Below are 127,003 nucleotides of genomic sequence, written 5' to 3'. Positions count from 1 at the left end.
CGAGCTAGTGATGATCGTATGAAAAATATCCTCCATTTGGTGACCACACAACTCACAACTGCGCTCCTGGTCAAGATGCCTATACTTCTTGTTCTATCTCGTTGGCAGCTCATTGTTGACCACCTTCCAAGCAAAAACTCTAACCTTTGATGGTACTCCAGGACTCCACACTCATTTCCACAGATCCCACCTTCTGTACTAGAGCTAGAGCCGGTGGCACCCATCTCATACTTTTCACGCATCACTAGCTTGTATGCACTCCTGACCGAGAATATGCATGTCTTCTCAAAGTTCCACGCAATCCAGTCTGCAGATGGGTGGATGGTAGTTTAATCTTCAATATCTCATCAGCATCGCAGGGATAGAAAAACCTTCTAATAGTAGCTTCATCCCAAATATTGGATGTCTGGTCAATGAGGTGGGAAACCCGTCTCAACCTGCACGTCCTCACACTTCCAATGGGCTTCATACCATACGGTCTGGGTATCCAATTGTCACGCCATATACAAATGGAACTACCATCACCAATCCTCCAAATTACCCCCTTCTTGAGCAATTTCAGCTCATACTCAATGGCCCTTCATGTCTGCGAGGCTTCCCCAGCCACCATAGTATCCAAAAGGTTACTTGTAGGGAAATATTTTGCCTTTAGGACGCGAGCACACAGGCTGTTTGGGAAGATAAGTAGGCGTCAGGCTTGTTTAGCAAGAAGAGCATGATTAAAAAGCATCAAATCCTTAAAACCCATTCCTCCAAAACCTTTGGGCATTAGCATGGTCGTCCATGGAACCCATTGCACTTTCCATCTACCCCTCTTAGATCCTCACCAATAAGCACGGATAGCTTTCATTAGATCCTCACATAGGCCACGCGTAAGCTTGAAAACGCTCATGATATCGTTCGGGAGCACTTGGGCTACCGATTTAATTAGGATTTCTTTCCCGGCTGCCGATAACTCCTTTTCCTTCCAAGCAGTCATGCGCTTTGCAAACCTCACCTCGAGTGGCTGAAAAATTCCTCTTTTCATGCGCCCCTGAGGTGTACGTAGGCCCAAGTACTTCTCCTCAAAATCCAATTTCTCCACCCTCAGAATGCTACGGACATGTTGGACAACATCCCCCCTCCCTTCTCGCATGAGCAGAGTACATTTATTGAACTTAACAACCGGCCTGTATTCCTCTCAAAAATATTTAGAATCTTTAACCTGGCATACCTATTCAACAGTAGCATGGAAGAAGAGCAGGCTATCGTCAGTGAACAACAGGTGAGAGATGCTTGATGCACGCCTATAGACTTTGATTCCTTCCGGCGTCCCATTCCTTCATAGTGTTTTAGCTAGACAGAGAGGCCATCAGCTACTAAAAGAAAGGGGTAGGATGAAAGTGGATCACCTTGACGGAGACCACGAGATAGGGTAAAGGGTGCCAATGGAACCCCATTGAAGCGAACTGAGTAGCGAACAGTAGACACAAATGTCATGATCCACTGCACCCACTGACTTTGAAAGCCTAGCTTCTCTAATAAATTCTTTAGGTAACCCCAGTCAACACGGTCATACGCTTTCGACAAATCCAACTTATATGCACAAAATTCCTCCTTATCATCAGAACCCTTCTGAATTGCATGTATGCACTTGAACGCAATAATAGCATTATCTGTAATCATACGACCAGGCACAAAAGCACTTTGCTCTAACGAGATAATTTCTCCCAAAAATAGCCTCGACTTGTTCACCAGGCACTTGGATATAACTTTGTAAATAACATTGCATAAGCTAATGGGCCGGAAATCCTTTAGCTCTTCTGGGTTATTTCCTTTGGGAATTAGCACTATAGCCATGTCATTTATACCCGGTGGCATAATCCCATCCAAAAAAAATTCTTGGCAGTCCCAATCACGTCTTCCCGCAATATCTCCCAATGCCTCTTGAAAAAACGCGCCGGGAATCCATACAGCCCTGGAGCCTTCAGGGGTCCCATCTGGAAAAGAGCATCCAATATTTCTTGATCTGTGAATTCTTTGCATAGTTGCTGATTCATTGCCTCTAAAACCTTGGGTTCTGTTAGGTCCAATAGCTCGTGTGGTATAACACCCGGGTCTGCTTCATACAACCTCATGAAAAAATCAGCCATCAATTGCTTAAGGCCATGCGGAGTATCACACCAGTTGCTTGCCGCATCTTTCAGCTTCTTTATACGATTCTTACAAGTCCACCAAACTGCTTGCCGATGGAAATAACTCGTATTACTATCCCCTCTTTTAACCATGCAATACGCGATCGTTGCAACCACATCATTTCCTCCCGGTATAGCAGCTCGTCTATACGGTCAGTAATAATATGGACGTCGTTACTCCCATTCGATAGGTTGCCCTTCAATTCCTCAAGCTTTGAACGCAGGGACTCCAACTCCGCTGTCACTGATCCAAAATTTTGCTTACTCCAGGACCGCAGAGCACATTGCACACAACGTAAAGCAGCAACCACTTCCCCTGTGTCCTCCATGCTCAGCGTCATGCACCAGGCCTCTTTAATTTCGTGCGCTAGAGTCTCCAACCTTTCCCACATAATCTCATATCGAAAAACCCGTGGCTTGTGCCGTTCCCAGTTCTCCTTTCTTATCTCCAGCAGCAAGGGACAATGGTCAGCAAATGTGAAGGTTCGTCTAGATGAAGCTGTTGCTGATACTAACTGGTGAGATTTATTTGCACCATTATGATACGTGAAAGGTAGACCCACAAAGCCCAAATCCATTAGACTACAATCATTTAAAGCATCCCTAAACAAAAACCATCTGCCTCTCCCGCCTTTCACAAATAGAAAAGTGTTCAAAACCCCACATCACCTCATTAAAGGCGCCCATAACCAACCAAGACAAATTCGAGACTGAGCGCAAGCGTCTTAGGCAATCCCACATGCGATGACTATTCTCCGTTCTAGGCTCTCCATACACAAACGTTACCCTGAACCAGGGCTCGTGCAAGCTGGCACGAACCAAGAGATGTAGCAAAAGTTTTTCTCCATTAATTTAACCTCAACAGGCTCATACCAAAACAGAGCTAGACCTCCACTCCTACCATCACTATCAACTGCGATACAATTCTTAAGACCTAACCTCCACCTTAAATTTGCTACCCTATTTTCTAAATTATGAGTTTCACAAAGAAAAACTAAACTCGGGCTTTTAGCTCTAACTAGAGCCGATAGCTCTTGAACTGTCCGAGAGAGTTCGATCCCTCGGTAGTTCCAGCACAAAGCATTCATTGTCCTTGGTGGGCACTCAGGGCGAGCCCCACCAGGTTTCCTGTAGCCTCCTCCCTTCCTTTGTATCTGTTGCTTCCATCGTTCTTGTTCCTGCCCACATCAATTGACGCCACATGCAGGCCATCTGGGCGCACTCCACCATGTTGCATCTCCTTCAAGGACTTGGCAATCACATCCAGCTTCAGCGCACTCTTGTGCTTCCGTGGCTTATTGATATCTTTGGACGCGCCAGGGCTCCTAGCTAGTGACTTGCGGTCCTGCTCACCCTCGGCCTTAGCCTTGGCTCGTAGCAGCCTCTCATGTAGGCTTAACGGTGTAGCTGATGTCTTGTTCATCATTAGCTCTTCTTTGATAGATAGGGAACCATCACTCGAACCATCATAAGAGTCGATGCCAGAAAATCATTCTGGAAAACCCAACATAGCATCATAGCTGCACCCTGCCGTTGCTGATGGCCCAGAGTTGATATATGGATCAGCCATATCCACTGCCATCTTCTGGACACGATCTGCTAGGCAATCTGCAACCTTCGGGGTAACAACAAATTTTGTGTTTGAGCCCTTTTGCCATCATGCCATCAGCCTCCTTTCCCTCCCTCTCTTGTTGCCATCCTGAGCGTTGTTGCATTCTCCCGCAGCGCCCATCATTCAGCGAAGAGGAGCTAGAGTAGGAAATAACTTTATCCTTCTGGGCACCACTAAAATTGAGACCTCTCTTCGCAGGTGGCACCGTCACTTGGAAGGAGAGTGTCCTAGCTACCTCCCTCTTGAACAGCGAAGCTCGCAGCTCTATACCAAAGTTAGCCTCACCTTCATAAAGTTCCTCATCTGGGGCATTCACGTTCTGCATGGCCAATGCGGCCGCAACAAAAATAAAAGTGAGGAACATTCTCATACTTCATCATAAACTCCATCAAGCCCCTCCCTCTAACTCGGATCTGCACACTACTCTTAAAAGCATCAGCCAGCGCAAAATCGACCCTCACTCTTTTGAAATCCTTAACAGCTTCTCCCACCTCTTAAACTTTCCCCACTTTTGCTCCTAGGGCATTGACGAAACCTATGGTCATCATCCCCATAGGTATATCGTATATGCGGATCCATATAGGTATGGATTCAATGATGACCTCAAATAATCTGGACAGCCCATCATAACGGACCACAATCAAAGTGTCCTCCTTGAAAGTCCATGGACCTCCCCGGAGAACATAGTTGAGTGAGCTCTCTGATGTAAACTCCAACATGAATCTGTTATCACCAAGAACTCTAGAGCTCACATCACCCGACACATTGCTTAATTCTGCAAACATGATCTTTGATTTGGCCACGCAGCTAGAACAGTATCTCACCATTGTAAACCACTTCTTTTTCACCCCTCCTGCAGGTTCCTCTTCCTCGAAGTCATATTCAAATTCTTCTTCCTCCAGATCCTCCCCTGCTGGCGCGCCATGGACTATCAGCCTCCTGCCCACGTTTACCTCCTCCTGGGCCACGACACCTGCACCATCTCCTCCCTGACGTTGAACCTCCAAGCTGCTTGAACCGATTGTGATATCCCCAACCGCATCCATCTTCTTCTCTGACTGCTGCTAACATGAACCCATCTCCTTCTTGGCCGATGGCACCGATGACCAAGACGCACCCCAACTCGCATAGATCACCGAACTTTGGCTTTGGGTGGGCAACCTCCTCACCGGAGATCCCTTATCACCCCCACCGGAGGTCGTAGATCGAAGCTAGGAAGGGAGAGAAGCGGTGTCACGGCGGCAAGAAGACCAAAGGAGACACCAAAACCCTAGCTACTCCCCGGACATAGGAATACCTTTTATGATGCCGATACATATAGGAACATGAGACCCCCTATCACCGTACGATCGAGTTGAAACTTCCGTGTCCCGGATGAACTTGGAAAGAGACATCCACAAAGGATGATTAATGCCATCCTTCTAGATCAAATACACGGCCGTGTCCGTGAGTGAACTCGACGCACCATGACGAGCACCAGAATCGCCCAACGATCCACCTGCTGCACCGCATGTACCAACGCGCACGGTGGCGTAGAAATCAGGGAACGTCCTCATCGTCGGGATGAGATGCACGAGCCTTGCCATCTCGATTACCCCCTCCTTGACAGACGAGGAGCACCGGTGGCCTACAGAGCACGGCTACGTCACCAATCGCCCTCTCCGTCATTTCCGGATCTCAATCGGTCCACCTACCCTTTGCTTAGTTGTTTCTTCAATGCACTTCTTAGTCAAAGTTACCTCACAATTATAATATTATATCGTTATCGTCATTACAGTAGAATTTAACTGCTACTCGATACGATTTTTCTGCAATTGCGACTGCAAATTTTTCTTTCGTAAAAATTTAGTTCTGACTTCAACCAAATAATTTTCTGGGACGGATGATGACTTGATGAGGTTTATTTTTCGATCTTGAACTCCAAATTTTCTCGTGGGTGGTCATTAACTCATTTTCAACGATCTTGTTTTAGATTGTTTTTTTTCTACGGTTAACCTTTAGATTGTCATTAATAATGGAGAGAAATAAGAGAAACCTCACCCTTAACTCCAATTTTATTGTATGATATCACGTGCAATACATCTATAATTACAAAAGTTGTGTAAGTATCGTGACCTTATTCATGGCTTCTTTTTTAATATAATAATATAATCGATGCAACATATGTCGCTATTTACAGGTTTGTAAATACGGTATCTCAAATATTCATCTATTCATCTAATTATATCGATCAATCACATTATTATTTTTCTTTAGCCACATATGCTAACAAGGATCTGGATTCACAAAGGAAATGTGTTAGGTAACTATTTTTCATAGTAAAAAACATAAATTAGTTATATATATATATATATCATACTTTATAAATTTGTATCGCAAGAAGTTGTAGCCCAAGAAATCGTGTGCGCCATATTTGAGAATACTCTCATCGTGTGATTATTTCAATTTGTCATCTTTTGGTGTCCATTTTTGCTATTTTGAAATATTCATATTATGTCCTTATTCATATCATGTAAAATCTTCTGGGTATAAATATGGGGGTATATCATTTTCTTCCTGCTAGTTAATTAAATTTAGGAATTAAAACACATATTTATGTATTTTTGTTGGTATGAAATTGAGACGAGTATATTCCTTCAAGCTTTTACTCCCACAATTGCTCTAAGTTCTTATTGATACTGATTTCATATATGTGCTCTTACAAGTTATACTCCCTCCGTCCTATAAAGAGTGCACTTTAAGAATTTTTAGGAACAGTAGTAGGAATTTTTAGGAACAGTACTAGTCATGAGAAATGACATGGATGCCCCTAATTAAAGTAATTAATCAACCAAATCTTGATGGACTAAATCTTGGAAAAAACAAGTTAGGCACGTAAATGTGCACGCATCTTGGAAAAGTTAAAATGCAACTTGGAAAGGTAAAAAAGTTTGTCAATTAAATGTGCATGTACCTTGGTAAAATGAAAATTTTAGGCAATTAAATGTGCATACAATTAAATCTAGTTGGTCCAAAAGCTACAAATACACTTTTTTGTGGGATAATTTTTGAACTCTAAAAGAGCTGCAAATGCACTGTTTGTAATCAATGTCATTTAGTATTTTGAGAGATTGACTTTTTGAAATGACAACACAAACAATCGCCATCAACTCTATTTTTAACCACTAAAAATCAATCTCTCAAGATAGTAAATGACATTGATTACATGTTTTTTTTTGTCACGTTGAAGAGTATGAACGTCTAGAAAGAAAAGAAAGATGCACTAAAACGGAAATGGAAAAATATGAGTAAGATGACTGATGACAATTGCGGATGGATACAGGGAGTAAGCTTAAGGGTTAATGAAGGGCAGAATTTATGTACATTGCTGGGCTTTGGTAAAGGTTTGTAAAGGGAGAATGGCCTAAATGAAGTTAGTATTTAAGAATGAACTATACCGTATACATAGAAGTGCCAATCATTATTATATGGCATATATATGTGTTCTACATGCAAATAATTTTTGAGAAAGTCTACATGCAAATAATAAACTGGCTGTTGAAACAGAATGTGGACTAACTAATTCAGTTGAAGCATTCGTTTCCCTTATCAAACGTGTATCGAAAAACTGAAAATTGGAAAGAAAGAGAAAACACTGCTGACATGGCCATGGGTGCATGATGATCTGAAGCTAGAAAGTTTGAATGGGTGGTAGCTAGTACTAGTAGATGGGCAAAACTTTGACCACAGTGCTTTGTAGACGACATCATTATTAGGTGGCCGCAAACTTACTTTCGCTATCAGTGATGTGTAGGGGCGCAAACTAAAGTATTCTCGAGACATGAGACAGCATCACAGGATCCACAGCTGACATCAAACTAGCAGCTACAATGGCTTAGATCCATCTGCCTTTTGACTGCACTAACATGTGTGTGGACTCTTGGTTCAATTTACATTTGAGAATTGTGTTGCATTGTATGGATCTGTAAAAAATATTGGAGGCGTTATCATGGCTAGACGATGTTCAAGTTTTTTTTTAATAAAAAAATACGACCTTTTTTCTGAACAAATATTTAATTGTTCAAAGAGTGGAAATATATATAAGAGAAAATTCCTCATGTGCCATTGGCATAAATCTTAATCCTCGATCTGCCACCCACTGCGTTAGCTTCTGTTAGCATCCACCGTTAGGGACCCTTCCAAATGGCAAAATTGCCCCTGCGGAGCCATCACCAAATCGTAGACAGGTGCGGACGGTTCGAGCTGGTCTGATTATCTACTTGTTTATTAATTCATCTACGTTTGCTACCTGTGCAGTACTGCAGTGAGACTATAGTAATATAGGTATCTGCTAGCTGCGATTTTCTTTTTGTTGCAAGTGTCGATCTGGTGTTCAAGAAACCAGAGGAGCTGCTATTTGTCTACGGAGTACCTACCAGCTACCAGAATGAAAAAAATGTCCGTCCAAGTAAGGGCAAGGGCGAATAGGTCAGCTTGACCTGCCTGTTATCTAGGACTACCGGATTCTGGTCAATATTGGCATGGAAGAGATTAGGATTTATAAACAATGGTATTTACAAGATATGAGTTTTTTAGGATGCAAGTTTTAGCCAATGGCACATAGGGAAATTGCCCTATATGTAATGGTTACTCATCGGTTGTTGTTCAATATCCCGAGCCTCGAATGCCGTCATGTTGTCTATACGCAACCAAACCGGTGGTTCAACAAATCCATTATGTGCGCATGCCGTGCAAGTACGTGATGTTTAGTTGTTTGCATCTTATGCCCATTTCTCCGTGGACCAAGTGGCTACAACTTAATTAGCCAGTGGATTTGCTTGACAATAAGTATTAAGAAATAAATTAAAGAAGCTAAAAGACAGATGATGAGGATCGGAGTAGATATTGTTTCATACGGCACCATGTAAAGTATGGTTGGTTCTCGAATCTAGGATTTCTACTATTGTCCATCCCTCTCATTATTGTAGTCTTTCCCTTTCAAAGTTTCTTGCACCTTCTCGAGCATAAACTGGAGCAGAGAAAATAGGGAAAATAGTCTTGTTTCCCATGGAGGAATGGGCAGCAATGAATGGCATCTTTTTCCACCTACACATTGGCTACGATCATAATGTGGCATTCACACTGCAGCATATGATCTTTTGAATTATTGTTAGGAGATTGAACTCAGTTTATTGCCTCTCAGAAATAGGGAAAAAAAGGCATTTGTTTACCGAAAACTCTTTTAACAATATTTGCATGGGGTTCTATGGAACTGCTACTTCTGTTACCCAATTTATTGATTTTTTTTCTCTCTCTCTGTCTCTTGTAGCTGGTTCTTCTAGAGATTCTGAGTAAAAAGCAAGTTTGCAATCCCGTGTAAAACATTGGAGAATTTTCATTTCAACGATCAGAGTAGCTGGTTCGTGGGTCTTGAAGAAGTTTCTTTCACATGAAAAAGATGCTGCTGGCCTGCAGGGCGAGGGTGGTGTACGTCTATTTTATTCGCATCACTCATCTCCCAGGGAAAAAAAAGGTATACACATTGGAATCCCTGTCGAAACGAAATGGAGACCGAGGAGAGATGGTTAGCATCAGATGCCCCGTTTTTTCTGTCCTCACCGTCGACCACTCGACCTGCATTCAACGAGGCCACCCTGGTTATTCCGTCCGTGGTCTGGTCTCCGACGCGCCCCTCTCCCCCCTCTGCTTCCATCGATCGATTCCATTCGGTCCTGCGCGTCCCCACATGGCAGTGTGTGATGGCGCGGCTGCCAGCTGCGTGCTCTTCCCGATACGTCGTTCCTGCTGAATCTGCATGCGGTCGTAGACGAGACTCGTAGCGCGTTGCCGGCGTCAAAACTCGCAACACCAACAAATTCACAGAAGGAGTGCATACAGGACTGGAGAAGAAGCTGCCTGCTAGGCGCTAGCTCCCCCGCATCCAGCGACCGTCCGACTCACACTGACTGACTGACTGCTGTGCTGACTGACCAGTCATTGCTTATTGGGCCCTGTTTGAATCCCTCGTCTAAAGCTCATCTTTACTCCTAAAAAAAGTTGGAACATAATTTTTTTCACGCTTAAAAGTAAACGCTAGGTAAATTTTCCTCAAATTTGGAAAATTTACTCAAAAGAAACTTTACGAAAAGAAGAAAGACTGCACAAATTCGGGCCCAACTCCTCTACAAGACAAGTCCAAGCCCACTCTAATCTACGGCCCAAATTCATTTTCCGAATCGGTTAAACCCCGGAGAACCCTGTTTCCTGCGTCGTTCCATTCTCGCTCGCCGCTGCACCGAAAGCCAGCCATGGCCTTGGCCGCCGCCCTTGCCCGGGCCGCCACGCTCCTCCTCCGCGGGGGCGGGGGCGTCCCGCCTGCCGCCTCCGCCGCCGCCGTGCCGGGAATCTCGCTCCGCATCCACCGCCAACTCTGCGGCCTCTCCACCGTCGACGAGCCCGCCGCTGCGGGGGAAGCCGATCCGTGGGAGGAGGCCGAGGCGGAGATCCTCCGCGACGTCGAGCCCGTCGTGGAGCTCGTCAAGGACATCCTCCACTCCCGCAGGTCAGCTTCGGTTCCAGTACCTCTCAGGCTGCCACGCTGTCGATTTGAACCTACTATTTGGGCATCTTCTCTTGAGGGTCTTCAGAGACGATACATGAGATTTTGCCCGTTTGTTTGTTAGCATTTCTCGGCGTTGTGATTCGGGGATGCAGAGTTAGTGTGTTTGTGCATGTTACCTGCTCATATTGAAAAACTCACGGGTGATGTTGGACACATTCAAATATAGGTGAGTGCTGTGGCCTCTGTTATTGTTAGACCAGTGATGATACTTTTTCTTTTTGATGAGATGGCAATACTAATTTATGATCATTAAGTATGCTCTTGGAATCTTATGAGACTATAACTACTTAAAGCAGTGGACCGAATCTAGTCTTTCCATAAGCACCCATGCTTCTTGAAACTTGTTTCCAGTTCCATGGAAATTAGCTGTACTAGAATATTTGTTGCTGGATATTGCTGTACAATGACGGAATTTATTCTCAAAAAGGGAAGATTAGTTGTGTCATTGTATGCCTTATGTTATTGTGAAACTATAATATGCAAAGTGCCCCTGTGCAAAATCCAGATAGCTTACAAAAAATGTGAATTTTACAAGCTCCTCTCCTGTTGCTCCTAGCACAAAGGCACAAGCAAACATGCTTATTTATTTAATTAATTGAGTTTGAACTATAGAAGAAGAGTGGCACTATAGATCATATGAACACCAAAAATGTTAATGCAGATTGCGTTGTAGTTCTTGCCTTCTTGGGTTTTCCTGTTTATTGAAGTTTACGCATTACTTTCATCAAACAATATGCTATTTAGGGATCTTTAGGCAGCGTTCTCGTTACTGAAATAGACAAACTTCCTAATTAAAAAGGCTCTTCCTAATTAAGAAGATAACCTGCCAGTTTGTGGGCTGAGGGGATGGGGCGGCGGTTACTTCTCTGGGTTGACGTCACCTTTTCATTTATGACATTATGTGTTGCCCCTAGTTTACAAGAACTATCAATGCCTTTTCCCAAAGGTGCATGAGCAACCTCATGGTTTACCTTGCCGGTAGGCTCCTTGTCAGTGGACACAGATACCAATGCTGCAACCCCATCATCATCATCAGTTGTGTCATCACTCCTCAAGCACCTCTATGAGAAACAGAGATGCTTGCGGTGATGGCCCTTGCTAAACTACTCTTTCTCGAACAACACAGGAGAGCTGCATGTCATTTCATTAAGAGAGGAAATAAAAGACACAAAAAAAAATACAAACAGCTAGACTAAAAGCGTAGCCTGAACACCAACTCACACAGACACGCACAACACCACTCCTAACAAGGGTATATTCATGCCACGGACAAAAAGAAAAGGGCCAGATCCAAGACCACAAGCAATCTAAGCTTGGGGAGCCAGCGACCTAGCAAGGAGCTCAGAGTTTAAAGGCACCTGCCATACACCACAGGGTGTATTCATCAGCCACAGCCTTTATAGCTAAACTACTCATCATAGCTAAAGCAAAGGTTTAGCCAATGATGTTCTGAAATCTCTCTAACAGTCAATTTCTTGAAGACATTTGAGAGCTAGGCTCCTTGGCTTGCGTGGCTCATCCCATGGGTGGTGGCTCTTCATGCAGAAGTAGCATTTCCAATCACATAAGATGTGGGTAATGCAACCGACAAATAGCTTGAAGTACTTGTACTAGGTGTTGGGTTGTTGATATCCCTGTCGTGTGATCTCAACAAAATGTTGGTTTGATGCTCATAATGTGAGCCAAGCTCATGTCTGTCTCACACATCATTGGGCCTTAGGAGCTCAATTTTGTTTTCAGAGGCACTAGTATTCTAATGGTCTAGATGTTGACTTTGTGGTTCTTGTCCAACTTCCTGCCTTTTCCACCAAGGTGATTAATTGCTCAGTATGTAGTTGTTTCCGACCTTTGATTGGAAGGACAACCTTTGCTGTGAGTGAACCGCGGCCAACAAAATTTTTGCATGTCAGTACTCCTGAATATGAAAAGATTTGGCTCACCTTACCATGTAGCGGAGGCTGCGCCTAGCCATGGAAGATGGAGCTATGGACTGGATGACCTTCTTCAAGCAATTTAATGTCTGATTCAGCTATAGACATTAGCAATCTGCTAGGAGAGTTGGGTCTGCTACATTGTACCAGTATGGTGGAGAACTACAATCTGCAGTTCCTGCCTTAGGAGCAAGAGCGGAAGATGGAGCTATGGACTGGATGACCTTCTTCAAGTAATTTAATGTCTGATTCAGCTGTAGACATTAGCAATCTGCTAGGAGAGTTGGGTCTGCTACATTGCACTAGTATGGTGGAGAACTACAATCTGCAGTTCCTGCCTTAGTAGCAAGAGTGGAAAAGCTGGACAAGGACCAACAGGTCAATATCTACACTTCTGGACTACTGGAGCATCTGAATAGTGCCATGCAACAGGGAGGCATTGGCATGCCTTCATCCCGTACAACTATGTCGTTCTCTTAGTCAATGTTCCTGTTCTAGGTTGCTAGGGCCCCCGCTTTTGCTAGAGCCTAGAGGAGTAGGCAGTAGCGAAACCCCATGTGGAGCCGCTCAAGTTTGGAGCAATCCACCTTGGAGGGTTTTCGAGTGGCTGAATATTAAGGAGATGGTGGAATGGTATTGTCTTAGCCTTTGCTTCAACTATGTCAAATAGTTGGCAAGGGTCACCGTGCAAGCACTTGTTCTACATTAAGGCCCTCGACGCCACGACTCATTGATGGACCTGTCAGGGGACTAGGAGTGGTTGACAGTAGGGCACAATGTGAAGCTGTTCATGCATCAATCAGAAGAAATCCTGATAGCTCTTGTGTACTTAGGGCAGTGCACTATGTCATTAGCCATGACGTGAGTAATCAAATGGGCTTCTGTGTCACCGTGCACTTGTGTGGTGTTACAGTAGGCAACGGCTTTGACTTTCCAGTTCAAAATTTTCTTATGCAGGTGGCTGCTTGACTAGCTCGATGCATGACCATGTAAATATGCATAGCTCAGTGATGTTGGAAAGTTGTTGGAGACTTGGAGCACAATACTCATTCAATAGAAATTGGTTGAATGATACACTCTTACCTATTTGAATCTATAGCTTGAATCAAGATTTTGAGATAGTTCATTTGCTGTTTCACTTTTATTAATAAGACATTGATCCATAAAATGCTGACATAGTCAACTCACAATCTTGAATGGCTACATTGAAAGCACATAATTGATGATTTCACAAAGAGCAGCAGGAAACAAATGGCTGTATTTGAATTTTTCAGTTTTGTTGCTATTTGTAGTAACTCTCATCTACTGTAGTTCAAAACTCATAAATAAGCTTGTTTTGTTTGTGCCTTTATGCTTCTAGGAACAGAAAAGGAGCTTGTGCTTTGGTATTTGGTTGTTCGGTTAAATCAATCATTCTAGGACTGGTAGTGCTCTATTATGTTTGGAATCTTGATATTGTGGTGCCAGCTACACCATAACCGGCACATAACTGCCTACTTTTAGTTCTTTAGTTTCTTTCATGTGTTCAAGGTGGATGTTTGCTGTTTATTTTATGGGAACTTATAAATCTGTAATAGCTTGCAGTTTGCATATCGTATTAACATTGGGTTACTGAACTGTGAATCACTGTCCAAAATTGGCTCCCCAACTCCAAGTTGAAACTATTTTAGATAATCTTCTGAAAAGCCTGAAACATTAGGGTTTTGACCAAGGTAGAATTTAGGACTAGTTAGGTATCCTTCATGAGTGCAAGCTCTTGAATTAAAACTGTGGATTATAAGCCACCGCAATGCCAACTAAAGCCTGTCATTACTCATTACTCAAATAAGTAAAAGACTTGAATGCCACTATGGCAGTGTATGAACCGAGTTAATGATGGGGTAAACACTGCCGAGTCAGGCATTGTCGGTTGCTACGGATGACAGATGACTTAGACCAGGATGAGGAACATGGGGAGTTGTTAGATCTATTTCTCTTATCTGATAAAATGAGGAACAGACAGAGCTAATAATGTATAGGGCCAGCCCTAAAAAATAGAGCTACCAAATCAAACCCTTATGTTAACTATCTAATCCAAACTGTTAACTTATGTAAACAATCTATCTAAGAGATCAGGTTGTGGCTGCTATGGAGCCCAACGCCCATGGCAGCGATGCTTGGTTGTTAAGAGTCCAAAGTAGGTTTCTTTGGTTGATTACTTATGGTGTTATCTGCTTTGTTGAGATGTTAATTGGATGGGTTCATGTAGACAATAGTTGTTTTTCTTCCCTGTAACACTGGTCTGTCAAGTAAGATGACCTTGGTTTGCTTTTTTTTTTTTGCATTTGATCTTCATGCTAATCAGGATGCAGTTTGCTAGCTAATCTTAATGAACCCATTATCGCCTTAGCACACCTCTACACCCTCCCTACTGCCTCTGTCTACAATTCCACATCAATTGCTTGCTTTGTTTATGTACTTGGAAAGTCGCTCTCAGAAAGCAGTCAAGAGGTGTATGATCTGGCCTGTCCACAATGACCTGAATGCTTGCTCTAGCCTGTCATCAATGGCAGTGGCGGACCCAGCCGAAAATTTTAGGTAGGGTGGAGACGAGAAGCACAAATTTGACCAAAGCTGCCAAATTAGTAACAAACGTTTGTAAACATAGATAAGTAGCACAAAATAAGAACTTTTGTGGATGAAAAGAAGTATAAACGTGGCATCCCTAATAAAACATTGAGAATTTATTTTTCATGCAATGAAAAAGATACAATCCTTTAGTTCCAACAATAAATTGATAATGAGTATACCTGCCAAAAAAATTGATTAACGAGTACAACTACTAGACCTGGCAATCACATATCACAAAATGGTTAATATTGTCATGAGAAGAACAAATACTATACCTGACTACCACATATCAACAGCTTGTGCTTATGCATCATCCAATTAGCTTGTGTCTATGCATCTCCTGGCCCAATTAGCTTCTGCTGTCTCTCTGACCATGATGGTTTACGTTGGCAGTCAGCTCGCTGTCTGCGCATGAGATTTGTGAGGGAATCAGGCAACGGCCAGCAGTGATAGTGTTTAGTGTCGGTGAATGAATGAACAGTGGACTACATCGCTGTTTTCTGAGTCATTTGATGTTTGGTCTTAATCTACCACAGAGAGCTGAATGGGCTCTTCTATAGCTGTCTGGCCCATTCGGCCATACCCCTTCGCTTTCGTTGTTGTCTTCTCCCCCCGGCTCGGCAAACACACGCACAAACAGAACCCACCAGGCAGGTGGCAGCTGGGCAGCTAGGCGTCGGGCGGTCGGAGCCCTCAAGAAAGAAGGGGTCGGGGTTCCTTGTTGCCGGCGTTAGGTAGGGCGGCCGCCCTACCTCGCCCTATCGCTGGGTCCGTTACTGATCAATGGGGAATTTTTTTCTTGAACACGTGATCAATGGGGATTTGAGAGAGGATTATAGCTAATAAGTTGACACTTATGTGAATTTAGTCCTAGTTGGGCATTGTGTTGGCTTATTTGTTGCTGAAAAAAAATTAGGTGCAGTTGTATTTTTATTTTTGGATATGCTTCCAAATTAACATCCTAAGCTAAAACAGAAACTCTACTAGGATTGCTATATGCTCTTGATTATATTGTGCAAAACACCCCAATGTCTAGGTGGTATTCTGTAAAACTTCCAATTTGTGAGGATGTACCATGTTATGCCTTGCTTTAAGTGGACACTTTTCCCTGCCCTTCTGACAATGTTATGTTATACCAGGTATGAAAATGGTGGATTTCTAAGCCCAACTGAAGAAAAGGTTGTAGTAGAAAAGGTTCTTTCCCATCATCCTTGTGTAGATGAGAAGATTGGTTGTGGGCTTGATGGTATAATGGTAAGTATAATGCCTAACCCAATTTACCAAATACATGTTAGCTCTTCAAACAAGTTTTTTACTTGTGTTCCTGTTACATTCCAGATTTTGTTCCCCTTTGTGCCCACAGCTTTCTTGATTAAATGTGTTTTACTTAGGAATTTTGTTTGTTTGTTGTTAGAAGTACAAAAAAGCTAACTATGTGGCTATTTGCTCTACATTGGGTTCATATAGAGGAGGATCTCCATTGAGCTTAATAATTAGAATCAGCTGCCTTGACTGCCGTGCTCAAACATTAATATCTCAATATGGTCTATCTATTTGTTGCACTTGGTTATTGTTAACTTCTGATATGTTCGCATTTGCATGCCCTTAGTAGCTATTGTAAAACTAAGGCTCTGTTTGGATCAGCTTGGGATTGTGGATTGTGTCTTTTAAAAGCTTTAACTTGATCCAAACATGCCAACTTTTGGTTTAGTTTTTACAATCCCACAAGCTACTTCTCCCTAGCTTTTGCCAGCTTGTGCATTGGGGCTTTTAAGAGCTCTAGCTGAGCCAAACAGGCCAGCTTTCGACCCAGCTTTTACAATCCCATAATCTACAAACCAGCTTCCACAATCTCTAGCTGATCCAAACAGGCCCTAAATGCTGCTGGCCTCAGAAAAGAGTGCGTCTATAATTAGTCAAGGTTCCACAAAGCAATGATGGCTCTCTGAACATTAGCAGCACCCATTGCGTTCCCCTCTTGCTAAGTCATTCATAGTCATTAAAAAAGCAAACATACTTGATTCCTATTTGTGGAGATTTGGAGACCTATGTAGTGTCAGACTTATATTGGTCATTTGTAATGCCTTCTTTTTTAGGAACAGAAGTTTACCGTGAGTTAGGTACCAGCTTTCTTCAATCTTTCATTCTTGTTTGTCTGCTACCTCAGTGTTTATAAGCTGGTATTGGTCAGAAACCATTGACCGCCTACCAGAAATGGCTGACAAACTTGCATATTTATTTTTTCCCTTCTGTGGCATTCATCTGTAATTCTGTATAGCTGATTCCTTGTAGCAATTGAAAACTTTTGTCAGTCCTCCATACAATTTAGTTTGGTACAGGTGTTACACTTCTGTCATGCCCCTTATGATCTCGTAGTTAAAATCCAAAGTTGAGAAAACTGCACTAAATCGAAGGCTTTACTTAAGATAGGATTGTGAGGGAGAGTTATTGGGTAGAAATGACTAACTGCTCCTGCCAGAGAAATTGAGATGACTGAAACAGATCATTCTTGCATCATAAACGCACCAAGAGGATAGGATGAAAACTCTGGTGAAGCAACTTTGGATTTTCTTTGACATGTGATACTTCGTCTGCATACTGCACTCATCATAACTGCATTTTCTCCTGTGTGCTCTTACAATTTAACATGCTATTATTTTTAAACTTGGGCTCCTTTTGAAAAGGTTGACAGGCACCCTGAGTTCAGGCAATCAAGGTGCCTCTTTGTTGTTAGAACAAACGGCGATTGGGTGGATTTCTCATACCGCAAGTGTCTCCAGGCATACATCAAAGAGAAGTATCCATCTCATGCAGACAGGTTTCTGCAGAAACATCTTGTTAATAGGAGCTCAGAACCTTTTCGTGTTCAGAAGTAGGACATCTTTTACATGATGGCTCCTTTGCCAAAATCTTATGATTCCCTACTTTTGATTCTATTGTCGTCTATATATACCATTGGCTTGACCAATCTACTTTAGCTGTTTAGCCTATAGAGCTGGCCCGTCAAGTGAATAGCCAGGCTTTTGGTGAATGGTGATGGACCTTGGATCTCAGCATCTCCTACGCCTTGGACCTCAGCATCTCCTACATTTGGTGAATGGTGATGTAATAGAAGTGCTGCCTTCCATGAAATGGATGCTTTAGTGCACCCTGCTAGTCTGTTCCAACTCTTTTGTCTGAGCTGCTGGATTTGTCATTCTTGTTATGGTATTCATTCAGTATTTACAAAGTAGCGATGGTGATGAGCCTCATCTTTTCAACTTTCATCTCTTACTCTCCATCCTTGTTGATCTTCTGGCTTGGAATCTATTCCCTTTGGTCGTAGATTAACTGTCTTTTAGGATACTGACATGGTTGCCAAGCCATTAGTTTGATCATTGATTAATAGTATGAAGCATATTTGGAAGCTACTTTTCAACACAATCTAGCCATAGTAGCCATACCTTTTTTCAAGTGTTCATTTAAAATAATCAAAGTGAGATTGGCATTCAGAGTTTAAACGTGATGACTGCACGTAATCAAAACGTAGCAAAGATTGAAAAGAATCTTGTCGCCATCTTCGATGCTACCTGGTACTGGCATTTATACCCGGCTTTTAGGGCTATTTGGACAGTGAGGTTCACGAATTTAGGACAGTGAGGTTCACGAATTTAACGTGGTTTTATTTCGACAAAAATAAGATCAAGTTATGACCATGGACCGTGTACATTCTTTGTGCTGGGATAACATGGAAGTTGCATGGATGATGATTGCAAGGGAGGGCGTGCATGATTTACCAAACCTGGTGCTGCATGATTTACCAAACTCTCTGTTGATCTTCACCTGTCCCATTTATTGCAATCACTGTGTCTTGTGCTGTGCATCTCCAGGAGGGTGGTTGCCTGACAGCTTTGACTCCTTATGTGCTGCCCACCGAGTAGGTGAAGAACAAAATATTTTGCTGGGTTTCTCTATTGTAAAATTGCCATGGGTTTAATCATGTCCTGCTGCTTCTTCCCGTGCTGATCATGCTAATCATCTAGTAATTCTAAGAAAGTGAAGTTCCAAGGGCCAGTTCATAGAATGTGTAGGCTGGATGTTCCAATGTCGGATCATTGGAGTAACGACTAGATTGAGGGACTGGCGATATATACCCTCTCGGCGTCTCGTGTTGCCATTTGCGGTTGGAGTCCATGGGAGTCACACCCTATCCCTAAGTTGAGAAGACATCCAAGCCACCCAAACCTGGGGTGGACTTAAATCCACCAATAACATGAGAAAACGAATCTCTCGTGCTGATCGTTGACACTAAAAAATAGTCCAAAGGTGCATTTAAGATCGAGGCAGCGTTGACAAACAAAATTAGCGACTTACTGATGTTTTTGCCTTTTTCTAGTGGAGACAATGAAGCCCTTGAGCGAACATCAAGATGAGGTCAAATAGCACATTTGTGTGTGTCGAAGCCTTTTGTTGAGACGATCAGTACAGACACATGGTTGATCCAAATTTTTTTTAAGACGTGGGTAGCACGTTTTTCATTAAGAAGAAGAGAATTACAATAATGCAACTTTAGGAGAGACCATAAAGTGCAGAGTTACAAGAATCATCACCTACGACCAACACCATAAACACAACAATAGAAAAAAGGAACCATAGCACCACCACCACACTAAACACGACCTAAGACTTTTGTAGGAGATAAGGACACCATGAACGCACGCACATCACCGATTGCCTAACAACCCGGAGCCAGTGGAGGTAGAGCGAGGATGTCATGCAAGACGATGCCTCCAAGGGGGAAGCGACGCCAACGCCGCCATCGTCCGTCTGTCCACGGAGGAGCAGACCAAGTCTTTGTTGGAGGTATGCCCTAGAGGCAATCATAGAGATGATGATATTCCATTTGTATCCATGATTTGTATGTTGTGTTCATTGAATATCCATTGAAGGCTACTTGAATTGATTTGCAATTATGTGAATTGTATGTGAAACTCTTTACTTGTATGGTTATTCTAAAGTTGTCCCTAGTCGGAGTTCATGTGAGGACACACATGAATATTAGACTAGCACATGTATTAGTTGATGACTATGTTTCACAAGTCATGGACATGGAGATGTTGAACTAATAATGTGGACACATGTGGAGACATGTGCTAGGACTGACCCAACACGAGAAGTAGTTCTCTCTTTAAACAACATATACGCTTTGTCCTTAGACCTGAGATTGTCGCATGTATCCTAGATGTGGATCGACCTACTTAGGGGCTATCAAACGCTACGCCGTAACAGGGTAGTTATAAAGGTAGCTTTCGGGTTTGTCAAGAAGCATGCTATGAGACATGGTCAATCAAGATGGGATTTGCCCCTCTCTGATTGAGAGTGATATCTCTGGGCCCCTCGAGTGATCGGGTTCGAAAATGCATGGCCATGCTACGTACGGTTACGAGTTAACCTACAAAGGGATTCCGAATCACAGGATCGAGAAAGAGCGGTCAGCTTGAAGCTAGACCAAATATCGTGAGGCAAAGGGAATAGCATGTATATTATGTTGTGATGGTTCGTCTGATATGATCTTCGTGTGCGTATAGGAGTTGGCACGTCTTGCTAGAGGCCGCTACCGACTATTGGGCCGAGTAGGAGTACTCGGGCCATGTCTATACGTATCTGAACCCATAGGGTCACACACTTAAGGGGCTGGAAGCCCAATTCGGATCAGATCCGAGTTGGATTAGGTTTAGAAGTTCTAATGGGCCTCGGATCCAGAGGCCCGTCAGGAACCTCTATAAATAGAGGGGTGGGGGCGCCCTAGGGTTTACACCTTTTGGCGAAACACACCTGCCGCGCCTCCCACGCCCTCGCCTGTTGCAACTCGCGGATCTAGCAGTCCGGCTTGCGACGCTTCCTCCCTGCACGTGTGGATACCTTGGAGGTGTTGCGCCTGCAGCACTTGGACGAGCCATCGACGAGCCGCCGACGAGCCAATGACGAGCCGCGGCACCGGAGGCGATTTTGCTGCACGTGGACGAGCTGCTGAGGAGCTGCTGGACGTGACGTGATCTACTACGTACGACTACGTTGATCGACTACGTACGACTACGTGATCATCTTCACTGCATCGACGCATATCTACATCTTCCGCACCAGTAGTGCGTCGAGTGGTAATCCCGTGATCCTTATACGGCAGTTCTTCCTGGTTATACGCGGTAGAAATTTTGATTTGCGCTAGCGTAGCCTACCTCGTATCCCAACAGTCTTCACCTAGCAAAACCAAATGGATTTGGTGGCTGCAACAACGTCCCCAGCGAGGTGAGCTACGTTAAGGAATGCAACCGTTGTCGGCATCGGCGAATGCCGGGCAAAGCTTTCGCTAAGGCTCCCAAAACCAACTCCACGCAGCCAACCGCCAAGGCCTGAATGAGAGGCAAATCGATGGGATGGTAGGGAGCAATTCACGGCGATGACGATGGGGAACATCCAAAGGCTAGCGACCGCCATCATGATGACCAGGGGCCTCTAGCCTTGTAGCCCATGGAGCGGAGAGATGACCTTGAAGAGAACGACCGCAACCTTGTGGGGAAGGCAGTGGGGGAGAATGACCTTGGGGCCACCCGGGCACCCCTGGACAGCGGATCCGAAGACCGACGGCCTGAAGTTGCCCCTGAGGAAGAGTGAGGATGCAGTGTGAAGGAGTGACCTTGCGCCATGCTAGCCATCGGAAAGAGAGAATCCGGTGACTCCACCATGCGGGCCACGAGGACGCCATCAACCCCCTGCCTCTTCCGCATCCTCCAAGCTGCAGGCGCCGTTCCCAGTGCGGCAGCAGTGCCGGGAGCAGGGTTCACCCTTGCTGGCCCAACCGGAAGCCACAACAAATCAGGGGAGATGAGCCGCCCCAGGCCTGGGGAAGACGGTGGCCAACGGTTCCGGAGGAAGAGCGAGGGGAGGAGTGACCTTGCCCCACGCTGGCCACCGGGAAGAGCATCCGGTGACCGGCGGCCAGGGACTACCACCACTCCCGGACGGCAAGCCCCCCCCCCCCCCGGGCCGGGATGCGCAAATTAGGACCCCAGATGGTGGATCCGGCGACCGAGCTGGCCAGATGGAGACCGACGGCGGTCGGTGACGGGCAAGCTGATGGAGGCAACCTAGGGTTTGCCGGGGGAGAAGAGGAGGCTGCCGCAGACACGGCCCAGTTGTGGCGGAACCGTTTGACTTAAACTGTCTTAAGTGTGACTAATCGCTGTCAGAACAACAATTATTTAAAACGCACTTGAAATAATTTAAATCCGGTAGTTCGTCGAGTGTCCCTAGGACACCTCGAATCATCCACGACTTGAATCTTAGCCATATATCAGAATTGCTTCCACAAAGGGAAAGCATCAGCAAATATTACATTTTTACATAAATACTGAAGGTACGAATTATTACAAACTAAAGATTACATTTTTACATAAATACTGAAGGTACGAATTATTACAAACTATAGATTGAAACAAACTTAGAGTGCAAGTTAAACCATTGTTGGAGTTTTAACTTTAAACAAGTCTGGGAAGTAAAGTAATTAAACAACTACGTTCAACATTAGGGTATTACGAGACTTGTAAAATACACTAGTTCTTCAGGCCGTCCTCTTCGATAGACCCCTGCTGCAAGTCTGAAAACAACAAGAAGGAATCTGAGTAGGAAGACTGACCCATCTAACTAGTATAAATAGGTTAAAAAATAACATTTCAAGGAGTATGATAGCTTTTTAGTGTACTGGCTGACTCAATATTTTTGCGAAAAGCTTACTACTTGTGGAACCTTAGTTTTGTTATTTTAACCACAATTAGTTCTTACCTAACCAGTCTAGGTGAATAAAATATTTTTTTTCAATCAAGTGAATCTAAACATCATACAACAATATTAATTCAAGAAAAATATTACATTAAACTTGTTTACTCTACGATGCTTAAGCGATGATCAAGTGCATTCATAACCAAGAATTGCAACGATCCGAACCGATTTACGTCCTGCAGGAGATGCCTAATCACCAGATATGCACAACTGATCGGGTTGCACGTAACGAACTTTCAATTAGTCGTACCCAAAAATCGGAAACATAATTACTCGAACCCAAGGATGCACCCCCACATGGGACCCCACGTTTGGCCTGATCTCCATGTGAGTTTTAGGCTACGCCCCTGCCTTTCTCCAACACACCAAGCACGGGTAAAAACATTTCCAATTAGAGAGCCAACTAACCTACCGGGCTTGCTGGTTCCCAAAGGCAGTAAGCAACCAGGTAATATCACTTGACCAACGGTTAAACCAAACGAACGAGCCTTATATAAATTAAACATAGTGGACAGAACTACCATTTCTAGCTTCTGTCCACATTCTTCAAAATTCAAAGCCATTTCCTTGATCAAGTGTATGACAAAATTAACCTTAAGTGGTTGAGCAACAAAAGTTACTCAAAGGTGAATCTAAGCATTACTAAGTATAAGATGGTTACTAATTATTTGAACAGGTGGAAAAGATATCCTACAAACAAGGTTGGATTATGCATAAGAGTAAGGTTTCAATCAATTCCTAGACTTAATGCATAAATAAGGAAATAACAAATAATTTGGACACATGAATAGTAATTTCTGAAATTAATAGGTGTAGATGCTCCGAGGTTTGCCTTGGTTCACAAAAAAGTTAGTTCCTTCGGGAGATCCTTCAACACAAGGAACAACCTCAATAACCTCCTCAAATTCCTGAGGTTCTTTAGAGAATTCCAAGAAATCCACGTCAGGAGCTTCAAGTTCTACGATATGATGCATGCCATAGTTAGAATATGCAAAACTTTTTGAAATATTGACCATACAATTTATCGTGTTGCAAGCAAACACTAATCTACCCATAAAAGATTAACCCACAAATTAACTTCTTAATTAACCTAACTTAAACCTTTTGTTTTATTTAGAAAAGCATTATAAATAATTTCTAATCTTAAAACTTAATTCCTATGGATTAATAAATATTTGTGAATAATAAAACATTATTCAAAATTTTATACATTTTATAAAGGTTAAGTATTTATTTAAATACCTTAAATAAAGGCATTAAATAAATACTTAATTTTTATTATCTTTTCATAGGCTTTAAGAATTTTAAATGCATAAAGGAGAATAAAATACACCTAATAAAATTGGTTTCACTAAATTTGGACATTTCTGCAAATTATAATGAATTAAATATGAAAATAGAATGTAAATCTAATTTCTAAAACTCTAAATCAATTTTTACTCGAAAACCCCCTGGAAACCTTTTCTCACTCACCCCTGCCCTACCCACTTCTCACACTCTCATGAGCCCGGTTAGCACACAGTGCCTCGGGCCTTGACCGTGGGTGGGTACCGGCGCGGGTAACCATGAGAACTCACCGCCAGTGAGGTCTTCGGTAACGGTGGCTACCCAACTCGGCTTGCCTCGACCACACGCACCTACTAGCGGTTTTGATGCAGTGGATATCTAGCGACAACGGCGAACGACAAAGAATAGCGACGGAGCGGGCGGCGCAAGGGTTCCCGGCGGCGTGCGGCTAAACGATGGCGACTCAACGACCACGAGCTAGCTCAGGTTCTTCACCTCGACCTAAAATGTTTGGCACTTGCCTAAACCAGAGCTCCCCATAGCCGGAGCAAGGAGCTCGACTATGGCGGCCATGGCGGAGGCGCGCGCGGTGGCCCAAGAACTCCGGCCAACCCAACCGCGCTCCAGGCCAACAAGCAAGACCTAAACCATCTACAGCTCACGCTTGATATACCCAGACATTCAGACCACGACCATAGCCCCGGCAACATAGAGCTCCACGGCAGCGGCCTTACCAAAAATAGAGAGCTGCCGGACTTGAGGAAGACGGTGGCGGGAAGGCACTATGGTGGAAGGGGCTGGACGGTGACTGGTGGGATGGGTTCAGGACGTCAAGGCGACTGTGCTAGCAGAGGGAAACGACCGGTGATGGTGGGACGGTGGCAGAAATCGCCGGCGACCGAGATGTGGTAAAAACTGAGTGACGACGGTGAAATGGATAGACTCGGCCGGCGGGAGCGGTATATATATGAATTTTTACCGCCTCCACATCGGACACGTCCTGCTTGCCTGCCTACTTCACCCTGCACGCATTCACTGATGAGTGCTAAGGCGAGACCGCCTCTGGCCATCGGTGGCAAGCAGCTGCATGGCAGCACCTCCGCTCCACTTCTCTGCCCTTTGCTTCAATTCCGCCCGAAGTTCAAATCCAATTTGCGCCAAACTTTCAATTCAAACTTTACAACTTCCTTTAATCAAAGTTGTAGAGGATCCACATAACTTCATTCAATAGATTTGCATCTTGGGCAAAGGATCAATCTATCCCTTGAATCAAAGCCCTAAAAATTGGTCCCGAGCACTGTCTGTCAGCGTCCAACTGAACTTGCCATTTAGTTTCATCAGAGAAGTTTCAACAGCACACTGTTCCATTTTTGAACTCAAATTTAAATATCCAACCCAACTTTTGTTTGTCGAAGAGCTACTGTCAATTGTCAACCATATATTATACCATTTTGCATGTTATAGTCCAACATCTACATATAGAAATCTTCAAAATCTTGAGCCAAAGTTGGTCAATTATCACTGTTTTCAGAGTTGAAATGGCAATTGCCATTCAGCTCTTCAGTTAACTCAAGACAGTACAACTTTCAAACTTTGAGCCTTCTTAAAAATTTGAATCCTTTGAATTCTCTGCTCAACAACTTACTCAAATTGTTCACTGGATATTCAAGTACAATTGCTGTCCAAAAAGATCAAGCTCTCATATAAAATCTTTCAAAAATTGATCTCAAAGTTGGCCACTTATCTCTATTTTTAGACTTGGAAATTTTCAGATGGTGAATAATAATCCAAGTCAACCACTTTGATTATGCATTTGAGATGCCTATGACTTGAATTTGATCTCAAACTTGATTCCTTTGACTTCTAAACACCTTAAGCTCTTGATTCCATATTTTTGTCAAACTTTTTCAAATTTGAATCTTTAGTTTGAATTTTTGATCAAATTTGGCTCAAATTTGAACTTGGCCCATAATACTTCTTTTTAATCCAAATTTCATCATTAACATCTTAATGAGCTTCTTAGACTTTAATAACACTAGGTGTTACACTGGTGGGCGCTTGCGGCAGTGGCCAGACGGGCAAAGGAGGTGGGGGCCGTCGGCCGCCATAGCTCCTCTGATGGCAACCATGGCGGCTCTGGCGAACAGGAGGCCAACCCTGGTGAAGTAGGCAAATCCGGTGAGGGGCGTAGCAGATCTGGCATCCGGGAGGATGGATCTGGCCTCCGGCGCCGGCGGCGACCTCTACCGGCGGAGGGAGACACGACCGTGTTGGGGCTGTGTGGGAAGAGGAGGGGAAGGAGGAGGGCCTCGCCGCCGCACAGGCTTCCGACGGTTGGCTCTGGCGGCGGCGTGGCTGGGAGAGGGTGGGGGAGCTTGGTGGCGGTGGCAGCTAGGTGCCGCCCGTGCCCAACCTCCGCTCCCTAAGCAAACTGTTCTATTCTGTTTTTGTTACTTGGTTACTTGTTTAGCTGTACTTTGCTGGGGATGGCACCATGGTTCATCCAATTGAGTCAGGATAAGAAAGCTATGGCTGGATTTTTGAAAACTCCCCATAATCAGCGGGAGTTTTGGATACAATTGGAAATTTCAGTCACGTTTGTAGGAATATCCATAGCTTACCTGAAATTTCCGATTGTAGTTCGAAATTAGAGTTGTAGGTTGAGTAATAGGTTGGCTTTTGACACATTATTTTTGTATAGATTCAACTTGTAGAGGAGTAAGACCTCCCACCCCATAAATACAAAGTGCCAAGGCTGATTGAGAGCACCCCATCAATTTAATTTGTTTTAATCTTTTATCCTTTTACCCTACTAAAATTCCAACGATATGAATTATTCTTCTTTGGTCTCCATGCTGTGAGAAGACACCCTAATTGGTTTGCCGAGCCTAGGGTACATGGTGACACCAGAGACACTAGATTTTCAAGACCTGAATCCCTGACCTCGCTATCGCTATAGCGTGTCCCACACGCGTTGCATCTCGATCGTATACGAGGTGCTCAGCGTGTAACGACACGATTTAGCATAAGCACCTCCACCTTCTTTACACTTTTCATGCTTACCTGTTTGCCGCCATGTGTAGCTGCTAGGTTTGGATCTTAGGTTGCGAGCCTTTTAGTGTAAACTTAGAGCATATTTTGTTTAAAAGTTTGTGTTGTTTCTGGAGGCACTATTAAGTCATCTTAGAACGAAGTCCTCGTTCATAATCACATTTCACCTCATGTTAGGACATTACACATGATTTCACTGCACAGTTTTGTTGGCCCTCCAATCCTCCCTTGGTTGGTGGTCGCTGCCCTTGTTAGCTCTCAGGGCCGGTCGGGGGGGAGGGAGGGTAGCTGCTCGAGCCCCCAAATCCCAGGGGGCCCACCCCTGGTCCCTTGTCAAACGAACGTGTTAGGATTAGCCGATTAGGAAGGATTGACAGGAGAGTGTTCTCTAGCTGGTCTAGCCTAGCCTTGCTTTGCCAAGTAAGGATAACCTTGCCCACGGCGAAGAGCGTTCCTGGCTTGCTCAAGCTAGCGAGGAAAATCTGGACAGCACAGGCTCCAAGGTGCTCTTGTCAGGAAACCCAATTCCAACACCACACACATTACCTTGCCTAGGTAGGCAATACAGTATCCAGCAAAAGTTCCAAACAGACCCAGAAAAGAACGCGTCGTCCAGGAGCCGCCACTAGGGCAAGGGGATTATCCAAATCACGATTAAAACTCCATACTCTCGACCGCCGCCAGAGGCCAGGGCTGCCACCGCATCGTGCGCGTCGATGACCGGCTGTTGGAGTGCGCGTCTGCGCCAACATCCAAGTATGGTACTCATAGTTGTATACGCGCGCACAACCCCGACGGCCCGGCAATCGCTGTACCTGACCAATATGCGGCGTGCATGTAGTTGCACACGTTGAGTGACCACGAGGTGGTGTTGCTGAATGAGCGCACGGTGAGGAAGCGCTCGATGAGCATGGAGAACCCCTGTTCGCCGCCGGTTCTCGGCTTGTTGCTTGGGGACCTTGTGGTTGGTGCCAATTCACTTTTGTGATCGGGTGATTCGATTGCCAATTCCCTAATTCTTCATACCATTAATTATTAATTCACTATCACAAGTTGTTTAATCTCAATGAATTTATTACTATTGTGTGTTTATAATAATTTCATATATATTTATTATAATATTTATATTAAAGGGTCCCGGCTTTACTTTCACCCGAGCCTCCCAACTATCAGGAACGGCCCTGTTAGCGCTGCGCCTCTGCCTATGAGGTGAGAGGCCTGGCGCTGAGCAGGAGCATGCATGTGCGAGATCATGAGCGGCGTGCATAGGGTAAGTGCTTATTGCTCACGGGTCACAAACCGTGTGCAGCGCCCGGGTCTTCACCCATCGTCTTCATCGCGCACGCCGGTCAAAGCTGAAATCATGTATGGTGGATAGGGTAGGGTGGCAATGGATGATCCCTCGCTCGTGTCAGTCTGCTCCCATGAACCATGCATCATCGATGATAGCCGCTCCGACAAGATCGGGTCGGATCGGATTGGTCATGCGTGTGTGTGAGTCGTGCGTGACGCTTGCCTCTGCCTTCGTCGTCCCGTTTCTTATATCGCTATGCAAATCCTACGTTATATGGTTGAAGAAAACTCTATAAGAGCTACACTGTAAACTGACCTACTACACCGAGATATAGGAACCCCTTGTATATATGTCAGAAGCACCGATTGATCTCTCTTCGGGCACTTATCAGGTTCGCAGAGACGGACCATACTTGAGGATGAATAAGGGCTCCATAATTGGCATTAGGCGGGAATCGTTCCCCAACACAAAACAATGGTAGAGCCTCAGGATGCAAGTTCCATTTCTTTTGGGTCATTGGCTTCATCTAAAAATTTGGTTTAATGAACTATATATAATGTCATGTAACACAATCAGTTTAGGGGAGAAAATAAACAGAAATGAACATAATTAAAACAAGTCAACGAACTAGCTAGCGTGGCTCTCATGCATGCAGCTGCAGTAGCATCGATTGATCCCCTCTTTTAATTGTGACCGAATAATCCGCCACCTAATCGCCTGCTACCTTGTAGTACCTGAAAAATTAATTTCAGCAGCTCACCGGCACTGGTTAGTGGTCATACGAAGCCGCTGTGCTGCATCAGCGTGTTCGGGTAGTACGGCGCAAACAACATGTGGGGCCGGCCGCTACCTCTTTTCTTTATTTGTTCCCGCCAAGTCCCGCAGGCGTCACCCATTGACTCTCTTTTCACTAAAGCTACATATAGTAGTACCATGTTGCCATGCTGGTGCATGCACTGTGTTGTGTCTCCCAACAGTGTTGCTGGTAAATTCCTTCAATAATTATATCCCCATGCCCGCCTTTTCTGCACCGTCAGCGAAATGTAGCCGTAAAAAGTCACAAAAGGCGATGAACTTCGATTACAGTATGCACTATGCTAAACAACTTGGTCAGGGATGAAAAGGTCAGGGATGAAAACTACAAGCATAATTTGGGTTCCTATGACAAGAAACGAAAAATCATCTATCGGATTAGTTCCGGGTTCGAGCCCAGGCAACCTATGGAAAATAGAAAAGAGCAATCTGATTTTCAAGTTGAGTAAAATACACCAGAGGTCTATCAACTTGTAAGGATGTGTCACTTAGGTCCATGAACTTCGAAAATACATTTTTAAATCCATAAACTTGTTAAGTCGTTCATCGTAGGTTCATACCTCTGCACATGGATATCTAACACTAATATGGTAGGCTGACTGAGCATTTTCTCTCTCATTCATCTCATCTTCCTCTCTTCCCTCTCTCTCCCTCTGGCATTTCATCTAACATGTCTGTGGCGGTGACACGGAGCTCTTCATTCGTTTCACCTCCCACCCCTTTGCCACCCGCCATATCCGTCGCCGTCGGCTGAGGGGATGATGGTGTTGGAGGGAGGACGGAGCGCCGACGATGGATGTGGCGGAGAGGCGGGAGGTGAAGTGGATGAAAAACTCTGGGCTACCACCGCCGTCGACATGTTCGATGAAATGCAAGAGGGAGAGGGAGGGAGAGAGGAAGACGAGATGCATGAGAGAGAAGATGCCTAGTCATCGTACCATGTTAGCGCTAGATGCACATGTGGATGGGTATTAACAAGTTTATGGATAAAAAGTGCATTTTCGGAGTTCGTAGATCTAAGTGACACATCAAATTAATAGACTTCTTGTGCATTTTCTCTTTGAAATTTTACTCAGTTCTTCATTTCCAAACAAACTTTGGACTTCGCAAATAAGTAAGGTTCTTGCAAAAATTTTACCCACTTCCTTTGGACTGAAACTATAACCATTTTCACGGAACCGAGACTAGAAGCCTTCCTGTTAAATATTCCTTAGAAAAAAACTCCACTTTACAGTATATTAACTGGCTAATCATTTCGTATATGGAGATTGAAAATGATGCATATGTGTGCATATATTTGATTTGATTTCTGTGGAGTGTGAGTAATTAGATCTATAATCCAATCATTCCAATTTAGCACCACGTGCTCATCTAACGTCTAATGTAGGTAGCTGACTGGTGAAATGCAGCAGCTTTAATCAATACTGTTAGTCTTTGCTTTTTTCAGGAGGCAAATAATGATTCATTCCACCTGCCGGGATCAGGGGCTAGATCTTCATGTGTGTGGTGTGCCTCCCATTGCCCGGCCCAAAAGAAAGAAAAAGCCTGCCTGGGCTGCCGTAATCCACGGTACAATTAACCGTACCAATACGAGTAACATGCTTCGATTGCAATACTCATGGATCGCAAGCTTTAGCACTCCATTGTTACGGTACACGTCGTGTTGATGTCATTCTCTTTTCAGAATAGCTAGCTTAGGTACGTTTTGCCACCGGATTAATCATTTCAGGCAGCTATATAAATATAATATGTCCCAGGGGCGGTACTCATCCTGAACCAAGCGCAAAACTTCCACTGTGATGGAAGTTAAACCGCCGGGTACTTTAGGCGGCACCAGAGCACACAGTTCCACTGAATTCATGTAAACTATCAGTTAATTAAGTTAACATTTCCACCGAATTTTCAGTTGATTTCCTTTCAAGAGAAAAACTTAATCCATACGACATTAGGGCAAGCTAATTAGCTCACTTATGAACTTATTTGTATGTCCTAAAAATCATATATTTAAAATAGAGAATACTGTAACTCATATTTGAGTTAAGGCATCATTTTTTTATCCAACTCCAGCGGGGGAATCCCCACCTATTTTTTATATTTTTTTTATTTCAGATCTGTTTTTAATTCGCTTCCACATGGAGTCAAACCTGAACCTACTAGGTGATACTCAGATGCTCTAACCACTAGGCTAGATGCCCTTTCACCATGGTATCATATTGAGATTAAATGATGCAAATACCGGAAATTACATCTTGCACGCTGTTGCTGATGGTACATTTAGCTGTTTATGCATCAAGAATGGGCTATGTTTCACTCCTAGCTAGCTTTGGTTACTCACTATTAGAAAACATTTTCTCATAACTGGTGGTCACCCATTAATATAGACCTCTAGCCATCCATCTCTTATCAAAGGTCTCTAGAAATCGACAATTTTTATAGGCGTGAAAGGAGACCTGCAAATTGAAACTGATTATCATATCGGTCCATTTAAAGATTTGCTTGTGTTAATCCCACTTCCACGTAGGGTTTCTATTTTGTAAATATGTTTGTACAGTATTTTTATTAATGAAAAATGAGATCATTCGGGTGTTGGAGGTATGCCCTAGAGGCAATCATAGAGATGATGATATTCCATTTGTATCCATGATTTGTATATTGTGTTCATTGAATATCCATTAAAGGCTACTTGAATTGATTTGCAATTATGTGAATTGTATGTGAAACTCACTTGTATGGTTATTCTAAAGTTGTCCCTAGTCGGAGTTCATGTGAGGACACACATGAATATTAGACTAGCACATGTATTAGTTGATGACTATGTTTCACAAGTCATGGACATGGAGATGTTGAACTAATAATGTGGACACATGTGGAGACATGTGCTAGGACTGACCCAACACGAGCTCTCTTTAAACAACATATACGCTTTGTCCTTAGACCTGAGATTGTCGCATGTATTCTAGATGTGGATCGACCTACTTAGGGGCTATCAAACGCTACGCCGTAACAGGATAGTTATAAAGGTAGCTTTCGGGTTTGTCAAGAAGCATGCTATGAGACATGGTCAATCAAGATGGGATTTGCCCCTCTCTGATTGAGAGTGATATCTCTGGGCCCCTCGAGTGATCGGATCCGAAAATGCATGGCCATGCTACGTACGGTTAAGAGTTAACCTACAAAGGGATTCCGAATCACAGGATCGAGAAAGAGCGGTCGGCTTGAAGCTAGACCAAATATCGTGAGGCAAAGGGAATAGCATGTATATTATGTTGTGATGGTTCGTCTGATATGATCTTCGTGTACGTATAGGAGTTGGCACGTCTTGCTAGAGGCCGCTACTGACTATTGGGCCGAGTAGGAGTACTCGGGCCATGTCTATACGTATCCGAACCCATAGGGTCACACACTTAAGGGGCTGGAAGCCCAATTCGGATCTGATCCGAGTTGGATTAGGTTTAGAAGTACTAATGGGCCTCGGACCCAGAGGCCCATCAGGAACCTCTATAAATAGAGGGGTGGGGGCGCCCTAGGGTTTACACCTTTTTGGGGAAACACACCTGCCGCGCCTCCCACGCCCTCGCCTGTTGCAACTCGTGGATCTAGCAGTCCGGCTTGCGACGCTTCCTCCCTGCACGTGTGGATACCTTGGAGGTGTTGCGCCTGCAGCACTTGGACGAGCCGCCGACGAGCCACGACGAGCCGACGACGAGCCGCGGCACCGGAGGCGATCTTGCTGCACGTGGACGAGCTGCTGAGGAGCTGCTGGACGTGATCGACTACGTACGACTACGTTGATCGACTACGTACGACTACGTGATCGTCTTCACTGCATCGACGCATATCTACATCTTCCGCACCAGTAGTGCGTCGAGTGGTAATCCCGTGATCCTTATACGGCAGTTCTTCCTGGTTATACGCGGTAGAAATTTTGTTTTGCGCTAGCGTAGCCTACCTCGTATTCCAACATCGGGAACTCCCCTCCTATTTACCTAAAAACATAGAGTTCCTATAGGGCATCTCTAATAAATAGGAACAACCAACCTTGATACTCTGTAGAAACTTACAAAATTTGTTACAACTCACACAATTCGTAGAACCACCTCTAGTCCTTGGTCCCGGTGTCAGTAAAAATACTATCTGTCGCTCCCATGTTCGCCCTCAGCCTCTCTGATCTCTCCCATTTCCTACTTGCATTGTTAATGCAACTAATGCTAATCGTGGAGGTTGTGAGCTTCACTTCCGCAAAACACGGTGGGAAGTGGCTAGATGTGCAGAGGCCACAATCACTAGTGCTGATTCCAATGTTGAACTGGTGCTTGACCACACCATCATCTTCTCCGATCATGCGCAAGAATATTCATGCTTTTGTGCTCTCTTCAACTCCTTTACATACTAGGGGAGCTTGGATGAACCTCAGTGGCATGATGCCATCACATACAACCCTTTAAGCCAATCACACATTGGATTATCATATGCCTCATCCTTCTGCTACTAATATTTTGAGGCGATAGTTCTCACCAAAAGTTTTGTTCGTATCATGCTCTTGATCCTTAGAAGACATGTTGGATTATTCGCGATTTCACATAGCATCCCTACATTGATGTTGATGGGACCTTAAGCCCCGTGATCGTATTTACCACAATCCGATATGTTCTATAGTGGTAGTCTTCAATGATTGGCCTATCCATCAATTGAATGTAAATAATGCTTTTATCTATGGCACACTAGCGAGACAATTTGGATGATGGCTGTCTTACTCATGAGGTAAACCACTGTAGAAACAACTTCACCTCAAAAATGGGAAAGAGGAAGTCAAAAGTGTTTGAGCAGTTTCTAAGAGATGGCGATAGCATTCAGCAATGCCATTCTGAGCATGACTGCCCGAACATGAGAGCTTAACAAGAGTACCCTATGAGGTCAAAAACTTGCGAAAGACATCAGATAACTACCCACCAGCAAAGTTGAAATGAAAATCTCTGACATGAGTAAATACAGTGTGAACCATGCTAGTAAAAGACTGATAAATGGAGCACAACTAGCTAGGAATGATGCTTCATGGAATAAATACATATATATATATATATATATATATATATATATATATCGAAATGGTCACAAAGAAAAATGACATAATATTTATGTCCGCCTTTTGAAGAAAAGGTGTAGGGCCCATACATCTGAATGAATAAGATCAAATGGTCTAGTAGAATGAGAAAAACTAGAGAAATATAGAAGTTGTATATGATTTCCAAGTTTGCAACCCTTACAATGAAAGTTAGATTCTATAGCTGTATGGTCAAAATAACCTTTATTCATTAATGTTAACAAGTGAGACCCAGAAAGATAACCAAGACAATGATGCCACTTGGCAAAGGAAAAGGGCGATGCAGCGGATGACACATGGGAAGTAGGGGCAGTGTAAGAAGGAAGATGCATGGTGTCCAAAATGTAGAGCCTAAGAGCACCTTCTAAGGCAATGGGCAGCTGTATTCACAATCCTACTTTGATGATTCTAAATAAAATAAGATGAGTCACCAAAACCAACAGAATCGTTTTGATATGTAACTTGACCTACTGAAAAGATATTCAAGGACAATGGAGGTACAAGAGAAACATCAGGTATAGAGAAATGAGAATTGCATAGTGAACCTTGATGAGTGATACGATACGATGTACCTTCAGCTGTCTGAACAGAAGCACCATTAGCAATAGGCTTGCAAACACCAAGTTTGGACCAATCAGATGCCACATAAAAAGAGGACCTTGAATCAAGCACCCAAGATGACAAAGGAGCACTAACATGTGAAGAAGCAACAACAGACACTAAGCCTCTAGGAGTAAGGGCTCTTGAAAGGATCGAGATGTCGCCTAGAGGGGGTGAGTAGGAAAATCCTGTAATTAACAAAACTAATTGTCAAAACCAAATCAACAACGCTGGTTTTCCAAACCAGTCAGGATGGTTTTAGTGGGTAAATCTAAACAGTAACTAAAATATTACTGGTAGAGCAAAACTGCTCAGGCCAGTTTTAGGCAGTGACACACAAAATTAGAGTTCAAGCCTCTCTACGAGTTCTAGAACAAACCAAACTTGGAGATATGCTTCTGTAGATGCTTCCAAGAAGGTTCATGTAGTTCCTACACACAAGACAAGCACACCCAAGTAGATTGAAATTGAAGCACAAATTAATGCCAGAAATAAACAAGTAAGGGAAGGAGTTGTTATCTAAACTTTAAGTTCACCACCGCGAACCTTGCGTTCTGTTGAGGAAGCTCTTAATATATCAGTTCAACTCCTTCCCTTGAGTCAAGTCTCCTTCAACCACTTTCCCCATTTTCACTAGATAATCTTTTGCCTTGCGAAGTGAAAGTGTATCTTGACCCCTTTAGTGGGTTTTGGTGAGTTAATAACAAGGCACTTAAGTATCTAATGAGTTGTCAAGTGTATGAGCAGGTATAAAAAGGTTGGCATCATTTATAGCACAATTGGATGGTCTCAAAAAAGAAATGAAATGCTAGCAAGGCGTACATTGAAGACTAAATTTACTTTTGGTTTGAATTCGAGTTTAGGAACGCCGCACTATTAAGAGGGATATGTAATTTGCGGACTTTACGTTGAATAAGGTGCTCAAGATTATCTAACTAACCTATGAGAGACACCTTAGCACATGCACATCATATGAGAACATATTAACTTGGTGCTATTCTTAGAGTTCCGGAGTTTTTTTCGATACTCCGGAGGTTTCAGAGTTTCCAAAAAAAGTTTCAGATTCTTCGGAACTCGTAGTCCCAACAGCTAGTTTTTGGTGAAGGGGACCCCTTCCCATAGTAATTCTCTTGGCCTAACTTAGACTTGAGTTGTTCATAAGGCATTCAAGGCTCCTCTTTACTCCCCTCTTGGCTTCCTAGTGAGATTTGGTGAGGGATTTAAAAAGGGAATCAAGGGAGAGCAAGGAGAGTGCTAGTAAGCTGACTTTCCATCTATTGAGCACCTTGTTCTTCGTCAAGCCAGTGGATTTCGTGTTTGTTACTCTTTGAGCTTCAAGCTCTTAGCCAGCTAGGCATTGTCCGTGGACTTCCCAAGCTTGTGGTCTGCCCGGGGAAGTTCGTATTACCATGACGATTGAGTAAGTAACTCTAGCTTGATCTTTGTGGTCGCTAGAGTGAGGAAAGGGGTTTAGGTATGAAAAGCCTACCCTTTGTGGGTTCCTTAAGTGTGGAGGTGAACTCCGGTAAATAAATCCCTATGTCTCTTGTGCTTGTTACCTTTATTTCCTTACTTGTTCTTGCATATAGCTCATTTCTAAGGTTTATGATCGATCTACTTGTTGAGTAGCTTTCTACCTATTGCATCTAGTGAATTAGGCTTAGTATATCCCTTTGCATGTCCTATTTTTGTCGATTTACTTTTGAAAAAGTTCTACGTAGGGCATTGTAGCTTTCATGTCATTCTTCGCATTATTCGGAGATTTCTACGAAAACTCTGTAAGTTGCAGAGTTTCCGAAAACTCCAAAAGTTGTTGATAAACTTCTTTCAAGTTGTGATCCTAGATCCTTTCACAAAAATTTCAGGTTTGGCTATTTACCCCCCCCCCCTCTAGTCGAGATCCTAGATCCTTTCACGAAGGCAATATAGCGACTCACACAAACTTTTCCACTGCTCATCACAAGCTTGGGAGCTAGGTGATGAAGCCTAGCCATCTAGGAGGCTTCACATCTAATAGTAACAAATGCTTCATGACTTTTTTTAATGCCAAGCACAAGTACTCAAGCTATTTCTCTTTACTGCTCACACACAATTACTCTCTCAACTCAAGTTAATAATATCACTCAAATCACACAAATCTCACAAAGAGAAGTTGGGGAGGGCTTTACTAGTTACTAGAATAAGCCAATTGGATGCGGAACTAGCATCCCCTAAGGGGTATAAATACACGAGGCAACTAGAAACTAGCTGCAAGAGGTCAAAACTTGGTCAGAAAGTTTCCCAAACCGTCCAGGCTGGTTTTTCAAATAAACTAGTAGTATTAGCCAAAAAATATGCCAAATCGGTCAGACTAGTTTGTAAAACTGGTCAGATCATTTTTTCCCCAATTAGCACAATCTTCTTAGAACCTCAATCCTGATCCAACAAACCGCTCAATCGATCTTGGTCTTGGTGAGCTGATTCGAACCGGCTAAGCTAGGATAGTCAGCACACTCAAAGTTTCTCTCAGTCAAGGCTATCCTCGCATAGGTCAACTATGAATACTTTTGGTATTGTCAATCAACCAATGTTACATGCTTCTTGATGGTACGGCATACATATACTCAAGATTAAATATGAAAAACATTTCATCCACTTGAGCTTGTATGTCTTCATTAATGCTGTACTTGATCATTCTCAACTTGAGGGCTTTCAACATTGCATATTTACTAAGAACTTGCATCATGAGCTAGTGATTAGGGGATTTTCCATCATATATGATCAATTTCATATTATGTTATCCATAACCCACACCATCATATGATCCAACAAAGATTTGATGCATTACATTGCTTCACTCTTGAAGGCTAGATTTGATACTTCAAAATTCACCAAGTATTAGCTACTTAACCCTAACAAAGAGTCAATATGTATCGCACCTGATTTTAAAAATAAAACAGAATGCTAGCTATATGTACGGTAGGATCTAGTTTCATACATTTAGTGACATCATCATACCTATCCATACATTTAGCTACACATATTAGTTCATAGTGGCATGACATAGAGGCGATCTTCTATACCTCCTTCTACCCCCAGACTCGGCCAGCTATAGAAGAGCTCTTCCATATCCAATACCTATCCGGAGTAGAACAGTCAAGGAAGCATTCCTCCATCCCCCAACTACCATAAAAATAATGTCCTCAGTTTTCAAAATAAAACTAATGTCCAAACAAGAATCCCCTAATTAATTATCCAAGACTAGAGGCGTTATAGTTCTTGTGGTCGCACTGTTTTCCTAGGTGGTCGCTCGATGTACAAATTAATGCATGGTATTCTTGTGATTAACCAAATACATATATAACAAACATAAAGCAAGTTCATCATAATCCATTTATTCCACCCTAACCCAGGTACTGCATTTAAGCACTGCATAGCTACCCAATAGATGCAATTCTTAATACAAGCATGTAATAGTGATCATATAAAGTTATTAGGACAAAGTCACAAGGACACATTTCTCTTTCTCCAAAGTGCAGCTGCTCATGGTTGTCCTTGGTGCACACGCCAAGGCTTGGCGGCGACATAGGCATAGCTACGGTCGGCAGGGAGCTACAGGTCGACTAGGTCCGACCTCGCGGGCTCAATATGTTGGACCGGTGGGGGCCACGACTAGAGAAAGGAAAGGGACAGATTTGAGATAGGTTTGGGTTTTGTGCTTAGCCTAGTCCAAGGGAATTAGGGTTAAGGTTCTAATTTATAGGAAATCCATTTTCTACTTAAAAACAATTAGATAAATCTAGATAATGCTTTTAAATCTTGAAAATACTTCAAAAATTCCTAAAATTCCATAAAAAATCTTAGAGTATGGGACATGATGAATCCAAATAAAATACTTGGAGCTCATGAAAAAGATTTAGAACCTTCTAATAAATGGATTTAGCTCTAGGAAAATGATAATAATTGCCATGAAATTTTGGAAAATTCTCAGAAAAAATCTAATCGATGACTAAACACATTTTAAAAGCTATTACACTCATAAAATGTAACACCCAAAATTTGAAATTTCCAAACTTAATAAAATTTTCCCAAATTAAGGTTGCATTTGAATTCCTTGGCATTTAAAAACATTTCCGAATTAAATTAATGCATCATAAGAGTACATATTTTTGGTTGCTTGAGTTTGAATTTGAGTTCAAATTTCAAATTTGATTTTGTTTCAAAATTTCTTTCTTTATTTTCTTTTTCTTCTTCTCTCTTGGGCCACTTCTCCTTTTCCTTCTTTCCCACAGTCCAGCCGCGCAGCAGGCCACCTCTTTTCCTCGGCCCAGCTCGCTCCTCCTCGCAGCTCGCTCCCTCCGGCCCATTTCCTCGCACCGGCCCAGCTAGCGCTGCACCCTTCTCCGTGTCACAGACACGCGGGGCCTACATATCAGTTTCCCCTTCAACCTTCCTTACTTCTTCCTCCGGTCCTTTCCTTTCTTGTGCCGCCCTTTCCTTCTTTCGCGCGGCCACGCCGCGTCCGCGCCAGACTCGAACCTGGGCCAAGCTCGCCTCTCTGCCTCTATATAAGCAGCCCTTCCCCCCCCCCCCCGACCTCAACCTCAAACCCTAACCACCAGCTTCTGCGCCGCCTCCGCAGTTCTAGCGCCGTCGTAGCTTCACCAAGCTCGCGCCACCGCCAGAGGTGAGCGCCGCCGTGTCCCCTCGCCGCCTCCGCCGCCTAGTCAAGCCGTCGACGGCCAAAACGAGTTCGCCGCGTCATCTACTTCCTCCTGGACTTCTCCTCGCTCGGATCCGTGCCCAGATGCGCAGTCGCGAGCCACTCCGGTGAGCCGTCGACGTAGCGCCGCCGTCTCCGCCTTCGCATCCAGCCGCGCGCAATGCCAGCCGTCTAATGCAAAGCCAACAGCTGGGATTCGATCTGATCGGGTCATTACCAGTCAACCGCGCCGCGCTGCTGGTCCTTTTGCATTTAGGCCCCTGCGTTTTCTGCAAATCAACCCGTAGTCCAAGCTAGTTCAAAAATATTTACAAGCCGGTCCTGTTTTCTTCTGTTTTAAACCCTTCACTTTTGTAAAATTAACCCGCCATCCTGAGTTGCATTTTTGTGCATTAAACCTTCGGTTTATACGCATAATTACATATAGGTCCTTGGTTTCTTGTAGTTTAGTCCCTGGAAGTTTAGTTTTCTCACAGAAAAGACCCTGTAGCTTGTTTTAAGCGTATCTTTTGCATCCTAGCTCCATTTTTAGCGTTCTTTACGTCCTCATGTTCGTTTTAATGCGTAGATTAGTTTTTACAGCTTGTTTTCTCTATTTATTATGATTGGTGTACTATTTTCTTATATTATGCATTTGTTTGCTTGTATGTGCTCGTGTGACGTGTGTAGATGGTCAGCAGTTCGAGGGATTTGAAGATCAAGCTTTCGAGGAGTACGAACAGTAAGAGCAAGGCCAAGAAGGCAAGTTGTGTCCTTGATCACTTCTTTAAGTTCTATTCACCTTTACTTTCATGTTCTATACAACATTGCTATGCACTTGATAGTTTAAACTTGATGGGTCCCAATTAAGGAAGTCCTAGATTTCATTACCTTTGTCTTGACCAACCGGGTTTACTTTTATGTTAGGTAGCTCATGCTTATTGCTTACTTGGGTTATGGTGGTTTAACTGAACCAATGATTAATCTTGCTTTAGTTATGTTATACCTTTTACTAATATAAGATCACAATGTTTAATCAGAATATGGAGAACCACCCAGGAAAATAGTGCTACCACAAGACTAAATGGCTCTGGTCTTGGCTAACTAATTAGAAACTCTAGTTTGAAGCGGTCTTACCGAAAGGGCAAGAGGGGGAGACAGTAGTTGGTGTATAGCACTCGCCCTCTTGGGAAGTGGGCTTTGCTAAGATACTGTACCACTAGGGGACTGCTATACATTGCGCTGATCCGGAAATCTTAGCGGACTACTTCTTATTAGGGAATCTTTGTAAAGGCCTCGTAGCGTCCCTATGCGATCACACCTCGGAAGTGTGGTATGGTGCCTTGCAAACACCGCATGGTTGGGTCCAAAGTTCTTCTGAACTTTTACATGACTTCTGGGTAAAGATGTGCGACCTTTGCAGAGTGTAAAACTGATTGATCAGCCGTGCTCATGGTTAAGAGCGGCCTGGACCCTCACATGATAATACTATCGAAAGATGGACTTAAATCACTGTTATTTCATTCATGGTTATGTTATTACTTTATTCATGCTCTTGTTTAATTTCGGGTGGTATAAACTTACACTTAGTTAATTGCTAATAAAATTTCACCAACTTAATTAAAAGCTGATGCTGATTAAGCCTTAGCTATACTTTGATTGGACTTACACTACACTATTCCCCACGACTTGTTGAGTACCAGCCATAAGTGTACTCACCCTTGCAAAAACCACTATTCAGACCAAGTCAATCTGGAGGAGTATTTGGACGACTTTGAGGAGTTCTAGGTGTACGGTTCTTCAGTCAGCTGCTTGTGGTGTCTTCACTTCCATTGGAGTCCGCTACGTAATAAATTAGGCTTGTGCTTTATTGAGACTTTCGGTCATGTAATAACTGTTTAATACTCTCTTTATTCGTTATGACACCATCTTTGTTATTCACTTATGTTGTACATGTGTGTAACTTGATCGTGGCGCACATGTATTTAATGCACTCGATTTTATCTTTAAAATCGGGTGTGACATAAAACACTAGATGCAACTAGCATGGATGCAGAGCACACATTAATATAATCTATGTTGCTTTAATTTACATTTAGAAAGTAATTATTTCTCTACAGTAAGTATCTAGATAATTAATATAAATGTTGGAAAAGAATTTCAATCATGAGGAAGCAGTTCCTTAGAAGGTATTGAGGCATTTTCCACTGGTTTCAAGGCTGAAGAGGATGTTTCTTTCATCAAAAGCCGCAAAGGATGCACAATGGCACAAGTTGAAGCGACAACCGGTGGACAATGAGCTTAGCCATCCAGCTGATGGTGAGGCATGGAAAGACTTCGATAAAAATTGACCGAAATTTGCAAAAGATTCTAGGAACATTAGACTTGGCCTTGCAACCGATGGTTCCAACCCATTTGGCAACATGACCAACTCATATAGTATGTGGTCAGTATTTGTTGTGCCATATAACATGCCACCATGGGTATAAATGGAAGAATCAAACTTCATGATGGCATTATTGATCGCTGGGTCGAGCTCTCCATCAGAGGATTTTGATGTCTTCTTGCAACCTCTCGTATATGAGCTGTTGGACCTTTGGAAGTGTGTTGATGCATGCGATGCTTGTAGTCAACAATAATTTAAACTACATGCTGCGGTTATTTGGTGCATACATGATTATCCAGCACTGAGCATATTGGTGGGGTGAGTCACGAAAGGTTATTATGCCTGAGTGCGTTGTGACAAGGATCCTTGCTCAAGGAGATTGAAAAACAAGATATGTTATATTGGCCATCGTCGTTTCCTTCCAACTGACCAGCCATGGAGAAGAAAGAAAGCAGAGTTTGATGGTAATACTGAAAAGCGAGAGAGGCTAGAGCAATTTACTACTGAGAAGCTTTAGTAGCAACTAGAGAAGGTTAAAGACGTTAAACCAGGAAAGCCTCCTCAAGGTTAGAAAAGGAAGCTGGAAACCGGACAGTGTTGGAGCCGAAGGGTTTGTTTATTTGACTTGTCGTATTGGACAACTCTAAAGCTGCCACATAATCATGATGTCATGCACATTGAGAAAAACACATGCGGAAACTTTATTGGAACATTGCTTAAAATTGCTAGGAAGACAAAGGACACGATCGGTGCTAGGGTTGATTTGGAAGAGATGGGCATTAGACCACACCTACACATATTGAATACTATGGAACGGGGGTCATGCAAAATGCCAGAAGCTCCATATACAATGGGTAAAAAGAAACAGAAGGTTTTATGTGATTTTATAAGTCAGGTGAAGTTCTCAGATGGATATGCTTCTAACTTATCATGATGTATTGCCGCTGATGGATGCAAACTCCAAAGACTGAAAACTCATGATTGTCATATCCTACTCCAAAGGATTTAGCCTGCATCCCTTCGAGGTTTAATGGATAAAGAGACATACTCAGTTGTTTTGGAATTAGGAAACTTCTTTCGGCAAATATGTTGCAAAACTCTGAAGTTGGATGTTTTGAATAAACTGAAAACAAATATACCAATAATTTTGTGCAAGCAGAGAAGATTTTCCCTACTGCCTTCTTTGATGTTATGGTGCACTTGGCTGTCCATTTGCCTGAGGAAGCAATCCTAAGAGGTCCAGTACAATATGGATGGATGTATCCCGTTGAAAGAAGGCTATGCACATTGAAGCGTTCCGTGAGAAACATGGCTAGACCCAAAGGATCCATTGCAGAAGCATATGTTGCTAATGGGACCTTGACATTTTGCTCAAGGTACTTTGCGGATGATGATGTTGGCACACGATTCGATCAGGAGGGCAGGAATAGAGAGAATGCTGATTTGTTACGAGAAGGCGATTTATCTTGTTTCCAGCAAAATGTTGATGTAATTGGAGTAGCAAAGACTTCGTCCCTTTATTCAGATTACGACAAGCTAGTTTGGTATGTGCCAAACAATTGCGAAGAGGTTGAGCCATATATGGGATATGTAATCCGTCATGCAATGATTGTACTGCAATTAGTTCGGTCTAATTTTCAGATGGATGTGTTTTTGCATGATATACAATGATAATTTAGAAGCAGAAGGTGTGTTGGACCAGGTTATTGACCATCAAAATTCAGAAAGAATTTGCACGATGGTTTAAATTGCATGTAAGTTTTCTGCTTTTTACAAACAAGCTTATATTAGCTGGTGAGGACATATATATATATATATATATATATATATATATATATATATATATATATATATATATATATATATATATATATATATAAACTATAGTTTTGTTGTACAGATTGAAAAGATGCCTGACGGAGACGTCTTCGAGGACCTATATGCATTATCAGCTTTACCAGACAAGCGAGGAAGAAAATATTCAGCATCTCTTATTGGTGGTGTCCGGTACCACACACATGCCCGAGAGGAAAATCGAAAGACACAGAATAGTAGGATTATGGCTGTAGGCTTTCATAACAGTAAGCCATTTGAGTTTTATGGTTGTCTAAAAGAAATTATTGAGCTGCGGTATAACTCATCAGGGCGTGGCATAAATTGAACTGTTGTATTATTCCACTGTGATTGGTATGATCTGGGAGGGAGCAAGAGGGAACTGTGATTGGTAATGGCTCTTCGTTAGATGGGCTAGGGCCAAGGAAAAAGCGGCCCAATATAGCGTGCAACAAACATTTTTCGGACAAAAAATAGCGCGAAAACCTAAAATGGGCTAAAAATAGCCCAACAAAATTGGGCTCATAAAGGCTCTTACATGGACCGGACTTTAATTTATGACATCATAACACCCCTACCACATCCGAGCCACGTTGGATTCTTGTCCAACGTGGTGCAACCTCCGAAACAGTTTTATGACGACATATGGGACGAATTTTTATTCGTCATTATCTTAGTGATGCACCGAAATAAGAAACGTCACTAGTTGCGGTTTATGACGCTCGACTAATGACGAAGGGTTTTCGTCACTCCCGCGTCATAAATCACGATTTATGACAAAAAAACGTGTTTATAACACTTTTTGGTTCATCACTAGTAAGAACATTTCTTATAGTAAGGCTAAAACATAGGGGACTTGGACCGGGCCAAGCCAGGCCTAAAGTGCTCGGGTCTAACAAAAACCAATCATTGAGCAAAGGATTTATACACCAACAGCAAAATGGAGCAGCATAGGAAGTAGCCAATGGCATGAGGAAGAAGTTGCAAGCCATGAAGCAGACAAGGAGATTTGCAACAGGTGGAAATGTAGGCCGATGCCAAGAGGACCATGACAAGTGGAATTGACAAACAAACTAAGTCGAATCGGGGCGAAATTGACATGTGACGAATGATTGTGATGAGTTGAGTATGTCCGCCGCAAGGTTGAGGGACTACGGGCAACGACATCTCGTGATGGGAGGTTGGAATCGGCAAACATAGAGGAGGTCGCGATGGGTGGTCGTGTAGAATGTTGATGAGCTTTGATTCCGTATTAAGAACATTGGTAAAGATGAGAAGAGGATAATATTGTTCATCAGGGATAATAGCTATATATATACTAGATTTCTTATGGACCATATGTAGTATGAGCCTTGATATACTTTTAAAAAAACTACATCTAAATCTAAGACTAACTCCCGACTAAGGTAGTGTCACTCTAAATTGTGCCAGGCTACTCCCAATAGGAAGTTTCATTAGGAAGTTTCGTGAGGTTTTATTCTTATTAATTAGTATGCCACATAGAGGGAACCAATTCATCTGGATGGAACCAACTCTACATGAATACCAACTCTCCATGAGTCATGAAATTAAATACGATTTTAATCCTATGAAACCACACCATGAAATTATACATTGGGAAAAATAGTTTCAAAGACCATTTCATTTTATTCTTTCTTATGTGGTTGTCTTGGAAACATTAATATGAAATTAATATGAAATTTTTTATTAGGATTAGCCTAAGTGCCACGTGGTTTAGGGATTTACTTTAGATATAAAAAAAATCATAATTGCAATAAAAAGAACAACAGCGGGAGGCGGAAATGGAGAAATAAAAGACTCATGCCACGTTACTTCCTTGATTCAATCTCTGGTTACAAGTGATGGTATAAGTCGATGCACAAATTTTAAGAGTTGAGAACACTGGTGGTAAAATAGAGTATTTAAACTCTCTATTTTAATGATTCAAACGATTAAAACACTAACCTGAGAGTGCATGAACAGAGAGGCTGCCTTTGTGCTGCCTCCTGCATTCGTCAAAAGGAAAGTTTGTTTGTAAGGTTAATAGTACAATTATCACGCTTTGGAGATATACCATAACTATTCACGATATTGTAAACGGTGCCATTACAATTCCACAAGTTCTGAAAATATGCCACTGCTTACCCCTTCGATGGGTAAGCAGTCTCTCCTTTTTCTCCCCTTTCTCTCCACGGCACCGCTGCTCCTCCCACCTCCCTGGCCTTCTACAAGGACTGCATCATCTCCGGCCTCCCACCTCCATTGCTTTCTCTAATTGAACCGTAGCTTTCTGTAGTCCCGAATCAATTTTGCTCGTGCATGAATATCCTGACGAACAAAACAACACCCGCTTCAGTTTGCGTGCTGCAATTGCTAGCTCTTTCTTCCAAATTCCATCACGAAGAGGAAGCATTCTGTGGGCGCCCCTACTCCTTTTCAATCCTTCTGATCAAATATGATGCAGAACTTGAGCATGGACGATGGGCAGCACCTGGCTGCCTGCTGTTCGGCGGAGAGGGCACAGCAACAGTAACGTGTGCAGGCAGCCGTTGCGTCCTCAGGAAGGAGACACCGAGGAGAAGGCGTAGCAGAGATGCGGGAACAACTGGAGGCTCCTGAACATGCAAGCGAGAATGGTCATCAGCTGATGGCATTAGGAAAAAAACGTTTGAGGCATTTCGTCGAGCACGTCTTGTGGGTAGCAGCGATGCAGGTAGTCCAACCTGTGCAGATGATCCCCGCGCGTCCTAGCGCTGTCGGTCGGCGGTCCCATGTTCGACACCGTCGTCGGCGATATGGATGAAGAGCAGTCATCAGCATCGTCGCTGGGGACGGGAGCAGACTGAGCCATGGCTTGGCGGAGCTAGACCTTACGCGCGAGCCAGCAGAGGTCAGAGGTGAGGAGTAGAAATCGCTCATGGAGCAGCGTAGATGTTAGGGGAGGGAAGAAGAGAACGGCGGTGGCAAAATGGTAGCGGCGAACAGCGGAGTGGTCGGTCGAGGCCGCGGCGCTGGTGGGCGGTGGCGGACTAGTTGGTGAGGCCGCCCTTTCCTTTTGGTCTCTTCTTTGTCCAGCTCGTCGGGACCGGCCTCACGGAGAAGTGGCAGGCTCAGGGACGACTTTGGCTCAGGTGGTGAAGAGCTCGTCGACTTTTGGCCGGGGGTGGAGACCAATGTGAATGGAGAGAGAGGAGAGGATGGTACGAAGAAGATGGGTATTTTGGTCCAGAAATTTTGACAAACACATCGAAAGGGCCAGGACATGTGAAATTGTAATGGCAGCTTTTCAATATCACGAATGCTAATGGTATATTTTCCAAAGTGTGATAATTATGATGAGTATATCCAATTAACCTTTTGTTTGTACCGGGTACCTGCCAGTGGAAAACCGAGAGTCGGGACGAGATGTCAGAGACTCCAGCTGGGGAGAGGCGTTTGTTTGTCCAGACGTGGGCCAAGCAAGTGCTTGCTTGTTGTACTCGAGCAAGCAAGCTAGGCACGAAAAGACCCTAGTCACTGGTCACTCTGAGACGGATGGAGAAGAGGCGCTAGCTCGCTGCTCCTGCCTGGGGAACCCAAAAAGATGTTGGAGGGAAGCCCAAAAAATCAAAAGCCCCTCTCTCTCTCGTCTCACCACACCACGCCGCGGCAATAAAGAAGCCGCTGTGCCGCCTGCGTGTCACTCTCTCACTCCTCCATTTCTCTCTCTATCCCTTCGTCTTCCTCCTCCCAAACCCCGATAAAACCACGCTTTCCCTCCTCCCCGCTTCGGATTCTTTCCCCCCACCACCCCTCTGCCTCTGTCTCGCCTCGTCACTCCCCACGCCACACCAGAGACCAAGAAAAAGGACGAAATTTTCCTAGCTTCTGCAAGCTAGCGCTCTCGCCATGGAGGAGGAGATGCCGCTGCTCTCCTCTTCCACCGCCGTCGCCGCCTGAGCTCTCCATTTGTTAGCTCACTCACTCCATTGCCCTCCATTAGACCTACCTCCCTTGGGGAATAAAGCAAACCATGGAGGCTTTCGCCGCGCTGTTCGACCCCCTCTACTGCCCCGAGGAGCACCTCGACCTGTACCACGAGGAACCCGTCGAGGACGCTGAGGACCAGTGGCCGGACCGGCATGAGCAGCGGCCGGCGGCTCTTGACGACGAGCTGCCGGCGCTGTTCGAGGCGCTCAGGGCCAAGGAGGGGGTGGTGGTGCCGGCGGGCGAGGGGGAGGACGACGGGTACGGCGGGGCGGCGGGCCGTGAGGCCGCGGTCGGCTGGGCGTGCCGCGCCGCGGCGCGGCTGGGCTTCTCCGCGCTCACCGCCGCGCTCGCCGTCGCCTACCTCGACCGCTGCTTCCTCGCCGGCGGCGCGCTCCGGCTTGGCGACCGTCCATGGATGGCGCGCCTTGCCGCCGTCGCCTGCGTTGCGCTCGCCGCCAAGGTCGAGGAGACGCGCGTGCCGCTGCTCCTCGACCTCCAGCTCTGCGCCGCCGCCGGCGCCGACCCCGCCGACGCCTACGTGTTCGAGGCCAAGACGGTGCGCCGGATGGAGCTGCTCGTGCTCTCCGCGCTCGGCTGGCGAATGCACCCGGTCACGCCCTTCTCCTACCTCCAGCCCGTCCTCGCCGACGCCGCCATGCGCCTGCACAACTGCGAGGGCGTCCTGCTCGCGGTCATGGCCGGTGCGTGCCCCTCTGCGACTTCCAGCCAATGTAGTAGTTGCATTTGCGCGACAAAGATCCATCTTTACTGCATTTCCGTGCCAAAGACTTTATTTTTATCCATAATGTGGCAGATTGGAGGTGGCCTCGGCACCGGCCCTCGGCGTGGGCCACCGCCGCGTTGCTCGCCACCGCCGGCGGCGGAGACGACGACTCGGAGCTCCTGGCGCTCATCAATGCCCCCGAGGTCAGCGCAGCACAATGCCATTGCGTTTAGCTGCTTCGATTCTTGTCGTTTGTTTGTGCGCGTGTACCAACCGTCGCACGACGTCGCAGGACGAGGCCGCAGAGTGCGCCAAGGTCATCTCCGAGGTGACGGGCATGAGCTTCCTCGCTGGCGACGCCGGCGCCGGCGCCGGGAATAAGCGGAAGCACGCGGCGGCGCGGATGTACTCGCCGCCGCTGAGCCCGAGCGGCGTGATCGGCGCGCTGTCCTGCTTCAGCTGCGAGAGCTCGTCGTCCGCCACGGCGGACTCGCGCCCTGCCTCCACGTCGGCGGCGGCCGGCACGTGGCCCGCCTCCGTGTCGTCCTCCCCGGAGCCCCCCGGCCGTGCCCCCAAGCGCGCCGCGGTCGCGGCCGCGCCCCCGGTCCCGCATCCGCTTCCCCCCGACGAGGAGAGCCGCGACGCCTGGCCGTCCACCTGCGCCGCGTGACGCACCGTGCCGGAGGCGCGGTGCCTATGGCGAGAACGACGCCGCCGCCGCCGCTCGGTGGCGGTGGAGCGGAAGGAGATAAAGGAGCATCAGAAGCTGGCGCGGCGACCAGAAGAACCATTTTGCCCATTGCCGTGACAAGAAGGGGGGCAACAAGATAGAAGGAAAGATGTAATATTTTCGCTTGCTTATGCCAGCGCATTTTGCAATGATGGTTCTCGTCATTGTTAGGGGGTGTGTGGAGGGAACTGAGCTGGGGGTGGAAGAAGATGATTAGAGGATAATTAACCGTCGTGATCGACGGCGGTTTAAGATTAGTGGCAATTGTAGCAAATGCTGGTATGGTTCTTGCCATGTTCTTGTTGCGAGTTGCTTCATCTCATATTCTCATTGCTCGGCTTGGCTTGGACGCCCGGGGCCTCCTTGTCCCGCCTGGCTCTGCTGCAACCACTACTGTGGCAGCGCTGCTCTCTCCCTGTGCCTGCGTTGCATTGCATCTCTCTCTCTCTCTCTCTCGACCTTTCTTCCATCAATGTCCCTTGGACAATGCCATGCAACACTTGGAAGATGAGCCTCCATTAATGTCCACACCTTTCCGTCCCGCAAGGAGGATTTCTTTATATTTATGTTTGTATTTTAAATTTGATCAAGTTTGCACAGTTATGCTACGAAAATATATTTCATAACGAGTCTAATGAAATTTACTGCACATCAAAAACATTAATATATTTTTATATAAACTTGGTCAAACATTAGATAATTTGACTTAGAATAAACTTGGTCAAACATAAAATGATTTGATTTAGGATAGAACTAAAGGGACACTGTTTGCGGGACGGAGGGAGTAGCAGTGATAAACAAATCATTAAAACCCTTGTTTATTTGTGGTGATGAATAAATGTGACACCCTACTTGAAATGCTTAGCATTAATTGATATTGCTGGGAATGTATGTCTCTGATGGGCGCATGTGCTGGTCTATGGATGAGCAGGGAGGTACCAGAGAAATTAAAATTGTGACACGAGGGAAATGTTTTCATTAGTGCTTTGCAAATTTGAGTGCGACACATGATCAGCTGTGGTTTCATAAATGTACTATGAGCGTACACATGAGGGCTCCCCTGGATTTCAATCAGAGCACCTTCAATTCAAAATGTGTGATTCAAGTATGATATGGTCCATAAGGCGACAATTTGAGTATTTACTAGCAAATCTAAAGGGTATATACTAATAAAAAGTATGATATTTCAAGAAAAATAACTTAATATTATGAAAAATATATTTCTTTCTAAATGTACGAACATCTAGTATCTCACGTACATAGTCAGTCTACGCAATTCTTTATATTGATTATCAATCTTAAAAGTGTTTAACCTCGAATTCTAAAATGACATTTTAAGTTGAAATCATAAAATGAGTAGTATAATGTACTTAATTTGATCGAATAATAAAAAACAGTACGAAAGCAGAATGCCGAAAGTAACAAGAGGCTTTCAGGAAAGCAATGGCAGAAAGAAGGGGCAGAAAAAAGTTGATGCGTCATCAGGCTTGTTGCACACCTGGCATGCGAGGTGAGGTGGCGTGCAATGTGGACTGTCGACTTTTCTCGCCCCAACCCCCAAAATGTCTACGTAGGCCAGCATGTGGCATTGGCAATGTTCATCACAAAGAAAAGTCGTGGAGAGAGAATGAGTGAACACAAACGGAGTGATGCCTACTGTAGTTCTACACCATAGAAGGAGAGAGAGGAACTGTTTTTTGAGCCTGCTTTAATTTTTGCAAAGGCAAAGGGAGTGGAAAATAGTGGAGATCCAGTTCATATCCATGGTGTGGTGGCAATCATGATGTGTATCTCGGTGGATTAATCCCACATTATTGCCAAATCTAGAGCCGCATGCTTACCGGGGGATTTGCCGGTATCTGCATGGCATCAATATGCAAACTATCATCGTTTCTGATGGAATCATGGCCAACTCATTCGCTTTTTGTCCCAAACAAAATATTGCGATTTATTTATGTAGTAGAAGAATAAGCTATACAAGGGTCAGCTATAAATGTTTCCTAGCATGCATGTCTAACTGAAATTTTATTAGACATATTGACATTGAATGAATTCACTATGCATCTGCCTAATGGCAATAAAGAAGAACGCAATTCCGTACAGCTTTGTCAAATTGTATGTTTGAAACAGTACCCCCTTCACAACATTTTTACTATTCCTATTTCCCATCAATTATGTAAGACTAGTAAATTGCCCTCCAAATTAAATTTCTATTTCCCCCCTCCCTTACAAGTTGAGCTTTTAGGTTAAAGTTTTGTACGAAGCTAGATGACATCATAATTAGAGAATTTTTCATGCATTTACATGTCTCTATAATTCAGCTATTATTAGATACTTCTAACCTAATGGCAATAAAAATAATGGATGCAATTAAGTAGAACTCTGTCAAATTGTATGTTTGAAACAGTTCTTTTTTTTTACTATCCCGAGTTCCCGGCCACTTACTTTGCCCACCTCACAACATTTTTACTAGTTCTATCCCCCAAATTATTTAAGACTAGTAAATTACCTCCTAACTAAAATTATTTTAAAGTTTTGAACAAAGATAAATGACATCGTAATTAGAGAATTTTTCATGCATTTTCATGTCTCCATAATTCAGCTATTATTAGATATTTCTAAACTATGAAAATCATTAAAAAAACTAAGCGGCCGTGTACTAGAATTATACAATTAGTTGCAACCACTTGCCGCGGTATAGCAGTGTAAGTAGCCGTTAAGAGGAAAGCAAAGCCTAACAAAAAAAAGGAGATTTAAAAGATTAGCTTCAAATTGAGATTTGAGCTTGACTTGGGCATTGGGAATCGGCCATGTGCATGTGAAGGAGTACACGGACGACGTCGCTTGCCATCCACGAAGAACACACCACATATACTACCATGTGGTAGACGACGCCGGATCAAAGCTAAAGCAACGTGTAAACAAAGATACAGATGAGCCGGATCCGCTCGTCCAAACGCAAACCATCCGTTTTGCAAAGGGCTTTGCTCGTAGTCTCCTGCTTGGACTCTTGTAGGTTTTGACCTCGATGCCAGAGAAATACTACTGCTGGCGCTGAGCTGAGGGTCCTTTGCTTTGCTTTCCTCCAAAGACTAGACGCCTCAAAGGAGTGAGTGTCACCCTGTCCCCCTCTCCATGGCACCTTCTTTGTGGTAGAGCAAGATTATCTTGGCAAGTTGCTCCTGGGACCTGGAGTACGAGGGGTATCTTTTCTTTTCTTTTCTTTTTTTGTCTTTTGGAGTGCTACATGTATGAGATGACAAGGTTAAAAAGAAGAGTGTGGATATCAAGACAAAGTGCATGTTACCACTAAACAACTTTGCCATTCACCCCACCACAAAAAGATATAAACCAATGCCTCATCTCTCTTGTGGACCTGCCAATTGCCAATTGCTGCTCTTGGTTGCTTTTTTATTAAAATTTAGCGAAATGCCAACTTTTTTTAAAAAAAATAAGAGTCGACTAGAACCTCTGCTCTACAGTAGACACATTTACCGAGTCATCGTCAATTCACCATCCTCGTAGTTCTTCCTTTGACACTACATCATGATGCTTACTCGCTTCCTATCCCATCCACCTCTATCCCCTCCACATTCCAACAATCACATTGGTAATGTAGTTCAACATGTCTTCATTTCAAGCCTCGTTTGGCACAGCTCTGACTTGTGAAAAAATAGTTTCAACTTTGACTTCTCTGGTGAAGTGGCTTTTTCTTACTTTGGCTTGTCTTGTTGGGAAAAAATTTAGGAAAACGGCTTCTCCGACTATTTTAAATGTATAGAAGATATAAAACGTCCATAGTACCCTTATTTTTTTTCTTTCTTTTTTTCCTCTCTTTTCTTCCTATTTCTCTCTTATTTCTCTTTCCTTTCACTTCATTTCTTATTTCTCTTCCTTCTTCAACCTTATCTTCTTTCTCTGGTTCTCCTGCCCAACACCTCGCTCCCACCTCTGGTCCTCCTGCCCCTTTCCCCCACCTCCCCCGCACTCCCGCCAGCCTCTGGCCACGTCGCCGGTGCTGCACCCATGGAGTCGTGCTGCCGCCGGTGCGCCTCGCGTCGTCTCGCCAGCATCCGCCCCAAGCCACCGCCGGTCAGGTGCTCCGCCGGGTAAGCCCCGCGTTCCATGCCGCTCAGTCCTAAGTCAGTATTTTTGGCTTCTCCTGCGGGGAGTAATGCAGAGACCATATTTTGTGGGGATTTTGCCCAGCTTCTTCTCGCAAGCCATTTTGAGGTGCAGCGTTTGGCATGGCTTCATCAAAAGCCGCTGAAGAAGCCGCCCAATGAACCGTGCCAAAGAGGGGCTTAGTCTTTAGAGTATTATGAGATGCTTAACATTAAAAGTAGTTGAGATGCATTTGAATTATTTTGGCGGGATACAATTAACAGTGGGATCGCTACAATCATACATCATATCTGCCATAGAAAATTCCATTAAAATGGTATGGTGAGAGCAAAGAAAGTCAAGTGCTGAGGACTACTCTGCCACATATGAAGCGTGCATCATTTTCTCCACAAATGAAGCGCGGAATGATTGAAAAATATGTCATGTTGTTGACTGCAGGACCATGCCTTGACCAATGTCTTCATGATGTCTGTTGATCAGCACTGTATTTCTACATCAGTGCTTTGTACTTGTCATCCTACTCTTTCTGTCAACAAAGCTTACGTAGTTTCCTACGGTTTGAGAGTACCTAATAGTTGGAAGTGTACCACACCTACAAATTATAACCACGAAAGCAGCAATTGCCTGGTTCACCTAGCCCTAGATGTGGCCTGTGAAAAAGCTCATATATGCATAGAGGCTTTGGAAGCAAAAGGTTTGTGCTCAGAGCATTTGCCACATTGGTGAAATTACTGCTGACTGTATCCAATTGGCATGAGAAAGACAAACCAAAGCTTCTCCACAGTCTAAAGTGACGACCTGTGTAGAGGACACATCACACATACACACAAGAGTCTTCCTCCCATGTGCTAGGTAGCAGCTTCCCTCCCAGGCTCCCCTCTACCTTTTCCCTCACAAATCATTCGCTTGTCTTTACCTGCTTCCAAGGCATTATTATAAGCCCAATCACCACTTGTCATAGCTGATGATCTATTTAGGCTTAATTAAACAAATCCTAGTACTTGCAGATAGTAAAAGATGCAGCTTTATTTTTGTCCTGTGATGGAGCAGACCAGACAAGTCAGGAGGAAGAGGAAGAGGAAAAACTAGAAAGGCAGTGCAGTGCAGGGCAGGGAGCAGAGCATGCATGCAGGAGGAAGTGGGCACAGCCACAGCACAGGGGCCTGTGCCTGCCTCTGCTCTTGACCTACCAGCATACTCCAGGAGTAAAACTATAGGCATACCACCATGGTGTACACACATGTCAAGTACATACTGCACTACTGCAGGCAGGCCCCTACAGCTCCTACAGGGAAATACTGACAATTTTTTGTTTAAAGTGTGGGAGTCCTGTTTCTTCCTTGTTTTATCAGAAAGAAAACTACTGCCTCGGGTCAAGTATACGTGTCCTTTAACCAATTGATACGATTTCCTATGCGCATTTCATTCTACATGGTAGAAAAATGATAAAGTCGTGATGACATTGAAGTTTTGTTTGTTATTTTTTTCATTTGATTAGTGTTTTCAACAGGAATTGTATCTTTCATTCGTCCTTATTATTTGAAGGGCAGCATAGTTTAACATTATTTTTCCCTCAATTTTGCGATTAGTATAATTGTTTATTATAATTGTTTTCTACAAAGGTACAATGTAGACATTATGAAATTAAATGCACCGAAATTACATTCATATATGGTATATATGCTGGTGCTCCCTAGAGTTGTCATGAAATAACTCTCTCAAATTTAACTATGTCATTTTAGAATATGTAACTTTGGAAGATAAATATGCAACTTTGAAAGATAAAACAGATATTTATGGCTAATCTATCTCCTCTTCCATCAAATCTTTTATCGCAATTGAGTTTTGGGGGGAAAATCATGAATGCTTGTCAAGTTTAAGTATATTTAGTTTGCATTAGCACTGATTAAAGAGTTTGAACAGTGTCATGTAGCAAAATTAGCCACCTAGTAAATTGATTATTATTTTAAAGCACTTTTTACTACAAATTTAAATTACTTTAACAACTATATTTGGTGTAGTACAAAATATGTTGCATGATCAAACAATAGTCTGAGTTTAACTTCAAAGACCATGCCAAAATAAAATCCTCCTAGTACTTGGCTTGGACAAAGGGAGCATCTTTTTGCCATTTTGTCCATTGACTCCATTCCATTTTCTCCCTGTGAACAAAAGTTAGTAACCTACAGTTTTCTCAGGGTTACTCTTACTCATGGCTAGAGCCATATTTGCTCTTTTTGGTCTTGAAATTAGGGTGCCACCCGAGTGATTACTGATTGGGACAGCGCTACGGCGTGTAGTGTAGGCTCTCCTTGGTGGCGCATGCAACTTTTTTGTAGGGAGTGGGGGCAGTTGAGACTGGATTTTGTTCAGACCAGTGGGAGTATATATTCTCTTTTTATTTGCAGTGAAAGTGAAAGGAAGAACAAAGGGCCAGCACACGTCGCAAGGACCACACCACACCCACACCCACATTGGTTGGGCACTGGGAAACACTGACCAAAGTGCCCAAAGGTGAAGCGAATGAGGCGCTCCAAAACAAACAAAAGCACACAGCACTGTACACCAAGTCACCAACCAAACCTCCCTCCCTCCATTCATCCATCCATCGGAGTGAACGCAATGGGTCTACACGCATGCTGCCATCGATCGAGTTGGCATTTACCATGCTCCATTCGCATGGCTCCATCCTCTAGCTACTGCTCTTCATGAGCAGCAACCTCACCACTCTATCGCCAGTAGACCCACTCTATCGCCAGTAGACAGGGATCGAGCAGAGAGAGCTGCACAACAGAACAAAGGCTATGCATTGCCTTGTACTGGCCATTGGCCAAGGCTATGCTTGAATGTTGATGTGCCAATGCCGTGATTAGCGCAAAGTTTGTCCATCCTTGTCCCGGATTTCATTTTGCATTTTGAATTTGAATTGGAGGTGGGGGTACCTAGCTAGAACCTCGTGCTTTGGAGGAGAGGTCATCAAGTAGCACAAGCCCGTGCATGCCATTGTTTTCTCCAACATTTGTGTTGCACGCCTTGTGTATAGCTCAATGTGCCGATCCAGCATCCACTGGTCCAACACGAGAGATGAGGACAAGAGTAGGTACCAAAGGGAACACCGGTTGACAATCTAAAAGGGCTACTCAGTCCCCCACATTGACTTAAAGGAACAACTGTCGGCAAATAATAGACTTTTGGCGATCAAGCATATGATCGGGGAGGCAGAGATTGACCTCCATACACGTTCAAGTTGAGACAGATGATCCCCCAAAGCGCGCGCATCATGGAACTGAATAAACAAACACCACTCCAGATGTCAAGGACGAACAAAAACAATAATACGAGAAATGCCTTTTCTCAAGATTTGATGGATGCGAGGGACATTTGCATATATGTAAAAAAGCATGGATGGATGTAAAAAGATGCAAGGGCACCTACCATGGCAGGATGCAGCAGGCATGAGCGTAAGCTTTTGCAAAAGGTGGCCGCAAGGAACGATATCATGCATGTACATGCACTGGAGTCATCTCTCGTCGCAGAGGGAAAAAGATTGTGTGCAGAGAGGTCTCCTCACCCGCACAACACGACGAAAACGCCAACCGGCAAAGCTATAATAGCGCATGGTTAAGGGAAAATTGATTCGAAAGACTTCGTATCCGCCGGCGTCTGCGCCTCCGCCCACCCACGTTGAGGACTTGTTATTCAGCTGGCTTATCAGCCACCAAATAGTAGTTTCTTCTCATAACAAATTAGCTGTTTCGGGACCTTCCCTGCGAAGATGAAAGCTCGACACGGATCTGCGGCGAAGTTCGAAGCTCTACACGACCGCCGCAGCCGCGAGTGTCGCGGAAGACCCAAGGGACCATGGTGAGTGGCGCATGCTGCGCGCGTGCGTCTCGGCAAGCTCGGCATGGGCCTCGTAGTCATTGACTTGCTTCTGCGGCTGGCAGCTGACGCCGGCGCAGCCTCACACGAGCGCAGCTGTAGATGGCGGCACATCAAGTAGCAGCAATCTATCACCCAACTACAGCTCCTCTGCACCCGAGCTCCCCCTTCTTTCTATCTCTCTGCAACAACACATGCTTCCTCAAATCCACCAACCAGAGCCGCAAGAATCCCATTATACAGGCAAAAAATATTATATCTACCACAGCGCCACCAGGGTGTTCGATGAAATGCCGGACCTGGCACTCGCGCTCGACCTCCACGCATGCTCTCGACCTCCACGCATGCTCTCGACCGCGCCACGGCTGCAGGTACTCACACTGCTAACGTAGAACACTGCAATGTGGAAGAGAGTGATGAGCGAAAGAGACCCCAAGCTAACTGGTTGCCAGAGAGAGGAGAACGGGCGAATGTCACGGAAGCCAAGACCTTGCCAAACACGCCGAGTGCATGGTGGCCGCGAACGACGAGCGCAACTTGCGAGCGGATGTGCGGCCGGGGACGCCAGCCTCGCGGGGTCTCTGCAGGGCACGCGTGTCGGCCTGTCCAGCGCGGGGCGGAAGCTACCATGGCCGTTCAAGCAAGTGCTTGGACGGACGAATGGACGGCGTTAACTGCAAAAGTGACAGAATGGTAGTTTAAGATAACGATTCATTCTTTCGATGCTATTTTACGGGACGACGAATTTTCAATGGTATTTTTCGAATACGATGATCTTTTGATGCTATATAACTAATTTTTCCCATGGTTAAATTCAAACTTCCTAAGAACCCAATGGAGTGTGGATCCTTTACAAAATTGCAGGCTAAAACAGCCGGCCTTCATGTCTGAGTAATTTGCATCCCAGATAGCTGACCATGGCAAATTTGTTAGTGAAACTTTATTTCTAGGAAAATTTATGTTTATGCTACTGTGCCAATTACGGTTTCAATATTTCTTACTGTTTTTTGTTATATTTAGACTCATGCTATCACTAAACCTGTTCTATTTATGCCGATATTGTCATACCTGATTTTAGTGTCATGACTTGTTTGATTCATGCCATTGGAAACGGAACCATGATGGCATAAATGGGACAAATTTTACACTGGGGTGAGTATATAAACCTAATCATCCCTATATGAAATTACGGTCCAAGTCACAATAGTCTCACCTTGAATTCCAACAATTTCTAAAAAAATTCAAATAATGATGTGGCTATCCCACGGCCGGTTTGTCCTCACGGACACGATCAAGAGAAATACTAATTTACATGTACTCAGTATGTAAGTTAAAACACAATAAGCCTCGATCAGGACGGAGCACCACTATTGTGCTTTAATTTGATCACATAGATCAATGGGGAAAAAAATTAAGTTTAATCCAATCTAATGAATCATTTGCTATAGCTTGTCTCTACTGTGATGTTTGTCTCGCTCCGTCCACAAAAGCACTGCCTTTTAACAACTAACAACCTAAGCTATTAGCAATAATAGTGGAAGAAGTCAAAGAAGACAAGGCAAGATAAAATGAACGCAATTAGATTGCAGGAGTCAGGAACTGTTCCCTCTCAAAAAAAAAAGTCAGGAACTGTTGTTTTGTGCATGTAACTTGCGCAAGTTCCTTTCTTTTTAGGCATTCAGGAGCATGATGCTTTTGCTCTGACCTTCTTCTTTTTCTTTTTCCTTGCATTGGTTTCGACAGGTCCATTTCGGGAGGAGATCGAGGCAGTGGAAGCAGCAGCAAGCCGATGCAGTACTAGGGAGAAGGGAGTAGAGGAAGCAAAGCAGCTGATGTGGTGTGGGCCAACAACATAATTGGGGAATAATATGATGGCAATCTACGCTTTGTTGTGTTGACCCCTCTCACTCTCTTCTCTTGAGGAGACAATCCCTGTACCCGTGTAGCTAGTAGAGCTTCTCACTTTACAATAGCATATGCTGCAGTGCAGTGGTATTTTTTTTTTAACGGACCGCGATAGTGCGAGTTTCTATTGATATAGCAGTACAATACAAGACTACGGTCCTGGAAGGCCATAGGTAGAAAAATAAAAAGAAAAACAAATTAGACTTGCCTGGTTGGATTGGGACATCAACGCGGGTAACCACCCAACTCAAAACCGCAACACCCGACCAGTCGGATTGGGATATCAACGCGGCCGCACCACTCCACTCGACAACGGCAGCAGAACCGAAGCCATTACCGCGACACCCATCAACATTCTCACGCTCAAGTAGTCATCAAAACCTCCAGGCGTGACTCCGCGTTGACAGAAACCGAGAGAAAACAGACTGCATAGCACCGAGAAGGCTACCGCCATATGGAACCCTTCGTTGTAGTGCCGCTGCAACACCACAATCCACCCGACAAAGTGATTCCACCAGATCCGAACCTCTCGCAGGCTACCTCGCAGTCATTACTACGATAACACAAACGCGTGGGTGCCTCACCACATCTGCCATTGGACTCCTCCTCGCTCTCGTCGCCTCGAAGAAAAACACCACGTGCAGGGGTCTCACCACGTCCACCGCAGTACTTCATGTCACGGATCCATTTTTTATGTCACCATCAGAATGGTGAGCAATGCCGCCCCGCCTCCAAGGTCTCCATCAAACAGCGAAGCTGCCGCTGCAGGTCGACTTTGTTTTGTTGCTTAACCCGCGCACACGGCCATCGTTATCGTGCCAGCAAGCCAAAGATGTCGCTTGCGCCGTCTTCCGACGATGTACCACACCGGAGTAGCCCAAGCAAAGCTCAGCAACCCGTCGCGATCCACTACAAGCAGCCAACCCGACAAGCATGCGGAGACCCCTGGCCGCCACCACAACTACAATCGCCGTCACGTGGCGTCTGCAACCCTCGTCAAGCTCGTCATCCTGCATCATGCCGCCTTGCCAAGTCGCAAACCCCCCAACTGTAGCCTTCCATGACCATCAGCATTACTAGTAGTATATAACTCTGTGGACGACTAAAGAGGATGACAATAATAACTCCAAGACATGAAATGCATGCAACTTTTTTATAAAATGAAGACATTTCATAGCAAAGGGTGATATATGGTGGTATGCATGATTCAACCTATTGCCATACAAAACATTTACCTTAAACATGACTGTCTGAGCAGCTGAAAACTCTGACCCCTCTTTGCAAGGACCTAAACAATATAATTGAATGCCATCATCTGCATGCATGCTCGGGTAGCTGTACTAACCAAAAAGCAAGCTAGAGGATTTGGGTACTCCATATGGGCTGGTAGGTACCCCCAGCACCGGGTATCGGTAGCACTAGCACAGCAGAGCAGGTGGCTTCAATTGAATTCGAGTTCGTGGCTCTCGCAGCGCAATGCAAAGTGCAGTGAAGCCGAAGGAAAGCTGCCGATACGCTCTGGAGCTACACGCGGCAGAGGCCGGAACAAGCAAAGCGACGGCATAAATACACTGCACGCACCACGCAGCGACGAGCCGACGACCCCAGCCGCGGCGCAGGCAACAGGCGTGTCCAATTACTCCCGCCGCGGCCGGCATGCATCGCGTGCGCTGCGGCAACCAGCAGAGCGGGTAGCTGCTGGCCGCCGGCCGCGTGCCTCTCTGCCTGCGCCTGCCTCCTCGGCTCGGCTCACCTCACGCACAGTGCGTGCCACTCCGATCGATCCAGCGATCCTCGCCAGGCAGGCATCTCGCGACATGACCGTGCGTTGCGTCGCGTCGCAGCTTCTCGCCAGGCAGGCAGCTCCTCGACAACATGCATTGGCTCGGCTAGCTCTTGCGCTTGCTGGCTTGTTCCATCGATCTATACCTGATGCATGCCACACCTTGTCGTCTCACGTGCACGCGCGCCTCTGGTCTCTGTTGTTGTAGGCTGACACACAGCTGGCACGCCGCACAGGGACAGGGGCTACCGTGTGACTGTTCGCTTCAGCTTATAACACGGCTGCCGTGTTGCTTGAATGGAGATGGAGTATCCATGCTTTTCTCTCTTATAAGTTTTGAAACGAAATGCATGTTTTTTCTCTCGGTCTTTCAACAAGGGTGCCTGGTTACAAAATGCAAGTCGAATGTTTACACGACGGCATTGAAGGATATCATACGCGATCTCATGCCCTGGGGGTCGATAGATTATTGATTTGATCCCGATTGGCCATCCGGCGGTCACTCGCAAAATGTGAGCCCCCCTCGCAAATTTAAGGCGTCCTGTGTGGCGCTGCGTGCTCCTCTTCATTCAATGCTTTTCCTCCATCTCCATGTATCATGTATGTACGCACCTGAAACTGAATCCTTGCAAGACACAGGAGGAGCGCATTCCTCTCAATGCATGTTATGTTAGCAGGAATAGAAGCCATGAACAATGTGGATCGATATGCAGCCTTACCAAACGCATGCAAGTGAAGGGCAGGCGCGTGCGAGAATTCAAGATTGTGAAGGAGGAGGACGAAACGAAAAAACAAACCAAATGGTGACATTTTGCATGCAACATGCATGGCTCACACCTCACAGTCACAGCCTCAGTGCCTCACAAGCTTTGCGTGTTGAGGCTAGCCGGCCGGCAGTAACAGTAGCAGCGCCCTCCACTCCAAGGGAAGGGAAGGAAGGCTTTTCATCATGCGTTGCGTGGTGGCCTGGTGGGCAGAATGATGAGCCTTGAATCGTCCATCAATATAATCCGCGCTACACCATTGGCTTCATGTGCTTCCCATGCCATGCCATGCCATGCGTGCAGCAGGCATGCATGGCGACCGGTACGGTCTCAGAAACGCGCGCTTGCCGTGGCGCCCATGCATGCAAAATCAGTTCCGATAGAGAAGAAAAGTCAGCTCCCAAGTTGTCGATTGTGCTTGTTTGGGCTGCAACCAAAAGGCTACCACTAGCTTCAGGTTCCTAGGATCCGAAACTACAGGTCAAATGGTAGCAAATTGGTGATGTAATGTTAATTCCCTGTCCTCCGTTGTGATTATTATTGGAAGCAAGAACCTCCAGAGGTAGAGGGCTGTTTGTGTTCTGTTTCACAGAGACTGTGTTGTACATGCGCCATCGGCCGGAACAGCAGCTCCGGAAAGCGTGTGCACAGGGGGCGCCACTGGCACGGGTCGGCCCTGCACCCGAATCAGCGCGGATCTGACAGGGCGATGCTCTACCGGATTCGCATTTACGTGGCCTCTGCCACGGCTAGCTCGTACCGCCCGGCTGCTACCGCTACCAAAATTGGTTTCATGAGCAAAATCCAAAGCGAGCGTGTGCCACCTCCGTGCGCCACGCCACGTAATTCTTCGATCATTAGAGACCTCAAATCGGTACGAGAACGGTCAGACGAGACGACCCGTGATCTTGGACATCTCCGGTGACCCGCATGACAACGGCATCAGATCAGATTCTACTAAATCTGCGGCAGAAACTAACAGACTGCTTCCCGTGAAATCTGATGAACGAGAGCCTCGCGGAAACTGCCGCAACAATTTCACGGGCAACACGCATCTTGCCCTCGCGTACCACCTATCTCTCCAGAAGCTAGCTAATGGACTTGCAGCCCAGCGAGCACACCCGCGCCTGTTACAGCCTGTACCATCCGAAGCTGATCCCAAGCTTCTCCGATCCATCCATGCGCCTACGACCATCTCCGTCACCCCGTACGCGTACGCGCATACCAACGACCATCCTCCGTGCGCAGCCCCGTACAGCGCACAGAAGCAGAGGCCGAGCAAGAAAACACGCAGAAAAATACAAGCCGATCCGTCCAGACTCCATAGACGCACGCAGCACCAAGGTCACCAGATGCATGCAACGAGAGCGGCAGGCAGACACCGGATCCAGCCGGTCATTTACTCCAGAAATCACCAAATCTTTGGGTACCACGACGCCGCTTAACTTGCCCCGCATCGTATTCGGCGCCCCCACTGCCAAACCAATGGGATCGACAGCTTCCATCCCCCACGAAGCACCCAGCACAGTAGTACACACGGCACCTCATCAAAGCACACAAACCCTCCTCCAGGACAAGTACCTCATCAAAGGTGGCCTTGCATTCAGCGTATCAATCCTGGGGAACCTGCAAATAACTCTGCATTCATGCCACCGTAACAGTACTACCGCCACTACACACCGGCACATGACAGCATCACAGGGAAACAGTACCGCACGACATTACCACCCACCCCTGCATTTTTGTTCCACATAATTCATGTGTCGATTTCTCTTAATGGCGCATGATTAAACGTAACCAGATCCATGCTGAAAAGCTCCGGCACAGACACAAAGGTCAGAAGCAGAAACAAGGGGAGCGCAGAGGCTATAACACCGCAGCACCAGATGGTTTGGAAATCCATAGTCTGGAGACTCGGAAAAACAGAGGGGGCATCAGGCTATTCGACTAGCACGGCAGTTAGATGAGCCTACATGGGGGGCAGGGGAGGGAGCACTTAAGGCCCGCCGAGGTGGGCGCCAAGCTCGCCAAGGTCGCCGTCATCGTCCTGGAGGCCGATGGCGTCCAGCTTCTGCCGCAGGACTGTGATCGCGTTCATGATCAGCTCATAGGCTGTGATGGCACCAGTTGTTTCCACGGTGAAGATGAAGCTGTCCTCCTTTGCGTTGATCTCCACTAAGCCTGGCTTTCCCATGGCCTCCGCCTTCTTGATCACCTCGTCGTCGTAGGTGTATGCCTCGGCGTCACACACCGTCACCTGATAATTTACAGAAAAGAATGCAGGCACTCAATATCAGAAGGGATAAAAAAAACATAGAGAAAGAGACATAAGCAGCTATGTCAAATGTTACGCCAACCAGCCCAGCATTAGTGACGGACCCAAGTATCTTTTCCTCTAAAGCTGGATAATGAAGGCAAAGCATCCAATCTGAACAATGAACAAAGAGAGTACAGGCCAAATTTCTACTTGCAAACATGGAACCCTACCGAACCCACGCATGTGGCAAAATACAGGAGTACAGCAGCGGAGCAGCATATGTAAAATTGACATGCATGAAACACCAGTACAAAAACGCACAGGCCAACCACCAATTGGAAAGAAGACCAATGAATCATACCAAGCTTAGGCTTGCAATGGTTGTCCTAGCAATCCATTACTCTACAGCAAGTATTCTATTCAATCTGCTGTCTCGATAACTTACCTGAAATATTTATCATGAAATGGTTCTTTAGATTTCAGGTGAAGTTTTCATGTTGCATCTAAACGCCCTAATGCTGCATTACATTGATATACCTGTTGAAAGGGATATTTATGGCGAACCTAAGTGCTCTGCATTACCTAGTATTTCACAGGCTAAGTTTGCTGGCTTCACAGGGAAGAGTCTAGATTTGCAAGAGATTAATTAAAGCATAAAAGTGCTCCGCAGTTCAATTACGTGTTAGAGCTAACTGGAATCAGGAATTCAGGAATGCCATTAATCTTGTTGTACAAAACTTATTGAGAGTTTAGTCCAAAACTAAAAGAGAAGACCTAATGCATACCAAGATAAGAAAAACAAGTTCTATGGTTTTTTTGGACGTAAATACAGCGAGGGAGGCCCCCGCTGTGTAGGATTTTATTGAAACCAAAAGAATTAAAAAGGAAACTGTACAAACTGCCAAAGCAGTGAGAGCAGAGAGAGAGAGGAGAGGACTATACACAACTAAAAAAACCAAAAGATCAAAGCCAGAGGAAAGAGCTGATAATCTACAGGAGGTCTCTCCAACTAAGGAAAGCCGCTCTTCTATCTTCATTGAGTCTATGAGCTTGTAGTAGACTTTCATCAATGAAATGCTGTTTCCAATCTTGCAAGCTAGGCTGATTTCTTTCGAAGATGAGATTGTTCCTTTGCTTCCAAATTTGTCATGCCCCAATTATCAACATTTCCATATAGGAGTTTGGGAAGTTCATTTTGGCTGAAATCAACACAAGTTCTATGGTTGGGCAGTGGCTATTCAATCTTTCTTTTTCAAAAAAAAAAAGTTAAAGGCTTCACATCTACGTAGGTGCTTCAGGAAGACTCCTCACAACTCAAAAACCTTGTGGAAGTCCTTGAAAACTAAATTAGAAAGAGGCACATTCTAAGAAGAAAAGAAAGTAAAGCAAAGAGGTCGACTTGTCAAAACAAGTATCCATTAGGAACAATAAGGTGGCCCAGTGGTTTCACTGGTCACCTCAGGAGTCAATACATGCTATTTGTATACATATGTACTGTACTCAAACATTCCTACACATGATATATGTTTTCTGGAAATTGCATATCTTGTTTAAAAAATAGTGCGCAGAGCAATCCAACTTTTTAGTCGATACTTCCACTTTCTAGTGTGGGGACTGTTGCTGTATGTTTCAACCTTTTCTTCTTTAATGAAATGATGCTCTCCTTGCATTCAAGAGAGAAAAAAGTTGTACTTTCAAATGTAAGCTAGGAGTATCAGACACAATAATCGCCATGCGTTTATCTACATTGAAACTAGTATGAGCAACTCACTAATTTGTAGGGTTTTTTTGGGATGTACTTGTCATTTCTAGGGCTCGCCTTATAATGTGGCTCAAAGCATTTGTAAGGCAAACAAATGCAAGGCTTGTGTCATTTGCAGGCTACCAAAGACTTATATGGTTCAGTTGACTTGGTCCCAAAGAACGAGCTTGATAAAAAAATATCATGGGATGGAAGCTTTAGTTAGGAGTCCTCCAAGAATTTAGGGGTATCCTGCCAATCTTTAGCATGGTTCATATCTTTAAAAACTGGAACCAGAATTTACTAAATCCTAGAAAAGTAGTTTAAGGTTGAGGTGGAAAAATTCTAACTTGTTGCAACAAATCGGCAGCAGAGTGAAGCAATCATTTAAACATGCTAGGCTACATATCATTCTAGTGATAAAGAGCCAAAGGTGGCAAGAGCTTACTTAATCATAATATCTAACAATACAATAGTATAAGAGCTATTTTTTGGTCAGCGACTACAAAAATTAACAACTAGGAATTCACCTCTATTCATAGGCTTCATGAAGACCCCTACCCTCACAAGTCACAGGTATTGCGACAACTCCTGGAAAACTAGTGGACATTGTTCGACTTCTATTTTAAATCTAGTGGCCATCCGCACATTACTCAATACCACCCAATAGATAACTTATGGCAAGACTATTTAACAACCAATAACACGATGAAATAAGCCATGACAGATAATTGTCAAATTTTTCCTAAAAATACAGGACACTAATATCAAACAAAAAAATTGGATCAAGATATTGATAAGCATATATAAACTGCCACAAATATTTCTCATACCAACATCAACTGAAAGAACCAACAAGTCTTTAAGTCACTCCTTCCATTTGATTGTCAATTTGTCATGTTAACTCAAAGCACCAATACACAGATTGACACTTTAATTTATATTGGACCCTGTATTAGCATCTCAACGCAAGAATGAAGAAACATTTGAATTAACAAGCAAATGGAAGAATAGACTTGCAAAGCCGTTTAAGTTGAGATTGGTACAAGACACTAGCTTTACAACTAGTATATCTACACTACACTTATACAAGGTAACTTTAGGATACTAAGAATATCAAACCACTTTTCATTAGTTGCTACTATTTTATGTTCCAAAAAAAGTTAGCCAAAAGAGATATGGATATCATGACTTATGTCAGCATCTCAATAGCTATCAATTAACTGTAGCATGAGATGACTATTTAATCTTACTAGTATTTGTAGAGTTGTACAATGGTTGTATAGGAATGTCAAAGAAGTTGTATGAGCTTAAATAGGCTCATGGAGGCAACCCACATATCCGGGCTGACAATTGAGCTAGTATTTCTTATTCTAGGTCCTAGCTCATGTCTTGTCTGTGGGCTCTGGATTAAGCTATTGATGCATTTTGCTTTCAGTCTTCTAGAACAATACCAAATGGTCAGTTTTTAAAACAGCACAGACCAAATTTGCAGTATTAGCTTAAAGGCTGTTTAAAAGGTTTATAAAATATACTCTATCTGTCCCAAGATACATAGCAAAATCTATGAACCTAGAAATGCTAAAACAACCTACAATTTGGGACGGAGGGAGTAACTATTTATGTGTGCTACACAAATGTTTAAGAGAAGCAGGACTGAGAACTGAGTTCCAAATATATCATATGTATTGTTTCATAATTTACTTGCCCAAAATGGAAAAAAGGGCATGTTTAGTTCACAACAGCTTTGCCTTATTCTTGCCAAAGGTTGGTCTTGCAACACTTTCATGGCAAGAAAAGTAACCAACCAACCATATAGGCCACAAAAAAGCTTACGACGAGTGCATTATAAGAGACTGGAAGGTGCATTAGGTGGTTGATGATCATGTTAAATATAACCAAGCAGATTAGTATGAAAAAACGAAAGCACATAGTGCTAGTATAAAACATAACACACGTAAACATGCAACAGTGTCAAGTTTATAGAAGATAAATAATGAATAGCTGCTCCAAAAAGCTTTCATTTCAAATAACAGAACAGACCACCTAATTGCATCCATTTTCTAGGCAAACTAAACCAAAGGAATTTGACTGGATTTAATCCTGACTTAGATATATCTAAGCAGACAATAATCATTCATCGCTAGAGAGTATAGACCACAAGTTTTGTCTTAAAATAAACTGCCTACAAGAATAAAGTGACAGATTTTGACCAAATAGTATAACAGAAACTGCACCGGTGCAAGTAAACACTTACCACCATATAAGGAACCAGTGGTCAAATAGGTAGTTACAGTGTGAAACTGTAAAATACTACGTACTGATAATGTTGAATTCTAAGGATCATGTCAATGATAGAGCAAGGAACGAATAATTCAGTAGTACAGGAGAAAACAAGCTGACCTTTCCATTAGCACTAAGGTCAAATACTTTTGTAGGACTGCTTTCGACCCAGCTTCTTTTCTCATCAAAAGTCAATGTATCCATAAGTTCTTCATTGATAAGTATGTCAGGCTCATACATGAAAGTCACGGTAGCAGCTGGTGACCATTTGGCATGGTCCTTGCCAATTCCTTTCCTAGCAATGGCACGAAGCCTCAATTCTTGGCCCCGACGCAGCTTTACAATAAGTATTCCCCTGAGATCAGCAACATCCAATAAGCTAAGTACTCAATAGTAAAATAGCATGCTAACAATAAGTGGACTTGGAACTGGAAATAATCATTCCAAGCAAAAGAAAAAAAATCTTGTTCATCTATTTTCCTCCAGATTCGAAAGTAAAACAAATTCCTGGAAAAAGTTTGCACAGTACAAAAAGCACCGACTTTATATACCCTAAGAATATATCTAGACAGACATGGCATGCATCACTATTCACTAACAAGCTCTTTGCAGTTTTCAGTGGACAAACTTCTGCAAGGTTTTGGCAGTGGACACGAGGTTGAGTACAGCTATAAAACAAAGGATAGATACATCTGTAGACCATGCTTCGTTATCCCTATAGTGCTTCAAATCACCATAATTATAATAGAGATCATTGCTATACAGTTATGATGCAGCTGTCATGTTAAACAGAGTGGTACAAAACATTTGTTTAGCCCCAGCTATTTCAACATAACTTGATCCAACCATTAACATTTCTAAGTAGAAGATTGGTTAAGCATGGTTGGTATACTACTTCCTAACAGTCATGTATTGTCCAATGCAACCCCAAGTGTGCTGTGCTAACGGTATAAACTTCTTTCAAACAAAAGGATGAGCCCAAGAAGCTAAAATGACACTTTAGAAGTTTCAACTTTTAAACAGCTTAAACTTTAGGCGGCAACCAATGAATATTTTATGACTACTAAACTTTAGAATACTAATCCAAAGTTTAGATCCATCACATATGGACTATATCAGTGCAGAGGGTGTTGCTGATACGACACGAGGCAGCGCATGACACGAATTCAGCACTATTGATTATCAAACACCAAAAAAAGTCAGATGTTAACAGGGATTTAAATATGGCTTCCAATCAACTCATCATAATAAGGGCTTGTTTGGATAGAAGAGTATTGGAGTGGAACGAAGGGAATTAAGTCTAAAATGAACTAACTTCCCCTCCAATCCCTCCCATTCCACTTCAATCCACTATTATCCAAACAAGCCTTAAAGGGGAAAATACATAAATCAGGCAACAATTGCTTGGAACAGAAATAGAAATGTCTACGCCACTCTAGAACAAACAAATTTATATACCCACTGCTAGTAAAAGAGTTCATTTGTCAGCCAAAGTAAGGAGATGTGTTGTTCAAACCTAACCCCAGCAGATAACCCAATTACAGACGGGTATCTCTAATTTTAAATGATTCGAGCCGCAAATAACATTTACATTCCGACGGGTCTACCATCCTAAAGTAAGCACGAGCAACAGTGAAATGAAGTGAATAACACATAATAAGATCAAAAATGGGTTATTAGCAACTAATTAGATGAAGGAGCACTTGCCTCTCGGCGTTGGGGTCGTAGTCGTTGCCGCTGAGCGCCAGCTGGTAGGCGCGTGCCTGGTCGACGGGGCAGACCTTGGGGTCAGCGGACCTCAGGTCGTTGGAGGTGACCTCGAGCGTCTGGTCGGAGTCGGTGGCGCGCGCGGAGAGGTTGAACTCGACGGAGCAGTACTCGCAGGAGCCGTCACCGTCGCAGGCGTCGCAGTCCCTGGAGAAGCGCATTTGCATGGCGGCGGCGGAGGTGAGGGGGATGAGCCCCAGGCGGTGCGCGATGAACTCGTCGTTGAGGACGGAGGAGTTGACCTCGATCTCGACGAGGTCGATGGCGACGGTGGGGACCTCGGCGATCATGACGCGGCGGAGGGCGTTGGCTATGCTGGCGTCGGTGTCACGGAGCTCGAACTTGGCGTAGTCGTCCTTGAGTTCGCGGATCCGGACGCGGGGGAAGCGCTGGTACGACGAGCCGGCCGCAGGACGGTCCATCTCGCTCGCTCCCTCGGGCGCGCGCCGAACTCCCGCTCCGCCGCCGGAGAAGAGTGTCTGCAGTTGGTTGCTGGTGGGAGCGCAACGCCGCGAGGGTTTTGGGGTGGGGTGGGTGGGGGATTTGGGGGAAGAGAAACGGCGAGAACGCCGAGAGGACTAGAGGAGGACTGGAGGAGGGGATTTCTCTTTTTCCCCTCCCCCTTTGCGGTTTGGCCCTTCCGCGGATTTTTATTTTGTGTTTTTTTCGAAGGAAGAAGTCTACCCTACCCCTAACATATAAAACCAGTTTTTGAAGTCCCTGAAGTTTGTAAACCCGTCTAAAAAACCCCCTCAGGGTGGTTTTGCCAACATGACAGTGACATAGCAATTGAGTCAGCAAGTAAATTAAAAAGTAAAAGGAAAATAGGCCCATATGTAATTTGACCGCCTTCTTACCACTCCTCTCCCGCCGACGAGGTCTAACACCCTCGATGTAAACTACGAGCAAAACACCATTTAGATTTGTTGCCATGAACAATGGCCGGAGCATCTATGGCTCCCATCCAATAATGTAATTTCCGACGCTTGCCACCATTGAAGAACAGCTCAGGCAAGTTCCAAATTGATTCGGTCTGTAGAGGCAGCCAAGACTAATGGTCAAAATTTCAAGCACCCGTTGCACAAAATCAATTAAATTCTCACTCTTATTGACTACTTACAAATCTAGGTTCCAAAAACCTTGCTCAATTCAAGCTAATTTGGGCTAGAATCAATCAAATTCTCATTTTTATTGGCTACTAGGTTCCAAAAGCTTTGCTCAATTCAAGCTAATTTGGGCCAGAATCTAGCAGCTGGTGTCGGTATCAGGAATCACGGGTCGAGACTACCGGTTTAGTAAATTTGTTTTCTCTGCGCGTTAGGCTCGGATGGTTGTACGGGAGGACATGAGGATTAGACTGGTTCAGGCAGGAATAGCCCTACGTCCAGTGTGGGTGGCTTCTCGTGTTACTCGTACCAAATTTGCAGTAGGGGCTACAAACGGGTGAGAGAGGGAAGCTGGTTCCCAGGTCTCTGTGGGTGTTTGCCGATGCTCAAAGTGTCCAGAGCGCTAGGGTTCTACGAGAGTTGTTGTGTGCGCTTCGTTGTTCTGTTGTCCGGGCCTCCCCCTTTCCCTCGGGCCCATTGGTCCCCTTTTATAGCGTAAAGAGGACACAGGGGTTACCAAATGAGCCGAGAGTAAGAAAGGTAACAAGGTAAAACAAGAAAGCGGGAGGAGCTACTGGAGACGCCATCTTCACCGTTGGGTCCCATCGATGATTCAGTGGCCGGGCACTGTAGCCGAGCACGCGAGTCGCATATGGCGGCTGACCACTATAGCCGCGCAAGTTGGTGGTGATGACTGGCCACTGTAGCCATGTAAGTGGCAGGAGGCGGCCGACCACTGTAGCCATATGTTCTGACAGGGCGGTGCGGTTGATGTGCACCTCTTGCCAGGCTGCGCAGGAAACCAGGCGGTTTGCCCTCCTTCGTTTAGACGGTATAGGCGATAAGTGCCCTATGACAGGTGTCGCAGTGGGATAAGGCGGTGCAGTCGTAGTCCTGCACTGTCGTGGCAGCAATGTGCAGCCCATCATCCTGACAGGTCACGTCGAAGAATGCGGGCGTCTCTCCATGTGTCAGAACCGTATCATGGAGCGTGCGCATCCCATCGGTTATGTTTTGGCGAGATCGGGGGGGACCCACAAGACCTGTGCCTCTGTTTGATGGCCTGCACATGCCTTCGGGCGAGGCAAAAACTTGCTTCGAGGGGTCGGGCGCGTCCGACCCCTTGCGCCCAGGGTCGGGCGAGGCGGAATCGTGGTTCGAGGAGTCGGGCGCGTCCGACCCCTTGTGCCTGGGGTCGGGCGAGGCGGAAACTTGCTTCGAGGGGTCGGGCGTGTCCGACCCCTTGCGCCCGGGGTCGGGCGATGTGGAGCGAGGTACTTCCGGGGTGTGTTTTGGTCAGTGGAGATTACGGGTGCCGGGGGTGGGCCCTGGCCCTTATGATTGTCGATTAGGGAGCGTAAGGAGGTCATTAATATTTCTCCCCGACAGCTGGTGTTTCTTATCTTGCATAGCATGTACAGATCAGCAAACGATGGCTGAGCCTACCAATTAATTCGATCCTGATTGACTAATGCTATTTGTTTCAGATTGGGTGGTGACCAACTGACTGGATGCAGGGGAGTTGTAGAAACTGGTGGCAGCCAAGACGGAGCTCCACCGCGACGACCAGAATGCGCTCTACGAGGACAAGGAGCGTGACTCCAAGCCTTTCCTAGACATGGCCGGCAACAAAGACCATTTCAAGCTCTTCGTCGTCGAGGAACCCGAGACCCGCGCACGCCGACTCATCGAGGAGCACCTATACCTGTTGTCCACCTCCGCGCCACAGGACCGCTGCCGCCGGATTGAGCTCAAGGCCCCAAATGTCCTGCGCGGTCATCGGGACCACGGCGGTGACGCTTCGCTATCAAGCGCGAGCAGGCACTCAAAGAGTTTGATGCAGCAGCTGCCGGTGCCGCTGCCAGAGGCATCAATGAACGAAGGCGGCCCGATCTCACTGAAGCCCGCGCTGATGGCAACCATGAGCAGCGTATGTTGTGCTTGTCACCAATTGCCACAACCCACATGCCGACGATCAGCCGGGCACCAGCGTGGGCACGCCTCGGCCCACCTCCCCGCTACGCACGGTTGACCACCACCATGGCAGCCAGCCAAGAGACTTTGGGTCCACCATCGCTAGCTCCAGACCTACCCATCGACAAGCGGGCCCCACATGTCTGCTAGTCCACCTCAGCATTCCAGTCCAACTTAGCATACTAGTGTGGCCAAAACCACCATATAAAACTAGGAAAGGGGCGGAGTGAATGTTTTACAAAGATGAGGGGGTTAAATACTTGGTTTTATAGGTTTGGGTGAAGTGATCTACCTTTAATAGGTGAGGGGTTATGTATACTTATTCCTTTTTCCAAATGTAAAATGCCTTTTTGCGAACTTTGCTTGTTCTGAAGGTTTATTTAAAAAATATAAGCCTTGGTTCTTGTTGCACATATGTTCCGATCAGGAATTGCTTTTCTTGTTTGTTTTCTTGACAGAATATCTTAGTAAAAAAGATTGTGATCTACATAAATTATCGGTGTAGATTGAAGAGTATTGGAAAAGATTACGAGAGATTGAATCAATATTGTATGAGAAAATAAGCCGTCCTCCGTGTAAAAGGCTAAAGAACTAAGGATAAATATGGCGTCCCGCCCCCCCGGGGTCGGGCTCGCTTACACCTGGCAACTCTCTAGGATATCAAGAATTCCCTCACAGACAAACACAAGTCTTTTATGCGCACTTTGTCCTCACTCGTGCGCACCCGGGAAGAACTTCTCGGTCGGTCACCCATCCCGAAATTGCTCCGGGCCAAGCACGTTTAACCCCGGAGTTCTTTGAGGATGAGCTTCCGGAAAAGAAGTTGCAACTTGTTGGTATGAGTATTCTATCAATCCTATTAAGCCTTGGGCCAGGATGTCACATACTCACCCCCTTAGAAGACTGACGCCCTCGTCGGTCAACCCCAAGCCAGGAACGTCCCCTCTTGACCACGTCCGTGTGTCCAGTGCCAGCGCATGTGCCATGCTGTGTGACCACTCTGGGTCCACACCAGCCATGCACACCATGCCTGCGCAACTGCGACCACACACGCCCATGAAACCGCGAGAGTCAGCTCTGATACCAACTGTGGCGTCCCGCCCCCCGGGGCCGGGCCCGCTTACACCTGGCAGCTCTCTGGGATATCAAGAATTCCCTCACAGACCAACACAAGTCTTTTCTGTGCACTTTGTCCTCACTCGTGCGCACCCGGGAAAAACTTCCCGGTCGGTCATCCATCCCGAAATTGCTCCGGGCCAAGCACGCTTAACCCCGGAGTTCTTTGAGGATGAGCTTTCAGAAAAGAAGTTGCAACTTGTTGGTATGAGTATTCTATCAATCCTATTAAGCCTTGGGCCAGGATGTCACAATAAACCCATGTCACAATATGTTAACCAATGAATACGTTTGTATTGCTCCACATTAGCAAAGTGGAAACACGAACTCATTCTACCTATGGGCATGAGAGAGGTTGAGTATGATGTTTCCCTACAGAGCTAAGCTTGCATTAGAGAACCAGGCCCCATCTGGCTAGGCCCTGCACATGCAACACCAGCTAGTTTGGTTGCATGGTTCGCTCCAGCCAGGTCACAGGGAGACGGTGATTGTTGCGCAGATTATGCACGAAGTGAGCCCGCCCATGTTCATTTTCACCGCCTGCGCTCTCGCCATTGCACTGAGCGAGACTAGCTCTAGGGAAACGAGGATATTTGCCGCACCCCGTGGGCTAAGCCCACTACCTAGCTCAGGCAATCAATCAACCAAAGGATGCATGTCGGGAGCTTGATTGGGGGTTGATGCGGCCAACCAATCAGGCTCTATATATTTTTGTTGCAAAAATTGTGGATGGTCTAGGATCTTTGCATCTGAGCTCTACTTGGACATCCGTCTAAGGCCCTGTTTGGGAGGAAGGTGCTAAAATTTAGTCCTGGACTAAATTTTAGCCCTCTCCAAAAGAGTGCTAAACTTTAGCCTTTGGGGGTGTTTGGGAGGGAGGCTAAAGTTTAGCACCTGCTATGCCAAAGGACCCTTTTACCCCTGCATAGCTGCCCCTCCGGATCACCACCCGCTCCTCCTCAGCCCCTCCATCGCCAGGCACCGGATTGGCGCCGCCAACGACGCGCCCCCTCCTCCGCCGGCTAGCCCGCCCCCGCCGTCGAGCGGCTGCAGCATCGGCATGGTGGCATCAGCGTCGCGCTCGCCGACGTGGTGGCCACGGAGGGCGCGGCCGCCGCCGACGGGCGATGCCGCCGGGCAGCGCGCCCGCGTGGTCCTGCTCGGCAGACGGCGACAGCTCCGTCGACGCCGTGGACCCGTTCAGCCTCCGCCACGGGTCTCCTCCCGTGCCTCCTACTCCTACTCCGCCTGCTCCCCCTACCGCGGTGGCCGGCGAGGCGAGGCCGCGGGAGCGGGCGGGGCGGGTGAGGCGAGGCCGTGGGGGCGGGCGGCGGCGGGGCCGGCCGGAGACGAAGGCGGTGGCGGCGAGGCGGAGGCAGGCGGGGCCGGCGTAGACCGCGGGGGCGGGCGGGCGGCGGCGGGGCCGGTCGGAGATGGAGGAGGTGGCGGCGAGGCGGAGGCGGCGGGCGGGTGGCGGCGGGGCCGGTTGGAGATGGAGGCGGCGGCGGCGGCCGGACGGAGGAGGATGGCGGCGAGGCGGAGGCGGCCGGGCGAGTCGGAGGCGGCGGTTCGGGCAAAGGAGGTGGGGAAAGAGAGAGAGAGAGTGAGGGGAGGAGAGAGAGGGGAGGGGGCGGGGGGAAAGTGGTAGAGGGGACCACTTTTTAGTCCATTTTAGCTACCCCCAAGTGACTAAATGATTAGAGGGGGGCTAAAGTTTAGCCCACAAGATTTAGCTGGGGTGTTTGGGAACCTTGGGGGCTAAAATGGACTAAAGTGGGGGTGTTAAAGTTTAGCACCCCTCTCCCAAACACCCCCTAAAGATCTTTGCCCTCACGGCTTGTCTTAGGATTCACGTGTGGCCTGTAGGTCTTTTTGTCCATATCCGTTTTTAGCCCTACGAGCACATGTGCAAAGCTTTGTTTCATGATTGGCAGTTACGCCATATGATCAATTGTAAAGCTATTTGTGTAAACATAAGTTATCTATAGAATAAACATTGCAAGTTTAATATAAAATGAGCATATATTAATGATTATAACAAGATAAGGAACAACTATTAAAACAGAAAATTTAAAATAAGAGGGCTCTCGTTTTAGCTTATCACGAGAGCCCTCTCGGTCGCGAAAAAAGTGCCGTGCTGGAAGCATATATTTTTTGAAAAATGGAAAGAAGAGAACAATCAAGAAAAGAGCGGCGCCTGCGGTGCTTCGGAGTTCAAGGTTTGGGGTTGGACTTACCTGTGAAACCAGTCTAAAAGGAGCTCTAGGGAGGCTGCTTGCTCGGCGGGCGATGGGCGAGGAGGCGGCGCCACCGCTGGCTCGGCGACGGAGGACAACAGTGGGCGGTATTGGCGTGGGGCATCATGGTGACATCCCACAACGGTCAAAGGGTGGATCCAACTCTTGGATATAGGGAGCTTCTCTTCTCCTCCTTCTTCCTTCCTCCTCTCTTTTTCTCTTCTTCTTGATCCTCCTTTTTCTTCTTCTTCCTCTTCAGCCAAAAAAAATTAGGAGGGCTTGGGGGATCCATGGTGCCCGTGGGGTTAGGGGACTCTAGCCCCCACGCTGGATCTGTCTCTGCCCGCGGGGCAGTTTGGCATGGCCAGGAACGCTTGCTGGAGACGACAATGATGACTATGCAGATTTGGACGGAGGGAAAAGAAGAAGAAGAAGGGGAAAGGGAGGGGCATCGGACACCAACAAGGTGGAGGGCAATGGCAGGGTAAGGCAGCAACGGGTCAAGCGGATGACGACGAGTAGAGGCAATGCTTGCTAGGGGAAAGAGGAGGAGAGGGGGAAGGGAAGGGGTAGGATAGGAGGAGGCAGTCTGCGTTGAGGTCGGAGGCAACGCCGTTAGGTGGAGGGTGGCATAGGGGTGAGGCGGAGGCAAGTTGCGTGTATGGCGACACATGCGGGCGAAGACATTGCGTGCATTTCTGTCTTTCTTTTTCCGTGCGAGACGAGCGAGTAAGGCACAACGTCATCGGGGTCTTCACTAATGACTATCAGGAGACCCTCTCCCCCTTAGTTACCTCCTTATTAAAAACCAAGTTATTTAGAAACAATTACACAATAACCAAATGTTTCATAATATTGCAAAAGGATATAATAACCTAAATCAATGTTGTATGGGGAAAGAGCGTTCTCTATAGTTTTTTTTGGGATGGTAGACTCTTATTTATCCACAATGTAATAAACATTACATACGTCCAAGGAGACACACATATCTTCCTCACATTACAAACACTTTAGCAAGAACATGGATCTCATTATTAGAGTCTCTACCCTCGATGCTTAAATAAAACTTCCTAGAATAAAATACTTCTAGCTTTGATTTCCTTTTAAGATGGAGGAATATGCAATTCTGAAACTATTGCACATTTGAGCAGACCATGTCGAGAGCACCCTCATGCTTTGCTTTATGGTGTTTTTTTTTTGGAGAGGAAGAGCGCCCTGAGGCGAAATGCCGTCCATGTACTGACGTCGAGCGTGTAGATGGGCCGGGCTGGCAAATGGCAGCTAAGAAAGGCCCAATTGCTATAACGAGTAGTCCTAAACCCTCCCCTGTCTAAAACCCTAATTTCTGTGAGACACCAACACCCTGCGGCGGCGCGGCGACCGGCGAGGCGACGAGCCGAGCAGGTGCGTCAGGGAGCTCCCTGCGGACCACACCGCGAGGCAATGGAGCCTAGCCGCGAAGTAAAGGATGAAGCGGAGGAGCGGCTAAGGTCCGACGAGGAGGAGGAAGAGGAGGAAGGAGAGGAGGGGTGGGATGACTGGTGCTCCGACGGCGACGATGCCGGCGGCGGGCTGCTGTGCTTGTTCTGCAGCTCGCGGTTCGACGCCGATAGCTCCCTCTTCGCGCACTGCTCCGCGGAGCACCGCTTCGATTTCCACAGGATTGTGAAGGAGCTGCGTCTGGATTTCTACGGGTGTATCAGGCTCATCAACTTCGTCCGCTCCAAGGTGCGTCAATAACATCCTTCTGCTCAGAGTTATTATTTGGGACAACCTCTGCCTGCAGAAGTATTATTAGCTCAATTTTTTCGTTAATTGCTGTATGACGGTATGAGTAGCTGATTCAAGTTGCAATTTTGTTAATTTCTGTGCGGTTTGCTGCATTTTCCATCGATTATGAATGCCATTGTTTGATTTGTAGGTTGCAGAGAATAAATGCTGGAGTTGTGGCCAAGCATTCTCTTCCAACACTGAACTCTGCAGCCATTTGCACGCACTGGAGAATTACCTGATTGAGGGAAAGGTTCCATGGGAGGACGATGTGTACTTGAAACCTTTCATGGAGGATGATTCCCTTTTGCACAGTCTGTTCATGGATGACGATGAGGAGGATGAGGAATGTGGAACATCCATGGAAAGAGGACAGTGTTCTGCAGGTGACAGGGTTTTAGCTGAACCACTGTGGAACAAGCTGAGCACCTTATCGGAAGGAAATAGTTCTGAGATCAGTGCTCAATTTGAGAAAGGGTGTACTATTGGGAGTACACAAGGGGAGGACAGGGAGTCTCTTGCTCATGAGACTAATGATAGCCAACTAAAGATTGCACGTGCTAGTGTTAATGCCAAGGCAATCAAAACTGTGGATGATAACTACTTTGGATCTTACAGTTCATTTGGTATTCACAGAGAGATGCTCGGTGATAAAGTAGGTGTTCTCCCTCTGGATATTTGGTCAATGTGTTCCTGTCAAGTATTCATTTCCAATATGTATTTGTGTAGTCTGAAAAACTGAATGCTCTGAATGACCTTTTTCAGGTGAGAACAGATGCTTACAGAGATGCTCTTTTAGGCAATCCTAGCCTTTTACGTGGAGCAGCTGTACTGGATGTTGGTTGTGGCACAGGAATTCTAAGGTATCTAAGCATTTACCTTATGATGATTACATACATGAAGCTCCATCCTGCAACCCTTGTATCCAATAAAAACAAATAGGCTACATTTTAATTCTGGGAAATATAACCGCTACGATGACAGTTCGTAAGCAATGCCTTGTTGAACACTTGGACCAAGGCACTCAACTGACAGGTTATGGATATTTTTGTCCTGGTTGTGCATTAAGGTTCTAAGTAGGTAGAGTATTGACAAACCTGGTTCGCTTCATGTGTGTGTTATCATGGTTATGTGATATTAGTACTCCCTCTGGTTTTTTATTGCATGTCACATTAGGTTTGTCCTAAGTCAAACTTGTCCAACTTTGACCAAATTTATATTATAAATATAACATCTATACTATCAAATATATGCACTATCAAAATATATTCCATAGTGAATTCAATGAAACAAATTTGATATTGTAGATGTTGTTCTATTTTTCTATAAAATTGGTCAAAGTTGGACAAGTTTGACTTAGGACAAACCTAATGTGAAATGTAAAAAAACGGAGGGAGTACTAAACCTAGATCACCTTTCTTGTCATGACCCATGTGAGTGGGAGCACCCCATGTTGTGTAGTGATCATATTTCTGAAGTACAAGGCTGCTCATACAACTGACTGCTCTTGATGCATGATGAATTTTCAATATTGCATGGGTGGCTGCTGATGTGTCACAATAGTCTTTTTGCAGCGAAGGCTGGTGCATCTAGAGTTGTTGCTGTTGATGGGAGTGCAAAGATGGCTTCTGTGGCTACCCAGGTATGTCTCTTTTACTCTTCAATATTGTATCTAACTACACACCTCTTTGCACCATGATCATCCCATAGGTATCGCATGATGCAGGTTGCAAAGAATAATGGTCTGTTGTATGATGAAAATTTGAAAGCAGAACAAAAACGAGGTGCTCAAGTGATAAGCGTTGTACATACCAAGGCTGAAGAGCTAAACCAGAAAATACAAGTTCCACAACATGGCTTTGACGTGTTAGTCAGTGAATGGATGGGATACTGCCTGTTGTTTGAATCCATGCTGAGTTCAGTCATATATGCACGTGATCATTTCCTGAAACCTGGTGGTGCTATTCTCCCAGATACTGCAACGATTGTAAGTCCTTAGCTTGCTTGCTTGTATTATTTGCCATTTGTCCCTATTTTCTTCTGTTTGATAACTTGTGCCATCTGATTCATCCTCTAGGTCGGTGCTGGTTTCGGGAAAGGTGGAACTAGCTTGCCATTTTGGGAAAATGTTTATGGCTTTGATATGTCATGCATTGGCAAAGAAGTAACTTCAACTTCAGCTCGATTTCCTGTAGTTGATGTAATTGCTTCTCAGGATATTGTGACAGAGACTGCTGTTCTCCATGTAAGTTCCTTTTAACTAAACATGTCTACTTAGCTTCACTTCCTGACCATCCTTGTTTTGTTGGAGTTGTTAAATGGATATCAATCTGGGTATTAACTACCTTACTGTGATGGTTTGTTTTGTTTATGTAGAGAATTTCAAACAACTACACTAAGGTTGTATTATTGCAAAACTGCACTTTTTAAAAACTACCTTGTAGCTTCACAAACTACAGCTTTATTAACAGCCTTTTTCGCAAAATGACACTCTTGGGAGTCAACTTCAGAAAACTAAACTTCTCTTATCATGCCATATCACAAAACCTGCACATTTATTGTCATTTTATATTGCAAAACTACATTGTTGAGACCTGAAAAGCGTAGTTATGAAATGAAATGAGTACAGATGTGTAGTTTTTTTTCTTTCTTTTTTGACATGAAATGAAAATGTGCTCAAATGCCACTTCAAATTCAGGGGGGTCGGTAGTCTGACATCTTGCTCTTGTTTCTTCCATGCAGTCCTTTGATCTGGCAACTATGAAGGAAAGTGAGATGGACTTTACTGCAAGCTTTGAGCTGAGGCTCAGTGAGAGTGCTACTGTTGTACCTGGAGTAACCTGGTGTTATGGCATTGTCTTGTGGTTCGACACGGGGTTTACTGATAGATTCTGCACGGAGAAGCCTGTTGTCCTCTCCACCTCTCCCTTCTCTACACCAACTCACTGGTCACAGACAATCTTCACCTTTGAAGAGCCCATTGCAATGGTGAAGGAGGAATCAACCCTTGGTTCATCTGCATCCGTTGGCACAGATGAGTGCCCAGCCACAATGCTCAGATCACGGATAAGCATTGTGAGGGCATCTGAGCACCGTAGCATAGACATATCGGTTGAAACCACAGCATTCAGCTCAGATGGCCGGAAGCGCAGCTGGCCTATTCAGATATTCAATCTGTGACCAATCATAAGCCTCTTTGGGATTAAGTTTGCCGCTTCCCTACCATCTTCTGCCATCAGCAGCAATTGTTATAGACGTTTGACTGGTTGGCCAAGTTTTGCATGCAGAAGGGAGTACTTTGCGCAACTGGAGCTTGTTAGATCGATGATCATGAGAGGTCAGATTGGTAGGCCTTCTGGAAGTGGTTAGGGTAAAAAAAATTGGATTCACACTGGTCTGCCCCCAAATTCATTTGAATGATGTTGATGGGGTTGAAAGCAAACATGATGTATTTGTAATAGTGACTGAACATGTTGTGCAATGTGCATCATGAACAACATATGAGTTCAGATATCAGTTCATTTAAACACTGTAAGATGTTCACATGATTTTATCACTTGGCGGTCTGTTTTCGTACTTGGAGGGCTGGCTTTTTCGGTCCAGATTGGTTGTCAGTTGTGGAAGGTTCTTATTATTTTTCCATGAAAATGGATTATTCCACTTTCATATAATCGTATTCCTCTTTTTCAGGAAAGTTCTCAGCAGTAGGTTGCAGATGTGAAGCTAAAATCATCGGTGACACATATGGCCCACACATCATATTCACAAGAAGGAAATATTTAGCATGGTTGGTTTGGTAGCAATGTAAACATCAATGCATTACTAAGTTTTGGTCATGGCCTGACTTTGGCCATGACCAAAATTTGGCTTGGCTCACGCCTCAACGGTGTCATGAACCACCAAATTACCAAAACCAAAGTTGTGTCGCTAATGGAAAGCTATCTGGTCGGGACTTCTTGCGTTTTTGCGCGCATCAATCAATGGGACCTTTTGGACATTTTCCCCTTTTAACGTGATAATGGAATCTCTTGCAAACTAAAGTTTCATTTGCATGCATTGACTTTTGTTCAAATTTTGTTTTCTTGTGTTCACCGAAAGCAAAGTTCCCGCTGCAAAAGCTTGTTGGTCGATTGTATCTGTATGCGCTGAATTTGGTCTCCAAATTTTATAGAAACTTTACTGAGGATCACGATGACAAATTAAGGAGCTGGTGGCCCATGTCTTTGGAGAAAAAGTGTGGTGTATGAAACCAATTGATTCTTGCATTGTACTTTTTAATGAAATAAGCTAAAGTTTGTGGATTTTAATATATGATGCATTTTCAATGGGCGACTAAATAAAAGTTGGAGTACGACACGATCGTAAGCAATGATGTGGAAACATTGGACTTCCACGGCCGCATCAATCAACTCCCTGGAAATGTGCCTATTAATTCAGCTGCTGGGTGTTGAGTGTTGACACACGTGGCAACTGTCACTGGGCAGTCCAAGTCCAAGCCTCCAAGGCATATCCACTCCATGGAGCTCTCGCCGCTGCTCCTCCTCGCCCTGCTGCTGCTCCCGGCGGCGGCCGTCGCCTCCGGTGGCGAGCCGGCGGCGGCACACCCGGGCTACGCGCACGGCGTCGAGGATGCATGTGGCGTGGCAGAGGATGAGGCAGAGGCGGCGGTGTTGCCGGCGCCGGAGCGGCGCGAGGAGTTCGACGGCGGCCGGATCGTGGACATCAGCCACTACTACCGCGAGGACATGCCGGCGTGGGAGTCGGCGGAGGGCACCGGCGGGTTCCTGCGGCTGGCGCGGTCCATGCGCAACGGCTCCGACATCGCCAACTTCTCGGAGCTCCGGCTCACGGCGCACTCTGGCACCCACGTCGACGCGCCGGGGCACGTCTTCGAGCACTACTACGACGCCGGCTTCGACGTCGACACGCTCGACCTCGCCGTCCTCAACGGTACCTAGCACTAACTCACTCGTAATATATTTTGTAGCTTTTCAGTATAATTTAGAAAGGTTTCTCTTGGTTCGTCCAAAATTTGTAAAATTGATCTGAATTAATTCGTGAGACGAACAGTAATGTGATTGAGCTTGTGTTTTCCTTTTTGTCCTTTTGAATTGAAATGGTGTGCAGGACCAGCGCTGTTGGTTGACGTTCCCAGAGACAAGAACATAACAGGTAACTCGATAGAAAGAACATACTGAACCAGCATTTACGTTCGCTCGTACTATATATTGTTGTAAATACTCCACTAGTACATAATTTAATTTGGTGGTAAACTGGAATCAGCCAAATCACTATTTTAGTACATACATAAAAAGACTATACCAACTAGTAGTATGTTAAGTACCATGATCTAACAACCCTTCAAGCAAGTCCATCCTTGATTATATATTTGCAAACAATATAATTATTTACAAAGTGATTTTCCACTATCGTAGATTAATTACTATATATAGCTCGAGACTTTGCCACTCATACTCCTACTAGTTTTTAATAAGACTAGTTTTTAATAAGAGTAAATTGCACCCATCATACAACAACTAGTTAGGTGGATGCAAAATGATCCAACAACTAGTAAAATGCTCAATTACAATAACTTTACATATGGGTGCAGATTGGTCCAGCAACTTGTGAAATAATAAAATTAGTACAATAGCTTTATAAATTGGTGCACCTATAGTCCAAAACAATAGAACGACAATATATTAAGCAATGAAGGACATGTGAATTTTCTTTCAGACAATAATTCTTAATTTTTTTATTAACAAAGAGTTATTGATCATGATTAGTTTGTTTCTTCTCAACTATGTATATAACTTATTTGTTCATTAGTTAAAATCAACTATGTATATAACTTATTTGTTCATTAGTTAAAATCAACTATGTATATAACTTATTTGTTCATTAGTTAAAATGAATCAAATTTTAGATTTTCTCTATTGGCATTACCGAAAGACTAAAGTCCATAAAAGAAACTCTGCGACCTTAGGTTTTCTCCGCACTTCTGCTCATGTATTCAACATTTGTATAGAATCATGTTTGTTTTTGTTATTTTAGCTCATTTTTCTTTTCTAAACAAGTACATGAGGCTTTAAAAATATTTATACTAAGCTTCTAAAAGGTATTTTTAGTATGTATTAACAGGTTGTTTTTTACCTCAACAATGTATATAATCAAATATGTGAAAACAGTGAAGGTAAACTTATCAATATTGTATATGAAATTAAATATTTTTTTTATCAAAATTAAATTACTATATAAAAAATAATTAATATGAAAATATAAACATTAATTTCCTAAACACTAAAGGATAAGGTCTTAGTCTTGACTAAATATATTGACATTGTCATGCGAATATCAATGATAAAAATAATGCTTAATAGTTTATTCTAACTTGAATATACTCTAATCTGATCGGGCATTAGCAAATATGCTGCTCATTATAACATTCGAATTGCGGATACACCGATTGATCAAGCTATTGTACTAATTTGAGCATTTTGCAAGTTGTTGGACCAATCTGCACCCACCTTAGATTAAGCATTTTACAAGTTGTTGGACTAATTTGCACCCACCTACCAAGTTATTGTACGATGGGTGCAATTTACTCTTTTAATTAATAGTAAAAAATATTGAAAGTGTGATCGCATTCCTGTGATAAATGGATCATGGATCGTCGTTTATACCCTACTTTCCCTCGTTGAAAAATACCTAGCTAGTTTTGATAGCCACCAACACCATCTACAACCAAACATTATCTAATGTTCCGTGGCCATTCACCTGTTCTCGAGCGATATGAACTTCTAAAACATGTGGACTTCTGGGATGGTTAACAAATCTCGCAAGTTCTTGTCAAATTCAAAAAATAAACAAGGCCTTAATATATATAAATAGATGTGTGACATTTGTGTACGTTAATACGATACAACTCACAAAATGGTACCTTTTCCCTTCATTGTAGCTGGTGTCATGGCATCCCTTCACATTCCTAAAGGTGTTCGACGAGTACTCTTCCGAACCCTAAATACGGACAGGTATCTTTTTTTTTACCTCCATACTACACAGACCAAAGAACATACATAAGCCTATGCAAATGTACCAGTATCCATATTGTCATATACCATGCATAATATCGGCTTTCAATTTGCAAGGCTTGTTAAATCGTGCAGGTAAATTGCAATATTAAATATAACAACATTTCAACCTAAATTAGCTCCATCTGGAGGAAAGATGCCCCCACTGAATGAACAGTGCCTGAATGTATAGCTTATTAATCTTGGAATAGCTTCTTCATAAGTTGGTTTTGTTCCCTTATTTTTCACTAGTTGAGATAATCTGTGTTCACGGGTTATAAAAGAACTGTATTTTTTTAATACAGAAAGCTTATGTGGAAGAAAGAGTTTGATACAAGTTACGTTGGCTTCATGAAGGATGGTGCACAATGGTTGGTTGATAATACCGGCATCAAACTAGTTGGTAAGTTAGTTCCATTTTTTTTGGAGGGCCACTCGTGGTCATGCAACAATATTTCTATTGTTTTTTTAAAATAGGTCTTCTCCATCAATCTTAGTTGATACCTTCGTTTCAAAAAAAATATTAGTTGATACCATGAAATTGGCAATTGCCTCTGCAAATGAAGGATGTTTTTCTTAGATAAACCATGAAGGGAAGACAAGTGAAAAATTATGTCCGTGAAATGCCCATTATGTGAACCATTTCTTAACTGCAATAGTTTAGATGGGCACAAAAGATGCACTTTTTTGCGTGGGAAACAGGTCAATAGATTAACAACTACTTCAATTTTAAACAAATAGTTCAAAGATGTTTATACATAAAAGATTGACACTGTAAAGAGAATTTTCTAAGTCCAATCTTATAATGTGACGTACACATTTTAATCCTGTGAGTTGTTAACAATAAAAAAGAATCATGATCTCAACTAGCTAATGTAAGTTACAAAATTGTGATACAATTGTTACTTATTTATTTAAGAATAAATTAATTTAGTGGTAGGTTATCACCAGGCTTATTTGTGTTTACTATATGATCCTTTTCTTTGTTGGTACAGATTCTCTAGTTCACCTAAAACTAAAATTACATGGATGGTTGGAGATTTTGATTTAGTGAGAGGAAACACATTTGAATGAATATGATATATCTAACAAATTAAAGGGATTTGGGGTACATAAATAATAGAAAAAACTAGGACCTTTTGATATCAACATGGATGACAAATGTGTACTAGATTATTTTAAGTATCTAATTTCAGTGCGTATTTCATGTTCTACTCTTATCCTTTATCTTCTTCTAGCGTAACATCCTTTAGTTCATGCAGGAGTAGACTACTTGTCTGTGGGGGCCTTTGATGAATGCATTCCAGCTCATTTAGTATTTCTTGAAAAAAGGGTACCATTTTCATCCTATACACTATATTTGTAGCAATCCCATTTATTCCTAGCCTTATGTGCTCAATTATATATTTTTTGAGATTTGCAACTTACAAATTATAATAATATGTTGATTTTTAGGAGGTCATCCTTGTGGAAGCCTTAAATCTGGAGCATGTTACCCCTGGAATATACACCTTGCATTGCTTGCCACTAAGATTGCGGGGTGCTGAAGGTTCTCCTGCAAGATGCATCCTCATCAAGTGACACATGCTTATAATCATCTCAGAAGGCTCTGTACAATCTTATGGCACGTATGACAATGAAATAAGAACATGTAAATGCATATAACGAAATTAGAAACCATGACTCCCATCATCCATTCACCCTTCCAACCCTCTTCCAACCCCTCTTTCTTGGTATCATTCTCATCACAACTCTATTCAAGCGTGGTTGGATTATGAGTTTCTGACTCAGTTACTAATTCAAGCACTGGTTGGATTCTGACTCGCTACGATAGGATTGATCCGAGAAGAAAAGAAGGGGACGGGGAGTGTTAGCGATGGGCAACAGAGAATGAAGAGACCAGTCGAACGTTAGCATGGGCCACTATTTTTTTGACCGATATGGTAAACAAGCATAGGACAGGTGGAGTAGGTATGAAGAAAGCAAGAGTTAAGAAGTAGAATTGAGAAAGCCTGCACAAGCCGACTCGAGGGGCAAAACAACTCACGAACTAGCGAGCATCTCTATTCCGGACCAATACAAATGATACATCTTTCTCATGGATTGAATTCCATATAAAACCTCCCATGCATAGAACCAGCTCCTATAGAATAAACAAGCAGCTTGATTTTTTTATCCCATGACCCTGCATATAGATTCGGCCTCGTATATATGGGAGCTAACTGAACAAGTAACATCACATTAACTGTGGGTCCCATCCAAGGACAAAAGTCGACTCCGTACATTGGAGATGCTCTAGGATAGTTGGTTATGCATGTTTTGCACCATAGGCAATAGTGCAAGAAATTATTCTTGTAAAGTTACTTCCAGCTTCATGGACTTCTGTATTCTTTAGGCCCACTTTGAGATTTGCTACTAGGACTTCTATGTTGTCCTCGTATTGTTTCAGTTTCTTGTTTCATGACTTAATATACAAACAAAATAAATCATATTTGTATGCAACTTTATTGCAACGTAACGCAAGTTATGCCCTTTGGACCACAAAGAATGATGTCACGGTGAATTTCTTTCACCATGTTGACTTGGTGCACCCAATCATGAAATTTTCTGCGACCATTCCATTTTTTTTGGGCGCACTTCCAACTTAACCTTTCCCTTCTTCACGATCAACAGGTACATATGCTCAATCACCAATTCACCGTACAAAAGTGTGCATACTCGAGGATAAGGTAAACAGACTCGAGGATAAGGTACTGTTTGGTTCGGGCTGCTAAAGTGTAGACTAAAGTTTAGGTCCTTTTAATTCGTAAACTGCTAAATATGGTGACTAAAAGGGGTTAAACTCTAGTTTCTAAACTTTAGCCCTTTAGTCCCCAAGAAGTTGCTAAAAGGAACAAAAGGAGATATTAATAGGATCTGCCCCTCCTTAATGCCGCCCGGCCCCCGCCACCCTCCCGCCCAGCCACCGCCGCCGTCCTCCCTCCCGCCCAGCCCCCGCGGCCCTCCCGCCCAGCCACCGCCACTGTCCTCCCTCCCGCCCAGCCCCCGCGGCCGTCGCCCCTCCCGCCCTCCCGCCTGGCCACCGCTGCCGTCGTCCCTACCGTCACCCCCCGCCGCCAGCCTCCCTCCCGCCCGGCCCCCGCCGCCGTCGCCCCTACCGTCACCCCCCGCCGCCAGCCTCCCTCCCGCCCGGCCCCCGCCGCCGTCGCCCCCCGCCACCAGCCTCCATCCCGCCCGGCCCCCGCTGCCGTCGCCCCTGCCGCCCACCGCCCTCGCCGCCAGCCTCCCTCTCGCCCGGCCCTCGTCGTCGTCGCCCCCGCCACCCTCCCGCCTACCACCCCCGCCATTGCCGGCACATCAGATCTGGGCACCCACGCCGCCGCCGCCAACGTGAGGCGCTCGAGCTCCCCAGAGATGTCGGAGCTGAAACTGGAGTAGTCGGAGAAGTCCCGCGACAGCTCGAGCAGCTCCGTGGTGGCCGTGTTGATGGCGGATGATGACTTGGCGATGGCAGCCGGGTGCGCTGGCCCCGCGGTGGCAGTGAGCTCGTTGAGGTGGAAGTCAATGACGGAGTCGGTGAGGTTCTCAATGTCGGAGTTGCCCGTGTCGCCGCCGCCATGGCACGAGGCCAGGGAGCCTAGGGCGGAGTCCGGCTATAGCAGCGCGGAGCGGATGGTGCGCATGGAGCGCCCCGGGCGTCGCTGCAGCCCCGTGGCCGTGCAGGGGCTCAGCCTCGACGACGGCGAGGGGATTTGCGAGCCGGCGAGCAACACCATGGCGCGGTGGGAGGCGTTGATTAGGGGTAGTTAGTCTTTGTTCAACTGTTTTAATGACCTTTAGTCACTAGAACCAAATAGGGAGATTAAGTTTAGTCTAGTGAATAAGGGGTTTAAAGTTTAGTTTAGTCCCTAAGTATTCATGTACTTGTACTCGATTCAGCTTGGTGAGGACTAAACCTAAGTATTCATGTACTTGTACTCGCTTCAGCTTGGTGTATGAAAGACATTTCCCCTGTCGAATTTTGAAAAACAAATTAAGGCAAAACTCATTCAACTAGTCGATCCAGCGAAGCCCTCCTCCCTCCCAGTCTTCGCCGCCCGCACTCACCTCCTGTCTCTCCCGCTCCCGCCGCCGCCGCCGCCGCTGCCGCGATCCACCTCCGTCCGCCTCGATCCACCTCGATGACCTTATGAGATGTGCGGCGGCGGCACGCTCCCTCCTTCCGCTTCCCCTCCCCATCTCCGGCCCCGCCGGCGCCGGCCCCATCCACACCTCCGCCCCTTCCCTCGCCGCCGAGCTCGAAGCCAGCGACGCCCTCCACGCGCTCCTCTCCACCCTCCCGCCGTCGCTCCCCGCCCTCCTCCCCTGTCTCTCCCTCCTCTCGCGCCGCCTCACCCCGCACTCCGTCGCCGACGCCCTCCTCTGCGCCGCGCTCCCGCCCGCCTCCCGCCTCCGCCTCTTCCTCTTCTCCGCGCTCTCCCCGCGCCTCCGCTCCCCGCTCCTCCACTCCCGCGCTGTCGTCCCCATCCTCCTCGCCACGGACGCCGACGCCGCCATGTACGACGCCATCGCCGACGCCCAGGCCGCTGGCCTCCGGCCGCCAGCCGCCGCATTCGAGGCGCTCGTCTTCGCCCACGCCTCCGCCGGCCGGCACCACGAGGCGGTCGAGGCATTCTCCCGGATGGAGGACGAGTTCGGGTGCCGCCCCACCACCTTCGTCTACAACGCTGTCCTCAGGGTCCTCGTCAACAGCGGCGTTGTTCCGGCGGCCCTGGCGCTCTATAACAGGATGCTCGCCACCGGCTTACCACCCAACAGGGCCACGTATAATGTGCTCATGGATGGCCTCTGCAAGCGGGGAACTGCCGCGGACGCGCTCAAGCTGTTTGATGAAATGATCTCGAGGGGGATCGTGCCCGATGTCAAGACACACACTGTCTTACTGTCGTCCATGTGCAATGCCGGACAGCTGAAGGAAGCTGAGAACCTGCTGCACTCCATGAAAGACCAAGGGTGTCCACCTGATGAGGTCACCTACAACGCATTCCTGAGCGGGCTATGCAAGGCTGGCAGGGTTGATGAGGCCATTCAGCAGCTTGAGCCACTCCGTGGTACTGGTGAGTTTGTGCTTGGCTTGAAGGGGTACAGCTGCTTGATCGACGGTTTGTTCCAGGCTGGACGGTACGATGAGGGATTCCAGTGTTACAGGGAGATGTTGGAACAGACTGATGTCTCATCAGATGTTGTCCTGTACACTGTAATGATCCGTGGTTGCGCAGAGGCTGGCAGAATCGAGGATGCCTTTGTATTTCTGGATGAGATGAAAGAGAAAGGTTTTGCTCCTGACACTTTCTGCTATAACACACTGCTGAAGGCCCTCTGTGATGTTGGTGATCTGGATGGAGCTCGCTCATTGATGTCAGAGATGACACAAAATAGCGTGGTCCTGGACACCACTACACACACTATCATGATATGCGGGCTGTGCAAGAAAGGACTTGTGGATGAGGCATTGCAGGTTTTTGATGAGATGGGGAAAGTTGGTTGCCATCCAACTGTTATGACTTACAATGTGCTTATCAATGGGCTCTACAGGGCACGCAGGCTTGAGGAAGCTCGGATGCTTTTTTATAAGATGGAGATGGGAAATAACCCTTCCTTATTCCTGCGACTGACACTTGGCGCAAACCAGGTGAGGGACAGAGAGAGCTTGCAGAAGCTGGTTGACAGTATGTGCCAGTCTGGGCAGGTGCTGAAAGCTTACAAACTTCTTCGAGGTATAATAGACAGTGGTGTAGTTCCTGATGTTGTCACATATAACACAATGATAAATGGACTGTGTAAAGTAAGGAATCTTGATGGAGCACTTAGGCTCTTCAAAGAGCTCCAACCCAAGGGGTTCACTCCTGATGAGATCACTTATGGGACTCTTATTGATAGTCTCTTGAGGGCACACAGAGATGATGATGCCATGATGTTGTTCCAGGACATGTTACAGAGTGGTGGCACCCCTAGTTTGTCAATCTACAATAGCATGATGAGATCGCTATGTAGGAAGAATAAATTATCACAAGCAATCAAACTATGGTTTGATCACCTGCCCCAAAAGTACAATCTCTCAGCCGAAGATGAAGTAATTGCCAGTGCCCGGAAAAAGTTTGAAGATGGCTCCCTGGATGAAGCAGTTAGGGAGCTAATCAAGATAGACCAAGAACATGGTTCGGTAAACTCAAGTTCTTACACCATTTGGCTCATAGGCCTCTGTCAAGCAAGGAGAATAGATGATGCTCTCAAGATTTTTCGTATACTTGTGGAGTTTGGCATAAATGTCACACCAGCTTGCTGTTCCCATCTTACCAAATACCTATGTTGGGAAAGAAATCTAAATGCAGCAGTTGATGTTATGCTCTATACATTGAGTAAACGCTTTATTATGTCACAACCTGTTGGCAACCGGTTACTTAGGAACCTTTGTATCTGTCACAGAAGAAAGGACGCGCAGGCACTTGCATGGCGAATGCATCTTGTAGGATATGATATGGATGCATATCTTCGTGAGTCTACTAAAGGTTTGTTATACAGTCAATAGAAATCTAGTGTTTGTAGGGCTACAGAGCTGCCCTCAAGAGGGATGCTGATGTTTTGAAGTTTTGATCTGTACCAATTTGTTTTAGGTAATCCCAAAGTAGGGTTTGATTCACTGATTTCTTAGCTCTTGCAGTGGATTTTGTAACCCACCAATTCAGTTGTAACTTCAATAAGGAGGCAAGAATTTGATATCCTGCAACATATTATACCCTCCTTGCACTTCGCTGCAGTTAAAGCTTATGCGGTTGCTTAGTTGTGGCTGAAACATTTTGGTACTGTAGTGAATCTTGCTTTTTCTGAGCTGAATCAATAATGCGATGCATTCCTCCTGCTTTAACAAGGCTCGTACTAATATTTAGGCTGCTTATAAGTTCTCATGCATTTTTCGTTGAACTTGTTACAGTTTTATGTACTGTAGGAACTAGCATTTTTTTTCCTTTCTATATTATTCTGGATTTATCAAACTGGTTAAGGTATCATCACTATGGGGGTGAAATTCAGCTGGATACATTGCATTCCAAGTAAAACTCAACCAGATGTTGGGGATTTTAAAGCTAGGGTGTGTTGAGCAATCAGCCATAGTTACATTTACTGTTTTTTGGAGCCAAAACATAACTTGTCTTTCTGATATAATCCCAGAGCTTATTATATGTTATCATATGTCCTTTCTACATATTTTCATTCTAGATGTATACCGAACCAGTGAATGAAATTTTGTGCAGTGTTTCTAGGACTAGCACTACCAGAATTGGGAAGGTTCCCGTCAGCTTCCTTTTTTCCTGACGGCTTTTGTAAAACCGACAGGAACAATGGACAGTTCTTGTCGGCCCAGGTATACTGACAAGTACCCTCTAGATGTGTGCTGAAGTTTTGATCTGTGCCTGTTTGGTTTAGGTAAAACAGCGCAGTAGGGTCTGATTCACTGATTTAATATCTCTTACTGTGGATTTTGTAGCCCATGAGCTCAGTTTTAACTTCAGCAACGAGGCAAAAAAAATTTATATTCCCCTGCACATTATACCCATGTTGCTTCTCAGCAAGAAAATTTGATTGTCCAGATACTTAATTATGATACTTTTGCACCATATGGAATTTTGCTCCTCTCAGCTACATGATGCATCTCTCATTCAAACACAGGGCTCGTAATAAAACTTGATGGAACTCCTTGTAAGTTGTCATGCATTTTTTTGCCTATATCTTGGTGCTACAATTTGTTTACTGCAGAAGCTAACAGTTTTTTCCATTATCAGTTACTTCTGCAGCCTTCCTATTGTGAAATTGCATGACAGCTAAAATCTGCATTGTTATATTTGTTCAGCTTCTGCTATAGTTTTACTTTGAGAGAATACACAACTTTTCAAAACACCATTATCTATCTCTTGGGTGGCTCAATGCAGTGAGAGCAGGTGATCTAACATGTACACTTCAGTTGCCAAAATGAGAGTTTGTACAGGGGAAACTACACTGGCAGGACTGGGTCTTCTCTTGATGTCTAGCAGGAGGTCCATGCTCACTACACTATCGCTCTGTGGGTCCTGCTCCCTTCTCTTGTGTGACCAAGATGAAGCAGCCAAGAAAAGGGGTCACTGGCAAGGAGAGGCCCAATCAGTGGAAGCAAAGTAGCTCCTGGACCTGGAGTGCACAAATGTGCAGATGAATCCACCAAATCTGATCTGTTTTCTTGCATGGCAACCCCTTTGCCATGCAAGGTCTTCTACTCCCTTGTCCTTGTTGGCAGCTGAGGCATACGAGTTAGATTGCCTTTCTCACTGCATGTTGGCCACCCAAGAGGGTGATAAGTAAAGATGGACTAAATTGGATTTGTGAAACTTGTGATATACGTATAGGTACTTGTAGTTTTGTGCAATTCCAACTTTACTTTCTGTCAGAAGTCACAACATTGCATTAGCTTACAGTATTTTCAGTTAGCTTGATACAGAATAGATGTCTTATGTCGTTTCTAGATAGTTAATAGCTCAAGAAATTTTTGGTACGCAAGGAACATAAGATAACAAAGTTTGATTAAATGCATGCAGATTGATAATATTCAGTATATGAGGTATGCCATAACATAACAGGGGGATACATTTGCGGTGGACTTTTCTTGCCTTTATTTTCATTTCTTATCTGAAGTGAGAAAGAATGGTGTATGTGTTTTTGGTTCTTTAATGCTTGACATAAGCTAATTCCTGATCGTTGATTGAGTTTTGTAAGGCATCATTTTTGTTTTCCGTTCTTTTTGTTCCCCTATTTTTGTTTTCTGTTCTTTTTTGTTCCCTTTTTTTGCTACCTCTTGGAGCTTAGTTCGGACCATACCTTTTCTCCTATCTATAATACAAAAAGGTGCAGCTCTCCTCTGCTATATTTGAAAAACTAATTTGAAATTTCATCGGTGCATATGGTTTTTATGCCCAGCGATGTACTATGCCAAAATATTGCTAGGAAAATCAGGTTGTGTTAGTTGTACTAGCAAATATCGGATTTCATGTTATTTGTGAATGCCTGCTATAGAATGAACTTCAGCTAAAGTATAAACTCTGATTCATTTGTCTTTATGGAATATGGATACCTGGGTGGGATGATATATCTTTCTTTTATCAATATTTGAACAGAATCACAACAGGACATGCTGGCATCAACACTGAAATCTTTAATGGTGAATTTTGGACGTCCACTATTTCACTGTATAAATATCTGCTTTTTACATATTGAATTGTAGTTTTTTTTGTGTAGCTTTGCGTTGCGCACTAGAAACTGATGCTTCAATTTCATCGGCTCAGTTGGTTTTAATTTCCATTCTTTCTTCAGGAAATACGAACCAAAGGCTCTCCGGCCCATTTAGCTCAAATCTGCGGCCCACTAAGGTGCACCCCGCACTCGAGTCCCCCCAAATCGTGAGCCGCGCGGCCGCGCCACCGCGCCACCAGAGAGAGCAAGCCGCCGCAGCCGCCCGCCCGCCCGCCGGCCCCCGGTGCTGCTCCTCCGCCTAGCCTCACTCCCCGTAGTCGGCAGGTACTAGGCGCTCCAGGCCTGCACGGCGGCGCAATCATGCCTCCGCTCTAGCTCCCTCTCCTCTCTGTTTTCGCCGCTTCTGGTTGGGGGCAGGGGATGTCAAATCTCGATTCCACCGCCGCCGCGGTGGAGAGGGGGACGGCGGAGCGGGAATCCACCGCCGCTTCTGTTCCAGGTACGCGAGTGCACGCCTTCTCGCCTCGACTCTGCTGTTTGTCGCATCAACATAGCCGTTATTTGCTAGGCCTTAGAGCTAGGGTTTATCGTATCAGCTTGGGATGGGCGCTTCGGTATGTGTTCATGCCATGATTGCCTAGATGAGCGTTTGCTTCTCCACCTTGTTGTACGGAGACTGGACTGCAGCATACTATGGCAATTCGCAATTCATTCCCGTTACTAGTTCTGTGGAGTGGGGAAAGAGCGGGCTAATTGGGTTGATTTTCTGTTTCGTAGCCTTGAATGGTACACCGAAATGCAAGGTGAAGAAGACGAAAAAGAAGGATAAGATGCAGGAACAGGAATCCCCACCTGATATGGATTCCATGGTGGCAGCAGAGGCAGAGGAACAGGAAGAGGCAAAGGGAAGGGGGATGGAGGGGCAGGAGGCCGCCGATGCTGCTGCTTCTTGTATATGTGCGTGCATGCATCCTTTCACCTGGCCATAATGCCGCTACAATGCCACATGTTATGGCAATTTATTCCTGTTACTAGCTCTGGGGAGTGGAAAGAGCGTGCTAATTGGGTTTATTTTCTGCTTCACAGCTCTGAATGTGGCACCAAAATGCAAGAAGAAGATGAAAAAGAATAATAAGTTGCACGAGCAGCAGGAATCCCCACCTGATATGAATTCCACGGCGGCAGCAGAGGTAGAGGAACAGGGGGAGGCAAAGGGAAATGGGATGGAGGAGCGGAAGGCCACAGATGCTGCTGCTTTTGGTATGTGTGCGTGCATGCATCGTTTGACTTTGCCTTAATGTTTTGACAATGCCACATGCAATGGCAATTCATTCATGTTACTAGCTCCGTGGAGTGTGGAAAAAGTGTGCTAATTGGGTTGATTTTCTGTTTTGTAGCTCTAAATGGTACACCAAAATGCAACAAGAAGAAGAAGACAAAGAAGAATAATAAGATGCAGGAGCAACAGGAACCACCACTTGATTTGGATTCCGCAGCAGCAGCAGAGGCAGAGGAACAGGGAGAGGCAAAGGGAAGGGGGATGGAGGAGTGGAAGGCCACTGATGCTGCTGCTTCTGGTATGTGTGTGTGCGTGCATTCTTTTGACCTCGCCTAATGTTGCTATAGTGCTTAGGATAAGACTCATAAATAGGTTTTCTCAACTAGGCAACAGGTGCTCTGCTTCATTCCGTGTTTACCTTTATGTGGTTACATAGACATGCGTTCGCCACGTGTCATGTCGATTCAGTTTTCCTTTTAGTGTGTACTAATTTCTATAGTGAGAGAGTTGTGATTATAGTTGGTTTCCTGATCTTAGTGTTGGAGGGGACACCAAAATGTGATGATGATGAGGAGGAGGCCAAGGTGAAGGATGGTGTAATGCTCAAGGAGGAAGCCACTGGCACTGTTGTTTCAGGTATGCATGTGTTTGTACACCCTTGGCTATTACCATATGGCGCTACAATGCTCGTACTTCGGTCTAGTGCTAGGGTTTGTCACATCAAATGGCAAGGCCCACTTCTCTTTGGTTCATACTCAGGTTCACATGTCCTTTAGAGTGAGTGTTCTGATTATAGTTGCTTTTGAATTTCAGCTTCAGAGGGTACTCCAAAACGCAAGAAGAGGAAAAGAAAGAAAAAGATGCAGGAGCAACCAGAGTCAAAACAGGCATCGCCGGGTGTTGTTAGAGTGAATAAAATTGTGTCCAATAAATCTGAAAATGGCTGCGCAGATGGAATAGAGGCATCAGGACATGCTGATGTTAATATGGATCCCATAAATGCAAACGTTGCTGATGTTTTGATAGAGAACTGCTCCGAGAACAGCAGCTTATTGCAGGAGAGCTCTGCAGGAAGAAAGAGACGGAAGAGAAAAAGAAAGCGGGGTTCATCCATCAGAGGGCCAGGTTTTCATGATCTTAGCTGCATATGTGCTTCATGTCTAGTTGAGGCACATAAAGAGAAGATCAAGAGTATTTATTCACCAAGAGGATCGCTGGTGAGATTTCAGAGGAAAAAACTTCTGATATTGGATCTTAATGGTTTGCTTGCGGATATAAACCAAGATACCCACAATGCACACAAGGCACATGCAAAGGTTCGGGGCAAACTGGGTAAGCTTCGTATTGTAATAGTTGAAACTGTTGTTCTCTTAGTAGCATTTAAGAGTGTAAACCATGCTAATTTGCAATTTGCTCCTGTACCAGTTTTTAGAAGACCATACTGTGACGATTTTCTGAGATTTTGTTTCGAGAATTTTGAGCTAGGAATATGGTCTTCAAGGAAAAGGTTACTTCTGTCTCCATTTTTTTTACTTTATACTATACATAATGCTAATTGTTATATTCTAACTCTACAGGGAAAATGTCGATTCGGTTGTTGATATCCTTATGAGGAATCTCAAGCCGTACCTACTATTTTGTTGGGTAAGTAATAGAAAGGCTGAAGATGTATTTTGCTCTGGTCATGAGCTTACTTTTTTTCCCCCTCATTGTTTCCATTAGAGTAAAATAAAATGTTGGTGGGTCATCAACTTGTAATGCATCATATAGGTCGTTGTACTAGATATGCATTTTTAATATGTTTTGTGAACCATTAGTTGATCTAACTAACCCATTGTGGCATTTGGTGTTTGCATGACAGCAACATCAGTCACCAGAACACCTAAGCCATTGGCAGAGTGCACCCATGGACACTTTTTTTTTGCATAAAAACCCTCTGGCTAGTTAGTTTAGTTTGTCCCTATATAAAGCCCAGCGAATGTCTCATTGTCCTTAAAAAAAATCTCATTATCCACAGTTTCCACTGTATTTCAGATGCTCCCTGCATTTTGTAGTTTCAGCATCATGATACTCGACTTTTCCTTGAGCATATACATATTTTTCATGGTGTGTAATCTGGTCTCCATCTTGGATTTGATCCTCTCCATATCACACATGGATTAAGAGATGAGAATTTGTTCTGCAGTTCTCAAACAATGAGAATCAAGTGGTCTTACAGACTTAATACTTGTTAAATGCTTCACAGCTGTTATTTAGCAGAATGTTGCCTTTCATAATTCATTGGAAAATTCTCTACACCACCAATTTAGTGGGATTTCCTCCAGAATACCATAAGCTTCATAGCTCTAGGCTTTTCATTCTTTCCATGTTTGTAGACCAGTTGGGTTGCTTGCTCCATGAACAAACCAGTGACCACAACTGTTTTGTCAATAATTTACCCTTGTATGGCTGTACTACCAGTCTACCACACCTGGAAGTCATTGTAAAGGTGTCTCACACAATCTATGTTCATCATCAATGAACACATCCCCCACAGCTGGTACTAGTCCACAGGACAAGGAAAAAAAGGAAATCAATGAGCAAGAACAGATACAATACAAATAAAGTATATCCAAGTGCTGACATTTTGCCTGTCAGTCATGATGGTCCAAGGTACATTGTTACCTATGCCTAAGTCATGTCCAATGTTTGCAGGAATTTTCGGAACTTGTCTCCACTTGCGCTACAATAATGGCTAGTGCACATTCTAGTATGCTATCTTTTGAGTTAATTATCCCAACAGCTATGAACAACAAATTTTTAGAGGGATCAGCCATTTATGGACCCTTGCTTGCAGACATGAAGTGAGGACATGAAAGAAAAAAAAATCAGCTTTTTTGCATAGTCCCACAGCTTGTTTATTTTGTACAATTCCTTATACAGCCTTTGAGTGCTATTCTTCGAGTCCATGCTACCTTGCTTTTGAGTCATGCTGTATTCTGCACAATCTTTTGCATACTTAGACTCATCTTCTGCTTTGCCCACATAAGTCTTGGTGATGAGAAAGAGTAGGCAAACTGCTCTCCATGGTGTAGTTCTACTGCACTTTGAAGATTTGGTGCCCTGGACAGGAGGGAAGTCAGGCCTCCCAATCAGCGACTGGGAAGTCAACCTGCTTCCTTCCCATGCAGAACACCATTGAATCTGACTCAGATTTGTGTCATACCCGCACCAACCGCCATCGGGGCAGCCTAGTTGCTGCCACCATCCACATGAATTGGGTTTGCGTGAGGTTTCATAAGGGCTATTGAAACGTGAACTAGTTTTTTTTTTTTTAAATTACATCCAGGGCACCAGTGTCTGAGGTGGACTGCCATGTGAGCACTTCACCCGTCATACACTTGCACTTTCCATTGATATGGTAATGAAAATAAGGATCTGTGCTGTGCATCTCTAAATAAAAATAATCAGTTTTCAGTTTTTCTTATCGGTAAGTTGGGTTGTGACAGTTATCTTTTCTCGGAGTGCTGTCCCCCGTGTTGTGATATTATTTTTATGTTATGATTTCTATACTCGAGTCATGAGTTACTCATTTACTAATGGTTTTTTACTGATATTGTTTGTCAGGACATGTCTCATTGCACTGTTACGGGGTGCAACACAATTGATAATAAGCACAAACCATTAGTGCTGAAGGAACTAAAGAAGCTGTGGAACAAGGAGGAGCCTACTCTCCCATGGGAGCAGGGAGAGTTTTCACCTTCAAATACATTACTAGTGGATGATTCACCCTACAAGGCTCTACGCAACCCGGTACTAAGTTCACCATGGTTCATATATCTGTGATCTCTATTAGAAGCATGGCCCATTTGTTGTAATTCATGCACTTTGCTTATGCTATTTGCTTTGTGCAGCCAAACACTGCCATCTTCCCCCAACCCTACAGTTACCGTAACGAGAGGGATGATTATTCCTTGGGTATGCGCATGTCAGAATGCTGTTTACTGTTTTCTAGTGTTATAGATTCTAATGTTCTGTACACACTAAACAGGACCTGATGGAGACCTTCGGATTTATCTGGAGAGAATTGCTTCTGCAGACAATGTTCAAAATTTTGTCCGGGATAACCCATTTGGTCAGAACTCCATCACGGAGAGTGATCCAAACTGGAATTTCTATGTGCAGATAGTTAATAAAGTGGAGAAGCAAGTAGTGGATAAAGTGGAGAAGCAAATATTGGATAAAGTGGAGAATCAAATAGCTGATAAAGTGGATAGTCAAATAGCTGATAAAGTAGGCATAAAGGTTCAATCAGCTTAACTTTTGCTCGTGTTGCTTGGCAGAAGTTTTCCGTTGGGCCAGTGCAACCGTGTGTGGTATTAGTTTAACTGTTGTTTCATAGACAAAACTTGATTCAAAATTTTTTTGATAGTTCTCTGTTGCTCCGTTTCCTGCTGCTGGTGAACTAAAGAAGCACAAGGGTGGTTCTCCTGTACTTTAGATATACCCTGAGGGCTGAGGGGCGAATCATTGTTTGCCTTGTATCAAAAGTATTACAGTGTTTCTGCAAGTCTGTAACTTAGTTACCATTGGAAGTTTTGATGACTGTATGGTGCAAGGATTTTTAAATCTGCGGAGCTGTAATATTTCGCAAATTGTTGTAATTCATCTCAATTCCATAATTTTGTGCCAATGACAGAGCCGATAGTCGTTGCATAAAGAGAGAACTGTTGTTCAGTAGAAACTTGTGTGCCCTCACCATTTCTCTCTATTACAGTATCCTGGTCCTGACCTTGCATTGTGGGACACCGAGATATGAGAAGCATGCTCAATTCAGAAAGGCTTGTCATTTTGTTGGCTCTTTGGCCATGATGATATTTTGTGGAAGTGGCAAATCTATGCATGCAAGATTCTCAATTAATCCAAAATCTAATCTCTCCTTGATAGTCTGGTAAACATGTTTCAAAACAGGCCACCAAGATGAACATGTCTCTGTTTCCTGAATCAGTCCAATGTACTGTCTGATCTTGCATCTCCGCTCTCTCTCACATACATGTATGCAACTCTTTTGGACGGTTCAGGACGCAGTTATCGAAGATCCAACCTAATGGAGTAATGGTCAGCAGTCACTGCATCCGAGATGCTGCTTGTCCAGGGTACTGAATGCAGCATGAAGTGCCTTACGAGTTACGAGCCTGCTTGATGTCTAGTGCAGGTTGCGGAGTCACGAGTCCCTTGCTGAAAGTGCAGCGTGGTGTGGCCACAGGACTCTGCAGCACATCCTGGAAGACAAGGACTTCTCACCTGATCCAGCTGAAATCTTCAATTGCCAAGCCATTATGAGTTTCTGATATTCAAAAGACAAATGCTCTAAGTGTTCTACTTATCAACTACTCCCTCCGCCCCAAATTACTAATCATTTTGGTTTTTTTAAACATATAGCTTTTGCTACGTATCTAAATATAATATATATCTAGGTGCATAGTAAAAACTACGTATCTAGAAAATAAAAAACGAATAGTAATTCGGGACGGAGGGAGTAGTATTCTTTTTTTTTTGTTTATGGGGCTTGCAAGTTGGCCTGTCTGCATTAATGACATATATCATCCTTAATCTTGCATATTTGGACTTTGGTTCAGCTCAAGCTTCTTTCCTGATGTTACCTGCAACTGGCAAGGCTTCTATACAGAAGACAAAAAAGTTGATTTATGATGAAAGATTCAAAGAAAAAAAAACCCTTTTCGCATAGAAATTCAGAACCTGAGTTATAAAAGGCCTTTTCGTTTGTCTGTTGCATATGCCAGAAATGCAGCTGATGGCTTACAGTTACACACTTCACATCCCGCACGGTACAACAGCAATGCTGTTTGCTAGAGGAGACTTGTGATCTAGCAAGATTCCGGAGAGCATGGAGCACTCCACCAATCAATAAATGCATGCCTCCATATATACATATATATACTTGTTGCTACACCACGCTACAACACTTGTGGGATCCTTAGACTGATGCCTAAACTGGTGCTGCAAACTGCATTGATCATGCATTCAATCGTGAGGCATGATGAAAAACGTCTACCTTGGAGACTTGGACCACATCACCACACAGCATCATGAAGATTTGGCGCAGCTTGTCTGGGCTGGTAAACAACAAGCACATCACCTTCAGAGACGATGCCCTGCTTGGGAGGTTGATATGGAGGATGCATTCGTTTTCGGTCGTCTCATGCGGCTTGTGAAACTAGTCCTTTTCTCCTTTCCTTTTGGCCCTTTTGCTGTTCTGGATGACCAACTCTTGGGTTTCCACTGTTCCACTGTCCTGATGAGAATGACTTGTCCTGTTTACAAGTGTTCAGTGCTTAGCGCAGTAGATTATTTTTTAAACTTGTGTTTTTCGAGAAAGTAGTAGGTTATCCTTTCTTATTTTGTTGCCCCTTTCAACGACCCAATGTCGAAGCAAAGGGGGAAGACATGCCGTTGCATACGGCCAAATGCATGGTTCACTACATCGAGAGGTGGAGCTGTCCGCAAAAGAAAAACTAATTCCATGCATCCAAGTAAACTAATTGTCTTGGATACCTTGAAGAGCTAAACAAATCTCCTGTTCTAACGGTATTGCTGCTAATCTCGATGCATCTTTCTGATCAGGCGAGCCGTTTAGATATGATATATTGGTATAGCCACCAGTGTCCATCCACATGCGAGTGTGATAGATGGCCGCCACGTGCATCGCAATACTTTTCTGACAGCTACAAATATCTGTTCTTTTGACCGTACTCACACAGCATGCAAATGCAAGGAATCAAAGCACAAAGAATTGCTTGGGTCGCTTGGCTTGGGTTGTTTGTTTGTTTTTTGAGGGAATCAGTCAGTCAGCTATGGATGATTAGATCAGGAAGAGGAGGAGGAGCCCTGACCTACCATGCTGCTACTGCTCAGACTGCTCTCCATAGTAGAGGTCACATGGGTGGTGGTGGAACCTTCTGATGGCTTATGAGGGGGGGAAAAGGAAAAATATATGGCATCCAGGCAGCAGAAGCATGTGCCAGCCAGCCAGTCTAAGCTGGTGCTGCACAAGGTCCCTTTGGGGTTCTGCCCTGAACCTGCATTGCAATTGCAATTGCAAGATTATTTATTGGTGGTTGCCTCAGCCTGTGGGGGGTGGGGGGCACACCTCTCCTCTGCTCCTGTGTAGGGTCCTGTCCTGCTCCCGCCTTGATAGAGCCTTGCTTTGCCATAGAATTGCCTTGACTTGCCAGTTTGCCACCACCAACTCCTCTTTTTGCCATTTGGTGTTGGCATCCCAAATACTAGTAACTGATCAACCTTCTAATCCCATCCCTGGGCATGCTACAAAATCCTTCATTCCCTGACCATTTCCTAGCAGTAGATTTGGCGTAAAAGACAATGAGAATTCAGTCTGAAGTGAAATGAAGCGGTGAGCATCTGAATGGATGTGAACTTTTGCAGTAGATGTTGCCCTGAATTGAGTAACTTCCAGGGAATACTATTACCACTAGTACCATCAAATGAATGGCACATCATGATTCCCGCCCAGAAAAAGGTAGGGAAAGGGGCTGTAAAGGTAAAGATGGAGACAAGCATCAGATCTTGCTCCACCACCTTACCACCCAGCAGGGAATTTCTTGGGCAGCAGTATGATTTCTTTTACTTGATGCTTAGCTAGCCTAAGCTAGCAGTGATGTGGATGCTGTCAGGGTCACCATGTGTTGGGTGCAGCCGTGCAAGGAGAACTGTTCTTATCATTACTCATCACCACCGTCATCAATCTGCAAAAAATCTCTGCATTAGTGCATATAGTAACAATGACGGCAGGAATTCATACAGTACATCTTATTTATTATTTTAGACTTTAATCATTAGCTCATGGTTAGCAGTCGATGGGCCGGTCCTCTGGGGAATTATAGATGGCGTATCCCTTTCATTCTGAATGCTCATCAATATACTTTTTTCTTATAGGAAATAGGAGGATCATACATCATAGGCTCTGGACTGAAACATACATGTATGTATCCAATAACCGGAAAAACCGAAGCAATACGCGTCAACTGTTGATGAGTGACGCTAATCATTGCTGCAGGTACTGATGAGGCAAATGAGAGTTAGGCTGCCTCTTTCAGGTTCAATCGGATACTGGGATCCAGTCCAGTGGGGCAAATGAATCATCATGACACCTGCAACCTCTTCTTTGCATTGCACCGTCCATAGGAACAGACTCCCAACTGTATATGTTGTTTTCAAGCATCACCTAACGAGCGTCAGTTTATGGTTCCTGTCAAAATCTAATGATACTCACTGCTTAATGATACTGTTGTGGTGGTAAATAATCCCCGTTTCCCCCTCCTTGATTCAGATGATCTAACTCAGAACTCACCACAATGTTTATGCATCAACAGTGAAACAATTTTTTTTTTGGAATTGTCACCTTGGATGGATATCCCATTATTCAGTACTCCCTCCGTTCCAAATTGTAAGCCGTTTTAACTCTTCTAGATCCATAGATATTATTATGCACCTAGACATATATTATATCTAGATGAAAAAAGAAAAAACGACCTACAATTTGAAATGGAGGGAATACTCAATAAATTTTTGCCATTCGTACTGTAGGTGGTGATTGGCATTGCTTTTGTGCTGTGCAGAGTGCAGTTGGCATCACTGCATATATCCTGCGATGCTTCAACGGCACGACTTGGCGGTATGGAACAGTGTGGTCTTCACGGATGAACACCATGAATGCATTGTTGGCCAGTACTGTACCAGCTCCCTGCTTAATGCCTCCCTTGACCATGAACCAACAACGATGACGCAGTGCATTGCAGTTAGAGATTATTAGCAGTAATCCACACAGCTAACCCCTGCACGAACATCACAGCGTTCGTTAGATTAGATTTTACTGAGCCCAGCAACCCAGGCTGTCAGGAACGGAAGAAAGAATTTCTCGAACTGAACCTAACCAGAGAAATTCTTCACCGGTTTTGGTTGCCTTCAGCCCCCTTCACACCACCAGATGCCAAAATTGGTGCGCGTGTACACGACACGCGCAGAGAGAGAGAGAGGGCACATGGGCTGCCGCTGAGGACGAGAGAGAGAGAATGGGCTGCTACGGGTGGTTTGATACGAGATGTTAAACTTCAGTAGGGTCATATCGAATATTCGAATACTAATTAGGAGGACTAAATATGAACTAATTACAAAACTAATTACATAGATGGAGTCTAATTCGCGAGCCGAATCTATTAAGGCTAATTAAGCCATCATTAGCAAATGGTTACTGTAGCACCACATTATCAAATCATGAACTAATTAGACTTAATAGATTCGTCTCGCGAATTAGACTCCATATGTGCAATTAGTTTTGTAATTAGACTATATTTAATACTCCTAATTAGTATCAAATATCCGATGTAACAGGTGCTAAAGTTTAGCGGGACATCAAACACCCCCTGTGGCTGGTTTTGGTCCCAGCAAGCACAAGCGGTAGGCCATGGCAGTGCAATCCAACCATATTTTGTCTGTCTGTCTCCCCCATCTCTCTCTCCCCCCTTGAGGTTGAGAGCTACCTGCCTTCTGTAATTGCAACCATCAGGATCATTATTGACTTGTCACCTCACCTTAATCTCTATGGTAAAGCTCCCTTTTAAAAAAAAAAGAAAACAGGAAGGGAAACTCATATGCAGGCAGCGCAAGGTCAGCCTCTGCTCTCTTCTCAGTTTCTCACTCCTCTAGCCTTCCTCACCAGTCTTCTTCCCCTTCCCTCCCGGCCATAGGAACAGGACAGGAAATCTTGGCACCCTGCTAGCTTGGAGGCTGGAGTTGGGCAGTGAGTGAGAGTGAGAGGCAGCACTGGTGCCTGGCCTTCGTGATCGGTTGATGCTCGCCGCCAGGGAGGCACGAGCGTCTCCCCCTCCCGGGAGCGTCTCCGGTGAGGTCCCCCACCTCCGCCTCCGGGAAACGCGGCGGGACTGCCACAGATGACGTCTTCTCCTCTTTGACCTGCTACCTGCTACTACCGAGGAGGCAGCCTCCTGCATTTCCGGATTCCCTTGCGCCTCCTCCGCTTGCTACCTCTTTCTTGAGGCCGCAGCGGCGAGAGGGGAAGGGGGAGCCGGAGGATGCCGGCAAAGTACCTGGGGGCGTTGGCGGAGGACCGGCGGCCGGACCTCCACCGCCAGGTGGGTTGCGTCACCGGGATCCTGCAGGCGTTCGACCGCCGACACCCGCTCGCCTCCTCCCACAAGAGGCTCCTTCCCCCAACAGGTTCGCTTCCCTTGCTCTGCCTTCTCTTCCCTTCTCTTGCCGGCTTCTCGTTCTGCAACGGTGGCAATCTGTGTGCTTCAAACCGTGATCTATGCCTTGGATGCCGCCTATTTCCACCCCGGTCTCTTCGCCTTGTGATGATCTTTACTTGTAATGCGGGCAGCAAAGAACTCAGATTTTTCAAGGCTTAGATCAGGCCCTGTTTGTGATTTCAGCATAGATGTTGGTTGGAGCCTGCAGATGCATGCTCCAGGCTTTGGTGTTCATTCCAATCAACCTGCAATGAGTTGCTGCCTGGTGATGGTGGTAACTGATGAGGTACCACCTTTTCCGTCCAAGGTGTTGGTTGGTTGTAACTGATGATGAACCGCCTCTTTTTTGGACGAAAAAGTTGGTGCTGTCTGATGATACACCAAGAACCGTCCTTTCACACCCATTAAGTCTCTTCAAATCTGCCCTGGCTGCCGACAAAAAACTAGCCCTTGGAGAGTAGGAGCCTTGCTTCGGATAAGAAAATTGTGCCTGAAAGAAAGGTCATCCATTAGATCAAAAGGAAAAAAAATATTTCCCTGAATTTGCTCCTCTAATTTGGCAGTGATGCTGACACTTTGTTTCTGTTGCTATAGCATGTGACAAATGTCTTCCTTTTCCCCTTTTGTTGTAACAATTGCCATGCTTTCTTTCGTCTGGCTCAGCTCTGAGAATCATTTCACTTCCTGCAGCAGGCCATGCTCTGTCCAGCAGCCCAAGTGTAGGGGGAGACTGCACAAGATTTTCACCCCAGATTGTCCTCGTAAGTTTCTGAATTTTGCATATGCTGCAGAGTTGTTACACAGTTTTTTTTAATTGACGTCCAAATGCTGATTGAGCTGCTGAAACTGCATTCAGGAGAAGAACTCAAGCAAAACCTGGGCTGACAACCAGAGAGCACCAGCAGCAGAACTGTCACAAACTTCATATTCATCGTCACCATCTTCATCATTCTCCTCCCTTGATGGAAACAGGTCAACTCAACAGGACCTATCATCCACTGATCGAATGCTATTTCCAGAGAGGCCTTTCAAGTGCTCGCCAATGCTCAAGAGCTCTTTTGACAGTGAGAATGGACTCGACTACCCTGATGATGTTCTTACCAAGCCTGATAACATGCCCACAGCTCAATCCAGCCTGCCAACTCTAGGTATAAAAAATCTTGTGAAGGATTCAATCTATAAGGATAGCCGTGACTTGTCAGTCAGAGTTTGTAATGGGGAAGAAGTAAAAGATCACCCATTCAACTTTGGAGATCCATCCAGGCAATTGGATGGGCCTCCCCGCGACAGTACCCAAGGAAAAAGCAAGGGTCTCATGGACATCAACGAATCGCTTCGAGTGCTAGCCAAGCTCAGGGAAGCCACTTGGACTCCTTCTGAATCAGGCCATCATGCAAGACTTTCATATGATGCTCCTCGGTTCTCATACGATGGTAAGGAACCAGCATCAAAACTGAGGGAGGTACCAAGGTTGTCACTGGACATCAAGGAGGGTCACCATTGGAATCGTGAAATGAACTCTAGATCGAAGCCAAGCTTGAGTTCTTCAGACCGAAGCAGCAGCAATGCTACTGGGTCCAATGCAGCCTTGGAGACTCAGCAGGAACAGCCAGCCTGCAAGCGTCTTCCTAGTGTTGTTGCAAAGCTCATGGGATTGGAAGAGTTGCCAGAGCGTAGTGAAAGTACAGCATCATTGCAGGCATGCAAAGCAGTCAAAGAGAGCAAAGAGGCTACGTTGAATCCCTTGAGCATCTCATCCCACAACGAGCCTGCTCCTCGACAACAAAGGAATCAGGATTCAACAGTAAGAAATTTACCCAACTCTAAGTTTCCTGTTGAAACTGCACCGTGGAAGCAACAAGAAAGGATTGTCCTGCCTCGAAAACCACCAAGGGGATCAAAAGGAGCCCATGGAAGAGAACCTGTTGCATCAGTCTTCAGCGACATAGAGAAACGGCTCAAGGACCTTGATTTTCAGCAATCAAACAAGGATCTTAGAGCCCTTAAACAGATCTTGGATTCTATGCAAGCAAAAGGACTGTTGGAAAACAAGAAACGGGAAGAAGCATCTATGTCAAAGCTATATGATGGAAGCCATGATGACCAAGAGACGACCAATCTGAACACGAGACTGAACAGTAACACCAACTCCATGTGGGTGCCTGAAGAGAGTAATGCAGAAAGCTCTTTTAAATCGCCTATTGTGATCATGAAGCCTTCAAAATCTGCAAACCTTTACAGCGAAGTGGATTCTTCTGTCATTCCATTAGGGGGTTCATCTGATCTTCCACAGCTGCAAACAGGCAATAGCACTGATAAAAGGAAAGCTTCAACGGTCAATAGGACAGCTAAAGAGCAGCATGCGAAATGGAGTCCTAGGGTCCCTACTTCTCAACCCCTTGTTTCTTATGACAGGAAATCAAATGGAAGGAATGATGATAGCAGCAACAAGCAAAAATCTAGTTCACTGCTGGTTACTGAGAGCTCATCCAGAAGACAGCAGCTGCCAAGAGACAGTAGCATAAGTTTGCAAAAGAATAAAAATTCCACTAGCCCAAGATTACTACAGAGAAAACTTGATTCAGAGCGGAGGGCTAGACCGCCTGTTCCTTCTGCTGAGTCTAACAAAAGCCAAAGGCAATCTGGAGATAGGAATAATTTGGACACTGTGTCACCCCGAAGCAAATTCAGAAGGAAACCTGTGCGTGCACAGGAAGGCGATGATGGCATGCCCAATGGATTGAATAACAGGACAAGGAGCCTGAATCAGCAAGGCAATGATATGTCCACAAGGTCAGATGGCAGTATGTGTGTTGCTTCAGAGGTGGATATAGAAGTTATAAGCAATGACAGGTCTACAGAAGTGAACGTTTCTAACTTTGAGCAAGGCAATGGAACTCCATCAGGAAGGAATACACAAAAAGTGGTAGGATTTTCTTCCAGTTATACCTTCATTCAAAAGCATCATAATTTTAAGATGAAAAAATCATTTCCAATACTTAACTAATCTGACCGAACAATAATATATAATGGAAATAGTACCTGACCGAACAATAATTTTAAGATGAAAGGATTTTCTTCCAATTATACCTTCATTGTAAAGTGTTTCCTTGGTTAGTTGAGTCAGGAAAAAATAATGACATATTAAATCATACAACTTACAATGCTGCATGTCTAATTTTTATGGTTTGCATCTTTTCTTTAGAAAACCTCATATGATGCAAGCAAGGACGTGTCATCTGTAGACCCTTCCGCCGCTATCTCTGAACGGCCAAGTCCAGTTTCTGTGTTGGACCCTTTGTTTGATCAGGAGGATTTGTTTCCTTCCAGCAGGACTTCAGATTCACTTGCTGCTGGTAAGGTCATCTTTATACCACTCTCCAAACTTTTGGTTGTTAACCATAGCAACTGGAAGCACAAATATGATTTTTGTTTCATGTTGTTAATCTTTTAACTTACCTTTTGTCCATTCTGAATTGTTCGTTGCACTGTTGAAGCAACATTTGAACCCAAACTTGTGTACTCCATTTTGTACAACCTCAATGCATATACTGATTCCACAGTAAGTTACTGTGCACAAATGATGCCAAAATTTGGAAGTGACAGTGCATCCTGGCACAGTAAGCAAGTATAATCAAATGGTTTTGTGGTACATGCTTCTAGTGCACTGCATCTTGCCTAGAGTAATATTGCATAATTAGCAATTACTACAACCTTTACATCTGTCCTCTGGGATGGAAAGGATGTAAGTGGCTACTGAAGCAAAAGTACTTTTCTATGCAGTTTGCACCTACCAATTCAATATTCTTCTATATCCTTGACATCAACATGGCCTGCTCAGTATCTGAAGCACAATATAGTGCATATTGCATTAACAATGTAAATTTTCAGTGATATTGCCCCATCTTTGCTTCATGAACACACATTCTAAGTTTTACTACTACGGCATCAATATTCATGGACTGTTATGTAATTCATCAAATCATCAATGATGTGTAAATAAATCAGTTCCTTTCATTGTTCAGTTGTTAAGTATCTGCGTAGGTAATAATAGATTTGAAAATTTGACAACAGTGAGTGAAATGTGCATGTAAGCAACATTAACATCTCTTAAATGAAAATGGCTAGGAGACTGTTTAAGCTCTTTCTTTGCTGAGTTCACTCACTGATGTGCCAGAATGATCAACAAGTGGCGTGATTGTTTACTGAAATTTTTACTGCTAATACTTACCCATTGGCTGATGCATATTGTTACCTGAAACCTGCAGATGATGAGCACCATACATCAGAGGAACCATGGAAACCTTCTGATACAAAGCTAAGAGAGGTTGCTATGCAATCCAAAAACAATAAGCTCGCTAATGTTGCTAGCTTGCTTGAGAAGCTCCAGCAGCTTAGCGTGAACAAGGATGAGGATGCCCCTCCAGTTGACCACATTGCTTTCTTGTGTGAGACAGAAAGTCCAGACCACCGTTACGTGTCTGAGATACTACTGGCCTCAGGCCTTCTGATGAAAGACCTAGGTTCAGGACATGCAGGGCTCCAGCTCCACCCTTCTGGCTACCCAATCAACCCTGACCTGTTCCACGTTTTGGAGCAAAGAAAGGCAGGATGGGTCAGTAAACCTGATGGTATCCATCAGAGCAGAGTGAAATGTGATCCTAAGAGAGCGCACCGGAAGCTGATGTTCGACTCTGTGAATGAGATTCTCCTTCAGAAGTTTGAGAAGGAAACTGCAGTTTATTCAGCCAGTTCATTCACTAGAGCGAAGGATCTACCTGCAAAGACTCTTAGTGGGCAGCAACTTGTGAAATTCGTATCTTCAGGAATCGAAGACCTGGAGATGGAGCAATCACGGATCTGCCAGAAGGAAGGCAGTGTGATACCTGATGCAGAGATCCTGGAGAGGCTGCAGGGATGGACGAGCTTCTGCAGGGAGCTCCCGGGGCTGGTGCTGGAGATCGAGAGGTCAGTGTTCAAGGAGCTAGTCGACGAGGTGGTGCACGGTGAATCTGCTGATGGCCCACTGATGAAGGCAGCAATTAGGCGGAGAAGGCGTCTCTTTGCGTAATGCGGTTTGGTTGACCATATCACCATTCACCATGTTGGCGAAGTGGATGCACATGATCTGTGAAGTTGTAACTTTGTTTGCTATGAGAGCTTTTTCCTCTGAAGAGAGGAGGTATAGAAGTTTTTGTCTAAGCAGCGCAGATTGCAGAGACCTGGAATGGGCATTCATTTGTGCTATGTAGATACTTGTATACCAGTTTTTTTTTTTGACTCTTGGTTTATTGGGATGATGCTATTTCAGTTGGAAAAATTACAAATTACATGTTTTCCTAATGGGAACGTATGTGGTGCAAACCAAACACCCCATGCAACCTTGGAAACTACAAATAAGAGCCACTAGATGCTAATCCAATGGATAGAGTGAGGGGTAGGATTATTTTATGCTTAAGTCCCCCACCTACTTGCCACTTTTTGCAATAACCTCTTGCCCCCTCGCGTCCTTTCTGTTGCCCTTCCATTGTGACTCGATCGCGAGCGCCGCCGCCAGGGGATTCCGTGCTGCCCATGCGCCCGGCCAGGCGATTCCGCGCTGCTCGTGCGCCCGGCCTGGTGCGCTCGCTGCGTTCCTTTTCACGTGCGATGTCGTGTCCTGCAGCTCCCTGAAAGCATCGTACGTAAGCTAGACACACACCACTGAACACACTACTGAACAAAGAGAATGTACAGCAGTTCAAGTGAAACAAATCGAATGTGAATGCTATACATGTTTCAGAAGTCAATACAATGCCTACCACATGTGGTTTGCCATCACTACCTATCCGGGCGGCATGCTTAGACACTGTAATTAACAGCCTCAAAAGTCTCAACTACCATACCAGCATGAGCATGCAAGCAGCAAGCACGGCAGTGAAAGCTAAGTTATCTGGACTAGTGCCAGCACTGATCAACTCATCGAGCCGGAGCAGTGCCTCTGCAGGTTCTCCATGGGCAGCGACGGCTGGTATGATTGATGTCTATACAATTTTGCTTCTATCACCAATTCAGACACCCATTACTGCTCCAGGAAACTCTGCTCTAGATAACAGAGTTGAACAACTCGGCCAGCACACATACCAGCTCCAGGTCTCCCTCATGAAGTTTGTCAATGGCTTGCACAGGAAAATAAGCAACATGATAACCATTACTACTGTTTACTTCTGGTGTGTACTTCATAGAGTAGGAAATTAGTGATTAATTTGCAATCTAAATGTACTCTGTGCAATCTGAATGTACTGACTTCTGTGTAAGGAGGTAAATGCAATGGCATTTATGCAAATGCACTGGTCAAAAAATGTTTACAAGCAGTATTCCAAAAGGTAACCATATTGTTTGGGCAAGTGCGTGCATCATGATCCCCTACTTTCTTACATTTTTCACACGTCCGTTTACTTTTACCCTTACTTCCAGCCTTCATCTCCTTGCTCTTCTTAATTCTTTGCATCTCCCTTTCGACTTGATATCATTTGGTGGATGTATATCGACTTGATTTGGAATTTTACTACCAAGGAAAGATTCATACTCATCCTGTTTATTAGCTCTCGTAGCAGGTGTGATCTTTTGAAGAGGTTCTACTAGGTTGGATAAATTAGAAAATAAAAAGTCCATCCCTTGTTCAGAGTTCTTGGCCATCTGGATAAGATCTTCAAACTGCTTGCGTGAATCTAAATTTTTTTTCCGCATTGCCACCTCCATAGGATCTTCAGGCTTTTCATCTAGCAAGTTACCTTCTTCATCAAAGAATAGTTCCCTGCAAAATTGAAGATTTGATCAAGACTATTGTACAAAACAGCTATAGAAAAAAAATTATACAATACACACCTTTTACATCTTTTCTCCCATCTCTTCATAATATAAATCGATGGTATCTCATTTTGCTTCTCGGCTCTAAGCACTTGTATGATATGACAACACGGGATGCCATAGGACTCATATAATTTACAAGAGCACCTACCAAACATATCTGACTTATTCAACTGAACCATTTCACTCTTTTCCAGATATGCTGCTGATGGTGACAATTTTTATGTATTCACACTCTGTAATACCTTGGATAATGCAATGGTCTCTTGCAGCTACGATTTGTTCCTGAAATTTACTGAAAACTTCATGTGTATATATCACACTATATTGCTTCTCCATGGCCCATGGTGTCATCAATTTAGGAGTGATATAAAGACTTGCATTGTTGGCTTTCAACTCCTCTTGGTGCTGGCACTCCAAAGCTATGTCAAACCTCAGCCAGAACTCAACAAAGGTGAATTTTCAATGAATGAAACGGTTAAAAAAAGAATTTGCACTCTCCGATCGTGATGTAGTCCTAAGGATTCCTGCTAGAGGTATGTCCATAAAGTATGCTGGAATTCATGATTGACGCATGGCAAACTTTGTGAAAAACCAATCATTTCCCATGAGTGCAAAATTTGTTATGATAGAATTCCATTGTGACTCAAAATCATCTGAAGTCTCGGAGCTCCAAACGCATGTGTGTAGTCTATCCCAGAACTGTTCATCCTCTCTTATAGAGGGCCCGACCTTCTCAGGTACCTTTTCCATGATATGCCACATGCAAAGTGTGTGAGTTGTATCTGATAGAATCTGAGCAATAGCAGCCTTCATGCTCGCATCTTCATCTGTTATGATTAGATGAGGTGCTACTCCACGCATAGCCTTAATAAAGGTGTTAAACAACCATACATATGACTCGATCTTTATATTTGCCAAGAATGCTACCCCTAGGAAAACACTTTGCAAGTGATGATTGACTCTAGTAAATGGCATAAAAATCATGTTATACTAGTTAGTGGTGTATGTTGAATCTACCGAAACCACATCACCAAAAATACTATAGTTCTTCCTGCATAAGGCATCTACCCAAAATACACGAACAAGTCATCCTTGTTCATCCACCATAAAGTCATACAAGAAGGCAAGATTTACTTCCTTCTTTCGTTCAAGTTGTGTAACAAACATTTGTGCATCTGCATCCTTGATTTTGCTCCTGAGGTCACGGTAATAGTTTTGCAAATCCCTCAGCGTGCACCCAACATTCTGAAAGCCACCCTCACTGACATGGAGAAGTCTATATGCCTGGGGGGTGCCAATGCAAGCCTTATGACAACTGAACAAAGTACTCTTTGCCCTCTCACTAACATTACGGTTGGATCTTAGCAAATACCTCTTATCTGGTGACACAAAACCATAGCTGTGCTCCTCAACTATTGAAGCTATCCAATACTTCTTGTCACTACTAAGCTTGACAACAATATGTGCCTCACAACCACATCTGGTTTCCATCACATTACGTGTCTTTCTCTTTTTTCCGGATTCGTCAATAACATTTTTTATGTTCTCCTTTCTGTACCCTTCCCTTAAACAATAATACCGCTTGAATAATATTTCATCATTTTGCTTGTTGTGTTGACCAACACGAACAGATAAACTAGTTTCATGTGCATATGATTTCATCATTTTGCTTCTTGTGCTGACCAACACGAACAGAGAAACTAGTTTCATGTGCATATGACTTGTAAAACTTCTTCACATCTATGAGTGTATCAAATATCATTCCAATCACAGGCTTCAAATGATCCATGGCGGCGGCTTCAAAACTTCTTCTTGTAAGTCCGGCGATGGAGGGGTCAACGGCGACGGCTTCAAAGAGGGCGTTGTTCCCTGTCCATGGCTACTACAGGTCTTGCTGCTGTTGACTATCCATGGCCATCCATGTTGGAGGTATGCCCTAGAGGCAATCATAGAGATGATGATATTCCATTTGTATCCATGATTTATATTGTGATCCTTGAATATCCATTAAAGGCTACTTGAATTGATTTGCAATTATGTGAATTGTGTGTGAAACTCTTTACTTGTATGGTTATTCTAAAGTTGTCCCTAGTCGGAGTTCATGTGAGGACACACATGAATATTAGACTAGCACATGTATTAGTTGATGACTATGTTTCACAAGTCATGGACATGGAGATGTTGAACTAATAATGTGGGCACATGTGGAGACATGTGCTAGGACTGACCCAACACGAGAAGTAGTTCTCTCTTTAAACAACATATACGCTTTGTCCTTAGACCTGAGATTGTCGCATGTATTCAAGATGTGGATCGACCTACTTAGGGGCTATCAAACGCTACGCCGTAACAGGGTAGTTATAAAGGTAGCTTTCGGGTTTGTCAAGAAGCATGCTATGAGACATGGTCAATCAAGATGGGATTTGCCCCTCTCTGATTGAGAGTGATATCTCTGGGCCCCTCGAGTGATCGGATCCGAAAATGCATGGCCATGCTACGTACGGTTAAGAGTTAACCTACAAAGGGATTCCGAATCACATGATCGAGAAAGAGCGGTCGGTTTGAAGCTAGACCAAATATCGTGAGGCAAAGGGAATAGCATGTATATTATGCTGTGATGGTTCGTCTGATATGATCTTCGTGTGCGTATAGGAGTTGGCACGTCTTGCTAGAGGCTGCTACCGACTATTAGGCCGAGTAGGAGTACTCGGGCCATGTCTATACGTATCCGAACCCATAGGGTCACACACTTAAGGAGCTGGAAGCCCAACTCAGATGTGATCCGAGTTGGATTAGGTTTAGAAGTACTAATGGGCCTCGGATCCAGAGGCCTGTTAGGAACCTCTATAAATAGAGGGGTGGGGGCACCCTAGAGTTCACACCTTTTGGCAAAACACATCTGCCGCGCCTCCCACGCCCTCGCCTGTTGCAACTCACGGATCTAGCAGTCCGGCTTGTGACGCTTCCTCCCTGCACGTGTGGATACCTTGGAGATGTTGCGCCTGCAGCACTTGGACGAGCCACCGACGAGCCGCCGACGAGCCACGACGAGCCAACGACGAGCCACGACGAGCCGACGACGAGCCGCGGCACGAGGGCGATCTTGCTGCATGTGGACGAGCTGCTGAGGAGCTGCTGGACGTTGACGTGATCGACTACGTACGACTACGTTGATCGATTACGTATGACTACGTTGATCGTCTTCACTGCATCGACGCAAATCTACATCTTCCACACTAGTAGTGCGTCGAGTGGTAATCCCGTGATCCTTATACGGCAGTTCTTCCTGGTTTTACGCGGTAGAAATTTTGATTTTCGCTAGTGTAGCCTACCTCGTATCCCTACAGTGGTATCAGAGCCGTAGCTGTTTAGTTTTGGATTCGGGATGTGTGCATATGGAGATATGCGAGTTTTTAGTTTGATCTATGTCCTTGTTTCGTGTTCTTGCTGCAATGGTAGTGTAACGACATACTCCTACCGGTCGGTTTCTGCCATCGGAGTTAAGTGATATACGTAATTCCAGTTGCAGTGAGCGAAGATCAATGTGATTGGTCGAATCGAAATCCAGGTTCATACGCCAGGCACATGAGATGTGCAATAGTAGATGGGATCTACTACCGGGGTCGGGATTTTTGCCATGTGTGTATGCTTCGGTAAATCAGCCGTAACTTTTCGATACAATCTTGGATTGGGGCAAATTTTATATGAAAATTGATCTACAGAAAAAGTTACACATGAAATTCAATGGCGTTGCCATTTTCGGCGAAATTAGATTTCCCAAATTCGGCTTGGAAGATGGAGTTTCGGGCATCCGAAGTTTGGTATGTTAGAACTCCTAACTCTGTTTTGCAGGATGGATGTATGTATCTTGTGATCAGTATGACCCTTTGTGTATGTGATGCATGTGTGTAACTCATTCGTGACTTGCGTGTCGCGCGTACGGCAACACGGCAGGAGCCATATGTGTTGTCACTGTATTGTATTTAATGGTCTGCGTACCAATCTGTGATGATCCAAGCAACTATGTAATCTTCATTACTAGCTTCTTTACTAGCTATTAGGCGTAATAGCATGTTCTAGTTCTTGGAGGACTCATCACCAGAAGGATGGCGCACATGGAACATGGAGATGGAGATCACCATGGTGAACAGGTTCTATGGAGATGGAGATCACCATATGAAAACGGGCCATACTGTGTCACAACTGTGTGAATGCTATTCTGTTTATGTTTTACTTTCTGCATGCTGTGATGTTAGAAGTAGAACGATCCCTCACAAATTTTAAGTTAGTATGCCCTCCCAACTAAAACTTGCACCGTCCCATGTCTTGTACAATTAGTGGTGGGTCTATGAAATTAGGGTGCCACTAGTTTTCCTTGATTAGACGGGTTTGTGTCGGACACTTACACGCATAAGGGTTGTTTTGGTTAACAAGGTTATCTTAACGGTTAAGGACCTTGGGGCATAAAGGTTGGGCGCCGAGACATGGAGATGTCACCCAACAACAGAACATGGATGGAAATGTTCACATCTATAAAGCACGACTTGTCGCAAAAGGTTTTCGACAAGTTCAAGGATTGACTACGACGAGACTTTCTCGCCCGTAGTGATGCTTAAGTCCATTCGGATTATTCTAGCTATAGCTGCATATTTCGATTATGAGATATGGCAGATGGATGTCAAGACAGCTTTCCTGAATGGAAACCTAGCTGAGGACGTGTATATGATACAGCCTGAGGGTTTTGTCGATCCGAAAAATGCTGGAAAGGTATGCAAACTTCAAAGATCCATTTATGGATTGAAGCAAGCATCTAGGAGTTGGAACATTCGTTTTGATGAAGTGGTCAAAAGGTTTGACTTCACCAAGAAGGAAGAAGAGTCTTGTGTTTACAAGAAGGTTAGTGGGAGCTCTGTAGTATTTCTAATCTTATATGTGAATGACATATTACTGATTGGAAATAACATTTCTATGCTTGAGTCCGTAAAGACTTCACTGAAAAATAGTTTTTCGATGAAGGACTTAGGGGAAGCGGTATATATTCTGGGCATTAAGATCTATAGAGATAGATCAAGAAGGCTTATAGGATTAAGCCAAGATACTTACATTGATGAAGTGTTGAAGCGGTTCAGCATGGAAGAGGCAAAGAAAGGGTTCTTACCTATGTCACATGGCATACATCTCAGTAAGACTCAGTGTCCTTCGACTGCTGATGAGCGGGATCGCATGAGTAAAGTGCCATATGACTCAGCTATTGGATCTATCATGTATGCAATGATAAGTACTCGCCCAGATGTTTCATATGCGCTAAGTATGACAAGCAGATACCAGTCTGATCCAGGTGAGAGTCACTGGACAGCGGTGAAAAACATTCTTAAGTACTTGAGAAGGACTAAAGATATGTTCCTCGTCTATGGAGGTGAGGAGGAGCTCGTTGTAACAGGTTACACCGATGCCAGTTTCCAACCGACAGAGATGATTCAAAGTCACAATCAGGATTTGTGTTCACGCTAAATGGTGGTGCTGTTAGTTGGAAGAGTTCCAAGCAGGAGACGGTGGCCGATTCTACGACAGAAGCCGAGTACATCGCGGCTTCGGAAGCCGCGAAGGAGGGTGTTTGGATAAGGAATTTCCTCATTGAGCTTGGTGTGTTCCTGAATGCGTCCAGCCCATTGAATCTCTACTGTGATAACAATGGGGCAATTGCGCAAGCAAAGGAGCTAAGGAACCACCAGAAGAACAAACACGTAATGCGGCAATTTCATCTCATTCGAGACTTCGTTAACCGGGGTGAGATCAAGATATGCAAAATACACACGGATCTGAACATTTCTGATCCGTTGACAAAACCACTCCCGCAGGCTAAGCATGATGCGCATGTAAGAGCTATGGGTATTAGGTACCTTCTAGATTGACTCTAGTGCAAGTGAGAGACTGTTAGAGGTATGCCCTAGAGACAATCATAGAGATGATGATATTCCATTTGTATCTATGATTTATATTGTGATCCTTGAATATCCATTAAAGGCTACTTGAATTGATTTGCAATTATGTGAATTGTGTGTGAAACTCTTTACTTGTATGGTTATTCTAAAGTTGTCCCTAGTCGGAGTTCATGTGAGGACACACATGAATATTAGACTAGCACATGTATTAGTTGATGACTATGTTTCACAAGTCATGGACATGGAGATGTTGAACTAATAATGTGGGCACATGTGAAGACATGTGCTAGGACTGACCCAACACGAGAAGTAGTTCTCTCTTTAAACAACATATACGCTTTGTCCTTAGACCTGAGATTGTCGCATGTATTCAAGATGTGGATCGACCTACTTAGGGGCTATCAAACGCTACGTCGTAACAGGGTAGTTATAAAGGTAGCTTTCGGGTTTGTCAAGAAGCATGCTATGAGACATGGTCAATCAAGATGGGATTTGCCCCTCTCTGATTGAGAGTGATATCTCTGGGCCCCTCGAGTGATCGGATCCGAAAATGCATGGCCATGCTACGTACGGTTAAGAGTTAACCTACAAAGGGATTCCGAATCACATGATCGAGAAAGAGCGGTTGGTTTGAAGCTAGACCAAATATCGTGAGGCAAAGGGAATAGCATGTATATTATGCTGTGATGGTTCGTCTGATATGATCTTCGTGTGCGTATAGGAGTTAGCACGTCTTGCTAGAGGCTGCTACCGACTATTAGGCCGAGTAGGAGTACTCGGGCCATGTCTATACGTATCCGAACCCATAGGGTCACACACTTAAGGAGCTGGAAGCCCAACTCGGATGTGATCCGAGTTGGATTAGGTTTAGAAGTACTAATGGGCCTCGGATCCAGAGGCCTGTTAGGAACCTCTATAAATAGAGGGGTGGGGGCGCCCTAGGGTTCACACCTTTTGGCGAAACACATCTGCCGCGCCTCCCACGCCCTCGCCTGTTGCAACTCGCGGATCTAGCAGTCCGGCTTGCGACGCTTCCTCCCTGCACGTGTGGATACCTTGGAGGTGTTGCGCCTGCAGCACTTGGACGAGCCGCCGACGAGCCACGATGAGCCACCGACGAGCCACGACGAGCCGACGACGAGCCGCGGCACAAGGGCGATCTTGCTGCACGTGGACGAGCTGCTGAGGAGCTGCTGGACGTTGACGTGATCGACTACGTACGACTACGTTGATCGTCTTCACTGCATCGACGTAAATCTACATCTTCCGCACCAGTAGTGCGTCGAGTGGTAATCCCGTGATCCTTATACGACAGTTCTTCCTAGTTTTACGCGGTAGAAATTTTGATTTGCGCTAGTGTAGCCTACCTCGTATCCCTACAATCCATGCCCGTCCGCTGTTCATGCCTGTTCGCTGTCCATGACTTGACGTATCGTTCCCTGTCAATGTCTTGCCCAAGCCAGTATCCATGTCATGGGCGGAGCCGCATGCGACCATGCCGCTGTCACCGTCCGCGTCATCATGCCATCCGGGTACGTTCTCTGGCCGGCGGTAATATGAAGCGCTACAAGACAGCAAGGCGAACACAAAGTCACGACGTGGTAGATGAAACTAGAAAAATAGCTCAGATTGAGAGAACTTGCAATCAAACGAAAAGGGAACTGGGTCACGAAAACGAAAATGAAAAGACCTATGAATTGTGATTGTGATGCCGCACTCCTTGATTTCAGTGGCGCTGTGGCTTATGATTGTGACGCATACGATGCTACCTCTTTGTTGAGTAGTGTGTGTCTAGCGTACGTACGATGCTATCAGGGAGTTGCAGGATGCGGCATCTCGTCGATGGCCGGGCGCATGCGAAAAGGAACGTGGCGAGCGCACCAGGCCGGGTGCACGGGTGGTGTGGAATTGCCTGGCCGGGCGCATGAGCGGCAATCGGCGCAGAATCGCCTGGCGGCGGCGCGAGTCGCGATGGAAGGGCAACCAGAAAGAATGCGAGGGGGCAGGGGGTTATGGCAAAAAGTGGCCAGCAGGTGGAGGGACTTAAGCGCAAAATAGTTCCACCTCTCACCCTATCCATTGGATTAGCATCCAGTGATCCTGATTCATAGTTTCCAAAGTTGCACGGGATGGTTGGTTTGCACCATATACGTTTCCTTTTCGAATATCCAACTAAGCTGTTACTGCAGTAACTGTATTCCTATTCGTGTCGGTCTCAAAGATGAGCATTGCCAGCTACCACTTTCATCAGTTGCAGGCTTGCAGCTCGTGTTTCCACCATTTGGGCCTGAGAGACGCTTTGGGCCGATTCAAAGACCCATTCATTGTGCACCGCGCCGCAATATGCTACCTACTCTGCTTGCAGGCCCATGTCTTTCTCCTCTATGCCAGACCTTTAGTCCAGTGTACAACCTTCAAGGCTGCAACTAGAACTAGTACTAGTATGTTCTGGTTTCGCTAAAAGGAAAGCAAAAGAAACGAAACCAGTATATATATATATATAAGTATATATATATATACATATATATATATATATCCTAAAGTCGATTTGTCTTGCCGGACAACAAAAACGAGCTGTAGGCCTCAAACTATTAGAACAATTTGTTTTTATCCTCGAACGGTTTCGACGGTTGTTTCATCTGGAGTCACCATCGTATAGGACACACTTAAGTCCCACGGATGTTAAGCATATCCTCTGCAGTGCAGTACTACTCTCTGCAGTTGAGTCCCTGACGTGCGGGGCTAGATCCACATGTCAGTAACTCAACTGCAGCTACATCTACTGCAGAGGAGTCTTATTGCACGGATGCTTCTCCAACCACAAGATGTGAGTTATGCTTAAGGATGAACGGCACTAGCCGCCGGTGTCCACGCCTTGGATCGGTTGCTCTTTTTGTGGTGCTTGACCCGAGGCTCCTCTTATTCTCGGTAGATCAAAAAAATATCAAAAATAGTTTTATCTTTTTTTGACCGAAGTTAGCAAGAAGCTCCTACCTATTTTTTTATATAATATTTTTTTATTCCAAGCCTGTTTAATTTGCTTCCACAAGGAGTCAAACCCAGACCTGCTGGATGCTACTCAGGTACTCTAGCCACTAGGCTAGAGATCCTTTCACAAAATAGTTTTATCTTAAGTTAAACCATTTTGAATTTTACTATAAACACTACCAATATTTATGATAACAAACAAGTACCATTAGATTCATAATGAAATATTATTTTCATTAGATTCATTATTTTCAAAATACACCAGCTTCTCAGCTTTTCTCCCCTTCACTACAGTATAAAAGGTGACAGGGAGGCGATTTGGAAGCCGACGTCGATTGCGCCGCCTTCTCCTCGCCTCTGGTGGCCGCTTCGGCGCCGGAGGTGGACGGGAGATGCGAGATTGATGGCCGTTGTATATATCCTCTCCTATTAGCCTAGGTTTGTGTACGGTAAGACCTTTTCTGATGGGGATTCCTGCTCCGAACCAATCATCCGCGGCTTCTGCGTCGGCTTCAGCTTGATCCCCACCGGTGGCAACCCCCGGCGCAGTTTCCTGTGCAGATACGATTTGGTACATTTTATCTACCCTATGCACGGTTGGGATTGGAGATCCTCTGTTCCTCTGGCTAGGGGTGCTTTCTATCCGGGTCAATGGTTCCGGGTCGACAACCTTGTCGGCGTCACCGATCTTTTGCTCGGCCAAGAATCCAACGGTGACGGCTGATGTACCCTAGTGGAGAAATGTCTTGCGGCGTTAGAAAGCTGGAGGCCTCGTTGAGCTGCTTGGTGGAGCTCTTCTTCTCCTGGTCACGGCGCTCCTTCCCTGACTCTGGCGGATCAAGAGTGGTGCTTCAACTAGGAGCAGCGGCGGAGGATCCGAGGATTGCTACGTTAAATTAGTTTTTCTTCTGGGTTCTTTGTGTAAGATTGTGCACCTGCAATTTGTGTGCTGAGGCGTGTGTTGTAATTTTGATCTTTTCCGGCGTGCTTTTTTAAACTTCATAGCAACCTAAATATCTGGGCTCCGGCCCCTTCCGCAAAAAAAATATTATTTATATTATTTATATTTGATATCATAAATGTCCCATACTTTTTGTAGACTTGATCCAAATTAAGATAATAACTTAGAATAAAAATAGAATGACACTTACTAGTGGTTACTCCATCCATCCCAAATTGTAAGTTATTTTGGTTTTTCTACGTGCATAGTTTTTCTATGCACTTAAATATAGTGTATGTCTAGATGCATAATAATATTTATGAGTCTAGAAAAATCAAAATAACCTACAATTTGGAACGGAGAGAGTACTGAGCATAGATAGGTATTTGGAGGTTGGAGCCAAAAGGAAAGATGGCTATGTAAGGCAGAGATGGGGAAGGAAGTGCTACAACATTCCTTAGAAAAGATCAGGCTTAATACGTACCATTTGGCCTAAGGCCTTATCGTTCCGCGATACGATAAACATGGAGGGCATCGCTCCCAAATATCTAAAGGCTTCCTTAGACTTCACACTTCACACTCCTTGGCTAGGGTCCCGCTTCCCGATAGTGTATTATGATGGCTAGAGTTTAGGGTATTAAGATGTTATAATATGCAGATGTAGCCTTTCCATGCACCGAGCATATGGCCTTTTAGTTTTAAAAGTATCCCTACTAGGTTCCCTCAAATTAAGGCCGACTCCCCCCTTCTGCACCTCTTGATGCTATACTCTCCAAAGATGCTCTTCACTTAGTACTAGCTGTCTCTAGTGCTTTACGAACCTTTTTTTGAGGTTGTTTCAAAAGTCTCCTGTTCTAGGACTTGATTCAAAGCCCCATCCTGGCATGACCCTTGCATTAGTTGGCCTTTCTAATGACCTTAGGCCATCTGCAGTGAGGAAGTGAAAACGACTCATGGTCCTCTGTGGCATAAGAGTACATCGAGTCATGGAAGAGAGAGAAGAGTCGACTCAAGATTTTGCTTTGACTCATAGAAAATAAGAAAATAAATCCGGCCAATCAACATGCTTGCTCCTGGCGGCCACAACATCTTCTATCACCTCCCATCTCTGCTTGTGGGTGCATACCATTGGAGAATGATGAACTGGTTCATAGTAAAAAGAAATATGAGCATATATGGCCTAACTTTTCAGGATGAATCGATGCGACCACTGTTGATGTCCTTAGAGCAACTGCACATGACCCCTACTTTAGGCCTCGACTTTCTGAGCAGGAGCTCTCCCTACTTTCAATTTCTTATTTGCCATAATAAAAAAATTCCACCGTGAATAGAGATGTAAGTGGGTACCTAATAGTGTTTTTTTGTTAGGTGATTAATTAGGATGGCATGTCAATCTAGTTTATTTCTCTTCCCAAATTATTTACACAGAATGTCATACTAGTTCATTTAATCAATTTTTTGGTTGATCCAATGACCCAAAATATTTATAGCTTGCATCCTAACCGTGTTGTGTCCTACCTTAGTGTAGCCATAAGACCTTCACTCTGAGCTGAACTGCTTGCTTTTAATTCGGCACCGAGGCGGACGACGCGACTAGGGTGGTGGGGCTGCCGGCGGAGCGGCCGGGGATGCCGACGCGGCCGGAGGGACCGCAGGACAGCCTGTGTGGATGGAGGGGCAGTGGGTGAGCGCATGCGACGACTGAGTCGTAGAGGATGATGAAGATGGAGGCTGAGCAGCTGACGACTGGGTCCCACGATTGACACCTGAGCTAGCAGCGGGAAGAAAACGGTGTCCATCCCACGTCCCTACAATAAATTGGAACCATTCCATCAATTGGAACCGTTCCATCCCTGAAAAGAGGGATGATCATACGGTAATGCTTGGACTCGTACATCTGATGCGCCGGACGCTGGGTAGACCATGTGACCCTATCCCATCCACACGTTTTTATCCTTAGCTCTAGTGGCAGCTGCACGAAAGGCCATTCATTTTCGTTTAGCACTGCTCGTCTTCAATGAGGCAATGGTGCTTCGATGGGGCCTCGCTCGTGCTGGGTAGCTCTCTAGTGAGTGAGCAGGGGCTTCGGTGAGTGAGGCAGCGGCGCCGGGCGATGCTTTGGCGAGCAGGCAGCAGCGCTTCGTCAGCTACTCTGATGAGCGAAGCAACGGCGTAAGGTGAAAACCCGGTGAGCGAGCGAGTAGTGGTGTAGGGCGGAGATGAATGTGTGCTCCCTTTGCTACCATCCTCGGTGTCGCTAACGGCCCGTGAGATGAGGTGTGGTGCAGACAGGCGGCGAATGACTCTATGGTAGGGCGTGCGCGGCGGCGCGCCTCTGACAATGAGCTGCTCTAGGTTGTGTACTCCTACATTGCAGCATCAGTTGTTTTCTCGATGTTGCACAATTGATTTTGGGATGTTGCAATAGTTGAGTTTTGATATTTTACTTATCACACCCTGAATTTTTTGGATTTCAGGATGTGATTAGAGAGAACAATTAAAATAATTTTCTCATACTTTTAATTTTTACCCAACATTTGTTTTCTTGACAAGGATGTTTTTTAAATAAATAAAGTGGTTGTGTGTTGCATTCATGCTGATGCATCTTGGTGTTTCATGAGTGTAAAGGTTTTAAAAATGTGTTTGTATAATGTTTAGGTTCCTCTGAGAATTTTCCAGAATTTTTCTAGGATTTATTCTCATTTTTCCTACTATTTATTAGAAGGCTCTATAATGTTTTTCGAGCTTCAAGTGTTTTGTTTGGACTCATCGTGTCCCAAATTATCTCTAGGATCTTTTCTAGAATTTTAGGGTTTTCAGAGTATTTTTCGTGACTTTATTGAATTACCTAGATTTTTCTAAATTTTTTTCCTTTCACCAGAAATTATTTCTGAAAATAATATATCTAATCCTATTAGTTTGGGCTAAGCCCGTGGGCTCGACCCGTGTCAGCCCGCTTTGACCCGTCCGCCGCTAGCCCACCAGTTGACCAGCTAGGCCCGGCCGCTAGCAGCAACAGCTGTTGCGCTGCGCTGCCGCTGTTAAGCTCACCTAGGCGTGTGCGCCACGCTAGGCCTCCATCGTGCCCTATAAAACCCGGGCGCCCTCGCGCCCCTGCTACTTCCCTGCTTTTCCCCCTACCTCGCATGCGCAGCGCCACCACAAGCACCCGCTGGAGTGCCTTGCACCACCACCACCTTCTCTGCTCCGATTCGTGGTGTCCAAGGCTCGCCGGAGTGAGCCGACACCGCCACAAGGACGTCCTCTCCGAACCACAGCTCTGCCACCGCCCACCATCATCGAATCGTCACTAGAGCACTGCCCGTACGCGGGAATCGAGCCGGCCGCCGTCCGCCGCTTGACTTCAATTACGGCCACTACCGTCGTCGTCCGCCACCAGTGAGCCCACATCTGAGCTCCCCTATACCTCCTCTCTCCGTTGCGCCACCCGCCTGAGACCTTAGGCCGCTAGAGTGCCGGCGAATGGAGCCGGCTGCCATGACCAAGAAGCTCTGGAGCTTTTACGTGTAGCCCCCTGAGCTAATCTGTTATATCTTGCTGATTCTTTGTGTCTTGGTATAGTTGTAGATAAGCCCCTAAATAGATTAGATCCTTTCAACCTAGCCCAAGCCTTGATCTTTAATAGATCTAACCCTGCCCTTTGGCCTTTTTGCGAGCACTATTAACTGTGTCTTGCATATCTTCTTTGCTAACCCTTTAGATTCAACCTTGTTTAGTCCCCAGGCTCCACGTCTTTGCTGTGTTAAAGCTCGTTCTTGTTGCGTTGGGTTCTCCGGCAGCAAGGCATCCATGAAGCACTAGCGGCAGCGTTGACCATGGCTAGATATGGTGATTCGGTGAGGTTCGAGTTCGATCGATGGAGCCTATGCGATGCTCTGGCCCTGAAGGCGCGGCCTGTTCCTCTTCTTCTCATGCCAACCCCTTCGTCTGAGGCTCTGCCAACTACGTGTTAGAAGGAATGTCAATCTTGTTCTGTGTTTCTAAAATGTATTTAAAATATTAATATGATTAATTGCTTATGCACTTGTTTTATAATTAAAACCTAATTAGACCTTTATTTTGCTATTATAATTAAATGTTAATTTGATTAATACCTATCGAAGTAGTTTTATTAATAAAATCTAATTAAGAGCTACACCATGGTTGTTCAGAATTAAACTTAAATTGATTAATGTTTATTCAATTTGTATTCTAAATAAAAGATAAGTGAAGTATAACTCAGCTTTCATAAACTAATGTTAATTTGATTAATGTGAATACATATTTTGAAATATAAGTTGCTTAGTTGAACTCGAAATATAATGTTATACGCTTAGATGCTTTTACATGTTTCTTTTAAAATTAAATGTTTAATTTGCATAAATTGTTCTTAAATATTTATAAATAAAATTGGACTAAGTTTTACATCATCTTTCCATATGTAA

The 127,003-nt window shown here is 44.8% G+C and overlaps 8 protein-coding genes and 1 long non-coding RNA gene across 12 annotated transcripts; 7 read left to right on the top strand and 2 right to left on the bottom strand.

Moving 5' to 3' along the window:
* Window positions 1-10,027: 10,027 nt before the first annotated feature.
* LOC117842002 (protein DCL homolog, chloroplastic) lies at window positions 10,028-18,194 on the top strand. The gene is made up of 3 exons (XM_034722335.2): window positions 10,028-10,327; window positions 16,068-16,182; window positions 17,613-18,194. Exons 1-3 carry the CDS (start codon window positions 10,074-10,076, stop codon window positions 17,802-17,804), a joined length of 561 nt encoding a protein of 186 aa, XP_034578226.1. The 5' UTR covers window positions 10,028-10,073; the 3' UTR covers window positions 17,805-18,194.
* A 27,622-nt stretch (window positions 18,195-45,816) lies between these two features.
* Window positions 45,817-47,050, bottom strand: LOC117845470 (uncharacterized). The gene is made up of 2 exons (XR_004638070.2): window positions 46,513-47,050; window positions 45,817-46,404 (listed from the first exon to the last, which is right to left on the bottom strand). It is a non-coding gene; the product is annotated as an uncharacterized lncRNA (long non-coding RNA).
* A 338-nt stretch (window positions 47,051-47,388) lies between these two features.
* Window positions 47,389-49,534, top strand: LOC117842437 (cyclin-D3-2). 2 transcript variants are annotated; one of them, XM_034722892.2, is made up of 3 exons: window positions 47,389-48,489; window positions 48,573-48,685; window positions 48,775-49,534. In XM_034722892.2, exons 1-3 carry the CDS (start codon window positions 47,802-47,804, stop codon window positions 49,150-49,152), a joined length of 1,179 nt encoding a protein of 392 aa, XP_034578783.1. In that variant the 5' UTR covers window positions 47,389-47,801; the 3' UTR covers window positions 49,153-49,534. The 2 variants fall into 2 exon arrangements, with proteins under 2 accessions (XP_034578783.1, XP_034578784.1); XM_034722893.2 differs by having other exon boundaries at window positions 47,394-48,459.
* Window positions 49,535-63,392: 13,858 nt separating this feature from the next.
* Window positions 63,393-70,270, bottom strand: LOC117844856 (DNA-directed RNA polymerases II, IV and V subunit 3). The gene is made up of 3 exons (XM_034725664.2): window positions 69,660-70,270; window positions 68,073-68,307; window positions 63,393-63,928 (listed from the first exon to the last, which is right to left on the bottom strand). Exons 1-3 carry the CDS (start codon window positions 70,139-70,141, stop codon window positions 63,668-63,670), a joined length of 978 nt encoding a protein of 325 aa, XP_034581555.1. The 5' UTR covers window positions 70,142-70,270; the 3' UTR covers window positions 63,393-63,667.
* A 7,207-nt stretch (window positions 70,271-77,477) lies between these two features.
* On the top strand, window positions 77,478-81,498 carry LOC117845685 (probable protein arginine N-methyltransferase 3). Its single transcript, XM_034726752.2, has 7 exons — window positions 77,478-77,880; window positions 78,074-78,577; window positions 78,688-78,785; window positions 79,486-79,564; window positions 79,649-79,909; window positions 80,000-80,167; window positions 80,665-81,498. Exons 1-7 carry the CDS (start codon window positions 77,596-77,598, stop codon window positions 81,100-81,102), a joined length of 1,833 nt encoding a protein of 610 aa, XP_034582643.1. The 5' UTR covers window positions 77,478-77,595; the 3' UTR covers window positions 81,103-81,498.
* Window positions 81,499-82,372: 874 nt separating this feature from the next.
* Window positions 82,373-86,767, top strand: LOC117842458 (cyclase-like protein 4). 2 transcript variants are annotated; one of them, XM_034722919.2, is made up of 6 exons: window positions 82,373-82,872; window positions 83,050-83,094; window positions 84,881-84,953; window positions 85,298-85,395; window positions 86,246-86,325; window positions 86,448-86,767. In XM_034722919.2, the coding sequence occupies exons 1-6, from the start codon at window positions 82,440-82,442 to the stop codon at window positions 86,571-86,573; spliced, it is 855 nt and encodes a 284-aa protein (XP_034578810.1). In that variant the 5' UTR covers window positions 82,373-82,439; the 3' UTR covers window positions 86,574-86,767. The 2 variants fall into 2 exon arrangements, with proteins under 2 accessions (XP_034578810.1, XP_034578811.1); XM_034722920.2 differs by having other exon boundaries at window positions 82,377-82,872; window positions 86,255-86,325.
* A 2,275-nt stretch (window positions 86,768-89,042) lies between these two features.
* Window positions 89,043-91,845, top strand: LOC117844145 (uncharacterized). The gene has a single exon (XM_072292139.1). It carries the CDS (start codon window positions 89,182-89,184, stop codon window positions 91,579-91,581), a length of 2,400 nt encoding a protein of 799 aa, XP_072148240.1. The 5' UTR covers window positions 89,043-89,181; the 3' UTR covers window positions 91,582-91,845.
* Window positions 91,846-94,484: 2,639 nt separating this feature from the next.
* On the top strand, window positions 94,485-100,246 carry LOC117843614 (uncharacterized). Its single transcript, XM_034724264.2, has 11 exons — window positions 94,485-94,767; window positions 95,046-95,225; window positions 95,355-95,528; window positions 95,666-95,845; window positions 96,085-96,183; window positions 96,361-96,879; window positions 96,973-97,054; window positions 97,125-97,191; window positions 99,154-99,339; window positions 99,441-99,504; window positions 99,578-100,246. The coding sequence occupies exons 1-11, from the start codon at window positions 94,689-94,691 to the stop codon at window positions 99,844-99,846; spliced, it is 1,899 nt and encodes a 632-aa protein (XP_034580155.1). The 5' UTR covers window positions 94,485-94,688; the 3' UTR covers window positions 99,847-100,246.
* Window positions 100,247-105,203: 4,957 nt separating this feature from the next.
* LOC117843809 (protein LONGIFOLIA 2) lies at window positions 105,204-111,083 on the top strand. Of its 2 annotated transcripts, none has more exons than XM_034724525.2 (5): window positions 105,204-105,804; window positions 106,530-106,597; window positions 106,693-108,762; window positions 109,042-109,192; window positions 110,105-111,083. In XM_034724525.2, exons 1-5 carry the CDS (start codon window positions 105,660-105,662, stop codon window positions 110,905-110,907), a joined length of 3,237 nt encoding a protein of 1,078 aa, XP_034580416.1. In that variant the 5' UTR covers window positions 105,204-105,659; the 3' UTR covers window positions 110,908-111,083. The 2 variants fall into 2 exon arrangements, with proteins under 2 accessions (XP_034580416.1, XP_034580415.1); XM_034724524.2 differs by having other exon boundaries at window positions 106,527-106,597.
* Window positions 111,084-127,003: the final 15,920 nt, after the last annotated feature.

Source organism: Setaria viridis, chromosome 2, assembly GCF_005286985.2.
Source record: "Setaria viridis chromosome 2, Setaria_viridis_v4.0, whole genome shotgun sequence".
Classification (NCBI taxonomy): Eukaryota; Viridiplantae; Streptophyta; class Magnoliopsida; order Poales; family Poaceae; genus Setaria; species Setaria viridis.
Note: the sequence above shows the minus strand (reverse complement) of the source record. Positions and strands in the feature narration are given on the sequence as shown.

Excerpts from the sequence above, each read along its gene's own strand:
- LOC117842002 (XM_034722335.2), top strand. The coding sequence starts at position 10,074 with ATGGCCTTGGCCGCCGCCCTTGCCCGGGCCGCCACGCTCCTCCTCCGC. Across the intron at positions 10,328-16,067 it reads GACATCCTCCACTCCCGCAG|GTATGAAAATGGTGGATTTC; the intron begins GTCAGCTTCGGT and ends ATGTTATACCAG. Across the intron at positions 16,183-17,612 it reads GTGGGCTTGATGGTATAATG|GTTGACAGGCACCCTGAGTT; the intron begins GTAAGTATAATG and ends CCTTTTGAAAAG.
- LOC117842437 (XM_034722892.2), top strand. The coding sequence starts at position 47,802 with ATGGAGGCTTTCGCCGCGCTGTTCGACCCCCTCTACTGCCCCGAGGAG. Across the intron at positions 48,490-48,572 it reads CTCTGCGACTTCCAGCCAAT|ATTGGAGGTGGCCTCGGCAC; the intron begins GTAGTAGTTGCA and ends ATAATGTGGCAG. Across the intron at positions 48,686-48,774 it reads CGCTCATCAATGCCCCCGAG|GACGAGGCCGCAGAGTGCGC; the intron begins GTCAGCGCAGCA and ends ACGACGTCGCAG.
- LOC117844856 (XM_034725664.2), bottom strand. The coding sequence starts at position 70,141 with ATGGACCGTCCTGCGGCCGGCTCGTCGTACCAGCGCTTCCCCCGCGTC. Across the intron at positions 68,308-69,659 it reads TACGACCCCAACGCCGAGAG|GGGAATACTTATTGTAAAGC; the intron begins GCAAGTGCTCCT and ends TGCTGATCTCAG. Across the intron at positions 63,929-68,072 it reads ACCTTAGTGCTAATGGAAAG|GTGACGGTGTGTGACGCCGA; the intron begins GTCAGCTTGTTT and ends GTAAATTATCAG.
- LOC117845685 (XM_034726752.2), top strand. The coding sequence starts at position 77,596 with ATGGAGCCTAGCCGCGAAGTAAAGGATGAAGCGGAGGAGCGGCTAAGG. Across the intron at positions 77,881-78,073 it reads TCAACTTCGTCCGCTCCAAG|GTTGCAGAGAATAAATGCTG; the intron begins GTGCGTCAATAA and ends TTTGATTTGTAG. Across the intron at positions 78,578-78,687 it reads GAGAGATGCTCGGTGATAAA|GTGAGAACAGATGCTTACAG; the intron begins GTAGGTGTTCTC and ends GACCTTTTTCAG.
- LOC117842458 (XM_034722919.2), top strand. The coding sequence starts at position 82,440 with ATGGAGCTCTCGCCGCTGCTCCTCCTCGCCCTGCTGCTGCTCCCGGCG. Across the intron at positions 82,873-83,049 it reads CGACCTCGCCGTCCTCAACG|GACCAGCGCTGTTGGTTGAC; the intron begins GTACCTAGCACT and ends AATGGTGTGCAG. Across the intron at positions 86,326-86,447 it reads TAGTATTTCTTGAAAAAAGG|GAGGTCATCCTTGTGGAAGC; the intron begins GTACCATTTTCA and ends GTTGATTTTTAG.
- LOC117844145 (XM_072292139.1), top strand. The coding sequence starts at position 89,182 with ATGAGATGTGCGGCGGCGGCACGCTCCCTCCTTCCGCTTCCCCTCCCC.
- LOC117843614 (XM_034724264.2), top strand. The coding sequence starts at position 94,689 with ATGTCAAATCTCGATTCCACCGCCGCCGCGGTGGAGAGGGGGACGGCG. Across the intron at positions 95,529-95,665 it reads CACAGATGCTGCTGCTTTTG|CTCTAAATGGTACACCAAAA; the intron begins GTATGTGTGCGT and ends TCTGTTTTGTAG. Across the intron at positions 97,192-99,153 it reads CGTACCTACTATTTTGTTGG|GACATGTCTCATTGCACTGT; the intron begins GTAAGTAATAGA and ends ATTGTTTGTCAG.
- LOC117843809 (XM_034724524.2), top strand. The coding sequence starts at position 105,660 with ATGCCGGCAAAGTACCTGGGGGCGTTGGCGGAGGACCGGCGGCCGGAC. Across the intron at positions 105,805-106,526 it reads GAGGCTCCTTCCCCCAACAG|CAGGCCATGCTCTGTCCAGC; the intron begins GTTCGCTTCCCT and ends CACTTCCTGCAG. Across the intron at positions 106,598-106,692 it reads TTTCACCCCAGATTGTCCTC|GAGAAGAACTCAAGCAAAAC; the intron begins GTAAGTTTCTGA and ends AACTGCATTCAG.